Here is a 116,602-nt window from a genome sequence, read left to right on the forward strand (position 1 = left end):
AAACACCAACCAAAATTATGCCTTGGAGAAGGAAGGAAAAATGAGAGCGAGGCAGGGAAGGAAGGCAAAAAAAAAACAAAAAACCAAAAAAAACCCCCAAAGCCTGTGCCCAGGATCAAAGCTACGTGCAGCTTGGAAGCCCTTGACAGAAATATTTCCAGGTTTATTTGTCCAAGTCGCTGCAATGAAAGGCCGCTTTGTTCCCGGGGCCTCGTCCGCCCGTTTGCGCCCTGGGTCTCGCTGGACTTCGCTCCACTGCCGTGTCCCCGCCGTGCCCCGCGGCTGCGCCCCGCGCGCCCGCTGCCAGCCTGGCACGGGCCGAGCTCGGCCGGGGGCTGCCGGGCCCCTTCCCGGCAGGGTGTCCCGGGCGGGCGCTGCAGGTGCCGGGGCACGGCGGCCGGCGACGGGGACTTGCCCGGCCTGCCCGCCTCTGACTCATCGGCAGCGCTTTGATCTTCGCTCACCATCAACATGACGAAGCGCTGCTGCTCGTCTCCCCTGTCCTCCCCGCGCGTCACTGAGGTCAGGTAGAAAATGCCCGGAGCTGTTTTACTTTGTGAGTGATGTTCGTCCAAGTGCCCTGAGGTTCCTCTTTGCTCCCCCCCCCCACTTCCGCCCTGATTCCTGCCTTCTTCTCACGTCTTCCCAAACTTCAGGCCAAAGTTACACTCCTTTTTTTGTTGTTTTTGAAGAGCTATTTTTGTTGTCCTGGCCTATTTCATATGATGCACCAGTCCACGCAACGGGAATGTCCCTCAGCCAGCTGCTTCTCGGGACAGGCTTCATCTTCTCTGCAGCGCTGCGGGCAAACCAGGTTTGGTCAAAGTACCCCCGGTCAAAAGCAAGGAGAATCCAGGTTCTGCATCCCCACTCCCACATCCCCACTCCCACATCCCCACTCCCACATCCCCAGTCCCACGTCCCCAGCTCCCACATCCCCAGTCCCACACCCCCACCCCTGCCGCAGGAGCCGGCATCTCCCCCGGGATGCAGCGCGGGAGCCTCGCCGCAGCCCGGCCCGGTCCCGGTACGTCCCGCCGCCCTGCCCGGCTCCCCGCGCTCCCCGTGGGCTGGCTGCATCCCGGTGGGAAGGCGCTCGGCCCGTGACGTGCCTCTGCTCGCCCCCGGGGCGCTGTGACATACCGCGGAGTTAATCCTCTCCTTCCTGCTTCTTATTCCTCTTCTGGGAACCGGCCCTGGAGTTTTTTGGTTTGCATCAGGCAGGCGAGGCTGAGGCGGCTGGGCGCGAGGACACGGCCGCAGGCTGCTGCCTTCGTCGCCACTTGGCTGCCGGCTGCCTCTGCCGGGGGGGACACCAAGAGCCACGGTCTTGCCCAGGGCTTTCCGTGGGCTCTGGTGGGAGCCGTGTGCCCAGGACAAGGGGACGCGGCCGGGGGCTCAGTAAGCTGGAGGATGGATTGGGGGGGGGGGTCATGCCTGCGCATGGTGCTGCCAAGACTACTGAGCTGTCTCTATTTCAAGAGAGATATGAAAAACTGGAAAGGGTCCAGAGAAGAGCTAGAGGGATCATTTGAGGGCTGGGCAGCCAGAGAGAGAGAGAGAGAGAGCGAGAGTTCAGTGCTCTGCCGCACTGGCGGGTGAGATGGTTCGGGTCTGCTGGTGGTCTCGAAGGGCAAAGAGCTTTGGGGCAGGCGGCAGTGCGCTGCAGAGCAGGATCCTGGGCGATCTTCAAACCTGGGAAACCCTCTTCTGGGTTATTGCAGCAGAGCATGCCCTGTGCCAGTGCTGGAGGACACCTGTGTTACCGTGATGCCCGGGTCTGCTCCTTGCTCCCTTCCCACTGCTGCACCGGCTGGCGCTGTTTTGGCACGGCTGGGGCTGCCTGGGGTGAGAGGACATGTTTTCCCCTTTAAACACTCCCATGTGCGTGTCTGCAGTGCCGGGGAAACGGTGGTGTCTGTAGGAGCAGCCCTTGCTCATCAGCTTCTCCCTTGCTCCCGTAGTGCGTGAGCCAGCGCTCGGTCTGGGAGAGACTGGCTTGGCGGCTGTGGCAGCTCTGGCGTCACCAGTTCTGGGCCACTGGTACATTCTTCGGCGACAAGAGCATCACCCCTCATTGCTTTCATGGCTTTTTGCCGGACTGAAGCAAGCAACAGTGGTTAGACATGTCCGTGGCCACATGAGGCACGGCTGTGTCCATCAGTGCCCCGCCGTGAGTCTGCAGTCAACCCTTGGCGGAGAGGTCCCTCCCGGGAGCCACGACCGCTGCCACGGACAGTTTTGGAGGTGGGATGGCAGGCAGCAGCAAACTTTTTCTCCCTGCTGTGCCGTGTCTGTTGCTCCCCAAGGGATCACAAAGCCGTAATGCAACTGCAGAGGGTGCCCGGGGCGCTTGTGCCATAGCGCCTCTCTTCTCCAGCAAAGTTGGTTTTGTTCTGCTGGAGAATAAGTTTTACCATCAGAAAATGCAGATTTGATTTTGATTTGCAGGGAGAAAATAGTAGCCAAAGCAGTTTATTTTGGTAAGGTTGAAGCCCTGATGCTTCTGTCCTACAAAGCCTACACTGTAATTGTATAGATAGAAAAAGAGTAACATTGGCGTGAGATTGTTCCAACTGAACCAAAACGATTTTATTTTTTCCTGCTTGAAAATATTGTCTAGAGTCAAATTTTGCATTTTAAGATTTTTGTTCCAACTTGGCTGAAACCCGGATAGTGAGATGACGAGATTTCCTGCGAAATGGGGCTTCTGGGTCCTTGTCCAGCCCCTAATCCTCTGGTTTACTTGAAAGCTCCTGGCCCCAGCTCCGAGCTTGGCCTTGATGCTCTCAGAAGGGAAACGCTGTGTCTCACCGATCGCTGAGCGTGATTGCAACTTATGGCTCCTGGCAAGCGCAAAAAATCACCCCGTGCTTCCTTGTGCCACGCGTGGGGCCGCGGGAGCTGGCGGGGAGCGCAATGCCTCTGGGTATCACATGCACCAGGTGCTGGTGGCGCACAAGATGCCCTGCGCTTGGGGCTGGGACTCAACCACGGAGGAGAAGGCGAGACGCTTTTGGGAAGGCGAGATGCTTTTCGAGTGGCTGCTCTCTCCCTTCTGGCACCTTGGGGCCCAAGGGAAACATCTCACTGGGGGTCTCCAAGGTTTGGCATCCTCCGCCTCCTCCCAGCTCCACGGTGAGACAAAGACCCAGCTGAGCTCCTGGCTGGTGCCTCAGCCCCGCGTCGTCGTCCCATCTCCAAAACACATCCCTGGGCAGGTTTCCAGAGATGTCCCCAGGCGGGGTCCGGCAAGAGGGTTTGCAAGGGGCCGTGGCCGGCCAGGACGTTGTCCCCCTCTTCCTGCCGCCGCGGGCGCCTGGTCGACGCTCCCCTGCCCGTTCAGCCCTGCCGGGCCGGCGGCGGGCTGGTTTTGGCAGGAGGGCTGCAGCATGTGGCGCCTGGCGGTCCTGGCGGTGCCGCGTCCCCCGCGCGGCGGGCAGAGCCGACGCCAAACCTTCGGGGCCTGGGAGGTGGCCGCAGCTGGGGAAAGTGCGTGGGGGTGGCTGACCTCAAAATTTCCACCGTTGCTTTTCTTTTTAAAGGGGGAAAAAAAAAAAAAAAACCCCGAGGCGGGGAAGCCGCTCAGCTGCCGCAACGAGCGCCCGGCTTTCGCACCCAGCCCCGACGGTTTGGGTCGAGGCGCTGGCGTTTGGCTCCATCCCCGGCCGCGTCCCCGTCCCTGCGCTGCCGGCTCCCCAAGGGCCACGTCCCCGCCGGCGCTGCCCGGCCGCGGCTTGGCCCGTCCCCTGCCCGAGGTCGGCGAGGAGACCCCCTGCCGCCTCCCTGAGCATGCCGGCGCGTCCGTCCCCGGGCACCTCGCTCCCAGCCCCGGCCGTGACGCCCACGGGCGCCGCTGCCGCCCGGAGAGGGGTCCTGGCTCGCTGCCCGGGCGCCGAACCCGGCGGGTTTGCAGGAAGCGCTGCGGCGTTGCCGAGGATGGAAAAATCCCGGGGATCTGCCCTTTCTCCGAGAAGACATCTGAGCTGGGTGGTGTTTTTCTTTCCATCCAGTCAGCACGGCCGCTTTGGAAATTTCCTACACCAGCTCCCGGCTGTAATGTTTTCATAACGAAGCAACCCGGCTGGCAAAGCCCTGAAAATGATTCGCCAATTAGTGACTTACATCTTTCCTGTAATTCTAGCTCATTAGCCTTTATTAAAAAGAAATAAATTAAAATAAACCAAAAACGAAAAAAAAAAAAAAAGGGAAGACTCAGGAGCGGCACGACGATTCCTCCCGATTTCTGCTGCGTGCCCTCGTATTTCCGCTGCCTCCCCTGGCGGGCCGGCCGCCCGCTTGCCTCGGGGCGGCCCCCTTTGCAGCGCCTGGCGGGGGGAGCCGGGGCCGGTGGCGGCAGCGGCGCGAACTCCGGGCCCGGCACCAGGCGCCCTGCGAGACCCGCGGTCCTGCCGGCGGCCCCGCTACGCCCCGCAGCAGCAGCAGCAGCAGCAGCAGCAGCAGCAGCAGCAGCAGCAGCAGCAGCAGCAGCAGCAGCAGCGTGTGACGTGGGAGAGCGGCTGGCTTCCTTGGGGCCGGCAGACCCCCACGGGCCTCCTGCGCGGTGGCGACCGCCTGCGGCCGGGGTGGGCAAAGGGGCACAACTCCTTCGCCCTGCCCAGCCCCGGCCAGACCTGCCTCTTGCTGATTTTTCCCCCCCCCCCCCGCTTCCTCTCTGCGACGTGAGGTTTTTCCTGCAGCGGGAGCGCGGGACCGTCCCTCCACGCCTCCTCCTGGAAGCGAGGCGGCGTTTTGCCTGCGAGGCTCTGTTATATAAGAGCCTGGGAGAGAGCTGGCACCGGCTGCCTGCCGCAGACTTGTGCCGGGACAGAGGCCGGCACTAAGCGTCTCCCCGCGGCCGCGGCCCTGCCTCGCCGGGGCGGCCGCCCAGAGACCTCCCAGCCGGCGGGCTGCCTGCTCGCCGCTGAGACGCGGCCGGTGCCCGAGCGCTGTGCCCTGGCCGGCGGCTGCAGCCCTTGGTGGAGCAGCGATGCTGCCGGCGAAGGCTCGGAAAAGGGACTTGATAGCGCCTGGCATCCCCGCAGGAAGCTGGCGCTGCTCCGTAGCGCAAAGCCTCTCCCTGCCGCCGCCGAAAGGCTTCGCTCGCCGCCCCGGCCCACAAGTGCTCTCCACGGCACCCTTTCACCTGCCTTCTCCCCTTTGCGCCGGTCCGAGGGATGCGGGGCTTTCTGCCCTTTCTGGCTCTGATGCCACGTTTGCTGGGGGCTGTGCCGGTGGCTCAGGAGTTCGAGGATGTGCTGAGTCAGCAGTGGGAAAAGCTTACTCGGCACTTTGAGCAAATGCTGGCCAAGTATTTTTATTTTTTGCAACGGGCAACTCAGCGGCTTGGAAAAATGCCGCTCGGCGGTCCAAAAAAAACGCCGACTCACTGGTTTGCAAAAAACATTTTATCCTAGCCACGAGAGCCGGTCGCAAAAACGATTTTGCCCCTCTCCTAATTTTCCAGGGAAGCTCTTGCGGCTCCCTCCTGTGACGCTGCCCCTCAGTCGCAGGGACGAAACCCCTGGGGTTTGTCCTCGCCCCGCTCTGGCCCATGCTCTTTGCTGGCAATTCTGGCGGGCTGCCGTCCCCGCAAGGCCTGCCTCCGCGGCACGGGTCTCTGCCGCGCCGACGCTGCCAGCCCAGCCTTGCCCCGGCTGGAGGAGCCTTCGGCGTCTGCCCTCCGCCCCGGGCAGTTTTGCTTGACCGATGGCGCCTGGGCACGGCGTTGGGCACCCTCGCTTGCTGCCGAGAGCCAGCACGCGGCACCTCGCGCCTTGCGGCAGCGTTAACACCTAGCAAAGCCAAAGCAGCCCCCGAGGGCTGTGATGAGAAACACGGGGCACCCGTGTCGAAAGGTGCGGTTCATGTTTAGCTTCCGCCCCGGACATGTGCCAGGTGCCTTCTCCTGCTATGACTTCTAATAAAACAAGAGGGGATTATAAACGGCACCTGCAAAAGCCTGGGTCTACTGCCGAGCAGAGCCCAGGCTCCTCTAACACGGGCACCCACGGCCACGGGGAAGTGTTTGGGGGGATGAGGAGCTGGCGGGTACAGGCACACAGTGCTGGCCAGGAGGCAAGGACTCTCTGGAGGCACCTCTGGAGTATCCCCGGCTGCCAGGGAAGTCGCTGCAACTCTATTACACTTGTGACGCCTCCAACCCACTTCACCGATTCTTCAGTAGCCCCAGTGCCTGGTTCTCATCAAGGAATCGGGAAACTAAACTATAATTTCCCTCACTCCTGCAAAACTGAGTGAACAGATCCAGTCGATGTGACTGGTGGAAGGCTCCTTAGGGGCCTCTTGCAAAGTCGTGTGCCCTCTTTCTCTCTCAAGCATCAGTCAGCAGAATCAGCGCCCGCAAATTGGGTTTTCCTCCAATGGTGGATACCTGATGGCTCCCTGTCCTCTAAAACCACGATAAAATGAGCTAAAGAAAGGATCCGTTAGAGAGTGTGCACGTGCTGTGTTCGTCCGTTCCTCTCTGATCTCAGGAGGAGAAAAGGTTTCAGGTGCTGGTGGTTCCTCGCTGCCGTGCGGAGCAGCGGGAGGCTGCTCGGGGAACGCAGACCCGTTCCCCAGCTCTCGCCTGCTTTGGCAGCGGCCGCCGGGGAGGCTCGGCTGAACCTCAGGCGCGCTCAGGACGAATGTTGTGTTCCAGGCGTTGTGGAACAGTGTGTTTGCCACCTGGAAACTCAATTAGTTGCGGAGCGCTAATGCTGCTTCAGCACCAACCGGGAGAGTGTTAGATCTCTGCATTATTTTTTGTTTTTTAATGTCTCTTTTGAAGATTATTCTCCTCGCCTCAGCCGGGAAGACACACACAAGCTAACACCACGACATTCCAGCTACGCTGCATTTCTGAATTTATTAGAAACAGCTGTCAGTACATCCTTCTAAAACATTACATGTCAATGTGCTTTATTGCAATTTTTTATTGCATTTTTGATCTAGAGCAAGTAGGCCCAGGATGCTTAGTGTCTGGGATTTAAAAGCCCAACCATCTATTAAAAGAAAGTACAGCAAACTTGTAACACATCTGGTGACAAGTACAGTGTTGCATTACTGATCTAGAAACTACAGTATGACTTGTCTGAAAACACTAACATACAATTGGTTTCCTTATGAAGCAGTTTGTTTCTTTTCAAAAGTTAAACTACATGAATTCCTTTTTTTTTTTCTTTTTCGACTACACCATAAACGACAGAAGAACAGGTTTTACACAAATAACAAACAAGAGTACCAAAGTTACATGCTGGAATTCATACGGAAAAAACTCAATAGCTTCTTGAGAAGCAGGTTCTTAACAGATGCAGTTTCCCTTAAAGAAAATAGAATTCAAATAAAAAAAGAAACATTAATGCAAAGGTTGTACAAAGGAGTGTGCTGTTATTTCAGCCCTCGATACGAGATCAAACATCCACTCATGCTTTACACTGAACCACACCTTATATAAAGAGTCCATTCACAAAGTGATATATAGCAATACCACCCATTGCACATCAGCTCTAGACAGGAGGTTTTTTTAGGCCTATTTCAACGTGCAAATGTTAACTGCGTCTTGAAGGAACACAAGAGGGTTTCTTCTTTTAAACCTTTGCTTTGAACAAATTTTAATGCTTTGTCCCAGAGTAAATAACTATAAAACCAAATGCAATCAGTTAAAAAAAAAAAACCCAAAGAAATCCATAGTTTAGAATTTCAAGAGCACATACTCAAGATGATCACAATAAACTCCTTTTCATTTGACAAAAACAAACCCAACTTTGCCTAAATGCATGTTTGAATGTGCTAACAGTGAATTTCGTTTTATTTTCAAGGGGCAGTGCCACTTACAGCTAATGCTTATAAACGTGTATGTGAATATATTTTACATATATCTATATACATACAGTACATATACACACGCACGCGCACGCACACGCACACACACAGATATGATGCAGACCATTACAATCCTGTGGTGCAATAAACAGCCAGATATACAAAATTAACAGGTTTAGTCAAACGTATCTTTGCCTGATGTAGAAGTCACTCACAAAAACAAAACGGAGCCAAACCCCAACCAGCCGAGCGAACCAAGCACCCCCTCCTCTCCCTGCGCTTGGACGGAGACCCTGGGGCCCTCTCAGGGCTGGCCTAAGCATCACACAACGCCACTGAAGCTGAGAGACTTATGCCGGGGGAGAGAGATTCACCCTTGGACATTTTAGTCTTTGGACACAATCATTTTTCCAAACGATCCCAAGCCCATTCTGCGACTGCTCCAAACCTCGGCGAGCGCGCGGATGAAGCACTGCTCAAGTCAGCGGAAGATATCCGCCCTCTCGTTTGCAAAAGCCAATCTTGCAGCAGCAATACGAACCGAAGGTTGGGGAAGGGGGTGTCAAATTGAAGCCGCTTTGTCTAACACTGGTCAACAGCGAGGCATTTTTTTTTCCTATTGACAAGAGGGCCTGTTTCGTTCTGCCTCATATTCCATTTTTGTAAAGGCAAATTTTTGAACAAATGGCGAGTCTAATCATAAACCACCATCTCACCGTCTATGCCAATAGCAACAGAAAAAACAAATTCTGCATGAACTGTATGGAGCCAGCCCCAAAGACTAGCATTTCAAGCACCGTCATCATCTAAATGGTTAACAAGCATATTGCTAATCCTCACGATCTGCCCTTGTGAACAAACAGGAAAGAGTTTAAGATTTTTAAAAGAGATTTTTCCTTTCCTATTTGGTGGAAAGTATTTCTGCCCACAGAAAGCAAGATTCACAAAAATGTTGGACAAATTTCATCCAACGCCATCAAAACACACTCAGTAATTAACTAGTCGAGTTGCTTTACGAACAGGCCTGCTTTGATTTGGGCTAGTAACTTGGTTCCCTTCTCCTGGCTGCACAGTTAGTGCCACAGGAAACTAGGAGATCAGCAAGGCAAGATTCCTTCCAATACAAAAGGAGAGGAGCAAGTCCTCAAGGACTTCTATTATATTTCCTGACATTTTCTCATGTATCTACTTGCACACACACTTAAGAAATTATTCCAAAGTTTTCAACATGAACGTTGTGAATGGGCCTGTTCTGGCATCTCCTCTTTCTTTTACGGTCAAAGACAGAGGTCCTCCTCCAGTGGTCTGTCTGCTGCTTGATCAAGCTACAACCAGAGAGATTCTTTAGGATACCAGTCCCCTCCTACTTGTTAAAGCATTTTCAAGATTGCTTTGAATGGCAAATTTGAGGAAGCGTACCCCTCCTCCACCCCCCCGCCCCTCCCCCGCATCTTTGTTCTTCAGGAATATATTTTGACTTTGCTGTTCCCAAAGCAAATGTTTGTAAATTAACAGAAGGAAGCTACACATAAGAAAGTCTGATTTGCAACATGATCTAAACAAGACAAACCCTAACTCATCACAGTGCTTTGTAAAAACTGCATGTTGAACCTGTCTCTTACCCCTCCCAATCCACAAACAGTACCTGTTTCATGCCTGCATAATGCAGCAAACATACAAGACTCACTAACATTTCAGATTTTTATTCCCTGTTAGTGTAACAAAAATAAAAAATAAACAGACATTCAAAAACAGAAGAGAGAGATTGTTCAAGTACCAAATAAGGGGCTTTTCCAAACTTCAGTTGTGACACTCCTTTAGCAATTCTGCTGTTTTATACAGCCACAGCATTCAGTTACGGACATGCTGCCACCCCAGTTCGCAGAGTGCACAAGATTTAGGGCAACCAAGATCCTCCTTCTTCCCCTCTCCTCCCCTAAACAGCACTAAGTGTCAATACTCATTTCCACAGTCCCCATTACAGTTGCCTGGCTTTGTGAAGGCCAAGATGTCACGTTTGCCCTTCTACAACTTGAATTCAGATACAACTTGAGTTCAGTTGTGGAACTCTTGCTTACACTAGTGTCAGCGAGAAAAGAATCAGGCCCGTCACAATAAATGGAAAATTTCTTGACTATCTGCCACATCAAGAGAAATGAGTGTGGAAAGAGCGTTTAATTTTTGGCCTAAGACAGCGGGCTGCACTGGATGTGAACTCGAGACTCCAGCTACAAAAGGTGCAGATCACCTACCCAACCCACTGCTTGTGGGAATTAAAAAACAAATGGAAAAACAAAAATCAAATCTGGAGCATTCCTGGGGTAAAAGATGCACCATCACGTATCACTGTGTCACATTCTATTGCGCAGCAGCCCAAACACCCGTCAAGACATCCCTCTGAGTTTCTAGGTCGGTTCTTTCCATTCTAAGATCACTTGCAATCAAGAAAGAAACTAGTGGGAAAAGATTTGTAACTCGTGAACTTCAAAAACATGGCACTCTTGGCTGGCTGACGTAACGGGGCCAATGGCAACTGTGGAAGAAGACCTGAATTCCCATCCATACGAATGCAAAATACTGAATCACCCCTGATCCCTGCAAATATACTTCAAAACAGATTAGAAGAAGCTGTGCATATTAGAATTTCAACATTACCCCCCCCCCCACTTAACACTGTGCAAAAGTTATTTATTTAACTCTACATATATATTTAATACAACATGGGTCAATGAAATCAGTACTCCTCTAGCTGCAGTCCGATAGAAAACGGCTGCTCCGACACTGAGACTGTCTCCCCCTCTTTCCTCTCTACATTTTGACTCTTGAAACCAAAAATTTTCTCACATCTTCCTGCTTTAAAAGAACTTGAATTCCTTTGTTTTGCCTTTATGTTCACATTTCCTGTATTTGTTCTAGGCTTAACAGCTGGTTTTTGTACAGGGTGTAATCCTGTAACTCATAGGCCCATTTCTGATTTCTCAGTCATGCAAGTTAGGAATGACTACTGGAAGCAGTGCTGTTTCTCACAGGTCTAAAGCTACTGAGCAAGCAGAATCAGGCCAAACAAAATGAACGCAGCAGGACCAAGCCCTTGCCCAGTGCGTTACACCTGCTACGTTTGTCAGTTGGTTTTATACCCATTTTCACTTGCCATATGAGTGCAAAACTGATGCAAAAAGAATGTGTGCAATGGCATGCGAGAGTAAAAAATGGGTAATAATCTTAGCAGCTGTGACTTTAGGCGCCTAAACCAAACGCAAAGAGATACAGTGGCAAAACAGACACTCGCAGAAAGATCACTGAGGATAAAGGAGCCAAACAGAAACTCCATAGGCTTAATCCACCAATAGTCCTGATCTGAAGGTTTGGGAGGGGTGGGGGGGCTTCAAGATGGCTTTTAGCTCTGAGCATATCATTCACAGCAAATGCATCACCTGTGATTAGTGAAAAGATCTGAAAGAAAGAGGGGCCAGATTCTGAATTCAGTCACACCACTATAAAGCCAGGATACCTTCCCAGACGCCAATGGAATTATACTGTATTTACATTGGCATAACCAGGGCTGGAGTTCGGACCAAGACCTCACAAGATCAGTGAGATCCCGCTACCAGGAAACTTCAGACAGTCCCACTTTTATACCACTGCTGTCAGTACTTCGAGGGTGTGCCAAGATTGATGAGCCTGAAAGTAGACCCTTGCTTCTTTAAAACAAAACCAAGCCCGAGTCCCATCTAAAAACATGGTAGATGTAAAACACTTCAAGTTGTTTGTTCTTTTCCACAAAAACAAGAATCAGAAATACATGTCCCATCACTTTCAAATGTTAACATTGTAAGAGCAGAGCCCTGAGAGATTGCAGAAGCATAGAAAACATCCAGACACTCCTCGCACAGATTTTTCCACAGGAATTAGGCACCTGGCTATCATTTCTGCCGTAGAATTGATTTCCCTCATTAGGTGTTTGGACTGAGTCCAGCACTAAGGGAACATTAGATGCACAAGAGGGGTGAGAATGACAGCTTTACAGTTACCAGATTAGAACTGCAAATTATCCAAGAGGTAGGGCAAGTTTCTTTAAAAACAAAAATTTCCATGCCCATGTACAGCTGGGGAGCCCACTCCACAGCAAGGCTAAGAGCAAAGGCTAAGCCTGAGTTTTCCTCGTCTTGGGGAAGTGGGAGAGAAGGGGGAACACACAAGGAGATGACGGGGTCACTTTGACAGAACAGCCCGCATTAACTTTCTCCTCCTCTACTGCCCAGCCAAGTTTCCTAGTTTTTCCTTTAATGAGAAAAGTGGCATCTACAGCATTCTCTGCTGGAAGGTTGCACTCTAGCTAGACTATCAAGTGCAAAATGCAATATCTCATGGGCATACCAGGCAACTACACTACCCCTCCTGCAACTGTTCTCAGTGCTCTAGGCTTGTCATGTCCCTGCTTACAAATTCATGACATTCAGCTAAATAATACTTATAGTGCCTCTGATGATTTTACACTCTCAACATCAACAAGCTTGGCAATTTGAGCAGGAAATCAACAATAGTGCAAGAAACAGGTCCAGAAGTTCCCAATGTGTATTCTCATATTTGCATTACTGTTGGCTTCCTGTCCTGTACAATAGGCGCATTTCAAGGGAACTGCTTCCAATAATAGAACAAAAGCAACTTTCAAGGTTGCACCCTGAACAATTACTTTGCCAGTTATGCTTTGATGCCAAGTGGTTCACTTTGCCAAAACTTAGCTCTTTTTCATTTTAGAATCCTAAGGAATGGAAATAAGCTGCTTTGTATACTCGTGGTGTCTACTTTCTTCTTTCCAGGGAGGGGATTTATTGGATGATCGCTATACTTGACAAAGCCCAGGACTACCTACTCCAGTATCTGACAGCAGTCCTTGCCAAGGGAAGGTACCAGACACCCAATAACTGAAGAGTACAGCTCTCTTCCCTTGCTGTGCTTTGCGTGATATACAAAATAACAAGGGAATTTAGATTATACCAGTGTAAAATGTTGCTTGGCTACAGTGGTGTGAAAGCTCAGAATCTAGCTTGCAAAGAACAAGTCAGAGATTCAATTAGCATGCTCACTTTTAACTGCTCCTCACGAAATAATTCGGTACAGTAAGCCATCCAGAAGCATTAGAGTGCACCTCTTTTACATCAAAACCAAGTGTTACAAGAGTCAGTCATTGTTCAGCAAGAGAACTGCAACACGTGAGTGCAAGTTTCATTCTAGTTTACATTCTGAAGCACGGTATCTTCAAAAATTGAAAACAGAATCCCAAGCTGAGGAATGGGAGGAAGAGGGATGAAAAAAAGAGAGGAGAGTGAGCAATTATATCAGGTCAGACAAATTAGTGTTGTGAAGCCACACAATGTTTTAGCTTTTCCTTTTATTTGTTTCAAGTTTTGGTGTAGAAAGTATGTGCGGATGCTAATGCAACCTTTCCCGTAAGTGCTCAATCTAGCAACAAACAAAGTTTTGGTGGATTCAATTTGGTTATAAACGTTTCCTTTAAGTGAAGACCTGTAGTGCCATTGAAACCAAAACTTTGCTACTGCTGGCAAAAAAAAAAAAATAAAGCGACTTTACAAGCATTTTTCCACTTAAATAAAAACCTGAAGCTATCCCATAATTCCTTTGGTCTTCTCTCACCAAATTTCACGCTACCTTAAGACAAGCCCTCTTTTGGAAGTTCGGCTGAGTCGCAGTGAAGCTGCTAAAATTAACAGAGAAGAATTGCTGTGGTAGAGTCTCCCCCCTAGTTCCTTGGATTTTAAGACTGAAAGACATTACTGATGCCTCAAACAGAGGCCTCAAACTGCCTCTACAAGAACAAGAGAAAACAAAATCCAATTAGAAGTTCCACTGAAGGTGCCTGGCAAAAAATTATCTCCGTAAAACGATGTTTTGCTTCCAGTATTTTTGTATGCATTGTGTTGAGTTTATTCCCTCATAAGGAAACAAAAGTATCAGTGTAAAAGCACAGCTGAGCTTTTAAGATAGCACCAGGACACCTACACCCAAGTTGTCATCTTGTTGCTGCTAGGCCTCTTTTTGATTCACATTCACAGAATCACTTCTTGTGCAAAACAAGCAGTCTAAGGAGAAAGAATGCCCTCCAAGTTCTAATAAAAATTGTAGAAAAGAATCCAAGATAGCCAACGCTTTCCTCCTCCCCACAATTTATCTGCAAAGAGAGGGGGGCATCTGTGCGTAGACAGGGTAGGCAAGCCTGACATTTAGGGAATCATTGTGTTGGACAAGGGAGGTCTGCTGGTAATGAAGAACCAAATCCTTAAGTGTGCTGTACAGGTTATACGGTTCTGCAAACCCATAACCTCTTGGAGTGCTGTAGATCACACAGTGTTTCACTTCTCCATCAGCTCTGCAAGGAAAGAAAACAGAAGAGTTTAACATCAAGGAACAAACCCAAAGTGACAGTCTATTAACAATTAACTAACATAGCAACCCTGCCAGTCACCAAATTACATAATGGAGTACCCAGTAGATGCAAGTGGAGGAGATTAATATAGTCCGTGAAGAAACAGCGCTCCAGGGCATGTGATTAAATACTCTTACATAATAATCCACATAAGAGGCCTCTTCTATCCCAGCAGTACAATTCCCTACTGCACTGTTCTCCACATGTTTCTTGGAAAAAAAGTCAAGAGCTTAACCAAGAAGATAAGCACCTGAAGTCAGCTACAACTTTGTGTTCAACTTATTTGGAAACATTTCAACAAAGCGAACAAGCCAAAATCTACAAGTTCTTAGGACCTACAGAGTATTTCATGAAATACAGCACTAACTTTCAATGTGCGTGTTCTAAAGTTAAGCATGGCACGTGTTCAAGTTGGTTCATTATCTGAAGTCATAGCGATTGAGTCCCCAACTTGGCAAAGCGTTTACTGGAACACATTATTTCCAAAGCTTCTAGAATAACTTATCTGCCAAAAAGATCGAGTATTATGTAATCCCTGTACTGGAGCCTTTTACAATCCAAGTCACATGTAGGAACAGGTTACATTATGCCATGCCTTTGCTATCTTGTAGCATGATACCAACCAAGCAGAAGTATCTGATGAACCTGTCACTTCAGTGACTATGACAAACAGTATCCTGAACATAACAGACACTACAACCTTCAGTTACCTTGAGGTGATACACCTTCACGTATTTATTTCCTGATTCGCTTTCCGATGCAATTAGCCTCATGTGAAATAAATCAGTGAAAGCCATTTTGCACTCCAAAACAGCCTGGAAGGATTTTCAGATAATAGAACCAGAGTATTTCTGTCCTCCATTACACTAGCATAAAAATCAAGCGAAACACTAACAAGCAATGCAAGGCTAGTGCAATTCAAAACATCAGGTAAGGGCATTGCTCTTTCTGAGTCTGTGCGAATGCCACAAAAACTACTGCTCACAAATAATGTCTCCTCTGAAGCTTTATCCTCCACTATCTTAAACACAGAACAGAAGGGGTCTGGAGTTTGGCATGTCTAGAAATGAGAACAGAAGATGTTACAGCATTACAGTGCAGTTTTTCTCCTTCCCACGTGTTCCTTGGCAGATAAAAATATGGGAGAATTTGGCCTTAAATTGCTTATGACTGTAGAGCTTCAAGTTGGGATACTTCAGAATTTTGTACTAGCAATGGTGGTGACTGAAAAGACTGTTAGAGCTAGTTACTGCACTTTCAAAACAGATTTTTTTTTTTTTTTTTTTTTTTTTTTTTTACAAGAAAGCTTTTGCCATTCTAGATTTCCTGCAAACATGCAACAGGTTTCAATGGGTAGGCCTACGCTAGCCCTGGTTTTTGTTCTTCAGAATAAAGAAACGTGGTAGAGATTTGTGAATTGAAAAGTTAGGGGGGAAAAAAGGAAACTAGACTTACACCACAGAACAAGCATAACATCCTTTCTTGCTACTTTCTCGAATTAAAAATGCTCCATCAGGTTTTCCACAGAGCAAGTCTTCTGCTTGGATACGGTTGAGGTCCCCAACAAACCAAGTTTTCTCATCGTGATGTGGCAGGTTTTCATCTTCTTCATTCACAAAGTATGTGCTGCAAGAAGGTATCAAGTTGTTAACTTAGCTTCTGTTTAGTAAAGGAGTTAATAAGCTGAGCGTTTTTTTTTGCAGAAATCATTCAAAGCAATATTAAAAAAACACTCAAACTGGGAGGTCAGACTCCTACTTGTCACTTGGTATCAGCTTACAGCCTTTAATCCTAGAGATTTCAATGTGGAACTTAGTTCTCAACCTAGCTGCAATCCTGAACGTTTCAGCAGAGTTGCTGTTTCACACGACATAAGCTTCCCCTAGAGAATTCCTTCCTTTCTCTACAATCCTTTACAGCGAAACTAGTGTTTCATATTACCAACCTTCACAAAATGTACCACTTATCAGTGCACCACTTCTCAGTAAAATTAAACGCGCAATGACACTTACTCATCAATATTTTCATTTTTGATCCCCAGCCAGTCATTTATTCGCTTCTGTCTCACTCCTTTGTGGTTGAGCCATCTGCCAGGAGAAGAGAGCATGAATATGTTACTTCAGAGTATGTGTGCAGGTTTTCTTACTGAGCAAGCAGAAGTTCAGACACAAGGTCCCGTAGAGAAACGGTCTAGAGCTTAGTTTGCTCTCCGCCAGCAAGAACCATAGAGAAGGCACAGAGAGTGCACACTCCACAAGAGCGCTTCCTTGTATAGCCTTCCGAGATGTCACCTCTACTGGCCACAAAGAGCCATGAAGCAGTCTCTTAACTGGAGAAAGAGGTGAGTACAGTTGAGGAAGAGGTATTGCCTCTGCACAGTGTAGGCCAGGGAAGAAGCTGAATATAAACTGTGACAGCTGTCTGTTTTCCTGAGAAAACAAAACAGGTACTGCAATTGGCTTCTAACTACCTAACATCACCTTCTCAGAGAGTGCATTTCCCACTGTTCTCTGCCAGAATCAGTTAGCCCAGTGCAGTGACTCCAGCCTAAGGACATTAAGAGCTGGGTAACAGAGGTGTCAGTGAAATCAAGAGTGGGACGAGGGTAACACCTGCTTCCCCCAGCACAAAAACAACTAACTTCTGGTGCATTAGCAGGCACAGGTTTTAGTTGATAACTCATTTACTCTTAAATGATACTTTGCTTACATGAGTTGCAGAATGTGCACTTAATTGTAGCAGGCCCTTTAAGGTCCGACAACTGCAGTAAAAGTAATGAAGTCAGGAAGAGGCCAACCAACTACTCAGATATCCCAGGCCAAGGTTTAATACCACATTAGTGCTCACACCACTTTGGTTATGAAAAGAAAATTAAATTCCCATTACCCTGACGGAAACAGTCATTAACCTGGTTTGTCAGAGACACCATTTTGAGGCACAGGTCAAGCTTACTTACACAAGATACTGATCTCTGATTTTGCGGAGCTGAATTAGGTCAGGCTTGATACTGTTCATTTTCTTATCAGTCTCCCTGTTGTCCAGAGCTTGTTTCTTCAAATCTTGTTCCAGACGCATTTTACTATCGTGGATCTCGCCCAAGCGTGATTTTAATTTCTCATAGTTCATCATAATCCTGCAAACAAGCGTACGCCATTTGAGAGGTGAAGTCAATCCAATCCAGAGGGAGAGACCCTTACTGGTAGCAGTGTATATTCAGAGTGACCCAAGAACAACTGCAACAGCAGTTCCTCCCTTCTTCCCCCTCACCTGGAGAGGAAAATTACTGTAAAAGTGCCAGAAAAGCACAAGACCTTCTGGCAGAAGGCCGACCACCCTTTCGCCTACCACCTGTCACAAGGAGTTTTCAGTTTGTGGACCTTACGTCCGGCCAGGTTCTAAGTATCTTCAAGGAAGGAGATTAAAAACTTCTCTGGATGCCCCACAAAAACTGCAGAACAGAATTTAGAAGCAAATTCTGTTCCGCAACACATACAGCTTTCAGTAGCACCAACAAGCAGCTGGTGCACAGGCAGCCAACAACATGGTCAAGCAACAAGTGTTCTTTATCGAGTCAGCCTGGTGATTCAGAACTACCCACTGCAAATATTGCACTTCAGAAATTTTTTCTTGAGTTCACACTATGGTTTGCATACATTCACCTTGTATATCAACCCCATGGTCTATGTTTTAGAAATATACACACGTAAACATGGCCCTTCCTGGTCCTCACCACGGTATCTTGATTTACTGCAGTTAGAAGCAGAACAATCCACCTCTTCCCCCTGTAATGCAATTCCCCACTTAAGAGGGCTTATTGAAGGTTCAGATACCTTGGGAAGGTCTCAGTGAAAATACTGAATTTACTAAATGTTGTTTTACACAATCAAAAATTTTATTTAAAAAAAATCATGGGAATCCTTGTATGCACACTAGTTCTTCCTTGTAAGCAAGCAAGACTTTAGAGCCTACCGTTCAATTTCTTTGTCATTCCCCTCTCTGCGAAATCGCTCGATGTATTCTTTGCTGTAACGCTCTTGTGAGTGGCACTGTTCCTCAAATATCTTAATAGTTTCATTAAATGCTTCAATTGCAGTCCTCTTCATCTGAATTTCCTATGTGAGGAAAGAGTCTTTGTCATTTGTTCATGATGCAGATGACAACACAAGACTCAATTACGTTCCCTAAACTGACTGAGATGAACTCTTCTCCCCCTACAAGTCAAAATGTGATTAATCAGGTTTTACTTTAGTGCAAGAGTCTGCGTAGTCCTTTTTTCTCTACTCCCTTCCTGTAAGCTTATCCCCCAACCTCAAATGATGCTCTCTATTAGGCAGCAAATCCTCTTAGAAGCATTCTAGTCTTGCTTTCCATCTTAGTTTTCAGGTAGACCGTCGGCAAACACCCTCCCCCTACCACCCCCTAATTGAACTGCGATGTTCAAATCAGATACTTCCTTAATGCATAAAATTCGGTATCCAATTTGTACATGACTTCACACAGAACCCGGACCAAGCCCTTCTAGTATTCTCTGCAGCATACAGCAGCTGTAAATATTCAGCAGCTGAAGAAGTCTGCAGCGCAAAGCTTGCACAGGATGGTCTCCATTTTTCTACCTTATAATAGAAAGCTCAGCTCCTATTTCTTCCTTATCCCACACCACAGCTCAAGGAGTACCACCAGCAAGTTATATTCATTGGGTTTCCATCAACCTTCACACCTCCTTGCTCAATTCCAAAACAATTTAATCAAAGTTTTTTTCCTTGTACTTTCTGACCTTGGACTGACTTTGTTAGGTTTAATATATTAAAGTCTTTTTTTTAAAACTTTTTTTTTTTTTTTTTTTTAAATAACATGAAACAGACTCTGCAGATAGCTGCAGTGGAACCAACCTGGGATGTCCTGGTATATTCTTCATACAATTTGTCATACTCTTTACTCTTTTCTTGATACTGAGCATGGTATTCTTGCAGCTTTTTACCTACTGCATCTATGTTATCTTCTTTCACCAACTGATCCTGTATATACAAAAAGCTATTATGTATTCAAGCAAAGCAGCTTTTCTTTAAGAGTATTCACTGGTCCACTCATACACATTTGCATTTCTACAGCTATTAGCATAATTTTTATAATCACATTTCTACAGAACACACAAGCATCACATTGAAATCCCCCTTTCTTTGGTGCAATAAGTTCCACAGTTTGAAGAGAGCAGGAACTGGAATTACGGGACACCAAGAATTATGGTTAAAATACTAAAGGCTCCAGAAATACATGATAGCTTAAGTCTAGGATTCTATCTTGCCTTGGAAAAAGGGGGGAAGTGAAGCGCTCAGAATCAGAAGTTAAAGATCAGAGTTTTTTGGAAAAAAACTCTGCATTTTTTTTTCCTTAAAGCATGGAAATATCTCAGACTACTAAATAAAAATATCTAGAGCTAGATGGCTAAGCACACAGCAAGTAGTGGCATGGCTTGGAGATGTGTTTCAAGGGCAACTTCAACTGTCTAGAACAGTACCCTGAAGGTCCCCAGGGGCCCAAGGGGAAAAAAGGCTGCTCAGACAGGCTCAAGGCTACCACATGCAGGGGTTTCACTTCCCTTCACTTCACTTGGACTGCTTGGATGGAGACTGGTAGTTTTATAAAACGCAGGAGAAAGTTTAAACGTCTAGAGAATTTTGAATACATGCTAGTGTGAGCAGTCAAAGTGAGGTCAAACGTGAAAATTCACTTTTGCAAGTTTTCAAGCAAAAGAAGCATGTATGAGAAAAAAGTAACGATCAAGCTTTAGATGGAGAAAACAAAATCATATACATGGTATTTTTTTTTCTTGCCTGCGCTAACAGTTCTGGGGGCCTGATGAAGACCTTACCTGCTGATACCGGGACACTGGATACATCAACTTCACGTCAAGCTTCGGGTTATACTGAGCAAGAGACTCATTGCGGTAGTGGTTAATCAGTTCCACAACAGAATTAAACGTCAGTGGATCAGAAAAGCCATATTTTCCATCCCGATGATAGATCTTTATCAGTTTATTGTTGCCACCCTTCCTGTAAAACAGTAGAGTCATTTAGAAGCTTTACTGCATACCTCCTATCCTCTTCAACACTGGGGCTGCTAACAAAGACAACAGTGAAATTCCTGGCCAAGAATCTTTGAAGTCAGACAGACAGTTTAATATGTACACCTTTATAACTATCCTTTACCTACTAGAAAACTTCAGGTAGTTTAAGAGTCAATACACACAGAACTGTCTTCGCGTATTATTTGAATAGGAGCAAAGCCCAAAGCAAATCGCTTCCTGTGTGTTGGTTCTGGAGCCAGCTTATGGTACACTTAAGGCCTAGCTTAGCTGGAAGTTTTGCAAGGGAAAAGACGGATGCTTAAGGCTGAATAAAGGAGCCATATTAAAACTAAACTCCAGTATTTCCTGGACTTCAGGGTCACTAATAGTATACAACTCTGAGTATGCATTTATACAGTGATTAACAAGTCTTTCAAGTTATGGATGCTAATATAGGATACGCTAACCTAAACAAAATCTTTTGAGAATTACAACATGGTTGTAAATCTAGGACTTTACATTATCCAGATTTATACATCCTAGCAGTTTCCACAAATACTGTTTATTTCTTCCTTTTTCCACCAGACTGTTTAGACAATATTCTGTCCTTCCTGTGCTCTCAGTTTTGGTTCCTAAAGACATTTGCTTCAGGTATATAAACCAAACCTTAGCACACAAGTCTTGAGCTTCAAGGTACGAGTCAGAGCAGAATTTAAATTGCGTGCTTTGGGTCAAACTCACCATAAGACTACTGAATTTCATGGCAAGATTAATACCTACATATCAGAGCAACTCCCAAAGGTGTGCCACAGCAGCAGCGGCTTATGCGTCCTCCCAATTTGCCTGTAACAACCAATCTTGAGAGCATGGCAGAGGTAAGTGGCTGGATATTCTGGCAAAGCCATAGCAGCTAGTCACACGAGTTCTGCTGCCTAACTGTAGTGGACAGGGCTAGAGCAGCTCTGAGAAGTATGCCACTTGCAGACAATTTTGAACGATGAACATGGCTCCAATTCAACATTTCCTAAACTTTAGATCAGAAAGCACAAGATACTCTTTTTACAAAGACACTGCGTTCAATTATCCAGAGCTGCACAGTGACAAGACTATTCAGCACACTCCTATTAATCAAAGCCCTAGTTTACAAATACTTTTACCTTAGCAGTTCAGAAACTAAGCAGCACTACTGAGTGGCTGTCCTCCCCAAACTCCACCTAATCTACAGAGAGACCCTTACAGTACTTTTCAGTGAGTGACAGGATCACTGAATCTGTACAGAACAGACTATCACACCTGGATGCTCATTTGCTCATTCCGTGATCTGCCATACCTTTGCGAATCTCTCTGTTGGGGTCACGTCAGCCTTACACAGCCATTGCTGTCACTGGAACAACGACTAGCTATGCCAGGTTTGACTACACAGAACATTACCACTCAACACTTACCGTAACGTCAGAGTGTAGTCCCCCTGCATCTTGGTTGATGCATCGCGCACCAGGAACGTCCCATCTGGCATGTCTCGTAATTTGTCATTTACTTCTTCCCTGCAGAGTGGAAAGGAAGATAGAATTAGAAGCATTAAGGACGTGATTCTCTTTACTACAGGTATCAATACCAGAGCCACTAACATCAGCATGTGTAAGGAGTTTTGTCTTCAAAATATGAGGCAATTTTCTTTCAAACTCAGGCTCTCCAGTCTTTTAGGCCACCTAAAGCAAGTTTGAACTTGTGTAGTTATACTGAAAAAATAGCAGCTGCAGTCAACTGCCACTTAGGAAGGAGTCTGCATTTAAGCAACAGTAGCAGCTGTGTCTCAGAGTTCACAACCTTTCACTGTAAGCTGCTCATGTTTTAAAATCCACACTGGAAACAGGTGCCCTTTGAGAAGCCAGTCCTGACCTCTTAAGAAAAAAGTTCTAGCATCATCTCTCAAAGATGTCTAGAGTTTAGCACAGTTCTAGTCTCAAGAGACTCATTATTGGCTTAACTGTGATCTTATTTACAGCAGTTTTAAACCACTGCAACCTTGCTAGCTTCAGCGCAGCTCCTCCTTATCATGGGTGTGAAGCAAAAGGAAAACTAGACCCAGAGCTTAAACCTAAATCAAGCAAGCTTTTAGGGAAAGGGAATACCTGTAAGCATTAAAAAAAATGCTTTCAGCTGAAGAGTTAAATGTCTTCACAGGTTCAACCATTTCACCTAGATTACATATCACACTTTGTAACAGCTTTCTCACAGGTTCTTAGAAGCACTTAAGCACTTTTTAATACAACCATTTGAAAACAAAGGTTTATCTGCTGCCTCAATATTATCTAAACTAGGTGGGCAGTCTGCTTGACTTTTACAAAGAAAAATCAATAGGTTTTTTCGTTGTAAGAATGCTTTTGTTCCTTAATATTTGAACAACAAAATGGCCTTAATTTGATCGAGCTACCTGGAAGCCGTTCTGTTAATAAGACTGACTCCTACTAGGTATCAGGTGCATATCAGGTTATTCTTCTCAGAACCTGACAGATTGGGCCCAGGTAACTCAAACAGCCTCCTCCTATCTTTGAATAGATAAAAGTGATCTAGAGGCTTGGGCTTATGCCTACAAGTTGCATCCTGGAGCTCACGATAAAATTTTCACCACAAATTCTTGAGAACCTGGTTGCTGACTTGTCAGCCCAATGCAGTCTGTACCTGCTGGCTGCCAAATTAGTACATGTAAAGATGAAATTGCTTACGATCCATGTACCACATTTTAATCCAACAAAGCCACTCCAGCATGGTTTGTACTGCATCTCCTCTTGTCATCACGTGCATTGGTAAATGAGAAACAAATCCACAGTCAACAACTTAAACCAACGTTGAGCCGTTTTAAACCCTGCCTAGCAGGTTGTGTGATCAGGTTCTCCCACTCTACTTTGATTTAGTATTAACAGAAAAATACCACTGCTGAGGCCCTTCAAAAACCAGATCCATGCGAGTTTACTCTAGAGATAAGGGTGGTACAATAAAGATATGAAAACTTTATTTCCCTTCTCAGAACTTCAATGAACTACTGTGACAAATACACTTTCCTTGCTTTTATCTGACAAACTGTTTCAAAGCATTATGTGTACAAGTTTGAACAACTTCTGATCACAAGCCCAGCATGCTCATGTTTCTCCCGACAGGTCCACGTTCTAGACTTTTCAGCAGTGCCTTAAGAGGATGAGATGACCAGACTCTTCAGTTCTTTTTTTCAATTAAATTAAGTATACAAAAAAAACGGTATGTTATTTGCTGAACCTAATCCAGGCTTTTCTCAAGCACATGGCAAAGTATTTCCTAAAGAAATACTATTTAGTATATGTATCTGTATCGTCTGCTATGTGACAGCTTGTGACGGTTAGCATTGTAAGACCAATTTTTATACTACCACATAATAGAAATTAGTAGAGATGCAATTCTAACAAAATGTTGAAGAAACCAAAAATAAAATTCCTTTTATTCTAAACAAACCTCCAACTAAAAGTTTCCTGAACTGCATGCATCCCAGCCCTGTATGCTTAGAAAACTCATTATTAGATAGCACACTCAGCACTTTTCTTCTGAACCAAAGAAATCTCAAATTTTTGAAGAGTTTATATATCTGGAGAAAGTTTAAAACTCAAGAAAATAACTGTCATCAAGACTGACAATCTCTGCTCCAGAACAATAACCCTAACACAAACGCAAGTCTTGAATCCAGTGGAACGCTCTAGCATTTAAGGTACTTGGCCAAGTATAGTCTTAAAGCACTTCTTCCTGTAAAACGCTGTCTGAAACGGACACCTTATTCTTCCCCTAAAGTCTAACAGATCCACTGTATTTTTAATAATAAATAAGGTTTACCTTGAGATGTCCCCCCAGTACCACTCTGCTTCCTGCAGAGAGAAACTGGAATTGTCCTTTATCCCGTTTGTATTGACTGGAGCCATTGGTTTGGGGGGCTTTGGAGGAAGAGCTGAAAACAAAGAACAGACACAAAGAAAGGTAAATAGAGGAAAATATCACTGAAATGTTATGGAAACATGACAGTGAAAAACCACCAAGATAAACAAGTGAAAAAAAGCATGAACTTGGATTTCATACTTTCTCAAAATAAAGAGAATCTGTGATTTTTAAAGTACTTTGATGTCAACAGCTGCACTGTGATCCTGTATTTCCTAGTACTCAAACAAAACATGGATTTGAGGAAGAAGGGTAAGGAATAAGAGGAAATGGGAGCTTTTGTTAAAAGGAAGACTGGCTCAGGCATGACCACATGGACTATCACTGCCTACACCTCTAAACAAATTACAAAGATGTATTGTACTTGAATGCTACAGCCTGAAGAGTGTTGTGCATAGCTATGGAAAAGCTACAGCTGCTAAAGAATCACAAGTCCTTTTGGAAACCCGTAAAGAGCACACAAGCGTGCCCACCTTCAGAGGGAAAAACCAACTTTGCTGGCGAGAAAGCGGTGGCTAGGCAGCAGCACATCCATTACAGATCCCAAGGCTCACGTTCAACACTGGATTTGGTTTTGGGCTCCCCATTAGCAACAGAAACTACAACTTTTTGTAAAAGTAATTCATACAGGACAAGAGGCGATAGAGTACAAGGGACATCAGCTCAGTGTTAGGGCATCTAGCTCTAAGTTAGCAGCACCTCTTTAAGTCACACAGCCCAGTAACTTTCACTAAAGGAAAGGGGAAGCTACAGTCCCCCAAAGACAGCCAAAACTGTATATGCGTATCAAGATTTATCTTGGCTTCAAATTCTGTTACTTTGGAAGGGCATATCTGCCTAGAATTCCCCTGTTCTGAATGCAGTGCAAACAGGGCTTACTTCTGTTCTCAGAATAGACTACACAATGTAAGGACACGCATCCCTCTAAAGCTCCTTCCATCCAGTCAGTTTTTACAACAACTCAAACAAGTAACTTTAGCATGATCCTGACTAAGTCCTAGTCCAAGAATAATTCAGCAGCCACAGGTATACTAATACACTGGTAGAGACTTGTCTGTCAGCACAAATCCATTACTATTTTCTTCAAGAATGAGTGCTCTCCCTTGCTTTGCAGAGGGACTCAGAGCTCATCGGAAACACTACTACTGAAATCGAGCATTTTCCAGGCATTTCATGAGACAACCACAGAATGCTTTGGAAGGACAGCTATTACTTGAGTTCAGTGAAAGATAAAGCAGCTACCCATGATAATTTGCTAGCACGTTTTTAAGTCAGACCCTGAACATTTCCTCTCCTAGTCCTACGTCCTAGCCATCAGATTACACAAGCATCAGAGAGCAGGTCTGACGCACACTGAACGATCACCATCTTTCAGATGAGCACCGTCCCGGTGTACAAGCAAAAATGCCAATACAGTGAGTAGAAAGAAGATTTTGATCTCTAGCCTCAGTGCAGAGTGGCTTAAGGCTGAGAGGTGTGCTACTTGGCACCATTCCTCTGCTCACCTCTGAGCCACACCTCCCACATTAAAGAAGAGAAAATACCGTGTTCCAACTGCAGTTTCAAATACCATTTCATGTTGAATATCCAACACACAGTAACTTCACTGTTCTCAGACAAACCAGCAGATGCTTTAATCGAGCCAATCTAAACTAAACCTGAACCTTGACCCAGACGTTTGCACCCTGGGGTTGCTGACCAAACACCTGATTCAGATAGCAGCATTCATTCGGTGGCACTGAGCGTTACACTGTCACATACAGGTTCTTTTTGTGAGGTGAGCCAGGAGCTTTCAGGTGTGCACATATCTACCAGGGCAATAACAGGTCTCATAAAAGGAAGGTGCAAACCTTTGGATTCAGTGAAGTAGCTTCCTGGTTAGGAGGCTGCGTTCAGTCCTACCTCAACTACTACAGTTGTTTGTGTAACACCTAAGCAGCACTCCTACCACATACTACTGAGAATAAGATACGTTTGTAACCCTACTTTGCTTGAAGCTCTACGAGTCTTATTCTGCCTTTGCAGAGTGAGAGGAGCATACATCCAGACCAAGCCTGTGGAATGAATTTTATCTAAAGCCCCCTATTTTGTTCCATCTCTCCCATTCAAAGTTCCTGAACTAGAAAGTGGTCTCAGCTCCTCCTTCTTCCCTGCTTCACATTTGGGCTTGGCTACTCTGCAAATTCTAAGCAAGCAACAAGACACAAGCAGCAAAGTTCCGAGTCTGATCGGTATCCGCACACGGTAATAAATCTGAATTCAGAAAAAAAACCAGCAACTAAACAGCAACGAACAGTTTTCAAACTACCCCAGAATCTTTTGTAGATTCCGAACATCAAGTTCGGAATCTGGTCTGAGCAAGCTCAGTGCAAGAACATGAACAAGTCTTCAGGTACTTCATCAAGTACATGAAGCTTCATGTAGAAAACACAATAGCATTGAGAATTTTTTTTATTTTTTAAAAAACATACCAGCACCAGCAGTGATTTCATTTTTTAGAAACTAAGGCTTGGACATACCAAATACTTCAAGGTTTTACAGTGTAAGAGCCTGTTTTGCACTGGTAATAGAACAAGGTATTAGGGGCTTTCTAGAAGAGGCTTTCAAGTATTCTCTAGAGTACTTGAATACTTCTCTAGCCCTCTTTGCACGCTTAAGTCTTGCTCCTTTGTATACTACGGAATTATTTTGCAGCGTTGTTAGGGCTCGCTCCCAAGCACTGGGCACAGAAAAGGAAACCAACAGACCAAAACTGTAGGGAAGGAGAGTTTAGTAAAAGGGCACACAGTACTACACATTACATGAACCATTCTCACTACAGGTTGGGTTTTTTTTTCCCTCCTCCTTCCCTATAAAAGGTAGGTATCAGTTGTTTCTATCATGGGTTTGCCTGCACAACTTTACTACCCGTGAGACAATCCGAAGGCTTGGACTGGGTCCTGTAAAACCTGACTCATGGAAGTCAGTCTTTTTCACAATAGACTTTAAAATACGCTTTAATAGCTTGCACATTTTAAAAATACAAAAGCACTTGCAAGGGTGGATCCTCTGTTTTCAGAGTGCTATGGATCTAGTTCTTCACTTTCAATGCTTTGAGTTCTTTGAATAGTAATGGGATTATTCACTTAAGTACTGTCTACAGAAACAGGCCTTTGCTATTGCTTTGCCCACAAAACTAACATGCCCAGCCATTTTCATTTTTCTTGACTATCTTCTCAGCTTGATATGACTGCAGTTGATATGACTGGAGAAAAAGTAGCTTAGACTCTGCAACTCAGAACCTGTAATGACATGAGAGGAGCATTTTGTAACAGTGGGACAAGTCTGCTGTAACAGAGCAGCAACCACCACGCTGCTGCTTTCAGAGTGCTGGCGCAACTAGCTGGAATAGACATAACTGATAAAACTAAAATAGTTTTTAGTGATATCTATGCAGTACTAACTGCCTTGCCAGAAGAAATCCTGTGATGTTTCTATCAGAAGCTACAGAGAGCCTTAGAGAGTCTATAGATTTTGATTTAAATCTAAGAAAATCCAGTTTTATATACTGTACTTGATGAACATTAGAGAGCTAAAATCCTACAGTAAAGTGAAATAAAGCTGGCTTGGAGTTAATAGAAATGCTTTCAAGAACAGCAGCGTTGCTCTTTCCATATCACTGCGTCCAACTCTGAGCTAGCCACAGGCACAGTCTCAATTTGTCTAAAAAACAAGCTCTGATTAGAGTGAAAGATCTTAATGGTTTTCTTTCCTCCCTTTTCTTGGGAGAGAAAGAACATTGATCTTAAGTGATTAACAGCACAATGGATCCTTTTTTTCTTTCTTTCTTTTTTTTTTTTTTAAATAAAGAACCTAGTGTTAGCACCAGATACATAAAACAGCCCTCCCCTACAAACGGCTAGGACAGCTTTACTACACAGATCTTTCCAAAACTAAAAGGCAACAGCTGAACAGGACCTTCCATCCTTGCATTCCCAAGAGCAGGTTCAGACCTCAGCAACTGCCTGGCATGCAGCAATGACAAGACTAGCAGGCATCTTTTTTTTTTTTTTTCTCCTCCTTTCTTTCTTTAGCAACTCTAAGTCCCCTCTTTCTAGCTTCCCCAAGCAGCATAGCTTGAGCTAAATCCCAATCCCAGAGCAGTGTCATTTAGGAGGAGGGAAATAAAAAAAAAGAGCTGATGAGTGAATGGAGACAACAGAGGCAGCCAATGCCAGCCGGGCCTCGCGATCGCATGTTGCTGACGTCAGGGCCCAGGACGCTGCTGTGCAGTCTCCAGCAGGTAGCTTTAGCTGAGCTGCTCTGCAGAAGTGAAATGCAGTTCCTGAGAGAGAACAGCCTATTGATCAGGCTTTGCTGAGATACTTTCTTGACTGCATAGAATTGCTTTTTTTTTTTTCCCTCCCTTTTCCCCTTCCTCAAAAGGCTACTCTAGCCTAACAGATGTAACTCCCTGAAATTCAAATCACCTCTAACACTGGGACAACATAGAAAGCTGGCAAGTGTTTGAGGCCTAGTACTGCCGTATTTTTTTAAATCAAAGTCTCTTGTAGAAGACAATGGGCTGTATTAATCACAAACTTAACTTCAGTAAAGCACACTGTGACTTACAAGAGATAAGCACTTTTCCTAGTTAGGCTTTTAATCAAAAACTTTCAAAGTTTACATGATTTAAGAGCCAGAGAGCCCAAAGCATGAGAGTTTTCAAAAGCACTAATTCAGCAGAAGTGAAAAAGAATGCCTTGGGTCTCCATGTGCTACATCCCAAGTAGCATCCAGCCAAGCAGCCCATTCCTTCTCTGGCTGCAGTATTTGTGTACAAGATAAGTCTGCCAGTTAATTAACTTTAATTTGAAGTTTTAAGGCAGATGTCACTTAGTCTAGGAACGTCTCTCCATTACTTAACTCATTTCTTCTAGCATTTTTCAAGGGAAGCAGGCCAGATACTTAAAAGCACAGGAGATTTAAACGCAGTATTAACTATCTGTATTGTTTCAGATAATCACAACTACTGAGTAGTTAATTTTAAGCCATTCAGCACTTCCTTGTTTACTAATCTCCTTCCTTCTGAAGATCCTAATCTGCTCTCCCTACATATTTTGTGACAAGCGGATAACAGATCAGAGGATTTCTAAGATAGTTATCCAGTTTCAAAAAAGCTGACATATAGTACCCTACAAACTGTAATACAAGGTTTTGGAAAGTGTCATTACTAGGGAAACATGCAAGCACTCCATAGTTAGGCCAGCTAAGATTTTAATGACATAGTCCGTATTGTAGATATACTTTCCTATTGTAGATATGGATGAGGACTTGGAATGAAGGTACAAGCTAGCTTTTCTTTTTTGAGGGGAAAAAAAAAATCCTCCAACATTCAACTATTCCCCGTAGTTCTACTCAATTTCTCAAAAACTTTTAATGCCGAGTCTCAAAAATCTGTCTGTCCCTCAGTAGCCCTGTATGTGTCACTGCTATACTAGATCCCCTCAGGACAAGTACAACCTGGAGAGGAAAAAAAAACAAATAAAAAAAGCAAAAAATCAAGCATGTGCTAACAAAGGTGCTTTTTGCACTACTTCATTTCAGTGAAATTGTGTACTGTGTATGCAAGTGAGAGCAATAAGGCACCATACTTTTGCTGAGATTTTCCAGTTGACAGAGATGAGGATCATGCACACCTGCTGACAGCAGCTCATTCACTACTACTGACAGGTAAGTTATCTTGGCAGTTGCACATCTCAACTCGTCAGTTCTCTTGCCAATATCCCTTTCTCAAAGTACTGAACATCAGCATCCTTCTAAGCTTCTCTTCCCCAAAGGGCAGCTAATGTGCCCTGAAAACTCCCCAAGGAATAGATGAGGAAGCTACTTGATCACATCATTGCTGGCCATAGAACCTCATATATGCTCCCACTTTTGCCCTCTTCCACCAGATCAAGCGAGAAACCAAAGGCCAAAAAATAATAAAAGAATTGATGCCTTTCAATATCTCATTACAGAAAACTGCAGACAAGCTGGCAAAAAGCCAGGCAAGTTTCCAAAGAAAACACTTCCATTATAGCTTTGCCTGAGTTTCTGTGAACTTTCATAAAAACCAACACCTTTAAGAAATATTTCAGTTTTGATTAATTGGCTTTCTCGATAAAGATCTGTTTTGTTTGAAAACTCCCCAGTCATCCAATCCTCTCTCACACCTCACAACCACAGTTTCACCTCCTACAGACTGTCAGACTTCTGATGCACTCTTTATTTGTTCTTCATGAGCACTCAACTACTGCACAGGGTAAAAGATTAATATGGTGTCCCATGCCAGATATCAATAAGCTGGATACCAAAACAGTAACAATGCTTTAATTTTTTTCCTTGTTTTATTCACTAAAAAAAGATCATTATTACTTAAGCATCACACACTTAGCTCACTTCAGAAAGGAATAGCTCTACCTACTAACCAGTAGGCCTAGGCTTTTACCAACTCTTCGGATGAAAGTCCAAAGCAGACATTTTATTGTCCCATGAAACGTTTATTATCAAACAACTGTACTACACAGAATCCAATGTCAGAGCTAGAAGACTATCCTACATAAGTAGAGCTTTCAAACAGCCATTTAAGATATTGTTTGTTTAATATATGCAGATAAATTGGATGCAAGAGTTAGGAAAGCATAAAATTGAGCATAGGCACAGACCTACAGTGACCGAGAATGAAGAACTAGCTCTTCCTTGTGGAAGCTAAGACAGTGAAATCAGGCCAAGGCAGTGATGGACAATAGCTGGAAGACCTAACAAAGGAAATAAAAAGCCCCTTATAATGGGGGAGGGGGAGGCCATTTTCCCCAGACATGTCAAAGAGTAACTATCCATCCAGATATCAAGCATAAGCCTCAAAGGAGAACTAATTCACAGAAACGGTTGGGTGTTCATGAGAAGTTTGTTGCAGAGGAGCCTATCTCTTCAAAACATAATAATACTGCCTTAAATATATGTGACTCTTCCTGTTCTAAGCAGCATTTTCTTCAGTTTTCCACTGGCTCAGATCTTTCACAGCCGTACATAGAAACATCCTTCACACAGCACATGTCCTTGCTATATGCCAAACTATTTTCTGTAGTTACTAAACAGAGATATTTCAACACTACCTAAATTGCTAACAGAGATCCATCTAAATCAAGATCAGAAGGTGCTTTCCAAATCAACACACAAAAAGAAATTTGAAATTAGAAAAGTACTCAGAAGAAAACTGTTGTATATTGTGTATGTGTGCATACATACATAGATCATAAGGCAGTTAGAGTGAGGCAGAAGTCCCCATATATGCAGTCCTATACAGCACCCTCAGCAGAGGTTGAAGTGACAAAAAGTCACTGTCCTTATCTAGTAGACCTCAAACGGCACAGCCATTGCTCATGCTTCAGGTATAACAAAATAAATGGATTTGATCTCCTCATTTGAGTATGCTGTGATCTTCAAAATATTTTAAGCAAATCCATTTCACAGCAGCAATTTGACTTTTTTCGTTTTCCGGTACTGATCAACCAGCAAGGTCTGTACTATACCCCTCTACACAGAAAGATTGGAAGTGTTCATCTCATTGATTCAAACTTCCCCAAAACCTTTGAGAGACTACTTTTGGAGACAGGAGATGAACCAAAATAAAGATGCCATAAAACCCAAAGAATACTAACTTGAAACTCAGGAACAGTTCCCCAGAAAGCCAACAATCTAGATTCCTAAAATTTCAATATGGCCGTACCGGGGAAACACAGCACGAGCACTGACAACTTAGGAAATTTAATTGTGGTCTGTAAATTCTGGTTGTAACAGAGACATTAGAATCTATGCATATAATACATCAATGAACTTCTCATCCATCTCATCTCTAAATCATTTTCCTGAAGCAGACATTGTGGAGCACAAGTCTTGCTGCTCACACTGAGAAGGAACACATCCGGACGGTGGGCTGTGTCCCCCTGCTACAGTACTTTTCTCTGGCTTCGCTACAGAACTTCTGATTTGCTTGGGTTTTTTTGGTTTGGGTTTGGAGGTGAGGTGGGAAAGCACAAGGAAGGAAAATAATTCCTTCAAAGGCAAAGATGATCAGGCGTAACAACAGATGTTAAGGACTACAGAGGCTGAAACTAAGGATAAGGCTAGTGAAGAGCAGGGCGGGGTGGGGGGGGGGAAAGCTGGCTGTTAATTTTTCCTTTCAAGGGGAAGCAGGGAGAAGTAGAGTAAAGAAGTAGCTGACAGGGGGAAGCAATAGGTTTATGTTTTGAAGGAGAAACCTGACCTGAAAGACAATAGCCTCAAAGGGCCACCAAACCAAATATCAAGTTATCCTAGAGTGAAAGAATAGAAGAAGGGGATATAGATTGATGTTTTATCATTTTAACAAAAAATTGTGGATTTGGACAAGTATGATTTTTTTTTCCCCCCAAAATCCTTCCCAAATAACCATTCATCAGTTTCAGGGATATCCCATTTTAGAAGCAGCAACATACATATGAACTGTCATTAAAATAACACCTTTCCAACATGCATGAAAACTTGCAGAGAGTCTGAGCAAATGCTGGAAATAGTCACAGGCTGAAGCATTTGGAGCATTTGATCCCCTCTTTCAAAAGGTGCCGGACAGGAGCTAGCCATCTTGAATGTGCTATTGGACTCAAGGCCAGAGAATAACCTGGATGCTGTTCAGCCACAGGAAGACTTTAGAGTGCATCGTACTTCAGCATCAGGATTCACCACGCAGCTGGAGTCCTGCTGGGAAGGGCTACAGCAGGCACTAGTTGCGGCTTTGCTTCTTTTGAACTGCATACATTTTTATAAGACTTCCTTTTGCTAGCCATTCTTCCTTAGAAGTGCACCAGAAGGACTTAAGGTACTGGAATATATTCACTAAACCATTTCGCAACCTTTGCCTTTCAAGGGGAAGGTATAGCTAAGATCAAGGACAACTGAAATAACCTCTTTAGAAGATGGTAACATCTCACACTGTTTGGGAACATGGCCTAAGTTTATATGCTGCAGCTTAGATTATGCAAAGAACACACTTAGTTACGGTACAGATTTTAATCTGTCAGAAGAAATAAGATAAAAAACAGAAGAAATAAATTCAGACTCGTTTTCATAAGGACATTTAATACATGAGCAGAGTCTGCTCTTCAAGCACAACTCAAGCAACCTAGTTCACAAACAGGAGTTCCCAAAATCCAGCTACACACACACCTCTGTTGCTTTAATGAGGCCAGAGTTTCACAGAAACGTGTTTCAAGACATTCTTAACCTAAGCTTTAAAACGTACAGGCAAACCCTGATAAAAGCATTTTTATGCTGCTGTTTCTTACAGTGTTCTTCAGTTCTCTGCCTGAAAAGTGACTCACCAAACAATCAACATGAGATGATGTAAGGCACCCAACTGTTCTTAGTGAGGGTGCAAACGTATGTGACCAACTATGCCTTACAGTCTTCCCAAGCTGTAGAGTAAGGATAAGCCTGGATAGCTTAATTCTGGAATATGGAACTATCTTCCTCAAAGGAAACTCCAAGGAGAAGGGATGAGGTAGAAGGAAGAAGCAACACTGTGATTAACCTCTGTCAGCTAGAGGCTTCAGAGATACATAGTTATTCAGGACAATGCAGAAGTAACATTTGCTTCCCTTAGGGAGGGTTTTGCTTTTAAGCATGCTATTAAAAGCTTGGTTTCTTCTCAGAACATTCTTCCTTATTTTAGTTTGCATAAAAATGCAACTTTTTAGAATTGAATTACAAATCCCTCCAGTAAACTTTCTACTCCCAACTCTATTTCTACGTCATCTGAAAGCCTTCTGATAAAAACGTCAGCCTTTTAAAGCAGGTTCTCCCTACTTCAGCAAAGCATCATCTCACTTTATATTAATGATGCTACTTTTTGCATTCATGCACTTAATTGAAACTGGATTGAAACCATTTTTCAAGATTCGCAGAGTATAGTTTACTGAGTCTTTATTCCCTGCTCCATCCCAAAATAGTCTGCACAAATTTCCTGGTTTCTGCAGTACGGAAACACTCCATCCCAACACCTACATTTCTGGGCACCTGATTTCCAGCAAAACTTGCATTTGCGATGATGACATTTACTGTTACAGTGCTGTTGTGTTGATGAAATCCACTAGGAAGAACTACTCCAACTTTGAAGAGGTGTGAGAGCAGAACTTTTCTTTGATAAGCTTTCGGAGTCAGCTCAGATAAGCTGAAGGACAATACTGACAACGCTATTAAAATTTTCATTTGTTCTCCCATCAGAAAACTGATCAGGCACAGACACACGCTATCTACCTACATCTGGCGACTGCACCACACCAATTCAAACTGAGGAGCCACATTCAGTTTCCATATAACACTGTGGATGATGCAGAAGACTCAGATCCAAATAAACACTGCCCTTGATATTAGAAACCTGTTTTCCCAATTTAAATTATAGTATTCCCTTAAAACAGAGGTTGTCGATTAAGTACGAGAAGAAAGTGGAAACTATAATAAATAGTGTTTTGCTTTGAATACTTGTCTCTGTCATATGATTGCAGTACTGCTCTTGCAGAGTAGACTAAACTGAGCAGCCTACAGATTGTTACTCATCCCTTACTCTTTTCCTTTTTTAAGGAATATGGATTTTGTAGTAATAGCATTGCTATAGCTAGGCTAAGCAGAAGGGGCAAGGAAGAGTAATAGTTTTGGAAAAAAAAACAGTTGGGTCAAGTAATAAATGTAGTCAGGCATATTTGGGCCTACCAGCCTTCAAAAAGGTACCTTTGATACAGCTTTAGGACAGGTACTTATTCTGTTTTCTGCCCATCAATAGACAGAGCCCATTCTGTGCTAGTAAGCCTACTTGAAAATTGTGGTTTTCTTTATGACCTACGCAAGTGAAACTAACCTCTCATTTGTAGTTGAGCCAAATATCTTTGCTGACATCTGTATCTGAAATCCCAGCAGAAAACTCTTACTGATTTTCATCCAACTGTGACAGAACGTATTCAGTGATCATACATTCTATCATCAGTATAACTGATAATACACCCTAGGTCTCTAGAGAGAAAGAGAAATTCACAATTTAGTCCTACAAATTAGAAGCAATGCAATACCTAAGTAGTTATGGTTTAGTTAATCCAGTAACTTTTGCAGTCTGTTCAAGATTGTCTGTTCAACTTAACTTCTGGCAGCTACAACTTGTTGCAGACCAGAACAGATGCGGTAAAATAAAAATAAATTAAATCCAGTAATCTATTTCCTTGAGTTGTCTTTTCAGGCAGCAAGGCTCAGAGCTAGAACAAAAATGCAAGTGAGTCACTGATAACCCATTCTTCTAATGCCTGAATCAGTGTATGATGCTTTTATAGCCATGACACTCCATATTAATCCTGATCTGAAAGTTTAGAAGCTATTATGTTAGCTATATGCAATTGATGGTTCCAGTTTGTCTTTAGACACTGGAATTTATTTCATTACACCGAGTGTTATTTGCCATATACACATCCTATGGACACACCCTGTGCCAGTGATGCATTTAATTATGCCAAAAGACACACAAACAGAAGGAAAAGGTACTAGGTACTTTGAAAGAAATAGGAGTCACCCTATTGGTTGTCACCACTTTTGCTACTGTTTTAGAAGTAGTGCTATAAGGCATGTTTTTACAAGGCTGGTAGAACTGAATCCATAGATCTACCAGTCTGTTTAGGAAAACTGCCCCATGCCTATGTTTAGGATGGATTAAAAGCTAGAAGAAAGCTGACGATCAGTTGTCTCCTGACCTTGCATCAGCTGGAGTTGGAGAAAATTCCAGATAGGAGAGGTCTTTTTTTTTTTTTTTTTTAAATTTTTGAGCAAGCTCTTTAGCAGACTGACTTCAGGAACTGCTCCAAGCATCCATTTACACCTACAACATCTGATATAGACAGAAAACACAAGCACACTGATAAGCCAGTGCAGGTGCATTGAGGCCTGACAGAGCTTACAGCTTCTCTTCATGCTGCCTGCTATCACAACGTTTTATTTCTGCATTATTATTGGATAATGTTAAGGTGGGTACTAAGAACGCCTGCCAAGACATATTAAAGGTCTATCAGCCCTTAACAAGAAACAGTATCCAAACCCTTGACTTAGAGGTTACAGGTGACACTGCACATTACGTTAACCTTGTTTTTGTCTTCTGTCTAAACTTTAGACATACTAAAATGTAATCATGAGCAGTCATGCATGATTTGAACCACTCGGCTCCCGGTATCAGTAAGTGCCCAGTATTGTAGCATAAAGACCAACCAGGGATCTCTTCACGCAAGTTCTGTGAACAAAAGAATGTGCTGCCGCCTTTGGCGGCGCAGTAATTCCCTGCAAGTTGTTAGCTTGTGCGCTGTTGAGAAAACATATTGTCACTGTTCAACTGCTCAGAAACTCTAGTCACTGTGCAGGGGAATTCTATACTGAAAGCCTTAACAAATTTTTGTTGGAGGTGGGCCAAATTCAGTTGTGCTGTTACTGGGTGCAAGCAAAGCGACTTTATCACAAGGCATGCAGGACGTCTAAGTCTTCCAAATAAATTCCTCCACACTCCCCTAAGGGATGACCTATCATCCCAGACCTTAAAATGCTTTTCCGTCCCACCTCCAGACTAGGGAAAAGGAGACGACCTTAGACATTCTCCCTCCTGTTCCCCTACAACTTAAAATGTATAGTTCTACAAAATCAGGACGTGCACATGAGGACCATCCCATGCATCATTCCCAGCTCTGACTTCTCTAGCTCAAGAATATGGAAGATGAGTTACTGAACACTTCAGGGAATCAGCATGATGTAGCAGTAAGCCCTTCACTAACTTAAGTTTTCTACATGCAGAGTCTTGATCCCTGACAAGAGGGCTTCAATGATGGAAATGCTGACAGCATTAATGATAGAAGCACTACTTCAGAAGACAGTATTAATGACAGTAATGTAAACTTCTGAAGGCTGCATTACCAAGTTTCTGTAGAAATACCAAAAAATTGTTTTCTAACCAGTTCAGTTAGGCTAACCCCTTTTAGCAGGTTCCTCACACCAAACCACTTAGGGGGCTTTGTTTGTTTTTGTTTTTTAAATCAACACCAATTCTTTGAAGGCCCCTACAATAGAACTTTTTTATGTTTCATTGATGCAAGTAGAGAGAATTTTTAGCTGCCTGAACAGTTGAAATCTGACAAGCATTTACAGAAAAGATACCCTTTGAAATTTATAGAAGAAAGCAAACAGATTTGACCAAACTTTAGGCATTCAGGAATAGCATCTAAAAATAGGTAGTGTCAGCTATGCAAGAATTTAATGAGTAGTGGCCAGTACTGCATAACAGAGATCTGTCCAATTTTTAAAGTGTCAGAGTTACTAGAGGAAGTGACTACAGGCCCTTGAGATCCAAAAATCTTATTATCTCCCTCTCCCCTCCCACTTTTAATCAAAGCACCCACATACCTAAGGAGAGAAATAAAACAGCTCACTGTGCTGAAACAAAGAGACTAAACCACCCTTTCAGATACAAGCCATAATTCAAGCATAGATTCAAAAGCACACTTTGAAAGCCTAACAGTACAACTACACAGAAGACAGACACGTACAAAGTACTTATTTGCTATCAGTTTCTCCGAAGGCTAAGATTTAATATGTATTTTACTGCACATTCTGAATCAGATCAAAGAGCATAAAGGCCCTTCAATTATCTTACTGCTCTCAACCAGTTAGAGTTAGAAACTTACAGGCATTGATATGGTTTCACAACTACCCATCTATGCTTACTTTAATTCATTACCAAAGAAAGAATCAAACTCTTCTCCTTGTACTTGTAGCCTTCCCTCACTCTTCAGACGCGAATGAAACTTTCTGTCCTATCTAAAAACTTTAAGCAAGCAAGGGATGAAACATTTTTCTATTTTCAGCACTGGCAATCAGTAGGGAAAAAAAAGTTGCTTCACAGCCTTTTGAACAAGGTTATTGCTATTAAAATAACGCTGCCTCAAGGAAAGCATTTCAACAAAAAAATCCCCCAAGAACAAGAACTCAGAGACGACACTGTCTGTTCTGTTACTGTCAATGCAGTAACAGAAACGGAGAGAAAAGGGTCTCAGAAACTATACAAACTATTACACTGAAACTGAATTAAAAGAGATAGGTAAATCACTAACATCAAAGTGCTACAGGCACATAAAGACACACAGGTGAAGAGGCTAATAAAACTGCTGCTCTAACAACCAACGTATCTAAAATATAGTTTTAAATAAAGGTTAAAAAAAGAGACTCAGGAGAGAAGTTGCTAGCGGCTCTTTTCCTCCTGCCTTCTTTTACCCTCCTAAAGGCAGGATAAATTATTATTGTCCCTCCACATCCCCCCTCCCCCCCCAAAAAAAGAAACCCAAAACAGTCTTAAAATACTTCTGCTCTGTAGACAGCGGGTTTGAGTCACGGCAAAGTTTACAAGAGGCACCAAAGCTAGTCCAGCTACAGATTTCCCCCCCCTCTGCAGATACCCCCTCCTTTTCCAAACGGAAAAGTAGGCAATAAGGAGATATGCTGAGCCCTCTGGGCAAGGGAGATGGCAATGGAAGGAAATAAATGCAGCATCTATCGGTTTGGAGAGGCACAGAGAGACACGCACGCAGACTTTTGCTCCGTACCTGGAGGGTCCATTTCAATATAAAATATCAGCTCAGTGGAATATGGCATCATCACTTCCCTCCAGTCCGTGTCATCGCGGTCCATATCCCACACCGTGTTGTACATCGCGACAGGCAAGTCCCGGCAGATTTATAAATAAGAGACTGGCTTTCTTTGCGTTTAACGAGGAAGGAGAAGAAAAAAAAAAAAAACCGAGAATAACCCACCCCGCTATAATATGACACTTCTGTCAAAAAAAAAAAATCTAAAAAAAAAATCTCAAAATTAAACTTAAAAAACCAGCGTACACACACGAGACACCCGAGCAGCTGCCCTGCAGGAACTCAACTGGGTAGAATTACATATATAATATAGTGTTTTTTTTGTTTAAAAAGACACCTTTCCACAGAAAAGCCACTTTCTAAAAAACGCCATTTTCGGGGTATTTTTAAAACACCTAGTTTAAAACAAAACCAACCCCCCCGCCCCGCACAAAGGCGGGAGGGCGTGCGTGTGGAAAAGCGGATAAAAGGGGGCGATTTCGGTCTCTGGCTAGACTTCTTTCTGCCGGCTGAGGAGAAAGGCGGGGGGCGGCGAGCAACAATAACGGCAGGCGAGGAGCCCGAGCGGGGCGGGCAGCGCCGCTCAGCCCGCGGCCCCCGCCGCCTCCGCGGCTCGGCTCAGCGCCGGGCCGGCAGCCCGCGGCGGTGCCCGCCGTGCCCAGCTCGCAGCCCCGCGCGGCGCGGCCGGCGGCTCCGGGCGGCTCCGGCAGGTCGCAGCCCCTCGCTCTCTGCGCCGCTCCCGGCCCCGCTAGGTTTCATTTTAAGAGGCTCTGAGGGGCCCAACCGTCGCCAACCGCCTCTTGCCGGGGACGAAGCCACGCCCCCCTCCTTGACACCGCGCGGGAGGGGCCCCCGGGGGGGCGGGGCTTCACGCCGCCTTTTTAACCCGTTCGAGGAGGGCGGGAGGGGGGCTGTGTGAGCGGTCGCTTCCACGAGGCAGAAGCGAGGGGGGGCGCAAACAGCAGGAGGGGACACATCCTTCTTTGATCTTCGAAAAGTGCCAAAAAAAAGTTCCTAATACTAACATACTGTGTTTCCCACCCTTCTAACTATTCACCTGCTCTCTTTCTACACTTCAACCGCCTCTCTCGCCCGTTTTTCCTAACGATCCCCCCCTTGCAAGGAGAAAAAGGCGAAGTGGTAGGTCCCGCGGCTGGCCCGTCGCCAAGGGGCTGCTGCCGTGGAGCACGCGCGGGGGGTGGGGGGAGTTTAGCCCAGTTGCCAGAGCTGCTGTCTTTGTCTGAGAGGGCAGCGAGCGCACGGATTGGTGGAGGGGTGCCGGCGGTACGCCCAATCAGCTAGCGGCGAAGCCGGCCGGCTCGATGGCGATTGGCTGGGAGCCCCAGTTACTAAGCGGGACAAAGAAAGGCGAGTGTTGAGGGGGAGAAGCGGGGGGGACAAAGAGAGGAGCGGGCGCGCGGGCACCCCCGAGCCGTCGCCGCGGCCGGCATGGCGCTGCGCTCCGCGCTGGCCGGGCGCGGGCCCCACACACTGAGTGGGGAACAGCCCCACTCTGACCGCTGTGTGCCCCACGCACTGGGGTACAGCCCCACACATGGACGTGGGGTGTGCCCCACACACTGAGTGGGGAACAGCCCCACACTGACCGCTGTGTGCCCCACGCACTGGGGTACAGCCCCACACATGGACGTGGGGTGTGCCCCACACACTGAGTGGGGAACAGCCCCACACTGACCGCTGTGTGCCCCACGCACTGGGGTACAGCCCCACACATGGACGTGGGGTGTGCCCCACACACTGAGTGGGGAACAGCCCCACACTGACCGCTGTGTGCCCCACGCACTGGGGTACAGCCCCACACATGGACGTGGGGTGTGCCCCACACACTGAGTGGGGAACAGCCCCACACTGACCGCTGTGTGCCCCACGCACTGGGGTACAGCCCCACACATGGACGTGGGGTGTGCCCCACACACTGAGTGGGGAACAGCCCCACTCTGACCGCTGTGTGCCCCAGGCACTGGGGTACAGCCCCACACATGGACGTGGGGTGTGCCCCACACACTGAGTGGGGAACAGCCCCACACTGACCGCTGTGTGCCCCACGCACTGGGGTACAGCCCCACACATGGACGTGGGGTGTGCCCCACACACTGAGTGGGGAACAGCCCCACACTGACCGCTGTGTGCCCCACGCACTGGGGTACAGCCCCACACATGGACGTGGGGTGTGCCCCACACACTGAGTGGGGAACAGCCCCACACTGACCGCTGTGTGCCCCACGCACTGGGGTACAGCCCCACACATGGACTCAGGGTGCAGCCCCCCAACTGACTAGGGTGTGTGCCCCACACACTGGGTGCAGCCCACCCCCCAAACTTGGTTGGGCTGTACGACCCACACACCAACTGGGGTATAGCCCCCCAAACGACCTAGGGGGTTTCTCCCCACACGCTGACCAGGGGGTGCAACCCCCCAAATTGATTCGGGGATGCGCACCCCTTTCTGCACTAACCCCTTTCTGCTGGGTGTGCCCCCTGGTTTTGGGGTGCGCCCACTCTCCCCGCCCCCTGCTGACGAGGGGGTGAGCCCCCCCGTGCTGTGAGGGGAGCAGCTGCCCCCGAGCCCCTATGGGGTACACCCCCTGCACGCACTGATTATGGGCTGTACCCCCCTATCATGGTGTGCGCGAGGGGTGTCCAGCCCTCCTCTCCACGCACGGGGTCCAGCCCCCCAACCCTTCCCATCCCCACTCCTAGGAGCCCCCCGGGGACGTTCAGCCCCTCTGGTGCTGCTGGGCCTGGGACACCCACGGGCGTCCCCACGGACGCCTTTCCTCTCCCCTAGCTGCTCCCTGCGGCTCCTGCCTCTAGCCAGGGTCCCAGGGATGGATCAGGGATGGGGCAGGTGGCAGATGTCCCGCTCGCTGAGCCCGAGGAGCATTGGCCCCGTGGCGCTCGTCCCCTCGGCCAGCACAATGAAGCCATCTTTGCTGGCAGCGCTGCCGTCTTAGTCTCCTGCTGTCGCAGCACCAACCTGAGCCAGGGACACAGTTAAATACATGTAAGCCCAGAGGAAAGCACCCCATCCCCCCTCCACACACAGACAGCAACTCAGCAGATATGCACCTGAAGCAAAACCCTTTCCTCCCTCTCTCCTGAAGCTTTTGGACTTGCAAAGTTGGAAACATCCAAAATTTCCTTAATGAAGGGCTTTGCTTGCTGAGGGATGAATTTCGGCAATAGGAGCTAAGTGAGACCTGCTTCTCTCAGCGTTTCGCGTGAGCCCCCTCCAAAGGAGGACATTGCTCAGCAAAACCAGACCGCTGAGAGAAGGCAAGTTTGTGAGTAGATGGACCAGGCTTTTAAAGGTCTCACCCCCCAAAAGTAAAATTGAGGGAAGTCAGGTATCGCACGGAGCATCCCTGGGATCTGGAGCAGACGTTGCTGACCGCGAGGTGCTGTCTGGACAAGAAGCTTTGCAAGATGCACGATTCGTAACCTCTCGGGGTGAGGGACTGAAATATGATGGTCATTGAGATGATGATGGTGGCATCATGTGGCTGCCCAGCACACGCGTGGGTGAGCTGATGGGCAACAGCAGGAGGGAGAGGACGAGACCACCCTCTGTGCTGCTTGCTGCCGTGTAGATGCTCCTGTCCCGCATGATGCCTGGGGGGACACAGGCTGTCCTAAGCAACATTACTACCCCTCTGAATCTGACGTGTTTTCTATTTCGGTTATATTGTAAGAAATTAAACAGAGGATCTCCTGCCCTACCTTTGCGGCCACATTTCTGCAGTTATCTGACACCATGATTGTGCCTGTTGCATATTAAAAATAATACCACTTCATCCAACTCCGGCCACCTGAACGTTTCAAAGTGCATCATAACCATCCACTAACTAGAGCATGGCTCTCAAAAAAATGAACGCTCCCAGTTTCTAGAGACATAACCAGGGAAGAAAGCCTCCCGGGGCAAGGGCACAAAACCAAATGGCTGCTTTTAACAAACTTTGAAATACATTCTGAGCTACAAACACAACCAAAACCAAACCAGGACAAGAAGACACAACGTGCATGTGAAATCTTGATGGCCAAACCCAAAGCTGGTGCCTACAGATGCTCATGGACTAAATGCTACATGAGACAGAAACTTGGCTAGCTCAAAAGTTGGGCTCTGTGTTAGCTCAATGGAGCAACTTTAAAGAGAGGCAAAACGACAGCTGTTCAGATACTAAGGAAAAACCCTTTCCAGAGACTTCCACCACTGTCACCGACGCAAGGACGGACAAAAACTTTGATCTGCCGGAGGGATGTCAAGGAGTGTTAAAAAACCCAACACTTAAGTTTTCCATTTTTTTCTGCACTTTAAAGCATGGAAGAATAAGTTATTAATAATTTCTCCTGTTGTAGCTCAAGGTAGAAAGCTGCTGAAAACCTACTCCTGGCTTAGGTGAACCAGAGGGTGACTGAGGGTGATTCACGGAGTGAATAACTGAAAGCCTACACCCAGCTTAAGAATATGTGGGAAGAGCTAGGCTCAGAGAATCTGAAGTTTGCTGATATATCTCAAATAACTTCCATAGCAAGTAATTGAAAGCAAGCGCTGCTCCAGTAATAGAACTCCTTGAGGGACAGACAGCTGCATAGGAGCACAGGGCTTTGATGCAAATAACTCACTGTAGATAAATTAATTTTATATCCCCATCCACAAACTCTGATTAATCCACGATAACCAGATATGAATCCTTTTTCTAATTTTAAAATTAAATTTCTTGGGCTAACATAATATATCAGCTCAAGCTCGTTCAAAGGAAAATGCCCTCCCCGGAAACCCAGCGCCCCAGTGAAATTTAAGTTGGTACAACGGGCGCAAACAAACCCCCCCCCTCCCCCCCCGGTGCACAGAAGGTGCCCAGGGGGCAGGACTGCAAAGCTTCAAAATGCAGGCTGGGCCAGGGTGGTGGGTGCAGGTGGAGATGCGCATGCTGCTCTGCAGACCCTGCGGGGTGGAGAAAAGAGGCTAGTCCACCCCCAAACTTTGATTAGCAGCTCCGAAGGGGGGAGGACGGAGGAGGGAGTCTTGGGTTGAAATTCATTTTCCCCCTTCCTGCACCTCATTATAATAAGTTCCACCGACATAAGACCTAATTACTCGGCTTTTATGCTGGCAAAGTGGATTTCATTCTTGCTGTTTCCCATGATGGTTGCCTTCATTTTCATGGCGGCACTGATGGTTACAGCTTATTGATGTTTTCACTTTAGTGATTTAAAGCAGAATACATTTTGTTATTAGCACTGGTTTCTCTCATTGCTGCTTTAATCAAAGATGCAATTTAAGGCAAAGGATTGTGTGTAATGGTAAACAGTAGGATAATGCCTTGAGAGAACAGAATATTAATGTGTTTTTATTTCTCAAAACTGTGCTTATAATATATCCAGGATTACTTGGCTCCCAACACACACGCGTGGGGCACTCCTTTCCTCCTTACACTGCCTGCCTTTCAATAAGGGCAGCGCGACTGCGTGCATGTGCGTGCTGGGGGGAGAGGGAGCCACATGTGCTGCCTCGCGCACAGCAAATTCCCTCTGCTCGTGTGCCTCTCCTCCACATGCACAAAGGACGAGGATGCTGCCTTGCAAAAGTGTCCTCTGAGAAAAGAAACAAAATACCGAGCGCGCTAACGCTCAGGGATGGTCAGGGTCTGGCTGAACGCTAGCGCTGTGCATAATCCCAAGTCAGGAAAAACTAGACTGAACCAATGAAAATAAAATAACAGTAATGATGATGATGCTTGGCCACGGGGCACAGTGCTAGAGAAAGCGCAGCTCCCTAGCGCGGAGGAAACTTGCTCCGGCAACGTCGTTCTCTTGCACGGTCCTGTGTACTGTCCTCACCCTTAAGGTGAGCCTCTGTAACGTGGTCCCTGTATCCCATGCTGAGGGAGAGTGACAGCTCGTACAGCTATACGGACAGCGCTCGCCATCAGATCTGCACTATTAAGTGAGCCTAAAAGGCAAGAAATGAGCACAGTGTGTGCTGTTTCTATGATGCATCTTACGTTCCAGTGTCAACTGCCATAAGTTCTCTCTCTTTCATTTCCTTGGATCTGACAATTTGCATTTCAAGGCAAGATTAAATATTGAAGTTCTGAGCGCTTCCATGTGTTTCAGGAAGAGTCAAATGGACTCGCACTGGAACATGCTGAACACAGAAAAGCCATTTGTGCCAAACTGCTTGGTTTCCTCTTTGCCGAGCCATGATAATGTGATATCCGACAGCTGAATGTAGGCCACAACAGGCTTTTATAGTTGGAGGGGTGGAGGAGGAAGGGGGGCTGAATCTACAGCGCTACTAGCCAAATGCACTAAAATGATGAGAGATTTTTGGGCAGGCTGTAGACTTTTGGCCACTCCTGAGATCCGAATATTAGCTTCACCATTAGCACAAGCTCAGGGCGTGCTGGAGGGGAGCTTTTCGAAGGCAGCGCTAAGTTGGAGTAGGAAAGGACAACTCCCTGCCCTGCAGTATATGCTGCAGGAAGTTACTAGCCTCGTGCTGCGGGGACGCCGGGGTCTGTAAAAATCCTGCTGCGACTGGTGGCCAGCTTCCCACAGGGTCGGCTGCATCTCGCACCGCTAGAACGACCAGTTGCGGCAGTTTGGTTTAGATAATGGATTATCCCTGCCTGTTTCTCAGCTCCGGATGCTGAGGAGATGCGGGAAGGCAGGAAGGTACTGCCAGAGATTCAGTCTGTCCCCCTGAACCAGCACAGCGCTGGGTGGCCCGGGGGCTTTGCAAGCTCCACCTTCCACTTGAATTATGAAATCTGAGCCCTGAAAATGCCCCAGAGACCACAGGGCTTTGCCACCACATCAAGAGCATTAACCCGTGCGTTCTGCTGAGGTGACAGCGTGGGTAGCAGTGGTTCCCTCTCTGCTTTCTTTTTCAGCTTCAAGTGGAATGGCAGTTGGAGCCACCAAATTTTGACAGGGACCGTGTTTCTTCCTCTGTGATCTAAATGGTCCTTTAATGCCCTAATAGGCTGCAAAACAGTTGCCTTGCTCCAGCCCTGATGTGGCTGCATTTCTGTGGCGAGAAAAAGCTCTGGCAAGTGCACAGAAGTAGGGTGCTTTGGTTTGAAAATTATATATTGCATTCAAAACCTGTATTAAAGAATTACATGTGGCTACAAAAAAATTAAAATGAAACACTTCTGACTTAGGATGTGTCTTATTTACAGCTGTCTGAGCAACTTGTATCCTCTTCCCTTCTGTGTCCACACTACAATGAAAAAGGCCAAAATACAGGATCGTGCCCTTAAAGGTTGTATCACAATGCCTGCACGCAGAATTAAGCTTGCAAGGAATCATACATTAGGCATTTCCTAACTTAAAAGCACTTGGCTTCACATTGTAAACAACATTCTTTTAACATAGGAAATAGCAGCATAAAAAATTAAGATATTTTAAATAAATATCAACAGCATAGGTTAGTTAGTGTAGCCAGGCCTAACATACTCCTCAGCAATGTTCGAATCCTGGACCTTCCACATTGCTCCAGAGGTTTCTGCTGCATGAGTTACAAGAGTAAGTGCATGGGCTGGAAGCTGAGAGCTGCTCTCCGGGAAGGGGAGAGCTGCTCGGGTTGCGTGTCGGTTTTGCAGCTGGGCGACACATGCCAACTCCCCGCTCTGCCCACCGGTGCCTGGAGCGGACACGTCTGCCCCGAACGGTGCTCGGGGCTGGGTGTGCAGAGGGGTGGGCAAGGGGGGTGAGGGAAAGGACACACAGCGCTGAGTTGTGCTGAATTGCTGCTTTGGCAGACAGCACTGGGCCAGCTCTTTAGAAAGTTCACGTTCAGTTATTGTTTTGACAGGCTGCCAAAGTTTTCCTGAGGAATGCAGGCAGCAGAAGGGAAATGGCGATTTTCAAACTTTTTTTTATAACTCAGCCAAACCAGAATGGAATTTCATGGGAAAAGCGAAAGGTACATCTCTAGCCTCGGGGCATTGTCCTTGCCAAATTTCAGAGGCTGACTGCAAACAATGGAGGTGTCAGAGCATCTCCAAAGAGACACACACGCTTGCACATGTGCATGCTCACACACACACGCGCACACACGCACACACACACACACAGTCAGTATCTTCTCTAACAGAGAGTGTTACCCACCCTGTACCCAACGTCCCCAGGACACTGACATTAATACATAGTGCTTAAAGAAAGTGAAATTGCTTTGATGCAAAAGCAGACAAAACCGGTTTAGAGCTGATGAGAAGGTTTCTGACTTGGCCTTGCTGGGGGAGTTACGTTCCCTCAAATCCTGATCCCCGTCTGCAGCCAGCTGCAGACAGTGCTTTAGGGATCCCCACGGATGTGTGGGTGGAACCTGCTTCTCCCCACACGTTCCTCACCCCGTTAGTCCCCGAGCTGCAGGTCCTCTGCCCCCCTACCCCTAGGAAGGGCACCTGGGATTTTGCAAGCCTCTCCTGCAGCGAGGCAGCCTGCAAGCTGGGCTCGGGTACTGCCGCGTCCTGGGTCCATGGGGCCGTGGAACCAGGCTGCGGAGCTGCCGTTTACCTTCTATTTTCCAGTACACTAATTTCTCCTGTCATCTTGCCAGTGACAAACAGAGAGAGTTAAACAGAGCAATCCATTAAAGAAGAACCCTGACAGACCAATCGTGAAGGGTTTTCAGCGATCCCCATTTACACGGGCTTGAAAAAATTTCGCCTCGAGCAGCTCCAATTACAGAATTATCGGACCACACTCTGGTCCCTTTGTGCACTTCGCATCTCTGTCATCATTCCAAGCCTCTCTTTATTTAGTCGCTTGGAAATGGGGAGCAAAATGGAAGGAGGCTTGTAACAAGTTCAGAGAAATTAGAGAGAAAAAAAAGGAGAAAAAAAGTCACCCACCCCCTTCTAATTCTGAAACCAGGGCATTTTTGAAATGTAACACTGCATAAGAATTTAAAATATTTTTCACTTCCTCTATTCATTGCTTTAATGCACTGGAACCACTTGCTCAGATTTTTTTTCAAGGAATGTACAATAACCGCTCTGTAAATTCCACAGGTCTGATTTTAAAAGGAACTGTAGAACTTTATTCACGGAGGAAAGAAATAATCCCAATACCTTCCTGCAATAACTCTTTCTTTTTAATAAACATAGCAGTGTATATTTTAATCACAGCCAGTGATGCAAGTGTCAGGAAGGGGAAATAAGTGGCAAGTCTAGGAAAAACCAAGGTCTCTTCCCTGCTCTGCTACCGACTCCCTTGGTGACCTTCCGGTCACAAGTGACTTGAAGGCAACATCATTTCCAGTAGGAATTCTTAAAAAGCCCAAATGAGTAGCCACTTCTGTAAATATAAAGCTTAAACTCTGCAGATTTGTTTTTATTATGGTAAAAATGAGAAAAGATAGGTTTCCTGCCCTGGGACGCAAAGCACATCGGTTCCCTAACCCTTCACCCAGGGCTGAGCCAGGCACTGTCATTTATGACAAGGTAGTTATGTGAGACGGATGTTATGTCCCATCCAAAACCGACCTCACCTGTTTATCCGGCAGGAAACTCTCCTGTGCCTGGCTTCCCGCAGCGTTTTACAGTACCGTTGCTCGTGTTAGCCTAGCACTACCGTATCCAGAGCATGTTACCTTACGGTAAGACAGCACCACCACCCTTTTTTTTTCCGCAGCAAAGATTATCTAGTTCAATTGGGAGGCAAAGAAATCTGTATTTACTGTTGGATGTATTTTGAGATTAAGCTTCAGTGATAATACGCGAGTGAAAGCCAGCTTTGCCCTGGCCCTCAACAGGAGGAAGTTTCTCATGGCCAGAGGAGAGTCTTGGCCGAGCTCCCCAGCGCTGCTACCAGCCTCTCCTGGCCGTCTCCCCTTCCCTCGGATGCGGTCGGAGCCGACCCCTCGCTCCGCGGCCTCCGGGAGCGGGGCAGCACCCCTTGCGCTGATGGGCCCGTGCTGCGCGCTTGCCGCAGCAGCGCTAACGCTGACTCTGACCCAAGGCTTTGGGTGGAGAGAGAAAGCACAAGAGAAAAACCAAAACAAACTGGGGAACTCTCTGGGGTATTGAAAAGTCATCTAATTTCTTATTAATAGGCTGGGCCAAGAATTCAAATGTAGGCACTGTGTTGGCTGGTATTGTTTTCCTTGCAGTCATACGCATGCAATTCATGCCTTGGAAAACGACCCATTTACCATCATGCATTGTTGCTTAGCTACATGCACTTTCCCCGTAAGTTTTCCCAAATGGAAACATGGTTCTATTTGCTTTGGAGATCGTTTTCCCTGGCTTTCTTTGCTTAACAGTAAATAAGTGCAAGAAGACCAGCTCTGAACACTAAGCAGAGAAATAAAACAAACTGCACAGCGTAGGGTGAGCATTTGAAAACCAGCACATGAATGTGATGCCTTCATTGTTAAGCCAAGGCAATGGAAAGAAAGAGCCTGAGCAAAGGATACTTGCAGATTAACTTCTTTAAGACCGTTTTTGTCTGTCTTTTGCATTAAGATTCTTTCCCTGCTGAAAATTTCCTGACCTATAGGGTGAATTCAGTTGAATAACACTGGGTTCCTAAGAAAAGATTATTTATTTCCTGGAGGGCAGGTGGGACTTCATGGCCCCAAGAACTAACTCCGTGTTTCTCCTCGTGCCATGCTTTCCGTGCAAGTCTGTCACTGCGGAGCTCCAGACATCGTCTAGAAAGGGGTGGTGCACAAGAAAACACCTCCCTCGCCCCCAACCCACCATACTGCTCTGCAGCACAAGACAGGCCTTTCTCAGCATACAACCCCAGAATTTCCCAGATTCGGTAAGTCCAGGCTGCGGTGGCACAGCGGACAGGGGCACATACTAGCAGACTGGCTGCAGCAGCACGACGTTCGGCTTAGGCTAAAAACCTGCCCAACGCACCACGTAAATCCTTAGGCCGTTTGCTGGAAGCTTGGGCCCAACAGCGCCCGTGCTGCACAGATGTCCTCTAAATGTGCAATAAATCCAGAGCATTTGGAAGGCATCAGCTTTCCTGCTCGTGCGCGGAGGGACTGTGCAGCACATGTGTGATTGGTCCCGTGCTTCCCGCGAGTGCTGCTCTCGCTAAGCGTGTGCCTTCGGGCAGCGCTGCGCTGGCGTGGTGCTCGCATCCAGGGTTTCCAGATGTCCAGCAGTTCTTTGTTCCTAGAGGGTTAGACAAAATTTGCAACATCCTCAGATTTTACCTAGGACAACTCTTTTGGGTAAAAAGGAGGTTGCGTCCCCGAGAGACCCGATCTGTCGTGGCGCGGCGGTTTCAAAGGGGCAGGGTGCGCAGGGCTGGTGCATTTTGCCGTTGCCTGTGCACCAGAAGACAGCTTCCCAGGGCCCATCGTGGACCTTGACAGACTGCAGCACTTTCTATGGGAGATGAGGTGGCGTCCCCAGGGCCACCCTGCCTGCGGACGGATTTCGGGCCCATCCACATGAAATCGCCACCCCCGGGCCAGCTTGGGCTCCTGGGCACCAGACCTGCCTTTGCTCTGCCCTCGTACAGCCCCTGGCGCGGAGGAGACCTGGCCGTTGTGCAACACAGAGGTTGTCGGAGGCTGAATTTTGTCTCTCGAGGGAAAGGCAGCCATAAACGCATGTTGTACGGGAGCTCCTGAGCTCTCCTCGCTTTGCTCCGCTGATGCAAAGCGCGCGGCTGCTGGAGCGCTCGCTACCTGTAGCGTGGACGCTTTGAGGAGGATGGGGAGAGCCCGAAGGCTTAGCTTTAGTCCTACATTCTGCTGACGAAGCATAAAATGTTTATTGTCTCCAAAAAGAAAAAAGAAAAAAAGGGGAGAGACAAAGTAAATAGTGTGATACTGATTAATGGGCCAACATACTGGTATAAGGTTTAATACGACAGTTTCCAGGCCAAGAACCTGTCAGAAACTGAAAACCAGTATTGTATCTATGCAAATCACAGCCGGTAGGTTAACACATCAGCCGGCTCCCAAACACTAAGTGCTCTGTGTGAGCTGCCAGCACCTGAAGAAGCAACCTTTATTGCCCCGGCATTTTGAACCTCTTATCTCGCTTTGACCAAACATACACAATACAACTTTGTTTTACGCAATATCTCCCAGACAAACTGCCTTTTAAAAGTGCTTTTATGAGTTAAATGAGAGAAAACAGTAGGAGGGGAAGAAGCAGGGCAATGAGAGAGCAAAGCTCAGAGCTGCACCAACCGAGACAAAATCAATGGATGCTACAAACCCCGCAGAAGGAAACCGGAGCAATGCAGGACTGGAAGGGGCGAACGGGTCATCGGGTTCCCTATTACCAGCGGCACCCCCTGTGCGGACGCTGGGTCCCGAAGCCAGTATCCACTTCACCCGGCCCAAGCCCCGAGGCTGTGCAACACGGACACGAGCGCTGCCGCCTCTGGGAGCCGGCTCACCGGCCTGCCCGCGCGCCCCAAGGGTGCTCAGGCGTCCCTCCTCGCGCGCCGGCCCCGTGCGCATCGCAGCACGCTCATTTTGGGGATGAGGCAGGGGGATGCAATCAGCCAGCTCCTCCCCATCCTTCCCCTCGGGGTCGTTGCCTTGCTGCCCGCGGCGGTGGCCAAACCCTGCACCCCTCTCCAGCCCCTGTGAGTGACGCAGGGTCCTGGGCAAAAGGCTCGATATCTGCTCTTGAGAAGCAAGGGTTACTTCCAGCCCGAGCAATGGGATCCTGCCCCGGTGACGTGTCCCTCCCGGTCCTCCATCGGCCACGGGGAGCAGGGGACGCAGCGGGTGGCAGGGGACCGCCGGCAAGCGGAGGCGCGACCCTTCTGCCCTGCTCCTGCTGCAAGCCGGGGCCGCCCTGCCCCGTCTGCCCGCCGTCGGGCTGGGCTGCACGGCCGTCTGTTGCGGACGGCAGAAGAGCTGCTGCCTCGGGTCTGTGTTTGGATAATTTTCCCTCACCATCCGATGGCTAGGAAGGCAGTACGTCCGCCGTGCCAATTTTCACCCAAGCGTAACAAGGCCCTCATCCCACGACAGCCTCGAGGCGAGCACCGAGGGCGGCTGGACCCTGGGAACCGTGCACAAAAGCGATGTCAAAATGAGGAGGCCTGAGCCTTCCCGCTGAGCGGATAACGCGGGATCGGAGGCGCGATGGCCAAGGCGGAGGCGACTCCGTGGCCAGCGTGCCGGTACCCCGCGCGCAGCGGGACCTGCTTTTCTCTGTGTGCGGCGACTCTCCGGCCAGGTCCTGCCCCCTTTACGCAGCTGCGCCGTGGGACACGCAGCCCCGGTGTCGGAGCCGGGGGTTCCTGCTGACGCCATCGCACACCTCGCCCCACGGGGTTACTGACGACGGAGATTCACAGCCCTCTTCCAGTGACGGCTCACTCCCGCACTGAGATACTTCGGGTCTCAGCTCATCTGCTTTCCTCATACCTAGCTCACCACCTTAGTGCTCCCTCCAGAAAAATACACCACTAAATACACCTTAAACCCGTACTGCCTCCTGGGGCAGACTGGAAGCACACGATACCAACGTGTCTTCTAACAAACAGGGGCCTTTCTGGGTTACTGCTATGATTTTTTGCAAGCAAACTGCAATGGTGCCCCAGCATGGCACGGGGCTCGCAGGTGCAGTTACGCTCCGATAAGGTTTGGTGAGGAAAGCAGGCTGAACAGAGCGGAGGTGTCACGGCAGAGGGATGTAGGCGATGCTTGAACAGCCCATGCGCGAAGCAGAGATGGACCCTAAAGGCCCTGGCAGCAAAGGGTTATGTGCAGGCTCCCAGATACGTGATGGGGCTCCTGGCACCCCAAAAACGTAGGTGGCTTGTTCGCTTCTGTACGCTCTTCACAACACGGTCCAGCAACAGAAACGCCTGCTTCGGCTCCGGCTGCAGGAACGAGCAATGTCTTTGTACCGGTTCGGAAATGCTGCCTTCATCACTCCGGTTTGCTGCCAGCTGCGTTGGTCGGCTGGGGTTTGGGATCCAAGCTGAGCTCTGGCGCAGCAGCTCACCGCTCCCGTGGCCTGCTGCGCACTCGCATGAGGCCCTGGAGCTGCATCAGGCCAAAAGGTCCTTCATAACATGGTCCCTTCTCTCTGCAGGGTGTGATTTTTCAAGGAGCGCTTCTGGGCAAGTGGCAACGTCCCAGGTGCCTGCCTGGGGCTGGAGGAGTCTTGCCTTGGCTGTGAGCTGAGGTAGTTCATTCATACTGGTGAACCTCTTTGGTCGCTGTGTTTCCTGACCGACCTGTGCGTAGTTCAAGGCTTATCTCCTGCCGGGCACATGGTGCTGCAGAGCTGCTCAGTGCCGCAAGAAATCCCAGGAGAGAAAGGTGGAAAAAGCATGGGCAGACCCTCAGCCCTCCCTTCGGCCACCTTGTTGAGGGCAGGACCCTTCTGCACCAGCAGCACGGCCTGGCTCTCGTGCAGCCCACAGCTAAGGTGCCCTGAGGGTGGTTTTCCTTAATGGAAATCCCTCTGTTTGTTTGTTTTTTGAAGGCCTGGAAAAAGAAATGCATGGCACTGGGCAGGCAGGAGAAGGGTCCGGCAGGGCAGGGACCCGCTCCTGCACCCGCTCCCTGCCGTAGGGCACATGCTTCCTCCCTTCGCCCCGTGTCCTCGCAGGGCTCCCGGCAGGGCCAGCCTGGAGCCAGCCCCCACCAAGTGCCCTGCACTCGTGATCTGGAGGGCCCTCCGTTGGCCCTGTGAAAGTCAAACATCAAAAGGGCCTTTTCAGCACGGGCTATTTCCACATCAAATGCCTACCTCCAGTCCTGAGCCATGTGGGAGAAAGAGCGCTTCATAAAAGCAAATGGAAGATTAATATTATTTTTCAAAAGTATAATGGGAGGTTTCCACTCCCAAAGCACTTCAGAGCCATTTTTTGCACAAAGCCAGAATAATTCCATCCCCAAAGGAGAGAGAAAAAGAAAAACACATTAGAGGGAGTTACAAATGCCTGAAAAAACAATTGGTCTGAATAGAAACTTTCACGTCACCCTCACTTTAGGGACTACTTTGGCACACGCTGCAATCCCATGGCCTTCCCACAGGGCCACAGGAGGCTGCTGCTTGGCAGGTCAAGCTGTCCTGGGGGGACATGAGCCTCGGTCCTTCTCCTTGGAGCTAGCGAGGCCATTATGGACACCTGCTCGAGAAGAGCACGGGCAGGTGGAGTCCAAGAGCTGGTCCAAGAGCTCGTCGGGATGTGGCCCCAGCCTCCCTCCGGGTACCACCAGCTCTGGGGCTGTTCCCTGGCTTCGGCTCTGCTCCTCTCCCACCTCTGGGTGGGAGATAAAAGAGTGTGAGAGCCACAGCCAGGCTATTTGGGTTGCAAACTAGTGTGAGGGGGAAGGAGGGGACTAAGGGCTGGAGAAGCAGCCACGATGTGCCAGGTGAGCAGGGAAAAGCCTGCTGCCGGATATAATCCTTCCACAGCTCTGCAGAAGGAAACCAGGCGTGACTTGAGCTCAGAAGCTGGCCAGCAGCGTGCTGGATCATGGCATGGCGGTGCGTTTGAAGGGGACCTGTTGCCTCAGCGCCTTCCTTTTAGAAACACACCAGGGGAACTGTTTCCCGGCAGCCTTGACAGCAAGTTTCTGCTCCGTGAGCACTAGCCGTCGGGTCGGAGAGGAGCATAAATAATGATTTGATCACTTCCTCTGCAGGAACCAACTTGAAAAATACCTCCAATTCACAAGCTCATGGCCTGCTTCGGAGACAGTGAGAAACCAGACTTGGAGCAAGCTCCCACCCTGGAAAATCCCTCTGTCTGTGTCTGCTGTGCATCCCTTCCCAGGCCTGCCAAGGGAAGTCTGGTGGCTGGGACGAGGGCAGTATTCGCTGTGGGGCTGGCAGAGCAGCTCTGGGGCAATACTCCCTGGGCAGCTGGGTCAGGGATGTGGAAAGGTTGGTCAGCTCTCAGCTTCTGAGAGGTGATCTGCTCTTGGCGACTCGGGGCCTTGTTTTCTTCTTCCTACTCTGTCATTTTCTAGCAGGCAGAGCTGAGCCTCTCCCCATTGTGTACTTCACCTTCCTTTGGGCTACCAAGGGGTGCAAATGTGCAGAGAGATGTGGAACAGCCTTTGCAGCCCCAAGGAGGATGTCCATCAGTGACATGAGACCAGGGGAAATTGCTCTTTGTGGGTTAGGCAGAGTGATCCCAAAATGTGATCACAAGAGCTCAAAGAAACTCTTCTTTTTAAAGCCAGTTCTTGTAATGACAAGTGCTTGAGGTTCCCCATCCATGAGGAGGGCTGGAGCAGGCATCTTCATCCCATAAATCTCTTAAGCCCTTAAGGAAATGCCTGAGTGGTACTGCAGGTGCCTCTGCAGGCCACTGCAGAGGCAAAAATTTCACATTCACCCAAGAAAGCAGAAAAGCCCCCTGCCCCTCTGATGGGGCTTGTTGCTACCAGTGGCTGGATGGCAGCTCTGGGGGAAAGGAGCAGCAACACCACAACTGGGGAGAAGTTTGCTGAGCTGGTGGAAGGACCGTGCTTGTGAGCATCAAGTGCCCCAGCATCCCTCCTCACTGGTGCCAGGAGGATTTGGCCTTCCGAGGCACTGAGAGTCAAACCCGCGGTGGTGAGTGCTGGCACATGGATGTAGGTCTCTGACTGTCCAACTGAGGAGCTCTCTCTGAGGCTCAGCTGCATCTGGGAAGGTGGGGAAGCCTTGAGAAAGCTGCTTTGTGCCGACGACAGGGACTGGCCTAGTGGGCTGTAAAGAGCCACGTTGCATGGTCCAATGGGTCAGTGCTGGGAAAGCAAACGGGCGCGCTGGAAATGGGAGACCTGAAGCAGGATATGATTGTGCCAGTAGGACACGGCTAGTTTGCTGCCTGCGGGACTTCAAATGCTCTGCCCAAAACAACTTACTCAGATTTACTGTAACCGGCAGCTGGGCCATCTATAGCTTGTGGTGAACATACCAGTCCTGCCTTCACAAAGAGCTGCGCGAGCCAAGCTGGCCCCCTTCCCAGTAGGCTGGGAGGAGAAAAACGGGACTGCTCAGCAGCTCTGCCTGCCTGACCTGTCTCCGAGGCCTTGAGAAAAACATTTCCCAGAGGTTGTTGCTGTTTGTTTGGGTGCATTAATTGAAATTCGGCGATCTGCTTGTTAGAAAGGCTGCAGGCACTGACTCAATGTGGCGAAATGGGTGAAGGCATCATGTGGCGCGTGCTCCTGGTTGCGTGCAGCACGCGCACGCACCAGCGCCCTGCTTGCCTGCATCCATGCTATGTACCGGCTAGAAATACCCATCCTCAGGCAGTTCTCACCATTTGCTTCGGGTTCCCTTCCCTGTCCAAGTACAGCCCTCCAGAGCTTGTAGAGCTGCAGCAACAGGCATCAGCCCCACCGGGGACCAGCCAGGAGGAGAGCAGGGCACGCTGGGGGGTTCCCGCAACCAGGAATGGGATACATCCCATTCCTGCCTGCAAAACTGCTTCTCGCCATAGCCAGATCCTATAGTTGTGTTGGCCACAGCCTGATGGTCAGGGAAAGTGCAGATCCGCCTGCCACATGGTAGCCTCTAAATGCAACCGTTTGCCCCGGCTCTGAGCCATCCTGCCTGTGCGCCAGACTGTTTGGGGCAAACTCACCTAGCGCAGGGTGAGTGGGAGGAGTGGATGGATGGTGCACGCTGTTGTGGGGTCTGAGGCTGCCTGCTGTTGGCAGACCGAACGGAGATATAGACACTGATCTCACCACTGCGGATGGCTAATTTTCTGTCCACATCACAGCTAGGTCACTGTGAATTCAGGGCTGGCAGCAAAACGGCTCAGGGAGGAAGGAAACCTGGCCAGCTTTTTGATATGTGGTCCAGCAGCTGCCCTCCCTTCCCCTCCTGCTCCCCTAGCATAGAGCACTGTTTGGTTTCCAAGGGGAAATTCAGGAGGCTGTTTCCCCTGGGAGGGGACCTTTGTGGGGGACCAGCAGCTGGCCAGGATGGCAGAGCACAGCTCAAGCCTTTTGATGTTCAGAGAGTCTCTGTGTGGGTTCGGACAAAAGGGACTTACCACTGCCTGGGAGCATTGCTGCTCAAACCCATGCCAGGCAGCGGCTGGCAACGTGCAGCAGAGAAAGAGAGCCCTTTGCTTCGACTAATAAGGCAATGCTCCCAAGAGGACATGTCTTCATAACCCAAAAGCTTTGATGACCAAATCTTGTGTTTTCTCTCTTCCTCGTTCTCTAGCAGCAATCCTCATGGGGCAGGTTTCAGAGTGTCTTCATGTACCCAGTAACCTATGTAGAGCTTACCCAGTGCAGGGGCCAAAAGCAGGACATGGGCTTGAAGTCTGGTTAGATGCCTTCAGGGAAGAGAAGTGGCTACTGAATATGCTGGGCCAGAGGCACCCTTGATGTAGGATTTCTACTGATTTCTGGAAGCTGGGAGGCTCTGGCCATGGAAAGGCCATGTTATACACTCAGGGTTAGGTAGCTCTTATGCTCTCTCTATGAAGGTAGATCAGTGCTCACTCCTGGAGGCAGGATCCTGGCCCAGATGGAGGCCTTGCACTGCTGTTACGGCTTGGAGGAGCTTATGGATGATGGAGAGGGGAAACTCCTTTTGCTCAGAAGAAACTTGCAAGGGAGGAAAGTCCCCATTAGCACTGGCCTGTACAGGTCCTTCAGCAGCTCAGAGCCCCGGGAGAGGCCCCGCACAGCCGGTGTGCCACAAACCACCCGGCTGATCTGGGCGAAAGCTCCTGCCTGCCTTCCCAGGTTGCGCCTCCGACGGCTGTCGCTGCACCCGCTGTCAGGAGTTGGCCAAGGCGCGGGACAGTCAGCGGAGCGGCCCCGAGCACGCCGCCGGAGGGGACGCCCCACCTGCCATCCCATCCGCTACGCACGCAGCCGGCGGCATCCGCGGGACGCATCCCAGAGGGCAGCGGCCAAGGCCACGCTTCCTCCCCCACGCCGCTCCTTCCTCCGTGTGCGGGGACCCCGGGCTGCGAGCGCAGTAAGTCTGGGCGCAGGAAACCTCGCAGCAGGGCTGCAACCTGCTCGGGATCTGACCTGATCTCCTGCCAGAGCAGCCACGACTCCTGCGCGGAGCCAGCGGCCGCTCTGGCTGGCCGCCCTGCAATTGCTCGCTGTAATCTGGCACGCGAAACCCTGCTCAAATCTGAGTGCCAAGTTTGGAAACACATGACATGAATTTTCTATTGCCAGGTGCTTTCTGAAGCCCGGTTTAACACTTGAAGGCGATGCTGTGAACGTTAACCCCAGAAGGAGCAGCTACGGTTTCGGCCATGCCCCCACCCGCTCCACACTGGTCCCAGTACGGTGGTGCTGGGGGAGACGGCAGGGCTGTGCTGACGCCTAGTTTGCAGAGTGCGAAGGAAAGGCAGGGAAAGCCCCGACCTTGGAAGAAACCACTTGAGCAGTTCAGCAAAGAGATGCAGAGGCCAGGCGCAGCCCCACAGCGGGCTCAGCCCTCCGGGTGCCGGGGCTGCGGAGCCGGCAGCAGCGGCCGGGGCCACGACCGAGCCAGGAAGCACCTCCGCGGCGCTGGGCTTCCTGCCTTTGTCCGAGGAGGCGGCGACGGGGCAGGCGGCGGCGGCGGCTTGGCGGCACTCGGCGCTCGCTGCCTGCCGCCCTGGCCCGGGGTGTCGCTGAGCATCGCGTCGCCCGCGGCCCGGGAGTTACGGGGCATCACGGCTCTGCCGCCAGGCTCCGACCAAGGGCGTTCGTCCTCCCTCGGCTGCGCGCAGCCAGGCCATGGGCCAGTGCACAGGAATTGCTGAAATTTCCAATACCTCACGGTTCCCAGAAGTCAGAGGACATTTCAGTCCTGGCTCTGCTATCTCGGCTCACACTTCCTTCCCGTCTCAGCCTACAAAGCTGGCACTCAGCGCTTAACACTGCCTTTGCAAGGCAAGACCGCGGGTGGCTATTCCCGAGGGCCGGGTCCTGGGGCAGGCGCGAGGGTGCGGACGATCGCTGCGTTCACGCCGTTCACATCAGCACCAGCGACCGTGGTGATGCCCTTGAAGAAGTTTCTCCCTGGTGAAAGGTGGTTTGGGGGGACCTGTTCCATGTGGCAGTGGGAAGAGGAAAGGGCCAGTGCCCACACCGCGGCACCGCACTGGTGGCCCCATGCCTGTGCGCGGGGAGGTAGGAAAAGGGGCCAGTCTGAGAGGGATCAAAGCTCTTTTCAGTCACTCTTCCAGGGATCTTTCCATCAGATCTCAGGAGCAGCTGCTGTTTGACCCCATGCAGGACGTGTCCTATTTGGGTGACCGCTGCAGGACCCCAAGGCCGCCCTCTTGACAGGTGAGGGCAGGAGCCCCTCCGCTCTGCTCTTGCACCTTCCCAACCTTGCGAGCCCACAGCTCTCCCCTTTCCCCGAACGCAGCTCCCTGCGCAGGAAAGACACCGCTCTGATATTTCTCCGGGCTCGTTTCCAAGCGGGGCCGCCTTCTCGGAAGATTGCACCATCCCCTGCTTTCGGGGGGTGCGGGCTGCAGCGCAGAGATGCTCGCTCCGTTCGAGCCGGCAGCGCTGCCGGAGACGCGTGCTGCCCGATGCCGGCCAACTCGGTGACGTCAGCCTGAGCTGCAGTGCGTCCCCGTCCCCCCCTCCCTCAAAGCCTCCTGCTGAAATCCCTTAATGAGGCATCGCGGCTCCCGGCCGCTCGAGCGCTGATGCTGGAGTGCGGCCCTCGCCCAAGGCTGGCGGCAGGAGGGTTGTGCAGATGTTGCTCTTCTGCTGGGTGCTTTATCCTTGATAAGGGCTGAGCGTTGGTATTTTTGTGGCTGTCCTCGCCATCGATGCAGGCGATGGAGAAGGTGGCTGGCTCTGGGGGAAGCCCAAGGTCCAAGCATCTGAAAGCTGCAAAATTCACTTTCCCCAGTGCTGTGGATAAACCTTCAGCAGGGTGTACCTGTCATCCCCTCCTGGCTCACTCAGCAGGGCTTTGGTGCTGCACTGGTCCTCACAGGGGATGCCAGTTCCTGTGGCTTTTTCTGCGTTTGCACCCTCGCAGTTAGGGATGGGAAACCTTTGGGAGCAGGGGAGAGAGAAGCATCAGAATCACTGTCAGTTTAGCAGGAATCAGGCACACAGGGGGCTAGGAAGCGGTTTCGTGTCCTCCAGCAGCCTCCCAAGTCTGCCAGGGATAATAATTTCCCTTTCGCCTGTCCCAGCCATCCAGCGCCGGCTGCGAATGTTTTCTGTTCTTACAAGAAATCCAGCTGAAAACAAGACAGACTTCACTTGCCAAACGGTTTCTTCCAAAGCTCTTCTCTTGCTTTTTGTGTTTAAGCAGCAGTTATTTTTGCTCAGAAATGTCCTTTTTGCTCTGTGCCGGCGCCAGGCTCCCCGGAGCTCCCAGCGACTGTCCTCCTCCCGCCTGGCCTGGCTGCATGACCGACTGCCTGCCCGGGAAAGCTTGGGATGTGGCTCCGGACCGCTGGGCCCCCCGACGCTGGGGCCGACCCTGTGCCGTGCTGCCCCGTGCACAGGGCTGCTCCCGGGTTCCCAGGCAGCAATCACAGCAGGATTCACCTTGCGGGGTGCCAGACAGCCCCAAAGCCTGCCCAAGCTTCAGGGAACGGCTTGCTGGTTTGCGGCAGGGACAGCTGTGGGGTAACCCATGGCCACCCTCCATCTCCTCATCCTCTGCGGCGGACCCATACAGATCTGCAGCTGGAGGAACCAGGGGATTTGCCTTCATCCCCCTTCTCCACCCACTGTTTTGGGAAGTCTCTTTCAAAACATGCAATATCAAAGATGCATCAAGTCCCTTCTTAAAAGCCTTACATTGGGTGGGCTGGATTTGTGCCTCATGCACACTGACCGCACAGCGTATTAGGGCCATGGAGACCTCACCTTTCCTGAGGATGAGGGGACCAGTCCTCCCAGTTTGAACCAGTGGCTGGTACAAGTGGCTGGAACACGCAGGTCCCTGAGCCTTCCCTGCAAAATTTCCCCTGATGCTTAGTATTTGGCTTGTGGTTCATCTAAGGACCTGCAGGGATCAGCTCCCAAGCCTGTCTCGTCGGTGCCAGCGCCGGACTCACGCAAAACCGGTAACTGCCCTTCTCCCATTCCCAGCCCAAGGAGCATCCAACGGGCATGTCGCGGTGCCTGGGGACACCAAGACACAGAAACTGCTCCCGTTCCTGCACAGCTCCTGGGCGCACGTTTCCCCAAAGGCCCATTTGCTTGGCTGTGTCTCTGTCCAGCGGTGCCCAAACCGTCCGATCCGTCCGTAGGTCAACAGCACAACCAGGCACGTGGTGTGACACTGCAAGGACGTTGCTGGGTTTGTGGCTACTAAAATACCATCCCGGACTGCTCCTTCCCACTGCTATAAGCCAGCAGGGAGAACTCACCAGCCGGCGCTTCCCCAGAACAATAAATCCCAGCCTCTCCTCTTCCGCACTAAAAGCTGCTTTTTGAAACCAAATTGGCTCATCAAGAATTGAGCTGACATTACGGTCTTTCTGCCTGACGAGGCACCGCTGCAGTTCGCCCGCCGTTAACCTCCAGCAGCCCCTGCCCGCACCTGGGCCCTCCGGCCCGTCCTCCGGGAGCACCCGCACGCTGCCGGCGGGCTGCAGCTGGAGCGTGGCTCGCCCCGTCGCCCCTCCTGCCGCCCCCGGCGTCGCTCCCAGACCCGCTGCCCGACTGCAACCGAGACCGGGGACCGAAAACGGGAATTGCCTCTATATACTCCCTGACATGACCGGGCTGGCAGAGGGCAGAGCCTCTCAGTATGCGCCACGGGAAACTGGGGTGTTTCCTGTGCTCAGCCCTTCGCTAGCCCCGGAGAAGCTGATGGGGAATGACTGGTGGGCCATCTTCAGAAAAATGTGTTGCATAAAATGAACCTTCACTCCATGCACAGATCTGTTGGCTTTTGGGACACGCTCTGCTCTGGAGCAATGACCGCAGTTCGACTCAGCAGCAACAGGACTGAACCACCCTGCCGTAGGAAGCCCCTGTCTGGACCGGAGCGCCCCTGGCACCGGTAGCCGGGGCAGAGAGAGGAACAAGGCAGCCCCGAAGGCGGCAACCCCAACCCTGCTCCTGCAGTGAGGCGGGGAGCCCAGCAGGGTAAAACCACCAGCGAGGTCCATCAGACTCTAGGTTTCAAGGGGGTGAGTGCCAGAGCACTTCGTTTTGCACCTGCAGGAGGTGCGTGCAGGTGGGTACGGCCGTACTTGGGGCTGCTCGGGTCACACAACTGTTTGCCATCGTGTGCCCATGAGCCTGGGGCGAAATCATTGGGAGGAAGAGCGAGAGAAATGCAACGGTGCCCGGTGACGGGACAGAGGCGAGGGCTGGGTGCTGCCTCCCCAGTGCCTATCACGCCGGTAGCGGGTCGGGAGCCCCCGGCTCTCTCCAGGCTTTGCCCTCCCTCGGCCCTGGCTGATGCCCGGGCAGTTTCCCCTGTGCGGCGGTGAGAGATTTCTCTCTGCCTTGCAAAGACCGAGCTCGTGGAGCCAAGCTGGCAGGCAGGAGGGTTTTGGGGGGGGGGGCCGCAGAGCTGTGCCCCCCAGCCTGCGAGAGCTGACCTGGGCCCTGGTAGCCCTCTGGCCCCAGCTCGGGCTTCACGCTCTGGTTTGCAGGAAGAGTTCAAGGCTCCCGGTTAAATACGGGAAGGAGTTAGCAAGTCTTTGTCGCAGGCAGATTAGAGGCAGAGGTAAATGCTCCTGCTAAGTGTAATCTGGCTGGTTAAAAGCCCAGCTCAGCCTCTATCCCAGCATCTTCTTTGCTTCTTATAAATATAGAGGAGACTTCGGCAAATAGGGATTTTTTTTCCTTTTGCCTATTTATAGACCCAAGAGACCGGGAAGAGTCTCTTGTTCTCCTCCTCCTCACCGCACGGCCTCGTTAGCGTTCATTAACCCCCTGCCCCGGCGCCCCCTCCTCTCCGGGCTGGCTTTGGCGCTGGCAGCGCAGGGTGCCGGCAGCTGGTGCAGAGACGGAGCCCGGCCGCCTCCGCAGAGACCGGCCCCGCTCGGCTCGCGTCCCGCCGGCCTCGGGCAGCCCGGGATCCGCGCGCAGGGCAGCGCCAGCCCGGTCGCCCACCCCTTCGCCAGCACCGGCTGCAGCAGCCCCAGCGCCCGCCTCTGGCGTTGGCCTCAGCTCACCCGCCGGCCACCAGGTCCCCCGGCGCTGGCCGGGACCAGCTGCCGGGATAACCCGTCGCTGATCCTGCGTGCACAGCAGGAGGGGGATTAGCGCTCGCGGGGCCGCGGGTCAGGGCGGGTGAAGGCAGCAGGGCCGAGGGGCGGCAGCACACCAGCGCGGGAGCCGAAACGGGGCCGGGCGCTTTGGCGCCGGTGGCGGCCGGTTGGGACGCGGCGGGCGACGCTCACCCTGAAGCATGTAGGAATACAAATAGAAATAAAAAAATATATATAGCTACACAACAATAGACAGTAATACTATATACCACGGTCCGGCAGGCCATGCGGCTTCGCCGTGCTGCCCCACGGCAGGAGCACCCCCGGGCAGGAGCACCCAGCCGGGCAAGGCTGACCAGCGCCCACGGGTCCCGGAGCCCTCGGGGGCCCCGGGGGGAGGCTGCCGCGTCCCTAGGGCCCGAGGGAGGCGCAGGTCGTCCCTCCCCGGGGATGACGGCCCGAGCGGGGGGCTCTCGCGGGGAGCGCGAGGCGGGCAGGGATCAGGGGCTTACCGAGGATTAAGCTATTTCCCATGCATTTAAACTAGCGGTCACGAGCCCGGAGCTATCCAAGAACGAGTGAGCCGGAGCGCGGCGCCCAGGGCACAGGGCAGGAGAAGTGGGGAGAAGCGAACGCCCCCCCCCCCGGGCCTCTCTTGCCCCGGCTTGCCGGGAGCAGGGGAAGGTGCCGCGAGGGGGTCTGGAGCCCCCGAAGGCGCGGGGAGGGCGCGCGGGCCCCCGGCGGCACGCCAGGTTGGTGGTGGGGCTCGGGGCGCCGGCGCGGCGGCCGCGGGGCCGGGGCAGAGGGGTCCGCCCGGGGAGGCACGAGGGCTGCGTGGCTCCAGGAGCTTGTTAACCTTAATCCTCCCTTGGATTAGCGCTCAGGGGAGCTGGGGACAACGGTTAAACCCGCCGGAGCGAGCCCTCCCGATAAGCGCAGCAGCGAAGCGGGGTCAGGAGGGGACGGAGGGCACCGGCGAAGGGCAGGCAGAGGGGCGGGCGGCGCGACGGCCTCGCTCGACAGGCCGCCGCGGGCTTCGCGGGCACGTTTCTGGGCACGGCTTTCCCCGGGAAAGGCACAAGGACGGGGACGGCAGCACGACGGCCAGCTGCGTGCTTGGGGTCACGTCCGGCGAAACCGCCCTGCTCAGGGAGGGTGCCGCCTGGCCCGGTCTCTGCGCGGAGCAGCGTGGGAACCGCCTGCGCGCAGACGGCTGCTCTCCTGGGGAAATGCCTGCCTGCGGTGCACTCTCTGGGATGAACCCCCTCTCTTAGGCTGAAATCGCTTCCCTGCGTGCCTGGGGCTGAGCTTCCAGCCCGTCTCGGAGGAGCAGTGCAAGGATGCTCGGAGAGCTTCTGCTCCTGCCCACGCAGCCCCCCCCCCCCCCCCCCCCCCCCGCCTGCACCGCAGCAGAGAACCCGCTAGCTCATGCCAGTAGTGAGCCGCTCCCCTCTGCAGGGACCAGACGTGCAAGCCCACGCAGGGGCAGAGCAGCCTGGCGGGCTTCCCAGCAGCTGGGGGGACCTGCCCCAGCCCAGCTCCGTGCCTAGGGATCAGTGCAATGTCTCGAGGCGATGCCCTCGCACAGCGTCCCGTCTGGGAAGAGCTATGGCCACAGGGGAGGAGAGGGCACCTGAAGGGCCCAGGAGAGCTGTCCTGGGGTCCACATCTGCCATCATCCCCACGCTTTTCCCCGGTGACCGGCTGCTGGTCCCCGCGCCTGCAGCATCCCCTGGCCTCGCGGTACGGCGGGCACCAGCGTCGCGCGCACGAGCCCGTGTCCCAGGCAGGCGGCGTTTGTCACTGGAAGGGTCGTCCAGCTTCGTCTTCGACGACTGCCCCCGCCGCCAAAGCAGAGACGCGGCCCCCTCTGACGCCCCAGCCCAGCCTGCCGCCGTCCACGCACCGCCACGCCGGGTCCCCCCGTCTCCTTGCCGCCCAGCCGCGTGCCCGTGGGCCCTGCCGTCCCCGGTGCGGCGCCGTGCCAGCCCCAGCGCCTTTCCTCGAGGCACAGCTACGAGTCCCCCCCTGTCCTGGGAGCTAGCCACCTCCCCGCGAGCCTCGGTGAGCGTGACTCAAGCATGTCACGTCTCCAGGGCAGACTCCTCTGCTTTCACCTTCCCCAGTTTGTCCCTTAAGGAATTAAACTCCTGGCTTCAACCTCATCTGCCGCCGCGGGGCCGGCAGGGGCTTGGGGCACTGCTCTTCTCACAGCCCCGGCCCCGGCTGAGCTGCACATGCCCTGCGGGTGCTGTCGGTGCAGGTGATAGCATCCCCCGGGGGGCGCGGGTGGCAGCTCGCTGCTGGCCAGCCCCTGCCCCAAACGCCTCCGAGCTGTTTCGCTGGGCAGGCAGGGGCAGTGCAGAGGCACGGAGTTACGCCAGTGTCCCCCCGACCTCTGAAACCACCTTTTCCCAGGGAAACGCCACATTGTCACCTGTCCCGATGCGGCCCGTGTCACCGTGGGCCCGTCTCCGGCCTCGGGGAGACGTGCCGAGTGCCCTGCAGAGGCTGCGGGTGCCATGTGCCTGCCTGTCCCCGGAGCAGCAAGGCAGGACGGGATGTGCTGTCCTAAGTGGCATCTTAACTAGATCTGATCCAGCCTTGCAAAGCCGCAGCTCCTTCAGTTCCCTTAGCACTCCAAATCTGCTACTGTGCATCTAAGCGGATTATTTTAAATACCCCATGATGGACTGCTCCTTTGTAATATAATCCAGCCTCATGTGTCCCATTCCCCTCCTATTTGCTGTGATTTAGCTGCAGCTGTGACAGCTAGAAACCCTCCTCAGCTCCCTTGCTCCTTAGGAAACTTCACTCACACCAGCCCCTTCCCAAAATACTGCTCTGCTGTGTGCTGAGGGATCCTGGGGCTGCTCCTGCTGCCTCCCACACGTCCTTAATGTGCATCCTTTCCCGGTCCCGGGGGAACGAGTGGCCAGGTTGCAGGGGCAGAGCTGCACCTGCAGCTGACCCCAGGCTCCCTGCCCCGGGGCACCGGTGTCGCCCCAGCCCGCACGCGGGCTCCTGCAACCCCGGACACCTCCGGAGCGCAGGTCCCGAGCCCGCCGTTGCCTCGGCTGCTGTGCCCAGGCAGGGGGCCGCACCAGAGCCTTTTCAGATGTGTTTTACCCATTTTCAGGCCTTTCGCACAAACCGACCGGCTGGGACCCCCCAGCGCTCAGCCAGCCCCCAGCCATGCCGCTAGATCCGCACAGCGCGAAAGCATCCTGCCCCACTGCGCCCTGCTGGAAGGGGGGCTTGGGGTAAGGGGGCGGGATTCGGGAGCCCTGGTCCCTCACCCCCACCCGGGGCCGGCACCGAGCCCCCCCAGCCCCGGTCTTGGAGACGGCAAAGAAGCCGGCGCTCTTCCAAGCGCTCCCCTTGGGGGCTTGTCTGATTAATGAGGGCTTGTTATTTCCAAACTGTTTGAAATCGTGTTTATTTTATCTGCCGCCGGATTCCTGTGACTCAGGGCTCATCGTTAACTGCCAAAGATGAGTGACAGATCCCGCTAATTACGGCTAATGATGGCCTTAAAGGATCTCTGCGCAGGCACGTGTGTTTGTGTGCACACATGCCAAGGGCCATTTATAATTTAAAGTGGGGAGAGTCATTAGCATAAACCGTGCCCAGATTAATTGCAGCGAGCGGGCTCTCCGGGGAAGACGCTTGCCGAAAGCAGGTTGTTTCAAGCGCTGGATGCTCGGGAAGTTACGGGCTGCCCGGGCAGCGGCAGCGCGGCCCCGAGCAGGACCCGCGCGTGCCTGCTCTCCCTCCCGTGCACAGCTGCACGCCGGCTCCCTTCCCCGACCCCATCCTGCGATCGCAGCGCGCGGATCCCATCCCTCCTCCGGGTGCGGGGGCTCCCGCTCCCTTCTGACCGCCTCCCCTGCAACGGCGGTGACGGGGCCGATCTGCCCCCGAGCCTCGAGGCCTCCGGCGCGCGGAGGCAGAGCGCGCAGCCAGCAAAAGCAATTAAAAGCCATGGTGGGGAGGGGGCCGTGACCGCAGCTTTCAGCGCGTGCTGCTTGAAATCGTGCCTAAAATCCTCTCTGCCTAGCGAGAGGCACTGGAAAAGCAACCAATATTTAACATGTACCGCACAGATCTTGCAGGGAAACTGAAGAGGAGGTTTGTACCAAGGCTGCCCCCGCTCAGGCAGCGGCGAGCAGCCCTTTAGCACCGCTCCGTCCTCTCCTACGGCACCCAGGGCAAGCCCACGCCCTGCAGAGCTCTGAGGGTCTGATCCTGTCCAGCCGTCTGGCCACGGCACCCTGCTCTGGATCAGGCCTCTGCTACACAGTGGCTGCTGCCTGCTGTCAGGGGCCCGGGGACGGCGGGTGCTGGGGCTGCGCTCACATCCCTCGTCCCGGCGAAGAGCCGCCGAGCTGCGCAGGGCCCTTCCCGGCGCGGGCTGGCGGCAGCCTCTGTCTGGGGAGATGAAGCGCATGTGATGCTACACCCCTGCCTGTCTTTCCTTCCCTCCTCCTCTCCATCTCCAACTTCAGCCACGTCTGACGGTGAGGTGACAGTCTCCGAGACACCCAGTTCTCCTCCAGCTTCCATAGGCGGTAGGCGATGTGAGCACTGGGGAGACACTTTTTAGTGGAGTCCCTAAGGGACAAAGTAGCTGCAGGAGCACAGTCCCTTACTGGGCACCGCAGACTTTGCTTGGGGGCAGAAGTTAGGAGCGAGCCAGCCTTGGGGAGAGCTCTCTCTCTCCCCATCACAGTCCAGGCAATCCAGCCGTGGCATTGACTTCTTTGCTTTTGCCTTTCTCCCCAGGAGGGAAACAGGGAGGACGGACAAGATGAGACTTTTCCCATGCCCTACGTCAGAAAAAGCAGCAGCAGCCGTAGGCACGAGTGGCTGCCGTCTTGGTGAGATGAGGGCCGTCTAGCAGTGAAAGGCAGAGCGGAAGGACCCGAGGGTGGGCTGACCCACCGAGCTGCCATGACCGGCCCAGTGTGGCTTGCTCCAAGCCCTTTCCTAACCGCAAGCCCTCCTCTCTCTGCTCCCTGGCCCAGCACTGCCTACGTGGGCCAGGGCTGGGGCTGGAGGCATGCAGGCCATGGAAGAGGCATCCAGGAGGAAATCAGAAGTGGTTCCAGATGGCAAAAGGCTCAGCAGAGCTGAACAACTGCTCCTAAGCCCTTATCTTTCTGCAAACCAAATCCACTCTTCTTGGAAAAAGTAATTCAACCTCTTCTTTTGCCTCTGAGCTGGCAAGTGGGAAGAGCGAAGCAACGCCGATGACTCCCCAGGGAAGGGAAGCCCCATGCTGTGAAGTGTTTCTATATTGGTCTTTGCAGCAAAAAACGTTGAAACTGGAAGCGAGCGCAGCAGAAACAGAAAGCGTCTCGATGCCGAGATGGACTCTTAGCCGAGTGCTGAGGGATTTCAGGGCATGGATGTGCTCTGCACAGGGGAACTTGTGCCAGCGCAGGACACTGCATTTCTAATCCTGCTAAAAGCTGGGAAAAGAAAATACTTGGATGAAGGCTTTTTACTTCCTTGCTAAAAAGAACAGATTCAGGTCAAGCCTGATGACTTGTGAATTCGTCTTGGATCTTTGGAGTTGTTCTGGACCCCAAAACACTCAGGTTTCTCTTGCTGAAACACTCCAGATGTTTCATTTTAATGCTTTTACAGAAACAGCTGCTGGAGGCTGCAGAGCAGAGCTTCTCTGATAAATGTGCAGCGACCAAACGGTTACAACCAGTCTTGAAACGGCAAAGTGAAACAGGCCATTCAGGTAAGGCCAGCTTGTGCTTTTGCTTTTTGCATTACCAAAACCTTCTGCAGTTCACCCCACATGAATTTGTTTCCTATGTTTCTTCAAACCAAAGAAATCAGCCAGCAGAGCAAGAGATGAACAGCCAAATTATTCACGGAGAGGAGCAGACGGTGGACTTTTCTGTTGGGCTGCTGAACTGAAAAGCCACAAAAAAGCCATGATGTTCTAGTCTGCCCTGAAATATGACTTTATTGGCTTTTGATGATACTCAAAATCCTCCATATTTTGTCTCAAGGTGACCCACAACAGCTTGTTCAAGGCGTTTTGTTCAGCTTCTCTCCTATTTGCCCTTTATTTTCACTTCTGAAACATGTCACAAGTTCTGCTCAGTTTTGAAATGGGAACTTCATTTTGCAGTCTCAGGTGGGAAGATTTTTTTGTGACGTGAAATGTTTCACTCTACATCCCCCTTGTCCAAGGGCTAAAACTGTTTGCACACTCGGCCATGAAGTCCCAGGTAGGTTCAGTCCTCCAAACCCAGTTCATGTAGGGAGGTCCAGGGGGCTCCTGCTCTGACAGCTCCGCTGCTGAGCCCTGCATAAGTTCATTTGCCATTGTCCCCCTCCAACCTTGACAAAGCCCGTTTGCAGCAGGGACTACCTGCAGACGGGATATAATGGGCAGGGAGTCCTCGTCCTGTCTGGAGCCTCTCTGTCCTGCTGAACTACACGTAATAACCGAGATGGAGGTTGCAGAGGCACCTTGCAAAGGCACACGCTTCTCCAGGGCATGTTTCTAAGAGCTTTACATCCTAATGTATTGTGGAAGTGAAATGACAGAAGAGATATTCAGAAAAAGCCGAGGGCTTGGAGTGGGAGGCACTGACGTCAGAGCGAGCGCAGCGCTGGCGATGCCGTGCGGGGCTGGAAGCCCGGTTCAGCATGCTCTGGCTCAGCACTGTCTCGTGGAGGACTGAGAGTCCCTGCAGTCTGGCAGCTGGGCAAATTGAGGCATGGGACAGCTTAGACCTTCCAAGAGGCTGTAACCCGAGGGGCAGGGGTGCACTGCAGGAGCGATGCAGGACAGTCAGGGGACATGGCTTGCCTCACCTGTGAGAGCAGGGACACACATATGAGAGACCTTGTTGCCCCAGGGGCAGTGAAGAAAGCAAAAGCGGGCAGGAACCTGACAGCTTAAATAGATGCAAAAATGTCATCTTACAGTTTGAATTGTGCTCTTTGGGGCCTGGCCTTGTCTTCAGGCATGCTGGGAGCTGGCATGGTCCTTATCTCTCTGTGGGATGCTGGGGGCCATATGTGGTTTGGTCCAGCAGACCATATAGTGAGGGGACATCAGCATCTAGGCAAGTCACAAGGCAGAAACTCTGGCTGCCTTCTGAGCTCGAGTTGATTTTTCTTCCTCATCCTTCAGAGATTTGGCGTACTGGTGCTCCCTTTAGCTGGTCTTGGGGACAACATCAGCTTGGACTGTAACTGCTCTGCTTTTTCCCCAGTGTGACCTATGCCTCTGGTACTTGGAGTTGCACATCCCATGGGAAGCAGATGGTTTCGAGGACCCCAAGCCCCTGTGGTTGGTGCTGGACTCTATCTCCCAGGCCTCGGTTAGATGATGCTTCTTCCTGTGCTACATCCAGAGAGGGCCAGAGTCATCCAAGATGCGGGGTCCAAGAGCAGAGCAGGACCAACACAAGGTCCACGGTCTGGACTCCATGCTGCCAGCAGTTCACTCCCCAAACAGCCCCTGCGATTGCTGTCACCCAGCAAAGGAGCCAATTTGCAAAGAAGCAGCTGAAAAAATAAAGGCACTGAAATGCTGCTAAGGATGCTCAGCAAGGATGCGACAGCCATGTCTGCGTAGTGCGAGGTCAAGCTGCCCAGGCCCAGCACCAGCTCCCAGGGGGATGATGGCAGCTAGGATGCTCAATGAGATCCCAGGTACTGCAGGTATCCTAGCACCTTCAGCATCTGCCTCCCAACTAAGGACCAAGAGATGGAGAAATCTGTGTGGCAACCCCAAGACATGGCCACAAACTTCTAGAGACTTGGTGCAACTCACGGGCCTCAGCCGCAGTGCCCTGACGCGGCCAGTGCTGAGTCCTGGTGCTCATGGCCCCGCTAACGCAGCCCGTCAGCTGGAGCACCAGTGGCTGACGGAGGTGGCAAAAGTGCTGCTGGAGCAAGATACAAATGCTGCATGGAAAGGGTGAGACGGGTCCAAGCGGGGCTTTCTCCAACTGGTCTCATTTCATATTTTTCACTGACTACTTTGGCGCAAAACCCAGCCGCAAGCTCATGAAATGTGCCGACGCTCCGTGGCAGGAGGCCTTGCTGATACGGATGAGACTGGAGATCCCTTCCGGAAAGAAGTGGGTGGATGGAAGGAAATGGAAAGAGGGCGGCGTGGGCTTAACTCGGAGTGCGCTCAAGAACCAGGACAAGATGTCCTGGGACAAAACAGGCAGCTTCTGGGCTGTAAGCGGGACCTATTCTCAGATGAGCTGGAGGATCCCTGTGAGACCTTGTCTGAACGTCCCAGGAAGGGCGAGACCAGAGTGGGACAGAGCAGAGAGATCTCACAGTGTGACTGGCAGCAGTCAGCCTTGCCAGGTGGGACCAGGACAGCCTGGCAGGCCGAGGGGACGTGAAGGACAGCTGGAAATGTGTCGGGGTAAGCATGAGGGCTGTGGAGGTGGACAAGGGGCAGGAATGTTCAGCTTAAGGAAAGGATAAATGGAGATAAACTGGGCACAGATACAGCTTGTTTGAGAACTGGAAGGTCACCGAGCCTTGGGGCTGGGGAAGGAGGCAGTGCCTAGTGCCTGCCCCCCAACCCTGCTGTTACTGCTGAAGGCTGAGAACACCAAACTCATTGCACCTATGCCTGGGTCCTCTGGTTATTTCAAGCATCAGGTGACCTGGAGGCTTTTGGGCATGCGAGTGCTCCCCCGAGCAGCAGCCAAGCGCCCAGCACTGGGCTGTGGGTGAAGGCAGCCATCCCCTACCCTACCTTGCAGCCCTCGGGATTAGCTGTGCGGCATCATTGCTGCCGCGGGATCGGCTCTAACTCAGCATTGCCTGCAGTCAAATAGAAATAGATACATACAGATAACGCAACCCGAATCCTTTGTGCTGGGGATGGAGAGCCAGCTCCGTTAACCCCTGTGCATCCAGGCACTAATGAAGATGCTGGTGGCTGCTTTCCCTCCCTGGCAGCTTGTCTGTGGCCATCGGTCCAGGTCTGCCTGTCCCAGAGGACAAAACCCTCCGCTTGCATGGATATCCTGGCTCTGCTGAAGCTGCAAAGCAGCTCCCAGGCCATGCCTGCAGCATGTGTACATGCGGGCGAGAGGAACTCGGACCCATAGCCATGGAGACCAGGGAAGGTACAAGGACGCGCAGCCAGGATGGAGACCCACGGATGGTACAGGGACGCGCAGCTGGGATGGAGACCCACAGATGGTATGGGCATGTGCAGCCAGGCTGCAGACCCACGGATGGTAAGGGGATGTGCAGCCAGGCTGGAGACCCACGGATGCTAAGGGGATGTGCAGCCAGGCTGGAGACCCACGGATGGTTTGGGGATGTGCAGCCAGGATGGAGACCCACAGATGGTATGGGCATGTGCAGCCAGGCTGCAGACCCACGGATGGTTTGGGGATGTGCAGCCAGGATGGAGACCCACGGATGGTTTGGGGATGTGCAGCCAGGATGGAGACCCACGGATGGTAAGGGGATGTGCAGCCAGGCTGGAGACCCATGGACGGCACGGGGACACAGGCAGAGGGACCCTGCAAGCCCCTGGGGTGCAGTGGCACCGAGCTTACGCCGCCTGACGGCACGGCGCCCTGCACGGCAGGGAGCAATGAGTCCACATCGCCCAGCAGCGTCGCGCCAACCTCTCCCCTCGCCTGGGCCACGTCCCAGCCTCAGGTCCCCAGGGCTCGGGGACGTCAGCCGCGGCCTCGGACGGCCGCAGGCAGAAAGGGAAAATTCCCGGGCAGCAGCTCCCCGGGCTTCGCACCCAACCGGCGCCGGTCGGCACCGCGCGGGCACAGCCGGAGGAAACGCCGCGAGGTCGGTGGCCGTGTCTCCGCCGCTCGGAGGCCTGCAGGGCTCGGGGGCCAGGTTCGGAGAGCCGAGGGCGCGCGGCGCGGGCCGGGGGGCCGCCGGAGCCGGGGCTGGCGGAGGCGGCAGCGTTAACGCGCCCCGGCCCATTAGCTCCGGCTGTGCGCGGCATGAAAGCGCCCGCCGAGGCTGCAGCTGGGCCTGGCTGGAGTTTCCACTTCCAGGTAAACAGATGAGGCAAGCTGCTCTCATTTCCGCGCTGCCGGGCAGCCCCCCGGGCCGCACAGATGGGCCATTCAGCCCCGGCGCCCCGCACAAACGCCTAGTGTTCGGGAGCGGGCTCGCGCGGCCCCGGCCGCTGCCGGCGACGGGGCTCCCAGCCACCGCTCTTACCCTGGGGGTAGGACTTTACGGCCGGGGCTTTGACACCCGGCCAGGCTGGAGCGGGGCCAGCGGGGCCGGGCGCTGCCAGCGGGCGGAGAAAGAGCCGCTGTGTGTTTCGGCGGCCGGCGGCTCCCGCGGCGCTCTGGGGGCGCAGAAAGGGCCCCTTGTGCGCCCGGGAGCCGGGCAGCGCCCCCGCGGCTCGGCCACATCCCGGCCGCTCCGGCCCGCGGACCGCGGCCGGCGGGCTGGCGTGGCCGGGATGTGTGGTCCACGGCGATGAGCGCCCGCTGGGGCCGGCACCCCGCCGGGAGGTGCGGGTTGGAGGTGGCGAGCGGGGCGGGCTGGCTGAGACGAGGGCAGCGGCGCGCCGGGCGCCGCGTTGGCAGCTGCTGCCCTGCCTGCGTCCGAGCCAATGCCGGGAGGAAAGAGAGGCCTGACCCACCTTTTCCCCCTCCGCGGCATCTCTCCCTCCGCCGCCCAAGCCTCCTCCTTCTCCTCCTCCTCTCGGGTTGCGTTGCTCAAGTCTGGCCCCCTTTTCCCGCGGCCCCCTCCCTCCTACGTGGGAGGGTACCAAGCGTTTCACGGCTGCCACCAACCATCACCGTAGCCCTCCGCTTCGGGGCAGGGAGCACTGGGGAAACTGAGGCACAGCGAGGCTTGCGCAAGGCTCCCCACGGGGCCGTGTGGCCGGTGCCTGCACGGTGGACGAGGTCCCCGGTGACTCCCTGCCCTGCCTGGCGCTTCCCCCCGCCTCCGAGAACGCGGGTCTCTTCCCCGAGGAGCGCACCGGAAGTATTTTCCGCCAGGGCAGATGACAATGGAGTCTCAGTCCAATTTTGCCCTAGTCCCACTTCAGTGATTTTGATGGAGCCGCTCGCGATTCACGCTGGTTTGAGCCAGAGGACAGCTGTCGGGGCGTCAGAGACCAGAGGTTTCTTATCTGTGGCACCTCTGACTACTGTAATTGAAATCCTGCTCTGATCTCAGCCGTGCCCGAACGTTTCTGCTGCCTGCGCTGCTCTCCGCTTCAGCAGCAAAATGACGCTAACAGATTTTAAAGCCAGGCAGGTCTGGCTGGCGTCCGGGATAGCAGCCGGCAGCCACCAGTCACCCCGCTCGCGAGCTCGGCGCCTCACACGGCCCTGCCATCCCCAGGGCACTCGTTGCCCCAACTCCTGCCTTGCCCTGGAGCCGGGGTGCCCTGCTCCCGGCCTTGCCCCCTCCTCTGCACCCCGGGGACCCCGGGAGCCGAGGTGGCTCCTGGCTCGGCCGGGCTGCTCCCCAGGACGCGGTCCAGGGATGCTGCTGGGATCGCTCCGCTCTCCAGGGCTGCAGGTGCAGGTGTTTCTGGGCCGCGACGCCCCACGAGGCAGCCAGCGTCTGCACAGGTTTCAGGGTAATGCGAGAGCAGGACACGGCACATCCAGACCCGCTCCTGCCCGGCTGTGCCGCGGGAGGGGACCGATGTCGGGGCACCAAGGGGAAAGCGGCCCACGGCGGAGCCTGCTGCACCCTCCCGGGGAGCTGGGCTCTCCCGCAGGCAGGATCTCCGAGTGACCCTCCCGCGCCAGCGTGCACCCAGCCGTGGGCAGCGCTGCCCTGTGCCGGCATCTCCGAAATGAAAGGGCAGCGGAGCCCATGTGCGCTAGCCTGGAAGGCTGTGGGGGACGGAGGCACCCTCACGCGGGAGAGGATGCTCCTGCCTTTGGTGCCTAGTAGGGAAACGGGCTGTGGCTGGCGGAGCAGCCCCCCGAGCCGGCAGGAGCATCGGCAGCACCAACACGCGGGCCGCGCGCGGCGTTCCCCGGCGGAGCGCCGGCTCCCCGCGCCCCTTCCCAGGGGTTTGGCCACCCGCGCGGCTGCGCTGGAGGACGGATGAGGACGCGGCAGCCCGTGCAAGCCATTCGCATGGCTTCCAACCGATCCAAGCATCGGGAGGTGGTTGCATCCCGGCCTCAGAGACCTGTTTGAGCTGCTTCGGACGTGCGGGTTTTGGGCAGGGCAGTGGGGCAAGGGGCCTCCTTGGTTTGGCTTTTGGGAGGCTGTTTGCAGGGTGATGTTTGCCTGGGGCGGCTGCTCAGCGTGGGGGGAACATGCAGGAACGAGCCACTGCTTCGGAGCGCCACTTCGGCCGGTGCCTCTGGACGGGAGCCCTGGGAGGGGATGAATCTGCGGCAGGGGGAGGTGGCCCTGGGAAGAGGAACGGGGCCAGCCCAGCCAGGCACGGAGAAACAGGGCACAGAAACCCCTGCCCGCCATCAGCACGGCCTGCCCCAGGACCCGGCAGTCAGCAGGATGGAGAGCCAAGGGACTGCCTGCACCTTAAACCCCTTTAACCACCTGCGTTTTGCTGCATCCTGACCCTAGGGGCTGATTTCTCACGCCATCTGCGTGCCCCGAGTCCTGCAGACCTGCTTGCTCAGCGTGCCCCGCTCCAGGGACAGCGCTGCAGATCCCCAGGACCAAGGCCCGACTGCGCCACGCAAAACCCCCCAGACCCAGGAGTTTCCTGCGCTGGCAGCTTTCACGGCTGTATGGCTGCGGGCAGGCGGAGCGGCCGGGCGCTCCACCAGCGAGGCTCCCACCAGCCCGCCGTCCCCGGACCACCATCCCGCAACGTTAGACACGCCGGAAAAAAAGAAAGCAACAATGCAAAGAAAGCGGGGCACCCCCAAGGCCCGCCGGCGGTGCACGCCGAGGGGTCAGGTCCTAATCCCGGCCCGCCGAGCTGCACAGTTTCCTCTCTGGCAGTAAAATCCTCCCCGGCAGGTTATTGTTCGGCGGCGCACACAATGCTTTGGCCCTAATCAGCCCATTATCAGCTCTGACCACACGGTCCGGGGAGGAAAAGGGTTTGAATCCGAACGGAGCGGTGTTTCCGCCGGGAGCTGTTTCCCCAGGCGCGGGGTGGGCTGGCGGGGACGGCGCTCCGCTCCGTCGGGGTTGGATCGGCAGAGAAGTGCCGCAGGCTGTTTTCCCCGGAGGGTGAATATAGCAGCAGAGGCACCCTGAGAAAGTCCCCTGGCAAAGGCAATGGGGCCAGGCAGATGGGGAGACTGAGGCACGGGGTGACCCGGAGGGAAGGAAGCCCGCTCCGCTCGCCCTAGGGCTGCCGCAGGGCATCCCTTCATCCCTCCCGCGCGGGAAGAGGACGGGCTGGAGGAGGCGGTCGCAGCAGGGGGTCAGTCCTAGTTTCTCCAAACAGAAAATAACAAGGGGGAGCACGCCCCGGCCCCTGTTTCTCCAAGCCCCGCTCCCCGCGGCAGCGGGCAGCCCGGGGAGAGGCTGGGCTTGCCGCGACGCCCCGGCCGGCCCCCTCCCGCTCCGTGATTAGTTGAGCACAGGCTAAAATTAGCGGCGCAAGCAGCACCGCTGGGGTCCCCCGCCAGCATCCCGCTATTGCCTGCAGGCAGCCTGCAAGCGGGTCACGCGGCGGCTGCCTCCCAGCTGGGCGCCCCGGGGCGCACGGGGGCGAGGAGGGGCCGAGCCTTCCCCTGCCGGACCCCCACCCTCGGCCGCCCGCCGCGCCGGGTGTCGCAAGGATCCTGCGGGAGCCATGCGAGAGCCCGGCCCGTGGGGACGCCCGCCGGTCCGGCCCTGCGTCTGCGCCTGCCCCTCGCCCCGCCGCCGCCGCCGCCGCTCAGCTCTTTCTGAGGCTTCCCCCTCTCTGGAGCCGACGAGCTCCATTGCGTTAGCGGCCGGAGCGGCGGGATGAGCGGGAGGCCTCCTCCGCCCGGGATCGCAAGAGTGTATATTCTTGTCGTGTTTCTCCCTGCGCCTGCGGGGATCGGTTATTTTTAGCCGCTCTCCCCATCTCGCGTCGCGAGGCTCTCGCTCTCGCTCCCCCCCCCGCCGCCCCCCCAGCGTTAATTTGTTTGCTCCGTATTATTTTCAGATTAGGGGAGGCAGAAGCAGGCTGCTGCGCGCGGGGGGCTTCTCGGCCGCGGCAGCTGCCTCCCCCCGCTGCCCTCCACCCAGGGTTTTTTGGTTGGTTCCCCCCCCCCACTCCCCGCACCGGCTACTTTTCACCCTTTCCGCCTGTGAAAGGAAGGGGGCTGGCACAGCCTGGGAGAGAAACCCTGTGGGGACAAGGGAGAGGGGCCGGCCCAGGGTCCGACCCCACAGAAGCGGTCACAACACGGGCTCAACCACGCTACTAGCCACCGGAGAGTCCACGCCAGCCTGGCCGGTGGGGCACCAGCTGCAAGAGAACTGCGTGATCGTCACGGAGCAGGAAAGGAGACGGGTGAAGGATGGGGAGGGTGGCAATCGCCGTGCCGCGTGCCACGCTCCGCGGCGACGGTGCCTGTCCCCCGCGGCGCTTGGTGGCCCGCGGGTGGCCACGGGGCTCTCCAGCAGCACGGCTCCCAAAGCTAAGAGAGGGCTTAGAAACGGCAGGGTTGTTTTTCTGCTAAAATCCCGCTCAGGAGGAGGGAGAGGGAATGCCTGATTTCCACTCTTCCCCCCTAAAAGGAGCTGAAATCCTCACATTTTCTCCTCCAAAGGACAGCTATATTCCTGCTCCTCACCTCTCTGCCTTCTTTTCCTGCCTCCCACCCCCATTTTGTTTGTTTTTTGTTGGGGGGGGCAGTTTGCACAAGTTTTTGCTGCATGGTGCGTAGAGGCATCCTGCTGTGTAAGGGCTAACGGGTTGCTGGAGAGATAATAAAGCAAAGGAGAGTAAATTAAAGTGCCTAAAAATAGCACCGGCAGAGGAAAAGGAGATGAAGTCATCTTCCTTCAGCTGAGCTGGTATTTACATCAGTTCTTCCCTTTGCCTTCCCTGGCACTCCCGCATCCAAGCTCGGGAGACGGATCCCCCCGGCGCCAGGGACCGCGAGGGGCTCCACGCGCCCGGCCGGGAGCACCCGGCTCTGGAAGGGATGGCTGCGGCAGTGGGGGACTCGCAGCGGGAAGCGGCGAGGAGGTCTGGATGCGGCCACCCGGCCTTGGGCTCGGCCACACACAACTCGGTGCATCCAGTGTGACCCTGCTGCTGCCCGACCCATGCGTCCCCTGGGCGCCGAGAAGTGCTTTAAGGACCCACCATGAACCCATGGTGGGAGAGGGCTCGGATGATTTGCCTTTATGGCAGATCAAACTCAGCAACAATATTAGCCACCAGCGAATCCACACCAGGCAGCCCTACTGGGAACCAGATTCCGCTAGTGCGGGTTTGTAATCCTTTATATGCTCATTTTCTGCACCGAAGCCTCAAACATCAGCCCCTGGGATGTGCGGGAGAGGTGGGACCATGACCCCACGGCGCAGCCCTTCAAGGGTAGCCACCGGCTTTGGATTGCATCCTTGCCGGCGCCAGCAAAACGCAACGTCCCAGCAACCGTCCCCGTCGCGGAGACCCTCCTGGCAGCCCCCGTGCCCTCGTGCTGGGTCCCACGGCTGCGCCTCCCACAGCCCCGTGAGCCTGGAAAGGGCCCCATGCGGGAGCGACCCTCTCTGTCCCCCCAGCCCTGAAATCCCCCAGCCGCATGCTCACTCGAGGTATATTTATGCTTGAGTCAGAATGAGGTCACACCGTGGTTTCCTCCGTGTCAACTACTGACTCCTATTCCTGTGCCACTTGCACACACCCGCTGTGTTATTGCAGGGTATTTATAGCTATTTTACATGTATAATTATAAAGCCACAGCTCCATACCTGCACGAAAATAATAATGGTGCCCGGACGTGGGGGCAGCAGGAGGAGCGAGGCAGGGAGCGAGGGCAGGAACAGGAGCCGAGCGCGCACGGACCCTGCCTCCGAGCTGCTAATAATAATTCCTTGCACTTTATATAGCATCTTTCATCCACAGCTCTCAAAAGCGCTTTGCAGGCATTTAATTAAGCTTCCCAACATCCTAATGTGATGACAGACAAGTAATAATATCCTCACTTTTAGATACAAACAGAGATGAGGCTGCAGGACTTGTCCGAAGTCACGCAGCGAGCTGCTCAGCCGGCGGGGGGAGCGCCCAGGTGTCCAGGCTCCGGTTCCCGGCCCTTGGGACATGTTTCTGTGGGGCTCGTGGCCAGGATGAGGACCCAGGAGTCCTCACCCACCTCCCCACTCCGTCTGGGGTGGGGGGGACAAGCGACACCACGGGAGTGGGGACAGCAGCCAGGACGTTGCAGCAGACCCCGGGGCAAGCCGGGGCTCCAGCTGCATAACTGCTGGATCAGCAGCAGAGGAGACATATCCATGTCGACAAACTCGTGGGCGAGAGCTCAAGGGAGAGCAAGAAGCAAGATGACAGGTCTGAAAGGGCTGATTTATGAAGAACATTAAGAGTCATAATCCTGCCTGGCCTGGCCACCCCACAGCGATGCAGGGCGATGACAGGGACCCAGCTATATTACAAGCAGGGAACGCATGGAGACAGGATCCACCGGGGCCAACACTGAACTATCTCTGAGCGGGGAAGGCTGGGAGCAGCTGTGACTCCCCCGTGGATCCGGAGGGCTCCACGGCGGGGAAGAGGGGACAGCCAGGCTTTGGCAAGGGGAGGTAAGATCCCACAGCAGTCATGAGAAGTCATTGCAAACCCTCTGCTTGGACAAAGGCTGGTCACTATGGTCCTCAAGGTCTGTGGCTGGTGCCCAAACAACCACTTTTCCTCCCAGCACATCCCCACCCTGCCTGCGCCCCATCTTCAGGAGCATCCCACGGCAAGGGTCCCTCCTGAGGCACTGGGAGTTTGGTTTTCTCCTCCATGAGACTTGCACGAAGCCCCCACACTCACATCTTGACATGATGGGGACTTAGCTGAGGGAAATCGGCACCATGGGAGACACTCACTGCTCCCTGCCCCGAGTCCCCCACTTGCGCTCCAGGGCCTGGTACTTGGCCTAAGTGCTGCACAAACACCAAACAGCCCCACACCGAAGCCTGTTCCTCAACGGGGGGACACGAGAGATGAAACCAAGCAAGGGGGACGGGGCAGGAGAAGGAGGTCAGCGGAGGGCTGGACCTTACATCAGCAAAGCCAAGGTAGGGAATGAACGGACGCTGGAGGGCAAACACCTGTTTTGATAGTAAAAAAAGGACATAATTACAGTCCTTGGGGCTGAAGCCTGGGAGAGGCTGTGGGTTCCTTAGTATCAGAAGAAAAAACACGCACACGTGGCACCTTGCACACACCGTTGCCCTCCGCCTTCCCGCAAGGGCTCAGCCTGCCGGCAGCTCGGGACCCGCTGGCACCACGCTGCGGCCAGGGACGTGGACATTAAGCGAAACAGCTGCCAAACTTCCATTTTTTCCAAATGATTGGAAAATTCACTTTCCAGAGAAATGCCACGAGATCTGCCTTACGGCGGAGTGGCACAGGTAAGGCGAAAGCAGGGAGGGGAGCGTGAACGGTTCGCAAACCCCAGCATCCATCCCGGCCCTGGGCCTCAGCCCCGGCTCCCAAACGGCCGAGGGCACCGCCAAGCGCACGACCGCCGCAGCCCCCAGACCGCCCGCGCGGGACCGCCCCGCCGCCCCACGACGTCTCTTACCGGGGACCGCCGGCGCCTCGGCCGTGCCGCCGGCCACGATGAGGGACTCGACCACCTTGGCGCGGAGCTCGGGGCTGGCCTCGGCGCTGCGGGGAGGAGGAGGAGGAGGAGGAAGAGGGGGTGGCCATGAGCGCTGGCCCCGCGTGGGGCTCCTGGGAGGGCACCGAGCGCCCCGGCTCCCGCGCCGCCCCGGCCCCACTGGCCCCCAGCGGGACTCGGGCACCAGCCTTTATTACGGCCCCGCGCGTGACGTCACAGCGCGTCGCTGGGGGCACGGCTGTGATGTCACACGGCTGTGATGTCAGAAAGCTGTGAGGTCAGAAGGCTGCAGTGCGGGTGGGGGCTCTGCAGCGCCCCCCCCCCCCCCATGAAAAACCCACGTGCCCGGGGCTGGTGGGCTCTTCAGACACAGGGTTTCACATAAATGCAAGCGAAAGGGGCAAAAAAAAAAAAAAAAAAGAGGCTAAAAAAGCCGAGTCGTCAGGAAGGTGACACACGACTCGGAGCCGTGGGGCAAACGTGCAGGGGAGCAAGGGACCCCCAAGGGGCGCCGGGTTTTCGGCACGGGCGCGACGCACCCCTTCGCAGCTGGGACCCCGAGCGGGCGCCTCACCTGGCGAGAGCGGGGCGGAAGAGCACCTCGCCGAAGAGCTCGCCCAGCAGCCGGGGCGCCGGGCGGCCGGGCCGGCACAGCCGGCCCAAGTGGCGCGTGAGCTCCCGCAGGAGGAGCGCGTGGGGCTGCGGCAGGCCCGGCCCCGCCAGCACGGCTCCCGCTCGCCGGCCGCACTCCTCCAGGCTCTGCGTCTCTGCGGGAGAGGGGGAAGAGCAGGAGAGAAAGCTCAGTTTTGGCCGGCCGGGGTGGCCCCTCGCCTCTCCCGGCTGGCGCTGTAACCCTGTCGCCGAGCCACGCGCCTGCCTGCGGACGCACGCGCCGTGAGCGCTGCTGGGCCCCTGCTCCCCGCCGAGCCCAGGTTTAGCCCCATAGCCTTTCCCCTCCAGACGCGTTGCTACTCCAGCCAGGGACACGGGTGGCAGGGACGGAGCTGCTCACCTAGCAGCGGCCGTGCCCCGCTCTGCCTCCTCTCCGCTGCTTGCACGGAGGCGTAACGCAGCCCCCGGCCGGGCACGCAGCCCCGGAGCAGGACGGAGGGAGGAGTAGCAGCTTCCAGCCGTACTCGAACGGGGCCACGCGCATTTAGACAGGCAAAACGCAGTAGGGTCCAACAGCCGCTGCCCGGGCCGGGCGAAGAGCTGGGCCCGGCGTCGCCGAGGAGCAAGGGCACGCGCGGCCCTCCGGACAGCTCCGGACCAGCTCACATCCCTGATGTCCCAACACGCGTGGTGGCATTGCACAAGCTTGTCGCAGCAGTGCCAGGGGTCCCTAATCTTGTGAGCGGCGATCTCAGGCGGGGGAGCGGTGCTGCTCTGCCGGCTGTCCTCCTTCCCCGCCTCGGGCCGGCCCTTTCATCTGCTGCAGACAGGAAAGTCCCCAGGGCTCTGCTGTGCACAGCCAGCTTCAAAGGTCGCATCCTGAGTGGGGCCGCGAGGCTGAGTCAGCTCCCCGCGGCTTTTTGCACCAGGGCTGCGGTTTGGCGGGCGCCCAGCCGGCTCCAGGCATCCATCGGTCCTCGGGGCTGACGTGCACCCGGGTGCCCCGGCGCCGGAGGCTGCGCTGGGGTCTCCTGCCGGGCACATCAGTGGTGCCTCGGAGGGCTCCGGGCAGGATCCAACCTCGGGGCTAGTTGCACCCTGGCCCATTCCCCCCCCACGCCCATCCCCAAACCTGGGTCTCTGCAGTCTCCAGCCTTGCCTTGGGGGCAGCCTAAGGAGAAATCCCGGCCCGAGGCACTAAGGGCAGCATAGCCAACCTCCGGGCAAGGCGTTTGGGAGGGCCTCCTTTCCCTGGCTTTCCAGCCTACCATGTGCCAGCCTGCTGCTTTTCCAGCCCTCGCCCCACAGCTTGGAGCTGATGCTCTCCGAAGGGCTGCGTGATGCCGTGTGGGCTGGTTTCGGTGCACCGCAAACCCGGATCCCTTCCAGGGCAGCGCCCAGGCGAAGGACCGCAGATGTCCCAGAGGGAGCTGCCTGGACCCCCACGGCCGTGCTGCTGCGGCAATGTGCTACCCGCTCTGCGCTCCCAGCGCTACGCTGCTTTCCGCTGGGAGCAGGTTCACGTCCATCCAGGTTTGGGCCTGGAAGGTGTCGCAGATGATGTCCTGGCGTGGAGCTGGACCTCAGGTGGTGGGTCCCCTCCTGCCCTCCCCAGCAACCCAGCCTCAGCCTTGGCAGAAGGAGGCTGCTTGCAAGGGCAAACTGCCAAAAATCAGGACTCTCTCCTCAAAGAGTTGTGTTTTCTCTTTTTTTAAGCCCCAGAGAAATCCCCAGCAGTTTTCGCCTCGGTTCCCGGCTCCATCCTCCTCCGCCGTGTTGTGCAATGAGCAGAGATTGCTCCTGCGCAGGAATCCGAGGAACTCGGGCTGCAGGGGAAAGGCGCTTCCCTTTGAAGTAGCTTAACGAGACAACCCGACTAATTGCTTTCTAATTGAGTTTTTATCCTTGGAAGGGAGGCAGCCTTTGATTTCTCCTCTCGAGCGGGTACGAGGAAAGACAGCGTCTCCATGCCACCGGCCCTCACGGGCTCCAGCAGGAGCTGGCCGAGGGTGTTTCTCCGCGGCTCCGTGTCCCTGCGTGGGGGAGGCGAGGGGAGGGCAAGGAGAGAATCGCTGCGGACGGGGTGTGAGCTCTCCATCATCTTCTCCACGCACAGGCCGCGAGTAGGGCTTTTCCTGCGAGGATGTGTGGGTCACTATGCGTACGGGTGCATATTCCCGGGCCCACCGTGGTGGCTTGCACCCAGGCAGGGAGGCTGCGGGGTCGTGGGAGGGGGTCCAGGCTGGTTTGCAGGCACGTGGCGAGGGGCTGCGGATGGGTGCACGCTCCCACGCCTGCGGCTGGGAGAGATGAGGCTGGGGAGAAACGCAGGGTTTCGGCAGAGCCAGCTGCCAACTCTCGGTATTCACTTACATACGAAGCCTGTTGGCCAGCTCTGGGGCTGGGCAAGAAGTGTGGGGGAAAACCCAAGCCTGTTTGCAGAGCAAGTGGAAGGAGATGACGGCGGGAGGCGGGGGAGGTTTGCACTGCCGAGGGCTTGACTGCGAGCCAGCGCTGTCCTTCAGCGGCAGCAAATTCCTCCGGCCTCAGGCAGACCAGGGAGGGACGGCCGGGCTGGCTCGGCACGCTGCTCCGGCCGCAGGTGATCTTTTGGTCCCTGCCAAGCAAGGCAAGACCGTGATCTGCAGAAGTGCTCCTCCTGATCGGAGCAGAAAAGCTTCTCCTGGCGATGGTGGATACTGAGCTGTACCAGCAACAACCGGCTGCTGCGAAAGGGGAAAATCTGCTTTCAAAGGCAGCTGGGGAGGAAGGAGCGGGACGCGGGTTGTCGAGCACGGTAGCTATCTTGCGAGGTGGGTGAGGGCCTGGCCCTTGCCTTGCAACGCCCGTGGGGCCTGGGGCTGGGGGGGACCGTGTCCTGGCCCTGCTGACCCCGGATACAGCTTCTGCCTGCAGGGTGTGTATAGCTCCGGGAAGAAAATGTGGGGGCGAACCACATGGAAATGTGTCCTCCTTCTGTCAGACCGCTGAGGTCCGACGTCCCCCGAGACCGAGGAGGTTGACCCTGGAAAAGCCGATGGGGGGGAGCATTGGCTCGGTGCATTCAGATGTGCTTCTTCCAGCCTTGCGGGTAGCGCTGGGATGGACAACCTGGCCACGGGCTGCCGGGGCAAGCTTTGCTTCTTCTGCCTCTGTGCTGAGTGCGCCCGGGCTCAGCTCAGGCCGCGCGCTGGGAGGCGTCCTCGCGCTGGCTGGGGAGCAAAGCGCCCGGGATGCGGTGCTGCACCGGGCATGCCGTGAGCGGCAGCGGCTCCCTCATGGAGGGCTGCTTCCAGCATCGCCGAGGCTTGTCTCAGAGGGGGAACGGGGTGGAGATTGGAGAGATCCTGGCCCAGGTTTTCGTCTGTGGTTTTTCTCTACGAGAACTCATTTGCAAAGCGTTTTGTTCCAAGCTCCCAGTTGGACAGACCAAGGACTCCTGTCTCCCTTCACTGACCTGGTTACCAGCCCTGGGCCTGTCACTTCAGTGAAAAAAATCAAACAAAACCGAAAGCTTAACCATCTCATATATTTGCACAGAGGCTGAAAAACTTGCAGAGACCTACAGGCACTTCCAAAATCCTGAGCTAAAAAAGCAGAGAATTCTTCTATGCCCATATAAAGCCAAATCTTGACTAGATTACAGTAAAAAATTCCCAGGCAGCAGAGCCAAAATATTGTAATAACGCTTTCTTCCTGGGCCAGTATCACAGAGACTTGGCAGCCGGCTGCTCTTCTGGCAGGGCCCGGGTGCACCGGCGCTGCTCGCTGGCTGCAGCAGCGGCACCTCGCCTGCGTCTCCGGGCAGCAGAGGGGCCGGGGGCATGCAGTGGGATTCGGAGGGTGCACAGCGGGATTTGGAGGGTGCACAGTGCGACCCAGCCCATCGCCGTGGTTCCTCCCTGGAGGTTTTCCTTTGGGACCCCCTGAAAGACCGGGAGCAGGTCTGTGGGACAAAGTAAAACCCAAGCTGCATGCTCTGACATCCCAACATCTCCCCGCGGTGGCAGGTCCAGGTGGGAGAGGGCACCGGGTGCTGCAACGTGGGTCCCCTCCAAGAGCAGGCTCAGCCGCTCGCTGCGGGGCGGAAAGCCGTGGCGTCCAGCTCGGCTCGCAGCCCCTGACCGTCCGAGGAGGGAGACGCGGGTTGCGAAATGCTGTTGTCCTCGTGTGGCTCCGACCGTGGGAGAGGATCGCATGGGCGTTTCGCCACCGGCGCCGCAGAAGCGGAGCCGGCCGCATCCCCCCGGTTTGCCCGGCTCCGCGGCGCTCGTGCAGTCGAGCTGGCCCGGAGCGGGGCCGTTGCCGGCAGGCGGCTTTCAGCGCCGCGTTATATCCACCTGGAGCTGCGCGTCCGGGCTGAGCCGGAGAGCAGCCTGCCCGCTGCCTTCCCCCTTGATGCCCAGCGGGAGCAGGGAGCTGCGCGGGGGTCCCAGACCCCGCCGCCGCCTCGCTGGAAACCCGCGGTCCGGCCGCATCGCCTCAGCCCAGCGCCGCCCCCAGCAGATCCGGCCGGGCGGGAGGGAAAGGGGCAATTCCCTCTGCTCAGGGTCCCAGCGCCGCTGTGGGATTCATCCGGGAGCCGGCGGCTCTTTTTCAGTCTGCCGCCGGGATGCGGCTGGCATCGCCCGCGGGAGAGCCGGGCCGGGGCCGGCCAGGCAGCGGGCTCTGCCCTGCTCCCCTCCGGCAATGCGTCTCGCTTTGCTGGAGCATCTCCCGAGAGCTGCTGCAATCCGGGAGGATGCTCCCGGCGGTCCTTCGTCCCCGGCGTCACACACGTGGCTGCAGCATGGGCCGCGGGGGCCGGAGCTACCGGGCCGACAGGGCAGCGCTACCGCTGACGCATTTCTGATTTCTCAAGCAAATCCAGTTTTCCTTGAACTGTTTCTTTGGGGAAAGGTCTGAGCGTGTCCGTGTCAGCAGGACTGTCCCTGCGAGGAAGGGACCGGAGCACCGGACTTTGGCTTAGACGGCGCCCAGCCGAGCAGGAAAAAACGAGCAAACCCGCCCTCTTCTCCGGGACGGTCCTGTCCCCTGGGCGCCTGCAGCCTGCCCAAACCGCCGGGGTTTTGCTGAGCGCGCAAAGTCCCTGCTGCCTTTCAGCGACCTGCGAGGAGCGATCGCGGGGTGTCTCGTTCGGGGCGGCCGACGGGCTCCTTTTGGCCGAAGGAGCAGCCCGCCGCCCCGGCTCGCAGCCGGGAGGTGGAGGGGGGGGAGCCCTTCCCTGCTCACCGCTCCCCCCACCAAAATCCTCCCGGCTACTTTTAGACTTGCAAAACCCTTCAGAGATGCCTCGTGCCGTTTGCCCGACCGCCAGGCCGTAATTTGCAGACCCACAGCGTATAATCAGCGCGTATTATTAGCCGTAATGATTTCTGGCAGCTCCTGGAACAACCACTTCCCAACCGGACGGATAAAAAGACCGAGCCCTGCTCCAAGGGAAATAACCACCGGCCGGCGCGGAGCGGGAAAGGGCCGGAGCAGCCCGTGCGCCCCGTGCGCAGATGCGCTCCTGATGCAGCGCCGGGGAGGGGACGGGCCCGAGCGCTCCCGGGCCCCTCGAGCCGCACGTGAGCCCCCTCGGCAGCGCTCCCCGGGCTCTTCCAGCCCCAGGACGCTCTCCGGCCCCGCGAGGCCCCGGCGATGCTCACCTTGAGCCAGATAGAGCAGGTCGGTGTGGACGGCTGGGTGGATGACGGGGGACGGGAGCTCCTGGAGGTACCACATCAGGGCCTCCGCCAGCGTCTGGGCGTCATACCGGTCCATGTCCACGGCAGACGCATCTGCAAGGAGAGACCCGGGGGGGGGGGGTTGTCAGCCCACGGATACAGCTACGGTGCTGCCCCTCTGGAGCTTCCCGGCCTTGTTTCCTCCTCCTGGTTTTTCCCAGTGCACAGCGGCATTTACTTTTCCAGCCCTCCACCCACATTGGGCCTTTGCCCACAAATCAGGGCCCGCTCCCCCAGCCGTGCCCCAGTGCCTGGTGCGGGGCAGCCTGTGAACGCACCTCCATGCACCACCCAGCACATATTTCTGCCCCAGCTTCAGCACAGTGGCAGAGCTCGCCCGCATTTCCACCCAGAGCAAACAGCGGCGCCGGCTGAGCTGCCCCCAGGCCACCCCCTGCCCCTCAGGACGAGGAGCTGGACCCCAACCCCAGCCGAGGAGGGACTGCTTTTTAAAGCACATTAACCAAAGCTCATTCTTCATCCCAATGGAGAATCCACCGAGCCACCTGGAAATAAAACCTGGCAATCGGAAAAGACGGTGTGACACCAAATGATGTGACATCCAATGATGTGGCACCAAACGATGCAACACCGAAGGATGCAACAGTGAATGATGCAGCGCTGAGCGATGCAGCACCACACGATGCTCCCTGGGCCACCCCTGCTGGGCTGCTTTGCAGGGCTGACATGGGGTTATGGCACCCAGGGTAACGCGTGCCACCGAAGACAGGCATCGTCCCCAACGATCTCGAAATGCTGCGAGCATGGCCCTGGCTGGCATCGCTTCCGCCAGCCCTGAAACACAGCTGTGCCCGGGGAGGCGGTGAAGGATGCTCCTGGGACATGCAACACCATGTCTGGGAGAAACCATGTGGGAAAGGCTGAACCCATCCAAAATTGAGCTCAGGATGGGGTCAGCACTCAGAGAGAAAATGTGCCACGGAGCGGCGGGAGCCAAAGGGTGGGACGTTACTTCACCGCGGTCTGGGGAGAAGAGCCCTTTCGGCCATCCTTTGAGGCATTGCCTCATGCGTTTTTCTTGGAGGTCTCTCAGCCCCGGCCGCCCGGAGGGCGACGTTCCCTTTCGCAAAGATCTCGAAGTTTCAAAATCTGGCTTTGATTCGAATTGGATCCCAACTCAAAGGTTTTGAAATTCTCGCAGGACAAATCTTGGGGAAAGAAAAAGAAAAAATGTCCCAAGATATTTGGGACCAATTGAAATGTTTCCTTTGTAGAAACCGAACGTCCCTCTTCTTCCACATGGGAATATTGGTGGAAAAAAAGCAAATTTTGCACTTTCTTAAAGGAGGTGTATCAAGCCCCAGATGGCTGCTCTGCTCTGGTTTACAAGTGAGGCGAGGAGTTTGCCGCAGTCAGAACCTGCTCACTCCCTTCCTTTCCCCATCCCCTGTTTTTCTGTCCCAAATCGCGGCTTTACCAACATCAGTGGCATTTTGGGAGGTGCCCCACTTCCAGAAAACTGGTGTTTCCCAACAGAAAAGTGCTCGAGTCTCCAACCATTTTGACTGGCCATCTGTGCTCCCTTCCAGGGACTGCGAGCCCGAGGGAAGGCCGTAGAAGCCCAAAACAACCAAGAAAAGCTATTTCGTAAGGAAAGGCCACGGAGGTGGCGGGGTTGGGAAGGGCGAGGAGCTCCCTCGACCCCTGGCTGAGGCTGTTCTTGGTCCCCTCGGGCAGGTCCGCGATTCCCGCAGGTGCCAGCATGCGTGAGAGAAATGGAAAAATGGAGAAGAAATTGTGGAGGGTCCCTTATTTACAGGCGGTCACCATCTTCCCTTTTCAGCGCCCGGCATTTGGCTTCGCGACCAGAAGGAAAACAGATTGAACAATGCCCGAGGCGAAACCTTTACCCCAGCAGTCGGAGACGCTACCTCATACGCAGGCGGGAGCCCGAGCTGGCCGTGACCCCTGCCACGGCGGGCCCCGGGGAGGGCAGGGGAGCCTGGCCGGCGACGCTGCCCGGGAGAGGCGAGACGGGCAGAAATGGAAAAGCGTCCATGCAAAAAAGCTGCGGGCAGCCCTCCGCTGACCGCGCCGGTACCCCGTGCTTTGCGGCTCGTCCGACGGGGGACGCGCAGCCGCGGCGGGTCCCTCTGCCCTGGCAGCTCGCGGCATGTACCCAGGGCCCGATCCGCCCGTGCTTGGTGCTTGGGGACATGCCGGTGTCACCCGGGGCTGGTCTGCCCTTGGTGTCCTGCAGCCAGGCAGCACGGTCCCGGCTCTCGCCAGCTCCACCCGGCCCCGCTCTGGTCCTTCTGAACCGCTCCCATCTCCTTTCTGTGCTTCCGCATGGTCGGAACTGGTCAAAACCGCCAGAAACAGATGTTTCTGGGGGAACGACGACCCTTTCACCATTTCTACTTGCACTTGCCCTGGATAAGTGAGGTGGCAGTTGGATGCCAGCAGAAGAGTGGGGCCGGGGAGCCTCCAACCCCCATTTTTGGCTGAAATTCCCAGCGCTTGGCTAAAACCTGGGGGTGCTGCTGGTTTTCTTTTTGTTTTTTTCCCCGCCTAGAGGGAAATGGATGTTTTTGAGAATGCTTTTTACCAACATGGGGAAAAAAAGCTAACTTTTTCCTTGACAACGATATTCCGGGGAAGAGCCGGTGGCCAGGTCTGCCTTGGGGTCCCCTTTCCCCTGGGACCCGCCGGTCTCTCCCGGGCTGCGCGTGGGCAGCCTGCGTCTCGGGAGCCCTCGTCCCCGCGCGAGGCCCCGCCAGCCCGCGGGGGCTGGCACCGGCACGGCGTCTCCGTGCCTCGGAGACGCGACCGCCGTCTGCCCCGGCAGCCCCCGCCGCCTGCCGAGCACGGCCCGTCCTCGGGAGCGCTGCACCGTGCCGGGGCTGGCCCAGCACCGCAGGAAGGGCAGGATTTGCTCCCCGCGCCAGGGGGACGGCGGCTCTCCTCTGCCGTTCGGTGCGTTACGCCCTCGAGCCCATCGCAGGCTGTGCAGGGAGCCCTGCTCGGGGAAACACGACCTTTTGGTTTAGTTTGCCCGACTGCGGCAGCACGCTTTGCCTTCAGCGTCAGAGAAGCGGGCTGCTTTGAAGGGGCTTCAAGTGCTCTCTGGAGGGCGCTTGCCCAAAGGTTTCCTCCTCTGAAGGCGCAACGCGCCTGCCGGGGGCTGGGAGGAAGCGCAGAGCAGCTCCCACCTCGCCGATAAACAGCTTCTCCTCTCGGCTGCGGAGCTCCAGGCTTGACGCAGCCGTGAGGTTTCGTGCCCGGCGATGAGCTCAAAGGACTCGTGTTTCCACTTAGCGGCGGGCAGGGACGAGCAGTAAGCGATGAGCCATTTGCTCAGAAACGAATCGTTTACAGTCCCGTGATCCTAGGGGTCTAATTCGTCTGGAAAACAGCTCCGTTGCGGAGAGCTGCTCTCGTTAGCAGGATCCTGCCACGGCCGCGGGATCAGATCCGGGGCGGCTGAGCGAACGGGCAGGTTTTCCCAGGCACCGGGCACCCGTCCCCTCGGCGGTGGCCAGCCGCAGCTGCTGACACAGAGGAGACGCTGTCACGTCCGACCGCGCCGCGCTCCGCGCGGGGCCGTCGCCCTGGGCTGGCCCCGCTCCAGCCGGGAACGACATTTACCTCCTGCCATGGAGACGGTGTTTTTCTTCTTCATTTCCTGCCCTGGAATTGCTGCTTTGGGTTATTTTAAAGAGACTGCTGATGGGCAGCTGCATTTTAACAAAGAGGTCTCTTTGGAAAGGAGAAACACCAGATGCGCGCACACATGTGCATGCACGCACACGTGCAAGCATGCCTGCACACCCGTGTGTGCAAACACACCCGCACGCACACGTGCAAACATGCCTGCACACATGTGTGTGCAAACACACCCGCACGCACACGTGCAAACACGCGTGCACACGCATGGGCAGCCCTGCTCCTGCTGAAATCCCCAGCAAAGCCCTTCTCCACGGAAGGAGCTTGGCCTCCTGCTGCAGACCAGAAACCTGGCCCTGCCTCCCCAGTGGCTCCAGCAGGGTCAGTCCTTGCTCTCAGGGCATTGCCAGCACCGGGGTAAAGGAAACCCGCATAAAACCAGGCTCTGATCCTGCCCAGCACGGCTGCTCGTGGCAGAGCGAGATCGGGGGCACGCGCAGCGAGCGCCGTCCTGCCTCCGAGGGTGACCCTGCACCAGGCAAACCGGGGGGCAGAGGCACCGAGCGCTCAGCGCTGCCCGGCCGCTGTGCAGCCGTACCGGAGAGGGCTTTTACGCCGCCAGCCCGCTGTTCCCAGCCCTGCAGGGGAGGCTGTGGCTCGGCCTCTTATCCCCGGCCCCCAGCACGGCACATCACCAGCGCCCACGCCAAAAATCACCCGTTGCGGGCAGGGAAAGGTGCCGAAAGCAGTGTGCCACGCCGGTGGGCTCCGGGCAGGCGATGCTCCCCCAAGGCTCGCCACCTCCCTGCCCGCCGCCGAGGCTTCGGTGGCTGGGACCCGCCGCGGCCTTCGTGACGCTGGCGCGCATTGGGGAAAGCAGCCACAACCTGCTCCTGAAGTCAGGCAGGCGGGCGGACTGGCTCCGGCCCCAGGCGATTAGCCCCGGGGAGCCGGCGCTGCCTAACGAGCTCATTAGCATCGCGCAGATGTGGGGGGCTCCTGCGAAGGGAAGGCGGGCTGCTCCCCGCCTGCTCCGGCAGACTTGGAAACGTCCTCGCACCGCCAGACGCCCGCTGCGGAGCCGCCGCGGAGAGGAGACGGGTCTCAAGAGCTGGCGTTAAAGGCCACGAGGGGCCCAGCGGACCCGGCAGCCGGGAAGGGTTAATCCCGGAGGCTTCCCAGCCAATTCCTGGCCCGGCCTGACCCGGCGGATTCTGCTCGCTCGTTATCAGAGGGAGATGATAACCGGCTACAAGACGTTAATGATGCTGCAGGATGAGTCACTGCTCTCCCGCGGCTCTCCAGATGTTTCAGCCTGTTCCTGGAGGTTCCCGTCCCTTCCCGAGCCCTGGGCAGCGGAGAGAGGCTTCCCATCCGGCTGCCCCCCGTGCCACACATAGGAGGAACCCCCCTCAGCCCAGCCCGGCCCGGCCCCAAACCGGCCCCCCCGGAGCAGCCCGGCTGGCCGGTGCGCCTGCACACCAAGGCGAGCAGCCCCGCGCCGCCGCGGCGGAGCGGCTCCGTCTCCAGCGGCTGGCGGGGACCCAGGCCCCCCGCCAGCGCCGGCTGCCGCCCCCGCCACCACGCGCCTTGGCTTTCGCTGCGAGGAGGAGGGAGACGGGAGGGAAGAGGGGGCAGGACGGACACCTTCGCAGGCGGTCCCGTGAAACAAGGCTCGGCTGGGCTTTTTGGGGACGGAGCGGAGCGCTACCCCGGCGCCGCGGGGACTGGGCAGTTGTGGGGCGCGGAGGGGGTTGTGGGGCACCCGGAGAGGCCGTAGATGCCGTCGAAGATTGAAAGCAGGAGTAAGTTTGGGGAGAGGAAAGGGGTGCGTGGAAGGACCGCTGCTCCGGAGGGAAACGTGGCGGGAGCCTCCCAACCTGCTCCGCGGGCGGATGCAGGAGGATGCAGCAGACCCCACCGGCGGGGAGCCTCGTCCGTGCCCGCTCCCCGCAGACGGTGCCCAGAAACGCGCGGGCACGCCGAGAGCCCAACCACCAAAACCCAATCCCCGCCTGGCCCCCAGCCGCGAGGACGCCCGCTGCGGCCCTCTTGCCCGGAGCGACGCCGGGCCGTCCCCTCTCCGGGACGGGCGCGAGGGGCCCCGGGAGCTTTCCCGCGGGATGCGGGAGCTGGGGGCCGGGAGCCGCGGGGCTGAGTCAGGCCGGGCAGGAAATGCCAGGACCTCTCCCGGCAGCTGCAGCTACCCAGGGGAGGCGTGAGTAAGCCGGCCCCGGCGGCGCACGCCCAAAACTGCCGTGAGTTTCAGTAAACGCGGAGGATGTTTAGCCAAGAGACGGCGGGGAGGGGGCCGGGGGATTCGCTTTGATCGAGCGGCTGGAGGGCGCCGCGGCACGGCGGGGCGATGGGCCGGAGGGGACGGCCGCCGAGCGCGCCCAGCTCTCCTGCGGACCGAGTCCACCTTCCCCGTCCCGCTCCAGATGTTTCCCCTGCAGGCGTCACCTGCTGCCGCAGGGACGGCCTTCCCACCCGCACGAGGACCTGCACCGACCCTTGAGCCCGGCCAGGCGGTTCGACCTCACGGAGATCCCGTGGCGAGCATTTCCCCCGGGGGAGTCTGCGCGGAGCTGGCGGGTACGTCCCCGCCTTTGACTCAGCGTCCCCCGCCGGGGCGCCCTGCGCTCTCCCGGCACAGCCCCCTGCCACCCGCGTGGGCCGTCGCACGCAGAAACACCCCGGCTCGGCTCGCCCGGCGCCCTCCTTTCTGCCCGGCAGCAGCTGCGGGGCAGGAGCCCCTCGCCGCGCCGCCGGGCTCTCCGCAGCCTCTAATCCGTGCGCAGCGCTGACCTAATTCCCCGGCAGGCGAGCGCGTCTCCAGGCAGAGCGCTGCGCGCCGCGGCCGGAGAGCAAAGCGGGCGGCGCGGGCCTCTGGGGAGTCTCTGGTGTCTAATAGGGGTTGAGCGCGCGCGGGGATCTCGCCTCTCCCTGAGCAGCTACCAGACCCCTCTGTCAAATCGAGCATACACAGCGTTGCAATAGCGTGAGCTTCCCCCCCCCCCCTTAGGAAACCAGCCTGAAGATGGCAGTGGTGGGGTAAATAAAGGAAGAGGCCACTTTAATTCAAAGGTGTGCTTTTCTCTTCTTCTTCTGCCCACAGTCATGTCTCCGCAGCCGGAGCGAAGCCCCCAGCCGCAGCGCCTGCCTCGCCGGTCGCCTGCAGCCCCGCGCGGGGGCCGGGCTCTTGCTCGAGTCCCTTTCCGGGGCCGCCGTGCGACTCCAGCCCCTGGGCTCAGCAGCGTGTCACGCGGCCCCGCGTGCTCCCCCGGCTCTTCAACACATGATGCCTCTGAATTAAACGCCGACTGTCCTGAAACAATTAATTATCTTCTGGAGAGAAGCTGCGTCAGCCGGCTGCCGGCCCAGTCACGCCTGCGGGCTGCGCTGTGCGCGCGGGCCCCCCCGGCATCCCGCCGGCGTCACCGAGGAGGCTCTCGCTTCAGCCACCCCTCTTTTTACCAGGCTGTTTCAAGCAAAAGCATCGACTAGGGCTGTGTCACTTCTAAACGCGCTCTGTCTTTGCCTTCTTTCCTAATAATCATTTCTCTTGCATCCTTCAGCTTGAGTATACCCGACCGGGTCCACAGGCTCTCACCAGCGGTCAAACTCACCACCGCAGGGTGGGCTCTCCCCCTGCTCCCTGGGCAGCGGGGACCGCGTCCAGCTAAGTTTCGATATCCTCGGCTTCGGTCAAGCCGGCTTCCCTCGGCCTTCGCTCCTGACACCGTCCACAGCGTCAGACCGACCTGCGAGCAACCTGGCCAGACCTCCGACGGATGAGGGCTCTGAGAAGGCCAGGCACCGGCCAAGGGTCCAGTCGGGACAGCTCGGGGGGCTCCTGCTGTGCTCACACCAGATACACAGCGCCCCCGGGCTCCCCCGGGGCAGCCTGGGCTGCGCTGTGCCTTCGGGCAGCGCCCGGCACGGCCGCGGCTGCGCGGGATTTTGGGTGCTCCCACAGGGATGTCTGCACGGCCTGTTAACTGCTCCCCAGGCTTGTTATTAGCTCGCGTTTTTCATGCTCACACGTTTGCGTTTCCGTGCTCGGGCGCCAGATTGCAGCGGGCAGGAGGAGGTTGCAGAGGGCCCTGCTTGTGCCCCCGTCCCTGCTGCTCAGCTGGAGCCAGGATTACCCTGACCCTTCAGGCTCGCTGGAAAAATAGTAGGAAAAAAACACGTCTTTTCATAGGGCAATCATCTGATCCTCTCCGAGAAAGGGTCCTCTGCCTATCTCCGCGGGGCAGGATGACCGGGGCCCCGAGCGAACGAGGCAGCACACCAGGAAAAGCCAAGCTCCTTAAGGAGTCAGGGATGGGTCAAGGAGCCATCTGGCACGGATTTGGGCAGCACCACGCGACCCAGGTCCTGCTCCCACGTCGGGGGTCCCCGCAAGCCGCAGCGATGTGCCGGGGGAGACGCAAGGCTTCTCCGGCAGGTCAAGCTGCGTCCCAGGAGCTCGGCAAAAAGCCTGAAGCGTTTCCCCCAAGAAACCGCCTCCCTCCCCACTGAAATTTAAGAGAATTTTTTTTTCCCTCTTAGTGTAGAAAATAGCCTAGTCTCCTCGACGCACGAAGATTGGGGTTAGGAAACCAACACCTGAACTTTTTCAGCCCCTACTCCCTTTTCCCTGTGCTTTCTAGCAGTTTTCCTGCCACGGCTGCCAAATACCAGCATAATCAGGGTATTCATAGGGAAGCCGAAACCCCCGGTGGGACCCTGACATCTCTTCCCGACACCCGCTTCTCCCCGCAGCCGAGACCCCAGCCTCGGTTCCCAGCCAGTTCGCCGGTCACCTCTCTGCCAGCCCCGTATCGCGTTTCCCCCCGTTCAGGTCCAAAAAGTTTGACTTTTGCACAGGGGCTGCTAAAGGAAATGAGCTGCTGGGCTCAGACAGGCTGGAGGCAGCGGGGCGCGCGGCAGGGCGAGCAGGGCGCCCCTCGCCTCTGCCCCCACCGGCTGTGGTGGTCCCCGTTTTCGGCAGGGATGTTTCGCCCTGCCACGGGGGGGCCGAGGGGGTGCTGCTGCGCACCCTGAGCCAGTGGCACCCCACGCAAGCACCAAGGCAGCGAGGTTACTCCCTGTTTCCGGCAGGATCGGCAACGGGCTCCGGCTGCCCCCAGAGGCACGAGCAGCGGTTTGGGAGGCAGCGGGGAATAAGGGCACCTGCTTGGGGATCACCCTTCGGCCAGCACCTAGAGCAGATTAAAGCAGCCGGGGGCAGTGCTTTTCCACTTCGGCAGCCCCACTGTGGGACCGGCAGCACCTCCTGCTCCCCCAGGTCCCTAGCAGAGCGCCGCAGCCTCAGGGCTGCAAAAAGCCACGGCACCGGGGGGCTGCGCAGGCTGGCAGGGCTGCTCCTCCCGGGCAGGCTTTGGTGGCAAGGAGCTTGAGCTCGCTCTGCTTTCCCCCGCGGCTCTGCAAGGGGCTGGAGCAGAGCGAGCGGTGCACGGCAGCAGGGGCAGCTGCCTGCCAGCAAACCCCCAACCCTTTTCGGGTGGGCCGAGGGGATCAGCTTGGCAAGCGTTGCCTCGACTTTCCCCCAGCACGGCGAGCAACCGAGACGTCTGCCCCATCCAACGCGTTGGGCGCCAGAGCGCTCCTGGAGAAGCACGGCTGGGCCTCAGGCGTGCAGGGGGTGCGGAGGGAGGCAAAGGCTCCCCGGCCGTGCAGCGCGAGCCCGGGACGCGCAGGGATGCTCTGCTTCCCCCGGCAGGTCCAGGCTCCGATGGCCGCCGGCTCCTGGACGACAGCAGGGAGAGCTGTCTGGCTTTCGCAAGGCCAGCTGGCAGCCCAGCCTCCTGCCTCCCCTCCTCCTCCTCCTCCTCCTCCTCCTCCCTGGGCTGGCTGGGAACCAGCGTGCATCGGGGCAGGCGGCTCGCGGGGATGTCAGCGGGAGGCACCGCCGGCGAGCCCGAGAAGCCGGCCAGAGGCCACCGAGGCGGGTGGTGCCGCCTGATGCCGCGGGGAAGATGGGAGCCGCGCGCCTGGAGCCAGCCCAGCGCGGGTCACGGGCCGGAGGCAGCCTGCGGCGGGCGGCAGCTCGGCGCGCGCCTGAGCCGTCGCGCCTGCTGCCCAGTGCCCCGTCCTGGCTTCTGCCCTGCCGGCAGCCTTGCAGCGAGGGCCCGCGTCCTGGCACGCAGCTACGTCACCACCCCACGCGCGCGCATTTCTGCACCGGGTAACGGAGGCGAGAGGGGCTCCGTCGGGGCGACCCCCTGCCCGGCACCAAGGAAGCGGGTCGTGTTTCCGGCTGCGGTTAAGAAGCAGGCAGGTAGCACGGATGGCGCTGGCCGGCTGGGAGGAGGCAACTGGAAACAGATGTGCAGGGGCAGGAAAGGGCAGACCACCGGGGGCCACGGATGCCCTAACACGTCGGAGAACTAGATGCTCCTGCTCCTGCCGGGGGCAGGCAGGCTCTAACTTGCCACCCTGGACCTGACCACAGGGCAGGGGTGGGTGTTACATCCCCCCCGGGGGGTCTCACAGCAGGTAGGGGGAAACACAGCCTCTGGCAGCATCGGGAACCCCTCCAGCTGAGACCTCGCAAAAGCATGACATGCCACATCCTCCCCTTCCACACCGTCACTCCCTGCCTTATGAAGCAGCTCACCCAGCAGGGGATGAGGCCAAGGCTTGCACAGACGCCAGCCGGCACCCGAAGGACGGCGGCTGGGTCTCGGCTTCGCCCAGCTCTGCCGGGAGCCGGCGCTCAGGGCAGCCCTGCCGAGCGGCCGGAGAAAAGAGCTTTTACGGATCAGGGCAGGAGGAACCTAGAGGAGGTGGTTGGGGGCTTGGTGCAAGTGGGAGCACCAGGTCACGTCGGGGGCCGCTAGAGGTTTTCCAAGGCTGTCTTTAAAATGATCCAAAAAACAGGACGCCTTTTCCCTGCCTTGGTGCTGGCTCCCACATCCTGCTTCTAATCACGCTGGGAAACCAGGGCGCAGGACACCCCGAGGGGCTGCTCCGCCAGGAGGGCCCCGCGGCCCCCAGCGGGGCGCTTGACAAGGCACGCGGAAGGACTGGCGCAGGCAGCCGCTGGCCGCCGGAGCCAGCCGCTCGGGGACGAGGCGAGGGCCCTTAACGGGAAAGCAAAATCCACCTTTCTGCTGTCTCTTCCCCTGCCAAACCTGGGCGCTTAAACCCCCGGGGGCAGCCCGGGCAGGGGGCAGCCCGAGCCGTGCGCCAGCGGCAGGAGCCCCAGATCTCTCCTGGGACCTCCGCGCCTCCGCCGGGCACCCGCCAGGGACCCCGGGGCCGGGGGACGAGGCCGTCGAAGGGCCCTGGCTGCTCGTGCCTGCCCCAGACTGCAGCGGGGGCTTGTGCCAAAAAGGGAGAGTGAGTTGGTGGGAGGCCCAGGAGGTTCCCACCGCGTCCCCCATCGCCGGGGCCGGTGCAGCAGAGCCCTCCCGGTCCAGCCCTGGCGCCGGTGGGGACGCCGAGGGTCTGGGAGCCCCCCGGCACCTCTTCTGCCTTCGCCCCCTCCTCCTCTGCATCCCGGCTGCCGCTTTGCGCCCGCGCCAGCCCCGTCCCCCCCCCCCCCCCACCGGCAGGACGCGGCGCCCGGTGCGCGGGGAAGCGATGAGCTCATGCTGCTTTATATAGCTCTGCCATCACATCCCTTCTCCCTAGCAACACGGCCTGGCGCGCCGCCGGCGGCCGCCGCAGGTGGGGGCGGCCGCGGTGCCAGCGCGGGACGGTGCGCGGCTGGACGCCCCCCTGCCTGGTGCCACAGTGCCGCCCTCTGGGCGCCGCAGCCCCCGGCCACGCAGAGGCTTTGGCGTGCCCTGGCCGGGGGCCGTCGTCCAAAATTTAAGCAGCGCACGGGAAACGCCGCATCCCTCTGCCCGAGGTCCCGGTAGCCCCGTGCCGTCCCAGTCAGGATCGGGTGGATTTGTCCCGAGGGCGCTTGGCGACAGCTCCCACGCGGGGCGCGTAGTGATTTTAGCCCCCGACACCGCTCACGCACCTCCGAGCGCAGGGTCCACCAGCACCGGCGAGGGTGTCCCCGTTCCCCGCGCCCGGCACCCCGGTACCTCCCGGCAGCACCGCTCCAGGCTCACCTGAGAGTATTGGGGAGAGCGGAGGGGAGATTGCACGCACACAGGGCGTTACAGAGCTGTCTAATCAGGGCCTTAAGGAGGCCACGGCCAGCTGACGCCTCCCTGCTGTATTCTGCGTGCTCCAAAGGCAACGCGTTGGCAGCATCACCCGTAGCTCATGTGGCAGCATCACCTCTATCGCCGCGAGGGCCCTACTTCCGCCTGGTGCAAAGCAGAGCTACTCCCAGGACGCAAGGAGGGACGTGGCCATGGGACTCACCTGTCAGAAGAGCCTGCTTCAGCTCGGGGTCACCCAGAGAGCCGGGGGGCGATCTGTAGGGAGCCTCGCTGTCGATACCTGAGGAGCAGCCAGGAGAGAAGGGTCAGTCCCGAGGCCCAAATCCTGCCTCCGACGCACCCCGCAGCTGATCTGGCAAGGGCTGACGCCGCTGCGAGCGCCCGGCTGGCTGGGTTTCCCCCCCCTCCTCGTGCCGCCTGGGTGCAGGGAGCGCGCGGGGGCCCCTCTGCGCCCCGACCCGATGCTCCGCGGGGCGCTTGCAAACGGCTCAGACCTGCCCCGGCACGGCCGCGCTGCGAGCGGCACGGCTGCAGAAACGAGCCCCCGCTCGCGGCGATGCCCATTGCACGCCAGGTCACGGCCCCTGCACGCCCCCCTATCCCATTTGGAGGACTGCCGGTACCTTTTTTTTCCAGCGCCTCGATGAGCCTCGCTACAGTCGGCACAGCCTGCTCGGGGAAGTTCGAGCGCTCGGCAAACTCTGCCTGCCCGGAGAGGCCTGTTACGGAGAGAGAAAGCTTGGAGCGGCGCGCTCAAACGCCGCCTCCCCCCACGGGGCTGATGCCTCGCGGAGCCGGCTCACGCGCCCGCCCGCCTTTCTGCCCCGTCCCGGTTTTCCAGCGGCGCGCGCGGCGGCGGCAGCGTGCGCCCCTAGCCCCGGCGGCGCCCGCCGAGCCATCCCCCCTCCGGCCACCCCCCTCCGAAGTCGCTGCCTCCGGGTCGCCCGCAGGAATTCAAGCCGTCTTCCTCGGCCGCCCCGGGACAGGATCAAGCTGCTGCTTTGGCACAGCCGCAGCCGATGCTTTGGATCACAGACGTCCAATTTTGGAGAACTTCTCCCTTATTTTATCCTCTTTCTGCAGTAAAAGTCAGCTTTTGGGACTCAAGTACTTCCTGCCTTGTAAAGAGCTGTTAGCGCCCGCTCCCGGCCAACGGGGCAGGCGTCCAGTCGCGACCGTGGGTCCCCTTTAGAGCAAGAGCCCTTCCCCACATCTCTGCCCCCAAGTTGCCACCGCACGCTGGCGCACAGAGCCTGACCCCAACGCGATGGCAGCCTGCCTTCCCCCAAACGCACGTCCCAGCCCGCCGTGGGCGCCAGGAACGGCTCCCTCCGGTCACCCCCAGCCCCTGGAGGCCCCCAGGCAGCAGCGCGGCCCAGCACAGGCAGGGCTGCCCGTGGCTTGCACCCGCTTGGATTCGCTGGTGTCTACAACAGGGTTGCGCACAAGCCTGGCAAGGCCTCAGCCTCCCTCCTTGGCTTGTTCTGGCCTGCACCGGCCATCAGGATTTGTTCGACCAAGCGTGGGGTGGGTTTCCCACAGCCAGAGCTGAGCCGGTCAGCTCCCTGGTGAGAGGGGGCTCACCAAGGGCACCTCACCCCAGATCCGGCTAGGGAAGAGCATCCCCCCCGCAAGGGTGCCCACCTCCTTTCTGCACGGCATCCACCACGTACCTGAACCTCTGCCACAGTCCTCTTGCCCCTACAAGGCCCCTTGGTTCGAGGTCTGTCCTTCTCACCACCTGGGCCGCTAAACCCCTCCACCTGCCCTCCTCAGGGGCGACATCCTCTGCAGCTGGCTGGCCGCGGGGCTTAACCCCAGCCTGGCCGCCGGCGACAAGCGAGCCCCACTGCTGGGGCCGGGTGGCACGGCTGGGCAACCAGCCTGCACCCGCAGAGCAGAGCACCCTCTCTCTGGCACCCCAGGCCCCCGCGCCGGGAGGACCCTCGGCCCCGCTGCAGACCCCGGGCAGACGGCCCACTCGGGGGTTTGCCCTGCCTGGACCGCCGGCGGTGGGCTCTCCAGTGGCTAAGCCCTTGCCATGGTGGTGGGGACACCTGAAGGCCACTCTGGCCACGTGTCCAGAGGGGATGGGGCACAGCAGCGTGTGCTGGCACAGAGCTGAGTTCGGGGGTGCGCGCGGGTGGCGGTGGCCCCTCTCGGCCCCAGTGCCAGGGGCCGCCCTGCCACCCGCTGCCCCTCCGCCCCTCCTGCTCCCGCGGCCGCACTCGCCCCAGAGCGTCCCCGGAGCCAGGAGGGGATGGCCCTGCTCCGCGTGCCGTCCCCTCTCTCGACACCACGGCCTCCCAAACCCGCGACGGCCGCGCGCCCTCCCGCCTCCCGCCTCCCCTGTTAACTCCCCACGCCGCTGGCCTGACGCCCTGCCCCGCGCCCACGGGCCAGGGCGCCCGCTGCGCCCAGCCTGCGCCCGCCCCCTCGGCCGTCCGCCGGGGGGGCGCGCCGTCGCCTCGGGGCTCGCGCGGTCGGGGGCTGATTTCCGTCACCGGCCCGCGACGCGCTCGCCCCGGCATGGACCGCGCACGCTTGAAAACCCAGGTGGGCAACGCGCCGATGCTGCGTGCGGGGCCCCCTCTGCCCTCCCCGCGGCCCCCCGGGAAACTAGTGCCGGTTTAGGGAGCTCATCAGCCCCCGAGACTTTAGGTCGCCTTCGGAGAGACACACGCTAGCGGGGGGGGTCTGCCCGCTGCCCTTCGTTATGCTCCTGGGCAGCAGATCCAGCATTAAGACGGGTTTAACTCAGTGGTTTTGCGCCGTCCCGCCCCGCGGCCTGGCTCGATCCCCCCTCTCCAGCCCGAAAGGGGCGGATTTGGCCCCTCTCTCCCCAGCCCGGCCAGCCTTCGCAGCACACCCCGGGGCGATGGCCCCCGGTGGCCCCTCCGAGCCCCCGGCGGAGACGGGGGTCCTGCCCCGCGCTCAGGGGGCCGCGACCGCCAGCTCGCCCCCGGAGCGGTCCCCAGCGCCGCGGCCGGCGAAGGCGGCGGTGCCCTGGGGGCCGTCGGCAGCCGGCGAAGCTGCAGCCCCCGCTTCGGCAGCCCCGGCAGCGGGACCCGCGCGCGGCCCGCCAAGGGCACGCGGCACGGCCGGAAAGGCCGATGAGTCAAGAGCTCTTGTTTTATGGGGCAAGCGGACGTGTTTCGACGGAAATATATCAGAAAGGTTTCTAGCAAATTAAAGAAAGATTCGGCGGGACCGTGCTTCGCGCAACGAGCCCAGCTGCAGCCCGGCCAGCTCGCTCATTAGGTTTGTTCTCGCTTCGGTTCTTCCGGCCTGGCGAGAAGGCAGGGAGCTCCCTCGTGGAAAATGAAACCACAGCAATTTTAAGGAAGAAAGAGGAAAAAAGAAAAAGGACTTTGGGCAAGGCAACGACGCCTTTGACCCAGACCTTTCCCCAGGCTGGGCGCCTAACCAAGGGCCGAAACGGGACTAGCCCGAGGCCCGCGTAGGCTCCGGAAGACAATGCTGGCGCGGAAATCAAGGCGTAGAAAGCGGCCAGGAAAATCCTCCGGCTGCAGACGGGAGCGACGGTTCCCGCTGCGGGAGAAGGGGCGGCGGAGCCGTGCCCAGCTGGAGCGGGAGCGCCGCAGGGGCTTCGGCTCCGCGCCGGGTGCTGCGGTGGCGGGACGTGACCAGGACTCAGCAAGCCAGGACGGGCGCTCGCGCAGGAGGGAAACCAAGGCACGGCGTTAGCCCATGCTCTCCCCGCAGGGTGCCAGGCGTCCTGACTCACAGCTCCGTCTCGGAGCCACGGGATCAACGCCAGCCTTGCGGAGGTGACGCTGCCTGGGGCATCCAGGCAGGGGCGAAAGCTGCTGCCGAGCTCCCAGGAAGTCCCTGTGCAGCAGCGGGACACGGATCTGCAGCAAAGCTGTTTTTAGGATGTTATTTAATTAAAAAAAGACCATCCTTCCCTGCAGAGCCAGCCCTGGCTCCGGGGTACGGCTTGCAAAAGCAGCGTTCCCGGGAGCTGAGCCCTTCCTTTAGCTGGAAACGCGGCTGCGCTGGCGCCTGGGACGGAGCAACTGCGGCGGCACCCGCCAGCCCTGGCGACTCTCTCCCGGGGAACGGGGCTCTGCACCCCAGGGATGCCGGCTCAGGATGCTCCGTCATTAAATCCCAGGGCTTTGCTTGCCGCTCTTGACACCGCTTTATCATCCAAAGGCCGACGTACTCCTTGGGGAACAGGCATCTTGGTGAAATTTTAGTGGGAAATTAAGGATACTGTATATCCTCGGAGACTGCTGGTAAATCCCAAGCCTCCCGCGCAGGGCTGGTTGGCGACGCTGCAGCCCGTGGGAGAGCTGGGTCCAAGCGCGCAGCCCCGTCTCTTGCGAGAAAGCCCCATGCTGCGGCTCGATGTCCCCGGGGTCCCGGACGGGCACCGGCGCTCCCAGCACGCACGGGGAAGTGTGCAGCTATCGCGGGAAACGGAGCATGCGAGCCAGCCAAAACCAACGTCCCTCAAAACCTCCCTCTGGAAATGGAAACGTTAAGAGAAGAATTTTCCAAAAAAAGAAAAAAAGTCCCTTCTCTTCCAAAAACCTTCGGAGGATTTCGTTACAGAGAAAATCCAGGGCGCCAGAAGACTGTGGTGTAAACCGACGTCAAACGACACAGTTCTCCCTCGCGGAAAGCGGGAACGATGTCCAGGAGGAAGATTCGCCGCGAGGGAGATTTTTGGGGCGTTTCGGGCGCGAGCGCATCCGCGGACGGCCGAGCTGGGACCCCACAGCCCCGCGGGACAGCGGCGGGCGCCCGGCCCTGCAGGCTGCCCTGCGCCCCGTGGTGCTGGCCCACGCGGCTGCCCGCAAACCCTGCGGCAGGATGGGGCCCAGCCTTTTCGGGATAGTTATAAGGGAGGAAACTACGGCAGGACAAATATTAAGCCTCCCCTAGGACGGCTGCACACGCACGCAGGGACACGGCCAGAGCGTGTCCGGCAGATGGCAGCATCCCCCATCTATTTACCCCCAAAAGCTGGCTTTATTGCATTTTTCTTAGTAATTTTTTTTTATTTATTTAAAATTTTTCTGATCTTGCCTGAGCCCCAGAGCCTGGAGTGCGGTTCCCAACAAAGTGCGAGTGAGCTGGCAGCTTGCGCTAAACGGCAGCTTTTGGCGGGGGACCAGTGCTGCCTTCTCCCCACCGCCACCATCGCCCGGGCTCTGCCAGCGGCGCCTGCGCTTCCCAGGCCGCGGGATCGCCTCGCCTCCTTTCTCCCGAGCGCAACCCGGAGCGATTCCTCCGAAATCTGCGCTTTTCACTCCCGGCGGTTGCTTAGCGCTGCTGCACGTGCTGGCTGCTGGGGTCGAGCCTCGCTCGGGGCGGGCGGCAGGCAGAGACCCCCTGGCCCAGGCGCCCCCTCCGGGACCTGCCTCCGGGACCCGGCGCCGAGGGGTCCCGCAGGTGACCAGAGCCGGCCGGTGTTGGCAAGGCCAGAAATCGGGGCCGTGCGTGTCGGGGAGGAAAGCGGCTGGCTAAGGGTCCCTGCCTGCCGTCACCCCTCCCCACGCGCCTCCCGGCCGCGGCTCGGCGGGTTTCATCGCCGGTGATGGATTGCCACGTTCCCCCCTTCCCTCGGCTGAAGCCCGCTGGAGACCCCGAGACCTGCAGCCCTCCTAAAGCCATGAGACGTTTCCGCAGAGACCTCTCCCATCCCCTCCGAAGGAAGAGGATAACTGCTGGACTTGCTGCCTGGGGCAGGTGCAACGCAACGGTGATGGGCAGTGGGGGCAGACGTGAGACGGCAGCTCCAGGCTCCTCTGTCTTTAAAGCGCAGGGTGAGCAGGGCTGGAGAGCCCGTAAACTGGCCCATGCCTGAGCTGCCTGAGCTGTCCACACTACAGCAATGAGTTTGCTAGGGCTCTGCCCTCCAGATAGGCTGGGGGAAGAGGGCTTCTTGCCTGACTAACATTTGGCTGGGGGGGCTCAGACCCTGCTTTGTCCAGCAAGGTGAGCACCCCCAAAAGTGCCCTCCTCCCCCCTGCGATGGCAACACACTGCCACTTGCGTACACGTGCCACGTAGCTGCTCGCTGCTGGCAGCAAGCAGGCACAGGGGCTGCGCTTCGGCGGTGTGGGAGAGCTGGGAAGGCGGCTCCGGGAGCAGAGCAGGGCTGAGCTGTCATTGCCTTGCTGCGGAGAGGAGAGAAAACGATGCCGGCAGCTCCTGCGCCACGGAGCGAGCGCTCGCGGGGAGAGACGGAGGCAGCCGCTGCGGTGCGGGGGATGCTCGGTGCCTGTGTCCCAGGCTGATCTCACCCAGGTGGGAAACAGATGCAAAGCAGAGCTCTGGCTCTCTGTAACCCTCCACGAGGAGATGTCTGACCTGCTCCCTTCCCTCGGACTCAAACAGCTCCCTGCCCGCAGGAGCACGGGTGCAGACTGCACCTACCCGAGCAGCGCTGCTCCAGAAAAAACACGGTGCCACGCAGCGCTGCCTGCCACTGGGAGCAGAAGAGCACCAGCTAAACCTCACCCCTTTGGGGCACCAAGACCTTTTTATCAGGATGCGCCTTTTAGCTGCGGTACCCCAACCCCGTGCAAGCTGAGTCCTGCAGCACCCCGGCCAGCCGGGCTCCCCAGGGATGCAGCTATCACTGTCCTCCTAAATCCCAGCGGCAGGGCACCCGCCAGCCCCCAGTGCCGCCCAAGCAGCCGTCCCAGCCCTTCAGCCGGTTGCAGTGCAAAATACTGTAGCTAGAGGGATGGAGGCTCCTGGGTGCCACCTTCCCTGCCTTTCCGAGGGGGACGGAGCCATATGAATGGGAACCTCTCCAAGCCCAGGGCCAAGGTCCCCCCAGTTTTCCCTGCCAGCCCAGAGGGAACTGGCATCTCCCATTACCAAAGCTGCACCCTGGTCTCAAACGCCGTCCCAAGGAGGGCGCCTGAGACGCCGAGCCAGCGACCGAGAAAGCTGTGGCTGCGGCTGCGGCTAAGGGCTGCCCCGCTCTCCCTGCCCGAGGCTCTGCACAGGGAGGTTTCTCCTCGGCCGTGTCCAGGAGGAGGAGAGAATTGAGGTTTTGTCCAGGGCTGCTGGGTTTTGTTTGTTTGCCTGGCTGGAAGGTTTTTTTTTTTGGCTGGGCTATATTATGCAACGGCTTTGAAATGCCTCCCAGCCCCAACGCACTTGGCCATTGTAAGCAGCGAGGCCAGAGAGCGCCGCCGCCTCGGCAGCTCCCTGCACAGAAAGGGTCGGGGCGCCGGGCGCCGCGCGGAGCCAGCGCCTCGGCCGCGGTGCCTCTGCCCGAACCGGGCAGCAGGGTCCGGTGCCGGGGAAAACCAGACCCGGCAAAATCAAGTCTAAAGAGGCTGTGGGGAGGAGAGCCGGCCAGCTGAGCCTGAGCTGCCCCGCAGGAGAGTCTGCTGAGAGGGGACGGGGGCGATGGCCCGGCCGGGCTTCCAGCCCTTCGAGGACGCAGCTCGGCGATGGCCCCCGTGCAAGGGGAACACAAAATCTCCCAGCAAACACGGGCGCCCTGTGGGTTCCCTGCCCACAGCAGCTGCCCCCGCGCCAGAGCACCCCGAGGTGGCGTGACCGCCGGGCGCAGGACCCCTCGCCGGAGCCGAGCGGGGCAGGAGGCGCGTGCTGCCTCCGGAGCCGGACTGGTGGGGCCGAGCTGCCCATCCCGGCTCACGCTGTGCTCCAGCCCCCGGGGCAGGAAAAGCCCTGCGCGTGCCGTACGGCCAGCGCAGAGCTGCCTTTAGCAGGGGACTGACCCTGCCGAGCGGCCAGACCGGCCGCAGTCCCAGCTGGGACAACGTCACCGCAAGGGCCAAGCGCTGGCCTGGGGCCAACGCTCGCCCGGGCGGGCGCCGCGAGCAGCTGGGGGCGGGTGCCGCAGCGGGGGAGAACGGCCGTCGGACGATAAGGTGCCTGGCCACAGCAGAGCTTTCTCGTCCACCCTGGGGCTTGCACAGCTCAGAGGGCTCCCGTGTCCTCCCCTCCGCTGTCAGTGGCGTGGACCCCTTGCCCCCCCCGCGCCAGGCACAGCAGCGAGCCCGGGGTGCTGCAGAGGACCAGTTCTTGCAGCGTGTTTGCCTGGGGTGCAGCAATCCCCCCGGCACCCCCTGCCCCGTCTGCACCTGCCTCCATGCACCGCGGCGAATAATCCCTGGGGCAACTATTCCTCTTTGGTGACCCCTGCAACCCCGTCCCACCGTCTCCCCAGGGTGTATCCCGAAGGATCCCGCATCCCCCCGCCAGGGCTGCGCAGAGGGACCAACCCGGGCTCCATGCCACCCATGCCCTCCCCTCGCGCGCTCCCCGCTGGCACTCACCCCAGGGCTGGCCACCAGGCGCAGGGGTCCCGGCGGGCGTCGGGGGCACGGGCCGAGGCCTGGCCTTGGCCGCGGTGGCCGGGATGCGCACGGGGCCCAGGTACTCCACGTAGGTGCCGGGGAAGTCGCCGCGCTCCTTGGTGCGCTCGTTGAAGCCGTTGAGCCAGCCCTTGGGGCTCCGCTCGTCCCCGTCCTTGTAGTCGGGGGCGCTCAGCAGCCCGGCCTTGCTGACCGTCAGCACGTCCCCGGGACTCAGCGCCAGGTCTTCCTCCCGGTCCTTCTGGTACTCGTAGAGGGCTCGGTATTGCAGCCCGTCCGAGGAGGCCATGGTGATGGCGTGGCGTGGGTCACGCGGCCCAGATCGCCCTGCGCCCGCTGGTCCTGGCGAGCGTTCGGGGCCCGCGGCGTCTGCGCGGGGCGGGCACGGCCGGGATGGGGCGCAGGGGCAATCACGGGGGGCACCGGTGGGGTACGGCAGGATTTCCTTCCTTGCACGTTCACAAAAACATCTCTGTGCTGGAGAGCAGCCCCTGTCCTCTCCAGGCCACCCGTTCTCCCAAAATTGCCGTGGAGCCAAGCCGGTCCCAAAGGCTCAGCAGGCTGCAGGGGTTTGCTCAGGCGTCTGTACGCAGCCCGTGCATCGCTGGCGCAAATGGGAGGGGAGCAAAGGAGACCAATTTGGGGTCGCCGTAGCGGGTATGAACAAGCAGTTCGCTTCTCAGCCTGGTCTCTCTCTGCCCTTCATCCGCATGTCGCCGGTGATCAGCCCTCCCCAGCCGGGCTGGCCTCTGTCGGAGAGAAATGCAGTGCGTTAGCAATCGGATCGCCGCCTCGACCCCAGACCGCAGCCCCCTTCCCCATCTGAAACCCCCGGAGCTGGAACGAGCCCGGCGGCTCGATCGGCTCCCGCTTCCCAGGGAGTTTACGCCAGCCGGGATCGGACACAGCGCACAAGGAAAGTACAGACGAGAGTCTGGAAAGTAGGGCAAGAGATCAAGCAACGTGCTTTTAAAATAGACATATGTGCCGAGCAGCCTCCCACTGCACGCAACTCCCTTCCAGCAGCTCCAGCCCAGAAACACCGCGCGGAGCCGGCGAGCGAAACTGCAGGAAAGGAGAGCGCTCTCTCTCTTTTTTTTTTTTTTGGATGCATTGCAAATATCGCGCCGAGAGACCACCGCGGGGGGGGGGGGGGAGGCCGCGCCGGCGCCGGGCCCCGCTCTCCCCCGCGCATCCCCCGCGGCCGCTCCGCGCCTTACCCGCCGCGCTGCCGGAGCCGGGGGCGGCGGCGGGGGCGGCGGGGGCGGCGGGGGCGGCGGAGCGGCCGCGCTGCCCGGCCGCGGCGCTCGGCTCCGCGGTGCCGCCGCGCCGCGGTGATGTCAGCGGTGCCCGCTCCCCCCCCCGCGGCAGCGCAGCGCAGCGCGGCGCAGCGCGGCGCGGGGGCGGGCGCCGCGGGGCACCGGGTTTTTCGTCCCCGGGGGGCTGCGGGAGCGGCAGGGCGATTTTACCACCCCCTCTCCTCCCCCTTCCTCGGCGCGGTCCCCTTGTGCTCCCGAATTGGGGGTGCTCTGATGGGGGTGCAGGGATGCTGGGATGGGGCGGGGGGTCTCCTAAAGCTGTCGAGGGCGGCGGGCACGCGGCAGAGGCGCGCTGAGGGTCTCCTCCATGCCTGCCACCTCCTTACTGAGCCAGGTGAGAAAATAAGCGTGGTCCGAGCAGGAGCTGCCGCTTCTTAAAAATTAACGAGGCAACGGTTAAAATTTAATGGGGCAGAACCTGATGGAGGAGGCTGGCAGGGCTCGCACGGGAAGGGCCCGGCTCTGCCACCGAGGGGAAGCGCGCATCACCAGCCGCGGCAGGAGAGCAGCGAGGCTGCATGCAACAAGAGCGTCAGGTCTCAGCTCCCTTCTGGCTGGGTGGGCAGCCATGCTGTGAGCGCCTCTGCCCTGAGGTGGTTCATGTCGCGGTGAGTCTCAGAAGAGTTTGGGCATGGATGAGCTGCCCAAACGTTTGGGTGCTCATGGGGTATGGAGAGGTTGGGTGTGATGCTCCCAGAAGCACAGAGGTTGTTGTTGTTGTTTTAAATCCTTGCTTCTCACGCTGCCTTCTCTGAGCTGGCGGCTGCTCCGTGTCTTTGCCGCAGGTTGGGCATCCTAAAAATAGGTGGTACCTAAAACACGAGCTCTGGGAAATGCACTCTGGCTGAATCCAGGCCAGCGCTGGAGCAGCACGGAGGGGCTCCTCCCGCGCTCGGGAGCCAGCAGCGCTCATCTCGCGCTGGCCTGCCTTTGCCCCAACCATGGCATCCCTTCATGGGCGAGAGCCTCGAGCACCCTGGCAAGAAGGAAATGCTCTTTGACTGCTCTTTGACTCTCTTTAATAGCAGACATTTTCTTCTTGAACCTATGAGGACCAAAGCTGCTGTGTGATGGCAGGGATGTGGCCTGGGGTTTGGGAGTTTGGGAGCGCCGGCTCAAATGCTCGGCTCCTCGTGCCCTGCCCGTGCGGCGAAGGCCCAGCACCTTGCACCACGCACTTTGCACAGGACGATGCAACGTGGCCTCACGCACTCCCGCAGCTGCAAGGGGACTCAGCCCCACCAGGCCGGCTGGCCCCCGGGCCCGCAGCCCCAGGGACGGCTACGCGGGAGACCCCGTTGCAGAAGAGCTTGTATTCCACCTCAGCCGCTCAGGCTGGTCCTGTCCCCTGCTGCCGTCACCCTCAGCCCGGCAGCAAGGGGAGCCCTCTCTGCCGGGACCCCGCGCCAGGGGCTGGGGGACGGGGGGGACCCCTCTGCTCCCCCCCGCGCCACGGGGAGCCGAAGCTGCACCGACCTGCTGGCGGACGGAGGATCTCGCAGGAGCATCCCCAGTCTCCTAGCAACTGCGCAGCCGGATCCGGGGACCGAGCCGAGCCTCCGCGCTGGTGAGCCCGGCTCCCTCGAGCCAGGCCACCCCCATCCCTCCGGCAGCCCCCGCGGACACCCCCATCCCCTGTGTGCCTCGGCTGTTTGCTGGGTGGGAAAGGGGCCCGCGCATCCCCTCCCTGGGACGGCGCAGGGCAGAGGGGCAGGGTCGGGGGCCAGGGTTTCAGGGCGATGGGGGGGCAGCCAGGAGCTGCTCTCCTCCAGAGCGCTGGCACTCCAGGAGCAGGGAAAGGGTAGGTCCAGGGCTGGGTGCTCACCTGGGACTGGGAAATTTGGGGAAACAGGCTGGGGGCCTGGCACAGGGGCTAGCAGAGCGAGGCAGGAGGCGTTCGGCCCTTCTCGGCCATCGTTTCGGCAGACTTCTCCCCTGCCCGGCACAGCCCGGAGTCGTCATCCCGGGGGATGTGACTGCAGCTGCCTTCGCCCGGGCAGCGCGCAGCCCTCGCAGCCCTCGCTCCTCTCCCGGCCGGATCCCAGCGACAGCTGCCGGGGGCCAGGACTAAAAGGGCTTTTTTTCCTTTCCCGCGCGCCTCTCCCGCTGGCACCGTGGTGCTGCCGCAGCTGCTGGGACAGAGCTGGAATCGTTCCTGGCTCCCGCATGGCTGCAAACGGCCCCAGTTTGCTGAGTGCTGGGATCACGGGCAAAGCCCAGCTGGGGATGGCGTCAGAGGAGTTTGGGGAGGGATTGGAGGGTCTTTTCCAATGAAATCCAGGGAAACCAGTGCGCTGCTCCCATGCATTAGGTTTATCATGATGGGCACCCAGAGGGAAATCAATACCTTCTCCTGCTCTGAGCAGGGAGCTGTGTCTGGTAGGATATGTCACAGGGCCGGTCCTCCCGGTGCCTCTTCCCCAGGACACCGAAAGCAGCAGCATCTCCCCTCGGGAGGCCGTTCCCGCAGGGCACACGATGCTCGGACCCTGGCGCTGACGCTGCAGCCTCTGCTCCGTTTGCTCTGCCCGGATGCCGCTCTCCTCGAGTGCTTCCCTGCCCTGGGGCAGCCCCGGGCGCCTTCCCGGCACCCTTTGGGAGCGATGGGGTTTTGCTGAGCACCTCAACCCTGCTGGTTCTCCCCAAAGGGTTGGGGCGCCGCTGAGACGCAGCCCTCGGCAGGCTCTGGGTTTGTGCAGCACCGCGCGGGGAGCCACAGTACTGCTGCGGATGGTGGGAAATGGCTCTGTGAAGGCCAAAAGCAACGCAGAGGTTTAGACCCCCGAAGCTTAAACATGCAGAAAGAGCTCCAGCACTCTGGCTGCAGGTCCTGGCAAATGAAGTCTGTGCCGGACCGCTGCTCCTCTCCCACCCGGGGGGGCACGGGTGTCCCGCTCCTCTGCATCCCCCCACGCCGGATCCTGCAGCCCCTGCCGCACAGATTTCAGCACAGCCATTTCCTTCCTCAGCCGTCTCCCTTTTTTCTGGCCCAGCTATATCTGAAAGCGAAGCAGCCAAACTCAGCCCTCCCGTCTCTCGCTCCCCTGCGTCGGAGCCTGCCGCGCGGAGCTGAGCCCTGCCAGCGGCGGCGGCGGTGGGAGCCGGGCCGAGGGGCACCTTCCTGGAGCTGAGTGGGACTGGGCACGGTGCCAGCGCTCCCGGGCTGCCCGGAGAGGGCAGAGGAGGGGGTTTGCTCCTGCAAGGGGCTGGCAAGGGGCAGAGGGGAGGATGAGAGCGAGGAAGGCTGAAAATAAAACATCTGGAGGTGGCACGGCTCTGTGGGGTTGGCTGGGGGCAGGCTGGGGCCCTCTCCAGGCGCGGGGAGATGCGGAGGGGGGTGACGGGGGTCGCTGGCGGATGGGGATTGCTCGGGGACCCTGCTCGCAGCTGCTGGAGCCACCAGGTGCCAACTGGAGTCGGTGGCTTTTCCAGCTCCAGTACCAGTTAGGGACTCAGTGCAGCAGTGCAGGATTGCACCACAGCGGGGGCAAAGCCGCTCCTGGTCCCTCCCTGCAGCGCCCAGAAACAGCAGGGAGAGGGTGCAGCGGGGCTGGGCGCTGCTCTGGCTGCTGGTCCTGGTGGGTGCCAGGATGGGTCAGGTCTAACTGAAAACCTCAGCATCACCTCATCGGGCTGAGCAGCCTGCGTGACCCCAGTCGCCTCCCCTTCCCCGGCTGCTGAGCCGGGAGGTGCGGGTGTCCTGCGCTGGGGCCCCAAACGCAAAGGCGCCGTCCTGCACCAGCGCCGAGTCGCTTCGTCCTCCTCCCCGCCCGCATCCTGCCCAGGGCCCACCTCTCTGGACGGGGCTGAGCATCCCTCCAGCTCTGCCCGCTGGGCCCGACTCCTGCTCCCCTGCTCCCATCCCAGGCCTCCTCCTCGCTGCTTGCCGCTGGACGGGCTGCAGATTCACGTGAGCGGGGACTATCCTCGTCGCACCTCCAAGCCAGGGACCGCAGCGCTTGAGGGCTGCTCATCGCCTTTCCGGGAACGAGCAGACACCCGGGACGCCTGGCACTTCGGCACCAGGGACGGCCAGGACGGGCAGTGGCATCGGTCATCCTGCTGCCACGCTCTGCCACTGCCTCCCGTGGCCTCGGTCCTGCCACCTAGCTGCTACTCTGGGACTTCCCAGCCTGGGGGTGACAGCAGCCACGGCTGGCGGGTTCGGCTTGACAGGGGCTGGGGAGGGGGAGCCCAGCGCTGGCTCTGTCTCCAGCGGGGCTTTAACGTTTTGTGCAAAGCTCTGCATTTTGCCTGGAAGGAAACGCTCAGCCCGACCTGTCTGCAGCCTCGGTGGTTAAACGCCCCGGGCTGACGCCTGCCCCTGCCGCCGCCGGCCGAGCCCCCTCCCCGCGCCGGCGAGGGCCGAGAGGCGCCTCCGCCCCGCTCCGCTCCGCGTCCGGCGAGCCGAGGAGCTGCCTGCCGTGTCCTGATTAGCTCCAGATCACTTCTCATTTGCTTAATGAGCAGAGATCACTGAAATGAAAGATTAACCTTCGACTGGACTGGCTCCCGCTTCTCCGCCGGGGCAAACGTCTCGTTAGCCCGACTCGAGCGCGACGGCTCCTGGCATCCCCCCCTTCGCTCTTTGCTCGCTGTCCATACGGCGCCGGTCAAGGGGGTCCCGCACCCCGCGGCGAGCCACTGCTGGCAGCATTTTCACCCTTTCCCAAAGCGGCGGGCTGGCTGCGCAGCCCCTGAGGGCGACGCCGGGACCCCGGGGCTGAGCCTCGCTTGCACCGCGCTTCCTGGCCGGGGCGAGCGGCAGCTTAGCTGCGCGGCTGCGAATAAATGGAGCATAAATAGGCAGTTGTTAGCAGGCCTGGCTGGAAGGAGTGAGGCTGCAAAAATGGGCTGAGTCTCTCCCAGCTGGTGAAATTAAAGAGAAACAGTGTTTGATTTCCACCCACATTTTGCAGTTGGCTTTTTTGGTTCATTTCTGCTTCGCCCCTCTGGAAGGGGCCGTATTTTGTTTTTCCTTCCCTTTCGGAGAGCCAGCTCTGTTGGGGGAGCAGGGCGCCGGCACCCGGCCCCGCGAGCGGGCGAAGCCCTCCGCCGATCCCCGGGGCCGCCGGCCGCCCTCGCCGGAGAGATGTGACACGTCGGGAAGACGGATATGGCCTTGAGCGCGGCTCCTGAGCGAAGAAACCTCCTGAAAAGTGGTGCAGCCCCGCATGGGGTTGTCCTGCCGTGACCCCCCGGCGCAGCCCTGCGCGTCCCCGTAGCCGGCGCAGCTCAGATTTACAGCAGCTGGTGCCTCTACACGGCCCCTGTTAATTAATTTGGGAGGGGTTTATCCGGCTTGGACACATGTGAGCACAAGAAAATGCTGTCTGGAGAGGGGCTGGCAGCCAGCCATCCCGCGGCTAGCAAGGGCGGAGGTGCTGCACGCCAGCGAACACGCCGGGATAGATGCTCGTGAAGAAACTGAGCCTGATACGCTGGTGGGAAAGTGTCAGCAACCCCCTCATTAACGGCATGCTTAAAACACAGCTACGAGCAGCAGCATGATTCAATTTGGCTGCACGAGGTGCCGGGCTGGGTCTCCACCCGGAGCGGCTCAGCATCCCCTGCGCGTGCCCGGGGAGAAGCACCACCGAAAGGTGCTCACGCGCTGCCGTTATCGCCCTGGTTGGGAACGCTTGCGACGAGCCGCCCAAGAGAGGCTTCTCCTGAGGCCGCTTTGCTTCTTTTCCCTGCCACTGATGCTGCCGGCGTGTTTCCCTATCTCTATTCTGGCCTGCTCATGGCAGAGATAATGAAACCAGCTGGGGCAGCTCCACTTTTTGGACTCGAGTTGTATTTTTGCACACAGCCATGGAAATCAGGAGAAATTCCCCCGCAGTCAGGAGTTGCAGCCATGGGTCATGGGGAAATCTGCTTGGTTTCACGCCCCTGTCCCTCCCAGAGTGGGGAGAAATCATTGATTTCTCCAGCTCTCCAGCCAAAACGGTCTGCATTTTCTTTGTTTTAGATAGGGCTGCAGTTCACTTAGGACCAAGATGTCCTTTCATAGCTGAAAATTGAAATATGTCACTGTCAAGAGGTCAAAAACTTTTGACTCCTTTAGATATTTATTTCTGTTCTGTTTCAGCAGGGAGAAGAAAAAAAAACACTGATGAATTTGATGCAAAGTGCTTTAGCTTTGATTTGCAAATCTAAAGCCTGGTTTCTCTCTGGTGCGTTGTCCTGGGACACAGGGCACAGGGGGTCACTGCCCGCCAGTCACCCTCCGAGCAGCATGGCACGGCGCCAGCCTGGATGCTGGCCAGGCGGCCTGGCAGATGTTTCCAGCCCGAAATATGTGTGCGGATGCCCATTGCCCAGCTGCGGCTCCCCAAAAGCCCATGGAGCCCAGGCTGCCGGCAGGCCAGGCTTGCCGTCCTGGGGCCGGCCCTGCTCGATGTTACTCTCTGCGGCTTCCACCTCTCCGCTGTTTCTAGCTGCAGATGAAGAGCTCCACTTGATGGCAAATGGTTTCAGGAAAGACAGGTTTGGTAGCCTACATTTTACGGAGAGGGGAAACTGAGGCACGGGGGGCATCCCATGCACCCAGCTCAGCCCCCTGGGTGGTACTAAAACAAGCATCTCCCTACGTCGCCCTGCTCAAGCCAAGGCTGAGATGGTCCTTGCGCAAGGATGGGATAGGAAACAGCGAGCCGGCAATAAGCCTGGCGTTAAACCCCGCAGCCAGGCTGGGGCATCATGTCCTTGCAACAGGTCTTTCTCCCCACCCGAGATGCCAAGCCCATTGCAGCAGGGCCTGACTGCAGCAGGCTGGAAATTCAGTGCTTCCTCCCCCAAAAGCACCCCCTGGGGACGACAGGGCTGTCCTCTGGTGCTCTTCATGCAAGAGGGGCTTCTCTTTGGCTTAATGCCTGCTGGCAGGGTTGGAGGTGGGAAATCCAGATCCCATCTCAGACAGCATGTGAATGTGAACTCCCCCGACAGACTGCTGGGAAGTGACGGAGGAGAAAGTGTGCGGGAGGTGAGAAGCAAGCAGGAAAGAGAAGAAAGCAAGGCAGAGCCTGGGCAGGCAAGGTGTGAGCTCCTGGGAAGGAGGAGAGAGGGAAGACACTGAGTGCACAGGCTGGAAGAGACACGATGCTGCAAGCAAAGCTGGTGCCCCTGGGACGACTCCTGCACCCAGGCAGCGGGCCGAATCAGTGAATAAGCACCAGAAAAAGCAGGATCCCATCCCCAATATCTCCTCCTCCAGCTTTTGGCTGGCTGGGGAGATGGAAAGAGGCAATGATGCTGCCAGTGATGGGGTTCAGATTTAGGGGGAGAAATCTTGGCACAGCACTGTTGAACAGTGCAACTCCATGCTGCAGGCTGCCATGGGGCCTAGAAGATTATGTGGCTGCAAAAAGCAACTGGACATATTCCTTGAAGAAAAGCCTGTGGAGGGTTATTCCATGCAGACACCATCACTGGAGGTGGAGTCTGGCAGAGGAGCTGCCACCGGACGGGTGCCTTGCTCCTGCACTCTTCCCAGGACGTGGTGAGCGGCCAGCGCAGGAGGCACGACTTGGGCTAGCCGGGCCTTTGGGCTGCCCACGTAGAGCCACTTTTCTGCTCGCAGGGGAGATACAGCTGCGGCACTGTGCCCCTGCTGCCTGCGCTTAGGGGCGGCGGGCGAGAAGGGGGCTCGGGGCTGCCGGGTGCTCAGACGGCGCAGCGGGGAGCTGGCAGCGTCGCCGGCGCGGAGGGCCGCGTGCGTGCGGGAATGCCGCCCGGCCCGTTCTGCTGCAATTGGATCAGGCGTTCCCGGAGAGCCAGAAAATCCACCCTCAGCTCCCTAATTGGGCTTGGACAGGGACGGCAACCGGGAACGTCCAAAACGAACTAACCTCCAGTGTCAGGTGCTGGGGAGCCCAGTTACGCAGCCCGTAGCTCGTCCTTGCAGTTTCCCAGTGGCTGGGACAAATCCCAGATACACCAGGGAGCGCCTGGCCCCAGCCTCTTGCAGCCACCGGTCTCCGTGT

General features: G+C 55.9%; 1 protein-coding gene and 1 long non-coding RNA gene across 3 annotated transcripts; one reads left to right on the plus strand and one right to left on the minus strand.

Annotated features, from left to right (window-relative positions):
* The first annotated feature begins 318 nt into the window (after positions 1-318).
* Positions 319-3,509, plus strand: LOC138067982 (uncharacterized). Its single transcript, XR_011142452.1, has 3 exons — positions 319-556; positions 693-814; positions 1,965-3,509. It is a non-coding gene; the product is annotated as an uncharacterized lncRNA (long non-coding RNA).
* A 3,336-nt stretch (positions 3,510-6,845) lies between these two features.
* Positions 6,846-108,338, minus strand: PIK3R3 (phosphoinositide-3-kinase regulatory subunit 3). 2 transcript variants are annotated; one of them, XM_068953015.1, is made up of 16 exons: positions 108,263-108,338; positions 107,257-108,044; positions 99,583-99,678; positions 99,162-99,239; positions 87,120-87,251; positions 81,431-81,623; positions 80,818-80,903; positions 24,195-24,306; positions 21,782-21,880; positions 20,142-20,322; positions 19,162-19,287; positions 18,242-18,384; positions 17,229-17,405; positions 16,285-16,359; positions 15,728-15,898; positions 6,846-14,215 (listed from the first exon to the last, which is right to left on the minus strand). In XM_068953015.1, exons 2-16 carry the CDS (start codon positions 107,582-107,584, stop codon positions 14,014-14,016), a joined length of 2,199 nt encoding a protein of 732 aa, XP_068809116.1. In that variant the 5' UTR covers positions 107,585-108,044; positions 108,263-108,338; the 3' UTR covers positions 6,846-14,013. The 2 variants fall into 2 exon arrangements, with proteins under 2 accessions (XP_068809116.1, XP_068809115.1); XM_068953014.1 differs by having other exon boundaries at positions 107,257-108,330.
* Positions 108,339-116,602: the final 8,264 nt, after the last annotated feature.

Source organism: Struthio camelus, chromosome 8 (genome assembly GCF_040807025.1).
Source record: "Struthio camelus isolate bStrCam1 chromosome 8, bStrCam1.hap1, whole genome shotgun sequence".
Taxonomy (NCBI): domain Eukaryota; kingdom Metazoa; phylum Chordata; class Aves; order Struthioniformes; family Struthionidae; genus Struthio; species Struthio camelus.

Excerpts from the sequence above, each read along its gene's own strand:
- PIK3R3 (XM_068953015.1), bottom strand. The coding sequence starts at position 107,584 with ATGGCCTCCTCGGACGGGCTGCAATACCGAGCCCTCTACGAGTACCAG. Across the intron at positions 21,881-24,194 it reads TACTGGGGGGACATCTCAAG|GGAAGAAGTAAATGACAAAT; the intron begins GTAAACCTTATT and ends TCCACTCTGCAG. Across the intron at positions 18,385-19,161 it reads AATATACCAGGACATCCCAG|GAAATTCAGATGAAGAGGAC; the intron begins GTTGGTTCCACT and ends TTCCTCACATAG.